Source organism: Eulemur rufifrons, chromosome 30, assembly GCF_041146395.1.
Source record: "Eulemur rufifrons isolate Redbay chromosome 30, OSU_ERuf_1, whole genome shotgun sequence".
NCBI classification, from domain to species: Eukaryota; Metazoa; Chordata; class Mammalia; order Primates; family Lemuridae; genus Eulemur; species Eulemur rufifrons.
In genome coordinates, this window is record NC_091012.1 from 58598271 (window position 1) to 58742449 (window position 144179).

General features: G+C 37.8%; 1 protein-coding gene and 1 pseudogene across 1 annotated transcript; one reads left to right on the forward strand and one right to left on the reverse strand.

The window, feature by feature from the left end:
• Positions 1–26904: 26904 nt before the first annotated feature.
• On the reverse strand, positions 26905–84208 carry RTL4 (retrotransposon Gag like 4). Its single transcript, XM_069464216.1, has 2 exons — positions 84079–84208; positions 26905–27845 (listed from the first exon to the last, which is right to left on the reverse strand). Exons 1-2 carry the CDS (start codon positions 84206–84208, stop codon positions 26908–26910), a joined length of 1068 nt encoding a protein of 355 aa, XP_069320317.1. The 3' UTR covers positions 26905–26907.
• Positions 84209–118339: 34131 nt separating this feature from the next.
• LOC138378908 (glyceraldehyde-3-phosphate dehydrogenase pseudogene) lies at positions 118340–119400 on the forward strand (annotated as a pseudogene).
• The last annotated feature ends 24779 nt before the right edge of the window (positions 119401–144179 follow it).

The window sequence follows — 144179 nt, forward strand, 5'->3', positions numbered from 1 at the left end:
GGTCATAAACAGCTATCTTTTCATTAGTAGGCAGCTTTCTTTTGCAATGCAATGACTTGCTTATATACATAGTTGGAATCATATTGATACAGTGTGATATAATAAGAGGAACACGGGCTTTGGAATCAGACAAACCTGGGTTCACATCCCAGATCTATCATGTACTAGCTGTGTGACTATGGCTTATTTACTTAACCTCTGAGTTAAATACAAAATCACATTGGTTTCAACCAGCTACCGTTTCTTGTCTGTTTCATTTGTTTGTTTTTGTTTTTAAGCTCTATGGAGGCAAGGCCGGGCACGGCGGCTCACGCCTGTAATCCTAGCACTCTGGGAGGCCGAGGTGGGCAGATTGTTTGAGCTCAGGAGTTCGAGACCAGCCTGAGCAAGAGTGAGACCCCGTCTCTACTAAAAATAGAAAGAAATTATATGGACAGCTAAAAATATATACAGAAAAAAAATTAGCCGGGCATGGTGGCACATACCTGTAGTCCCAGCTACTCAGGAGGCTGAGGCAGGAGGATCGCTTGAGCCCAGGAGTTTGAGGTTGCTGTGAGCTAGGCTGATGCCACGGCACTCTGGCAGAGGCAAGAGAGTGAGACTCTGTCTCAGAAAAAAAAAAAAAAGGTCTATGGAGGCATAATTGACCAAAAAAAATTGTACAAAGTGTAAAATATGATGTTTTGAATATATACATACATTTTAAAATCACAGTCAAGCTAATTAGCATCTCATCATATACTTACCTTTTTGTGGTGAGGATACTAAGATGAACTCTCTTAGCAAATTTCAAGTATACAATATATCATTATTAACTAGAGTCACTATGCTGTACATTAGGTCTCCATCACTTATTCATCTTATAATTGCAAGTTTGTACCCTTTGACCAAAATCTCCCTATTTCCCCCACCTTCCTATCTCTGGCAATTATCTTCTATTCTCTGAGTTTCTATAAGTTTGACTGTTTTAGATTCTACATATAAGTGAGATCATACAGTATTTGTCTTTTTGTGTCTTTAACCAGCTATCTTTTTATTGAGCACTTAGTAGGTGTCATGAGTTTTACCTGCATTGACTCATTCAACACTCATGGTAATCCTGTGAACTAGGAATTATTATCCAGATTTTATAGATGAGGAAACTTTCCAAGGTCAAATTGTTAGTAAGCAGTAGAGTAGGGATTCTTGTCTTGCTTTGTGATCATGCTCTGGGACTACCTGTTATTCTTCCTCAGCCACCACTCTGGACCAGGCCATTTTTAGCTGGATGGCCAGGGTTAAGACTCAGTCTAAATGTGCAGAATATTGAATAGATGATTAGCTGACCCCAAATAGTTTGCCATTTTACTATAACTTCACACAAATTAAAAGAGGAACATAAATTTTATATTTGTTTATTAAAGGTTATTAAATATTAACCTAAATATCTATTTAGGTTATTAAATAGCCTTATTATTTAATGGATAATTTATGAGAATAATCAGGTAATAATGCAACAAGAGACAATAATGCAAAGAAGAATAGTGAGAAGGGACAAGCCAAAGCAGATGTTATAACAGATATTATAAGGCTATAGGAGTTAAAACATGGTGATATTTGAAAGAATAAGCAAATCAGAAACAACAAAAAATTACAAAGCACTCAAATAGGTCCTTGTATAAAAAAATAAGTAGATATATGATAAAAGATGCATATTGTAGACATTAAACAACTATTTATTGACTGAATGAATGAACAAAAGAATGAGGCATCACCATCAGTGGGGAAATCAAATTATTATATGAAAACTTCCTTTTATGTGCCGAGCATTTTTTATTGATACATAATAGATGTACATATTTTGGGGGTGCATGTGCTATTTTGATACATTCATATAATGTGTAAAATCAAATTGGGATAAATGGGATATCCATCATCGTAAATACTTTTCTTTATTCTAGGAACACTTGAATTATTCTCTTCTAGTTATTTTGAAATGTGCAATATTGTTAACTATAGTCACCCTACTGATCTATCGAACACTAGGTCTTATTTCATCTACCTAACTGTATACTTGTACCCATTAGTCAATATCTCTTAATCCTCCAACACCAGTACACTTCCTGGCCTCTGGTTTTCTGCACTCTATGTCCACGAGATCTACTTTTTTAGCTCTCACGAATGAATGCATACATGCAACATTTGTCTGTCTGTACTTAGCTTATTTCACTTAATGACCTCCAGTTCCATCCATCTTGCTACAAATGACAAGATTTTTTAAAGGCTGAATAATATTCTGTTGTGCATATAACCGCAGTTTTTTAACCCATTCATCCATTGATGAGCACTTATGTTGATTCCAAATCTTGGCTATTGTGAATAGTGCTGCAATAAACATGGGCGTGCAGAGATCTTTTTTATATACAGATTTCCTTTCTTTGGGGTAAATAACTAGCAGTGGGGATTCTGAGTCATATGGTAGTTCTAATTTTAGTTTTTTGAGGAACCTTCATACTGTTCTCCATAGTGTTTGCACTACTTTACATTCCCACCAACAGTGTACAAGGGTTTCCCGTTCTCCACATCCTCACCAGCATTTGTTGTCTGTCTTTTGGGAAAAAGCAATTTTAACTGGGGGGAGACGACATCTCATTGAAATTTAGTTTTGCAATTTTCTGGTGATTAATGATGTGGAGCATTTTTTCATATACCTGTTGTCCATTTATATGTCTTATTTTGAGAAATGTCTATTCAGATCTTTTGCACATTTCAAAATCAGATCATTTGACTTTTTTCCTATTGAGTTGGAGCTCCTATTGAGTGGAAGAATATCTGTGCAGTAAGTCAGGCAACATACAGAAAACAAGAGTAAGGAGGGGACACAAAAGAGGCCTTCAAGCCATTAAGTCTCCACTAGGCAGTTAGGACATCATCACTGGCTCTCCAATTAACTATAGAAAAATATAAACATAAATCCAGAAAATTCTGGATAGGATAGCACCCAGTCACAGGTAACATCAGTAACATGGGGTGAAACAAATGACTTTTTTAAGAGACTAGGCCACAAGGTTCTTCTTAAAAGTATTTTTATAGGAACTTCTAGTGGAGCCAGAATCCCCAGGGTTCTACCATTCAGATCCCAATATATGTATATAAAATTTGTAATTCTGGTACAAACATAAAATTTACCATTTTAACCATATTTAGTAGTATAGTACACTAGTGTTAGGTATAGTCAGATTGTTGTATAACAGATCTGCTGTAGAACTTTTTCATCTTGGTAAATGTAAAACCCTACTCATTTACCAACAACTCCCCATTCTTCCCTCCCCTCAGGCCCTAGGAACTACCATTCTGCTTTCTATCTCTATGAATTTGAATGCTTTATATACCTCATATGAATGGAATTGTACAATATTCATCTATTCATGACTGACTTGGCACAATGTCCTAAAGTTCATTCAGACCCTATTTTAAAATCTCTTGAAGGCACTCCTGTAGGCATGAGTGAGAGTTACGACATTTCTTTATTGAGTAAAATACACCTAACAGAAAATTTACCATTAGTGACATTTATTAATAGTACATTCACAATGTCATGCAACCATCATCACTATCTACTTCGAGAACATTTTCATAACCCCAAAAGAAAACCCTATAACCATTAAGCAGTCACCCCTCTCTCACTTTTGTCCCTGGCAATTATGAACCAGTTTTCTGTATCTATGGATTTACCTGTTCAGGATATTTCGTATAAACGGAATCATACAATATGTGGCTTTTTGTGTCTGGCTTCTTTCATATAGCATAATGTTCTTGAGGTTCATCCATGTTGTAGCATGTGCCAGGATTTCATTCCTTTTAAGGCTGAATAATATTCCATTGTGTGTATATAGGACATTTTCTTTATCCATTCATCAATTAATGAACATTTAGGATTGTTTCCCCCTCTTGGATATTGTGAAGAGTGTTGCTACGAACATTTGTATATAAGTTTTTGTTTTAATACCTGTTTTCAATTCTTTGGAACATATATCTGAAAGTTATTACATTTTATTAAAGGGTATTTTTCCTGTATGACTTGCCAGGAAGCTATATAACTTTCTGCCTCCTTTCTCCTTCAGGCCAGTTGCTTCTATGTTCCCAATGGGAAATTTCAGCATGTCTTTTTTAGAAGGAAATTCTATAAGCCTTAACTTAGAGCAATGTTAAAACGATGAATATAAACAACACCTTCTAAATACTATTCTAGTCTTACCTTTTCCATGAAGCTTCCTCCCATAGTACTAAGATACAACCCACACATTCTTATTCCTAGGAATAGCGTATCATATTTTTATTTAAATATATCATATGTGGATGCCTAGCTTCTCAAACTGGAAGCTGATCAAGTCCTTTCAGGGCCAGAACTCACTCTCTTATTTCTCATATGTCCTCAGCTACACATAGACTAGTGTCTTGCACAAAATACTGGCTAAAAACGTGAGTTTCAATCCTGGCTTCATCACTCACCAGCTCTACGACCATGAACAAGATTTTTGCTTGACCCATCTGTGTCTTTCTTGATTTCCTCATCCATTAACTGTGCGTAATAGTAACATCTATCCCACTGAGGTTTTGTGAGGATAAATGACTTAATGCATATGCAAAGCACTTAGAATAATCCCTTATTCTAAGGCATAATTAGCTACTATTAGCTATATTATCTAATATAGCAATTATTAACCATTATTATAATAATAATCAGTAGTAGCAGTTAGGGTTAGGTAGAACTAAATTCAAATCTTAGATATGGAGGACACAAATAAATGGAAAATTATTCTGTGTTCATAATTAATATTGTTAAAATGTCCATGCTACCCAAAGCAATATACAGATTGAAAGCAATTACTATCAAAATCCCAATGATACTCTTGACAGAAATAGAAAAAAAACCCTAAAATTTGTATGGAAACATAAAAGACTCCAAGTAGCCAAAACAATTCTGAGAAAGAAAAGCAAAGTTGGAGGCATCATACTTCCTGATTTAAAATTATATTGCAAAGTTATAGTAATCAAAACAGTATAGTACATAGACAAGTGGAACTGAATAAAGAGCCCAGAAATAAATCCAATTGCATATGGCCAACTAATTTTTGACAAGGCCACTAAGAGACACAATGGGAAAAGGATAGTTTCTTCACTAGATGGTGCTGGGAAAGCTGAATTTCCACACGTAAAAGAATGGAACTGGGCTGGGCGCGGTGGCTCACGCCTGTAATCCTAGCACTCTGGGAGGCCGAGGTGGGCGGATCGCTCGAGGTCAGGAGTTCGAGACCAGCCTGAGCAACAGCGAGACCCCCGTCTCTACTAAAAGTAGAAAGAAATTCTCTGGCCAACTAAAATATATATAGAAAAAATTAGCCGGGCATGGTGGCACATGCCTGTAGTCCCAGCTACCCGGGAGGCTGAGGCAGTAGGATCACTTAAGCCCAGGAGTTTGAGGTTGCTGTGAGCTAGGCTGACGCCACGGCACTCACTCTAGCCCAGGCAACAGAGCGAGACTCTTTCTCAAAAAAAAAAAAAAAAAAAAAAAGAATGGAACTGGACCCTTATCTTACATCAAACACAAAAATTAACTGAAAATGAATAAAATATCTAAATGTAAGACCAGAAACTATAAAACTCCTAGGAGAGAACACAGAAGTAAAGCTTCTGGACACTGGCCTTGGAAATGATTTTTTGGATATCACATTAAAAATTTAGGCCACAAAAGCAAAAATAAGTACATGTGACTACATCCAACTAAAAAGTTTCTGCACAGCAAAAACAACAATTAGGAAAACGAAATGGCAACCTATAGTTTGGGGAAAAATATTTGCAAACCATATATCTTATAAGGGGTTAATATTCAAAATTTATAAAGAACTCATATAACTAAATAGTAGAAAAAAAGCAACACAATTAAAAAATGGGAAAAGATCTGAATAGACATTTCTCCAAAGAAAACATACAAATGGCCAACAAGTATATAAAAAGATGCTCAACATCATTAATCATCATGGAAATGCAAAAAAACCCCACTATGAAATACCACCTAATATCCTTTATGATGACTACTATTGAAAAGTCAACAGCTAATAAATGTTGGTGAGGGCGCGGAGGAAAGGAAACCCTTGTACATGCTTAGTGGGAATGTAAATTAGTATAGCCATTATGAAAATAGTATGGAGGTTTCTAAAGAAATTAAAAATAGAATGACCATATGATCCAGCAGTCCAACTTCTAGACATACAGTATACACAAAGGAAATGACATCATCACCTGGTAAAGATAGCTGCATTCCCATGTTTATTGCAGCATTATTCACAATAGCCAAGATATGGAAACAACTTAAATGTCCATTGACAGATGAATAGATAAAGAAACCATGATGTATATATAAAATGGAGTATTGTTCAACCCTAAAAAAGAATGTGATCTTGCTGTTTGCCACAATATGGATGAGCTTGGAGGACATTATGCTAAGTGAAATAAGCCAGATACAGAAAGACAAATAATGCATGATCTCATTTATATGTAGAATCTTAAAAAAATTCAAATACTATTGGCCCTCCATATCTGCAGGTTCCACATCTGTGAACTCAACCAATTGGAGATCAAAATTATTTGAAGAAAATAACAATACAACAATTAAAAATAATACAAATAAAGCAATACAGTATAACAACTATTTATATAGCATTTACATTGTATTTGATATTATAAGTAATCTAGAGATGGTTCAAAGTATATGGGAGGATGTGCATAGGTTATATGCAAATACCATGCCATTTTATATAAGGGACTTGAGCATCCGTGGATCTTGATATCCACCAGGGTCCTGGAACCAATCCCTTGCAGACACTGAGGGACAAATATATACAGAGATTAAGAACAAAATACTGGTTACCAGGGTGGAGGTGGGGATAGGGTAGGGAGGAAATGGGGAGGTACGGGTCAGAGGATACAAAGCAGCAAATATATAGGATGAACAAGTCCAGGAATATAATTTACAACATGAGAACTATAGGTAATAAAATTATAGTGCATTTGGGATTCATGTTAAATGAGTAGATTTTAGCACTCCTGCAACAAAAACAAAATAATGGGTAACTATGTGAAAGGATGGATATGTTAATTTCCTTCACTATAGCGACCTTTTTACTATCTATGTGTATTTTATAAGATTATGTTGCACACCTTAAATGTATGCAATAGAATTTATTTTAAAAAGTTCCAAATCTGTCAATTATTAATTCTTCCTGTGGCTCCCACTTACATTCTGTTATTATGAACTTGCTGCTTATGATACACACATGCAGACGCATGCACACACATATGCAGGCTCCTGTGCTACATCTCTGTGACAGAGACTGACTGATTTTTCACCACCATCTGTCATCCATGTTCTCACCTTTAGCATCCTGTGAGACTGCATTGCATTTAGGTAGTGCCATGTAACTGCATTCTAACTAATGGGATGTGGGTGCAAAGGATGTGCACGACCTCCAGTTTGGACACAAAATTTCCCCTGAGGTTCTCCTTACACTACTTTTCCTTCATCTCCTGTTTGGATGCAGAGGATCGAGTAAAGGACCCTAAGGCTCTAGAAAATGATGGGGGGAGATTGGTCCCCATAGTTACCATGTCAGAGGCTGTCTGCCAAACACCTGATTAGACTATGAGGTGAGTGAGAAATAAACCTTTTACTAAGTTAAGTCCCTAAGATTTTGAGGTTGTTTGTTACAGCAATGAAGCTTTAAGACTGATATATAATGCTAATTCTCTAATTTGCATGCTCAGTGCTCAATTAGTTAAATTGTAGCAACCTCAATTGAAATGTACAAATTCAGGCATAAAATTCATTTCCAACTTAAGCCCTTCACTCTAGTTCTGTGCAAACTGATACATCTAAGCAGGGCTGGGATGAGGAGGCAAGCGAGGCACCCAGGGCTCACAGTTTTAGGAGGCCTCATTCTCAGTGTTGTGCAAATGTAGGGTCAGCACCTAAGAGTGACGCCTCCTTAGAGCTGTAGTCACCTCACTTGCCTCACCTTCATCCCAGGAGCACATCTCAGTAGTGATGTCACACTATACTTTGCACCATTTTCTAATATGATGCTAAGCCAGGCTGCTGCCTGAAAGCTGATTTAGCCATTGATATGCTGTTATCAGAAGGAAGTTAATTGACCTCTCTGAGCCTTAATTTCCTCTTCTGAAAGTAAGAGTACATAGGAAGATTCGTAGGATTCAATATATGGTGTTGTTGCTACTATTATTTTTCTCAAAATTGCTCAGAAGAATGAATGAATTCCTTGCTTACAACTTCAATGTTTCCCTACTCTTATGACTGTGTCCTTCCTGCTCCTCTGATCACCCCATGGCATCTGTATGTGCTAGGACACATGCCTATGGATGACTTAAATGGGAAAGCTATGGCTACAAGGTCAAAGAAACTTCATTTAGAAACCCAAGTCATTTTCAGGCCTGGCCCTTACTTGCTAAACAGACAAAGGGAGGCTGCATGTACTCCCTGTCTACCAGCTGCTTTCCTTTGTTAAGTTGGCTGGCCTGCCCTCACAGCTCCATAAAGATGAGCCGCTCTGCCATGATTTTCTTGGGGAATTAACTTGCCCTTTGCTTTAGCTCACTGGCTGTCTCTATCTCAGGGACATCTGTTCAATGGCCAGATTTGGCCTGGAATGGGCTCGATATCCACCATTTGGGGCCTGGTGATGGGCCAAGCATAGGGAGCTCTACCAGTCCAGCACTCTCACCCCAAAATATGGCTCTGACACACAGAGCGACACAAGTGATAGTGTGCCTGTTGCTTAAATATAACCCCTTAAGGAGTCCAGTAGAGGTAGTTCCTGGGCTGACTATTCCAACTCTCCCACCTCACATTAGCAGTCTAAGGGATTGGTCTGCTTTCCATTTTAATTTGAATAAGAGAAGCTGGGGACTGGGAAGAGGAAAAGAAATATAGAGGATGGAGATGCTGATGCTAAAAAATAAGATTGTTTTTATGAGGCAGTGAGAAGAAACAGAGATAGAAAGAACTGGGGAATGCTATACTACAGGGGATGAGAACAGAAATAAAAAAGAACAAAAAAGAAAGGGGGAAAAGAAGGACAGGAAAGAAAAACTTCAGGACACAAAAAGAAGGGGATACACAAATAGAGATGTGAGAAGTAAAAACTTGGACTGAGAAGTAGCAGTGGGAGAGTGAGAGGTGACAACCCAGGAGTCACTGGGGGCCACTTAAGGAGCGCAGGCAAAATCAGATAGTGCCAAAGCAGGACTGCCAGCTGTGCTGTGGCAGCTTAGGGTAAGCCCTCTAAACTGTGAGCCCTTCCAGGGGTGGGAGCAAATTCCCACTTAGCTACCCCAGGGCTATGCTAACGTGATCACCTGGAACCATTTTGGGAATGCTCTCAGATAGCTTAAAGCTTGCTGCAGCTTTATCTCACTTGATGTCTGTTGTGGGTGCTGGATCAAATGGGGGAAATAAGAAAGATAACTATCCCCTGGCCACCATGTTCCTTCACAGATTTTGCTTTGGGGCCCTAGATTTTGGCCTTGCTCTCAGGACAATAGTGTAATAAAGAAGAGAACTATGAGGGGAATTAATAAGTAGGGAAAGGGGCTGGGTCAAATTGCTATCCACTCACTGTCTTCTTTGTTTCTCCGCAGAGAATCAGATAACTTTGATTACTTAGGACAAACCAAGAGTGCAAAGGAGGGAAGAGGAAAGGTAGAACTGGGATACCATGGGGACCCACGTTGTTGTCCACCCCTCCTGGACCTCATCTTGATGGTGATGGTAGGAAAGAGGAAGTATATGCCAATATGACCAGCCTGAGAGACCAGTCCTGCTCCTCTGTCTTGCCACGTGTCTGAAGCCTCCCAGAGTTAATGCCAATTCCTCAAGGCACAAGGACCTCCCAAGAATGTGAAGCCCAGATGAGTCAGTCCCTAATAATACTACTCTTCGGGTGGCTGTGTAGGACAAGTAGGGTTGCTAGGGAGTTGTTGGGTTCCAAGAGTGATTGGAGAGCATTGTAAGTTAGTTAACTACCCCTAAATCTTCCCAATTCTCCGACTCTTTCTCTGTCTCTCCCTATCCCTCTCCCCTTCTCTCTCTCTCCTCTTTCTTTTTGCATCTGATATACACAGTTGGAATGTTTATACTCCTTGGTTTATGATACACTAACATCATTGGCTCACACATGGCCTTATTTATTTATCTATAAACCCAATATGATAAACACCTGTGAAACCAACACCCAGTGAAAAAAACTACATTATCAACAAACTTACATCTACTTATGTGCTCCTACTCTGTTTTATCCCACTACCCACTTCCTTGCTACAAGAGGAAACATCTATCTTGTATTCTGTGTTTATTGTTCCCACGACTTACTTTTCACCTTAACACATATATATGTATGTACCAGCAGTACCTTGGCCATTCACCTATTTATGTAGCTGTGTGACCAAAGGCAATTTTTTAAAATGTCTCTGGGGGGCTTAGTTTCCTCTTCCATGAAATGACAGTAATGACAATACCTGCCTTAGAGGGCTGTTGTGAAGATTCAGTGCCTTAGTGCGTATAAAGTACCTAGAGAAGCACTTGGCATGTTGTTAAGGGAAGTAGTAGTAGTAATACCCTGTTGTTCCCTGAACTGCCTTTTGATTTCTTTGCTAGGTCATGTGCCACCTCTGCCAGGAGCACTAACCTGATTTCCCCAGTTGAAACTAATTATTGATTTTCTTTATATTCCCATGGTATCTATTCACACCTTCATTCTGGCTCATGTTTTGCACTAGTGCTAATAACAAGTCTCTTTGCCTTTAAAACAGTGGTTCTTAATACTATCAGCACATTGAAATCACTGGGAACTTTTTTAAAGAGTCCTGATCCAAGCTCTATGCCAGACCAATTAAATGAGAATCTCTAGGGGTGAGATCCAGACATCAGCATTAGTCAAAGCTCTCCAGGTGATTTTAATGTGTAGACAAGGTTAAGAACCATGCCTTAGAGCAGGAGTCAGTAAACTCTGGCCCACAGTTCAAATCCAGCTCACTGTCTATTTTTGTAAATAAAGTTCTATTGGCCCATGTATTGTCTATGGCTAACTTCACATTACAATAAGCAGGATTGAGTAGCTGTGACCAAGAGCATATGTCTGGCAAAGCCTAAGTCATTTACTATATGGATCATTACAGAAAAAGTGTGTTGATCCTTGCCTTAGAAAATAATCTCTCTGAGTACAAGGACATCTTATACATCTCTATATTCCCTACACAGTGAATTGCCTAGTACAGTGCTTTGCTTATAGTTGCTTAATAAGAAATTGCCCAATGAATAGATATAAGTGAGGTGGAAGGTCCTGTCTGTCAAATTCAAGGCTGAAGGTTTTTTTTTTTTTTTTCAGTTGTTCTGACATCAGCCAGTGTTTTGAAGTGTGTGAATTCCAGTCTCCTTGTTGGTTGTGAGAAGATGACCTGGAGAGGGCACTGGAAACACAACATCAGGGAAGCTAGCTTGCTTTGTTCCTTGCACTGATTCTCGGAGCACAGCTCTGGCCTCCTCACTATGGCACTCTTTGGTTTTAGGATCTCTAATTGGCTTCTATCTCTCCCAAGTCCCTCCAGTTTGAAAGATATTTGAACCAGAGGACCTTTGGAGATCTCGTCCAGATTTTGTACACATGTCGCATCTTACTTGCCCTCATAGAGTTGTCTTATGGGCTGTCTTGTGGTTTAATTATTTATGTCAAAATGGTTAAAAGTAGAGGCTTCAGAGTCAGAGAAACCTGGTTATGAATCTTGGCTATGTGTCCCTGGATTTATTGCTCACTGGCTCTGAATTTCTGTTTCTGGATCTAAAAAATAGGCATAACAGTACATACTTCATAGGGTTCTTAGTGGGAGTAAATAAGATAATGACTGTAAAACACTGAACACAGTCCTTGGCAAATAGTAAGCACTCATTAAAGGTAGCTATTATTATCTTCATTATAGTTGTCATCATCGCCAGATGACTGATCTCCCCTGCCATGTTATAAGCCTCTTGAAGGCAGGAGCCATGTCCTAGCCATTTTTGCATTCCTACCCTGCCTGTATATAGTCAGCTCTCAATGTGCATTAATTGCTTGAATTATATCCTAACTGTTGCCCCAAATGAAGCTCATGGCAGTGACACAGATGCCAAGCTCCACCTTACCTCATACTCTCCCCTGCCTGCAACACCCTTGGGTGTTAATCAATGCCATACATCAAAAATAGGCATGACAAATGTGGTAAGTATACCAGCCTTGGGGCCATCCAAAATTAATTTGTCTACATTCTCCAAATGAACAGTAACTCTATTAAAATTCCCACCTGTGACAAATACAAAGTGCAATTATTTTTCCTGGAGTAAGAAACTGCCACTGGGGTGGTATTTCAAAACACCTGTCTGAACAAGTCTAAATTGCTAAGACAGTGCTTAGATTTAAATCTAGAGGACATGTAAAAGGCCAGACTTTCAGTCTTTTACAGGAAAAGAAAATTTAAAAAAGGCATTCTAAAGCTGGCAACCATTTTTCCTGATTCAACATAGCAGGCTGAGGGACTGCTATGTTCACCTGCATTGTGTTTTGGAAATGTAATTGTTTATGTTAATAAAACGCCACTGTACAGAGGCTCCCAGCATGTCTGTACTCGGCCACTTCCATTGATTTTTTTTTTTTTTAACACTGACCTCAGGAGGATAAATGGGATAGACACCTCAGCCAGTGAGAGATGGCTGTGGGAGCAGCATCAAAACACTTGTCATTTCAGCAGCAATCATTACAAAATCTGGGAACCTGATTAGGAATCAGGCCTCTGGGTACTCAAAGCCAACAGCAAAACCCAGGGAGGGGGGAGTTTGCTTTCCCTAGCTCCTGCCTCCTCTTTCCTCTTTCTATATCATTTGCCTGACCATTATACCAATTTCACACTAGGTGATGCATTTCTTTTCTTAAATTTTTTAAAGAAAATTTTTAAAAGGAATTTTAAAATTTTTTTAAATTTTAAGAAAAAATTTTTAAAATTATGTGACTTGTTAAAAGTCACATGATATAAAATTGCTTTTTAAAAACAGCTTTATTGAGGTATAATTGATATACAAAAAGTTGCACATATTTAATGTGCATAATTTGATGAGTTTGGACATACACATATACCTGTGAAACCATCACTGCAATTATGGTAATAGACTTATCCATCACCTCCAAAGGTTTCTTTATATCCCTTTGTTTTTATGGTAAGAACACTTAATATGAAGTCTACTCTCTTGATAAAGTTTTGTAGTCACCCAGGCTTAAATAAATGACACAGCTTAACATGGGCCTTTACCAGGGGTATCTGCATTTACATAGAGGTCATCAGATTTACAATAAAGGAATGACATGCTAAAAGTAGAATTTTGGTGGTAGAGAAAGGCATTCTGGGGAACAGGGCTCTTCCTTAACCACTATCTCATTTTCTCTTGTTATAAAATATAGTGAAATGCCTTAATGGACATCAGTGATTTTAAGAGGATAGCAATTACATAAAACTAAGATGAACTTTAGGAGAAGCCAAGAAAAATCTTGACATATGTTGATATTTCCAGGGGCTACTGCTTAGTTTCATAACCTTGTAGAGCAAAAGGGACTGTGAATGTAAATGGCCTTATAGAATTGAGGTGAAGGGAAGTCACTGGATGAGGCTGAAAAGACTTGTTAAAGGTTTCCTTGGGAATATCCACTGGGTGAGTGAGAAATAGGACCAGTGCAGTCTCACAGGGAGGCCACGCTCAGAAGGGTCCCATGCTTGGTGTTTAATGCTCTGCAGTTGCTATCTTGAAATTCTTAATTTAACTTTGAGCTTGTGTTTTGTAAGAGAAGTTGGATAGGACAATGAAGCATGTGCTGGTGGCTTACAGCCTTGGCTCACCTCCCGTCACCTCCCTACCTCCCTGGAAAGTGTCCCTCTGCTTTCTGGTGCTCCAGGCCCCACCTGGCCTCTCCCTTCCCATTCCTGCTTACTAACTACTGCTTTCCTCCATCCCCAGTGGGGGCCTGGCACAGACACGTAGAGAGTCAGAGACAGGTACATGTGACTTGGAGAAGAGCATGCCATCCTGATGTGGCAGCTTCATGGCACATTTGGCAGGTGACTTAGTAGGAGTAAAGCTCTCACCTTCCTCAATCCAGGTACCAGGCATGTCCTACTGTGGAAGTTTGCAATCCCTTAGGAGTTACCCATTCACTGTGTGTTAAGGTAGCAGCCTTGTGGGAAGAGGAGATAGATTTTTCTCTCCCCAGATGCAGCACAGCATGCCAGTCTTGTGGCTGGTGGGAGGAGGGACTTCATGGGGCATTTATCCCCATGCCCTAGAGAGCATGACATTAAATAGCACAGAAAAAACACCATGGCAGGGGACTTCAGTTCTGGATAAAGATGGAGCAGATCACTTTTCCCTATTCCTCCAAATAAGGTCAGCTAACAACCCTGTACGTTACATATTTTTTAAAAAATTAAAAACTCAGAAAGGTAGAAAGAAGACATACCAATTAGGGACCTCAAGACCTAAGGATATATGTGGCAGTAAGTTCCCAAGGTTTTCTTTTTCCTCATATATCCTGGACTGGCTGATAGAGAGGCTCCCAACCCAGAAACAACAATGAGCACAGACAGAAAAAGTCCTAACAAAAAACTGCTCTCCAGTTTAAGGACTAGAAAAAGGGCAGACTAGCAAGAGAGAAAACTTTTAGACAATTACTGGTCTACTCCAGCCAAATACCACAGAAAAAAAAAAAAAAACTGTGGTCCCAACCATCCATGCCAGTAAAAAACAGAATGGGCAGCCTATATTTCTACCTCATCAGGTGCCCAATTGGCCACTGGCTGGGCCAGTGGCAGCAAGGGCCTAATAAGGTAGTGAGTCCCCATGGTGCCAGTAAAGATGACATGGGAAGCCTGGACTTCCACTCTTTCCCATCCCAGGTGGGGTGGTGTCAGAGAAGGCCAGGCAAGCCAGGAATTTTGTTACTGCTCAGTGGTAATAAAGCTCATCCTCCACCCCTCAGTATTGGTGATGGCCATGTGTGAAGAGGTACAAGGCACCTCTCTCTCTCCCAGTGGTATCAGTGGAAGCCTGGTGGGAAGCCTAAACTCCCACCCATGCCCATCAGTAAGGAGGCACCCCTGCCCCACAAGTTATCAGAGGAGCCAAGTGGAAACCTGGATTTTATCCCATTGTACAGTAACAAAAAACCACCCCTATTCCCTACCATTGCAACGTCGCAGGAGGCCTGTTAAAACAGAAAGATTAAGTAGATTCAGAGTTGCCTAACATAATACTCAAAATGTCCAGAATACAATTGAAAAAACCACTCATTATGCCAAGAACCTAGAAAAATCTCAAACTGAATGAGAAAAGACAGATCAACAATGCCAAGATGACAGATATGTCAGAATTATTTGATAAGAATTTTAAAGCAGCCATTATAAAAATGCATTAATAAATGACTATAAGCATGCTTGAAACAAATGAAAAAACAGAAGTAGCAAAGAAATTCTTGACAAAGAAATAGAAGACATAAAGAATAAACAGATGGAAATTTTAGAACTAAAAAATAATAACTCAAATTTTAAAAAACTCAGTGGATGGGCTCAACAGCAGAACAGAGAGGACAGAGGAAATAATCAATTAAGTGGAAGACAGAACACTAGTAATTGCTCACTCTGAACAATAGAGAGAAAATAGAATTTTAAAAATGAACAAAGCCTCATTGACTTAAAAGATCTAGTATTCATGTTATTGGAGTTTTAGAAGGAGAATGGAAAGAGGCAGGGGTGAAAACATACTCAAAGAAACAATGGCTGAAAACGTTCCAAATTCGGGAAGGACGTTAGAGTACAGATTCAAGAAGTTGAGAAATCTCAAACAGGATAAACCCAAAGAGATTCACTCCAAGACACATCTTAGTCAAACTTCTGAAAACTAAAGACAGAAAAAAATAGAGGACGTAGTCAAAGAGAAACAACAGTTTACCGAGGGAGGGGAAAAATTTCAAATGATGGAAGATTTCTCATCAGAAACCATGGGGCCAGAAGGAAATAGCAAAAGATTTTTAAAATGCTGAAAGAAAAGAACTGTCAACCATAAGTCCCACATCCAGCAAAAATATCTTTCAGGAATGAAGGGGCAATTCAAATTCTTAGATGAAGACAAATGGAGAAAACTTGTTGTCAACAGACCTACCATAAAAGATGGCAAAAGGAAGTTCTTGAAACAGAAAGATAATGATGAAAGAAAATCTTGGTACATAAGGAAGGAAAAAAAAGCTCATATTACATTGGATAGTAAAATGATTCTTGAGTCCATAGTGATAGGAGGGGGGCGCTCTTCTTCTTTATAGAAGCATGTCAACTGATAAATGTAGAAGGAATGGTAGAATTATTATAGTAAGTTACCATTTTATGCCCCCCTCCAGTGTAATAGCAAGTGTACACATAGATCATCATTGGAGGTTAAAACCATTAAGTAAAGAGTTGTTGGGAGTAAATAGTCAAAAGGTATCAGGATATCACTGTACATGTAATTTTAACTATAAAAGAAAAAAAGTACATTTACAGTGTACAGATCTGATGGATTCTCAACTTAACCATTGGATCAAATTCAGAATCATCAGAATAGGGAGAGACAAACATTCTGGGTCTGCTGATACACTGGGAAGTCTACAACATCACTTATGTAGTGGTCTTTTTCAAAATATTTAACCTGAATATAGTCATGAAGAAAGTCAGAAAATTCCAGAATATGGGGTATTCTACATGATAGAACTGACCTGGGCTTTTTGAATCTATCCATGTCATGAAAACCAAACTAGCAACAAAAATAGCAAGGAAATATTCAAGGTTAAAAAAAAAAAAAGCTTCACAACCCAAATGCAATGGGTAAACTTTAACTGAATCTTGAATCATAAACAAAGCCGTAAAAGATAATTTTAGAAGAAATAGAGAATGAAATATGAACTGAATAATCGATGATACTATTGCATTAATGTTAAGTTTCCTAAGAGTTATGTTTAAAAGTTCCTTATTCTTCAAGATTCCTGTTGAAGTATTTAGAGTTGAAGTGCTGGTGATATTTGCAATTTTCAGGGAGAGACAGGTGTGTGTGTGTGAGAGAGAGAGAGAGAGAGAGAGAATGAATGAGAATGACAGAGGCAGAGAAAGAAAAATAGTGGCCCCCAAAAAGATGTATCCAAGTCCTAATTCCTGGTATCTGTAAACGTGAATTTATTTGGAAAATAGGGTCTTCGAAAATATAATTAGGGCTCTCAAGATGATAGTATACCGGATTTTGGGTAGCCCCTAAATCCAATGACTGATGTCCTCAGAAGAGAAAGTAGAGGACACAGAGGCACAAGGAATAAGGCCCTGTAAAGGTGGAGGCAGAGAATTATACTGCCACAATCCAAGGAACACCAGGAGCCACCAGAAGCTGGAAGAGGCAAAGAAAGATGCTTCTTCCTTCTAGGGAGCCTAGTTCTACCACTACCTCTAGAAGTCGAGAGACTTCTAGCCTCTAGAATTGTGGAAAAAAATAAATTTCTTTTGTTTTAAGCCACCAAATTTGCATTAATGTGTTGCAGCAGCTCCAGGAAACTAATACAAATAATTACCAGGTTTCTACCACACTTCTTTCAAGCTTTCTGTAGGTTTGAAATTTTCAAAAAATAAGGAAAAAAACCGCACTATGACAGGTCAAGAAAGAAACGACATAGGAAACAAAAAGTGTATATTTTAGTACCCTTAATGACACTTTTCCCCTGCTTTTTGAACTAGAGGCTCCATATCTTTATTTTGCACTGGTTCCCACAAATTGTATAGCCAGCACTGGTGTTGAATGAGTAGTGGCATTAGGGTGGATCTCCTTAAATCTCTCCTATCTTTGGTCAGCATTGCTTAGTGCAGGCCTGAATATGGGAAGACAAGATAACCCAGCAGGTAGAGGGCCAGGGGCTGCAGGGCCTGGGGACTAAGGAAGGCCTGACAGAAGACCTTGATAACCTTGAAGTTTAGAAACAAATCAGATATCCTCTTGTATTGTTTGCTATGTTTCCTTCTTGTCTTCTCACCCATATTGCAAGGTTTTCAAGTCCCACGACCTTGTCTTCCACTTTTTTGAATGCCTCACATCTTGTGGCATAAGTGCTAGGCACAGGGTTAGTTAAGTGGCCAATGATTACTTGAATTGGGATTGTGGTGGGCTTCAGGGAGTGTAGGAAACATGGGCGACATCAGAATAAATTTGAGAATCTTCAACTTAGTCCTTCTTAGGTGCTAAAATGAAACAAAAGCATATCTCTGAAATTGAGATCTATGTCTTTTAGGATAAGGGGAGAGAAACAGAATGCATCCCTGGCTGGGAAAGGAAGAGACTAAATGTTTAATTCATATTGACTTCTCTTCATATATGGTCTAAAAAGCAAGACCACTTCTATATAGTCCCAAGAATCCACGATATGGTATTGGGAGTTTGACAGATTCACCTATTCTGAGTATCAATTTAAATATCCTTTCTCATCCAAAGATATCTGTGCTATTGTTTCCATCATGTGTTATATGGTGTGGGACCATGTATACTTTGATAGATCCTCTGCATATATCTTTAAAATGTCTATAGAACTTTTTCTGCCATTTATTAATTTCTTAAGTTAACGAACACTTTACATGATGCTTATTGTGTGCCAGGCACTATTTTAAGTTTTGCGTAAATATTAATTCATTTAGTCTTCATCACAACCCTATACAGAATAGGAAACTGAGGCACAGAGAGATTAAGGAAACTACAAAAGGCCATGCAGTTAGTTAGTGAGATGTAAAGCCAGCATTGAACAATGACAGTCTGAATTCAGAGTTGGCCTACTCTTAACCACTGTACTTTGTTGTCTTGCCACATACTTGGCAAAGGTTCAGGTGTTGATGAAGGTAAAGGTTCAGGGCGACAACATTTCCCCAAAACCCTAAGAAGCCATCTCACATTTGTTTATTAAGTAATGGCAGAACTTTGGGACAGAAGCTTATAATCCTTTTAGAGGGTGACTGGTCTACACAGGATCAGCCTGTGTCTGCCCAGTGGCCAAAACAAAAATGCATGAATCCAGGAGACTCTTTAAGGCTTCTCCTGGGAGAGAAGCTGGGAGTTTCTGTATTAAAGGGTTAAAAGTGGGACACAGTGCATAAGACTCATGTTTTTAGCCCAATACCACCACTACAATGTGGGAACTTTGTCACTGTTACTAGGCAACTAACAACTTTTTGCTGTCACTACCCAAGTTGATATAAGCATTTGGGTTAAAAATAGTATAGTTTTGATAGGGAAAATCATTGTGTCTATCAGACTCTTTGGGCTGCAAAAGAGAGAACCTATCTAATGTACCTTTATAAAAAGGATTTTATTAGCTCACATGGCTGAACATCTTCAGGTGTAGCTGGATCCAGTGATTCATAAAACCATCATCAAGATTTGGTTTCTCCTCCCTACCCCTCAGTTCTGCTTCCTCAAATGTCTCCACTCTTAATCAAATGGGTTCACCTCTCTTAATCAAAAGATGGCTGTCACCAGCAATCAAAACTACTCCTTTTACATCCCATTCCACAAGAAAGAAAATGAGAGCACTTTCCCAATATTCCCCAGAAAAGTCATAAAATTCACTGTACTTGGATCAGTTTAGGACACAAGCCCACTCCTGGAATAATCACAGTGGCCAGGTGAAGGCCATGTGATGATTGACTTAAGCCTGGGTCCCAGGGCTGGAGGTGGAATGTCACCCAGGACTGTGGACAGAAGTGGGGGAGAAGTTGGATCTCCACAAGAAAACTAGGGACCATTGCTAAAAGTAGAATGCTTGCTGAGGAGGCAAACAGCAAATGTCTCCCACAACCACACCTGGCCAATCTATTAGAGTTGTTTGATGCAGAAAGTATGCTCATAAAGGAGCATCAGAGAAATGTGTTTAGTCTACCAAAAAAGTTCAGTGTATGTGTCTAAACCAAGACTATTTAACCCCATCATTTCATCATATATATAGAATTAATTTAGAGGCAGGAAATAAAGAGTATAGATACATCAGCCATTTGAAAGGAGAAATCTGAACACTCAGATGCTCCAGGCACTGGTCTGATTTAATACTTTAATATACTGTAAGTTCGGGGTCAGGAAACTTTTTCCATAAAGGACCAGATAGCAAATATTTTTGGCTTTGTGGACCATTCATGTCATATCATGAAAGCAGCCATAGACAATATGTAAAAACAAATGGGTATGGCTGTGTTCCAATGCAATTTTATTTGTAAAAATAGGCAGTGGGCCAGATTTGGCCCACAGATGATAGTTTGTTGACTCCTGTTGTAGATAGATAGTAATGTACTATGCAGAAGTATGGTCAGTGATAGATGTATATGGATTTGAATCTTGCCTCTGTTATTAGCTCTGTGTCCATAGACAATTTCGTTAACTATTCTAAGCCTCAATTTCCTTATCTGCATACTGGGGATACTAATAACAGATACTTTAGAGTGTTGTTGTGAGAATTAAAAGAGAAAATGAAAATAAAGAACACAATGCCTAACATGTAATGAATGGTCAATAAATAGTAGTTACTATTTATTATGATTATTATTATTAAGCAAGCCGGTGGAGAAAACTACAGGAAACCTTATGAGAGCGCTGAGAAGGATGAAAAAAATGAGCTTCAGTGTCATTTTAACAATATCCACTTAAGACATATCCCAACTACATTTTTAAAATAATGGGCTTTGTACCATCCATTACAACTCAGGAAAGAGAATCGTGGCTTTCAGGGAAGGGTCAACAATGACTCTTCGCTCAAGGTACTGATAAAACCCCAAAAGGCCAAAAAGTTACTGGATATCATTTGCATGAAGCATTAGTAAAAAAATAGAAAATTGTATCTTGTTCAAATTTATTTTGTGTTCACAGCTGGAATGCTGGGACATTTGTAATGATTATCCTGCACTAAAGACAGAGTAGAGCAGGAGAAGGTTTGGAAAAGACACTCTGGAGAGATTACTGGTATAGATGGCTGAACACATGAGGGCCCATTAAAAAGATTAGGATTTTTCAGCCTAGGACACCAATCTGGGTATGAAGGAACACCAGAGAAATTTATTTAGAACTAAAAATCTTCTAGGTAAGTCTCTATACTAAGGCTATTTAAATAGTAAAAGAGAAATCTAAACAATCAGATGGCCCAGGGACCAGTCTTTTCTGTCAGAGACCTGGATATGAATCCTGGCTCTGTGATCTAATACCTAGCACCCTGGACAAGTTACTTAGACTCTATAAGTTTACTTGTTTTCACCTGTGAAATGGGAATATTAATAGTGCCTTTCTCATGGGTTAATGTGAGGATTATGCACATAAATCCATCACCCTCATCCTTGGCATATAATAAGCACTCAGTGACTGTTGTTATTATTTGAACCCTCTATAACAATGTATAAGGTGACCAGTGTCAACACAGACTCCATATCCTGGAACAATTGAATGGGGAGAAGGATGCCTTTACAATATACATAGGTGAAGTTAACACATGTAAGGGGAAGTCTGATTTTAATGGCAGGTAGTATCTGTGGTCTCCATTGCCCCATGAGATGTTACAGGCTGAAAACAAATAAAGGACTTGTGTATGATAGAATTATCATAGATAACTGATGGAAACATGATGTTTGATAGTTGTTGCTAAACTCATGATTAACGTCAAAAAGAAAGGCTATCTTCCCATAAATTCTCCATAGAGTCAGGCTGTTAGACTGCATATTCCTTGAGGTTGATACAATGGGTAAGTTCTCAAATTTATATGGCTAACTGCTGTCTGAATTAATCAAACTCTTATTTTAATCTTGAATTTTCCCATGACCATGGCAGATAGCAATAATCAGAAGACATCAAAGTCATTGCTGTCTCCTGGCATTTTTGTAGCCATTGTAAACATCATTGTTCAAAAATACTCAATGGCTTTGAACGAAGAGCTGCAGAAATACAAAGCCTTTGTATTAGCCAGAAACTTTTGTTAGAATCCTGACTCAACAAGCAAGAGCCTACCCGATCAGATAATGCTGAAGCAGTGTATTTTTAGAAGTGTCAAGGAATTTTTTTCTAACTCATTAGAAACACAAAAGAAATTTCAAAGTCCTGGAAGTACTGATTTGTTCTGTGCTTCTTTTATAGGCTGCTGGCCAGAACATGAGTTTCAACTAGTGGCTATGTGAATACCTGTTACTAGAGTGGCCTCTCTGTATGGAGTGGCTACGGGAAGTGTAATTGAGTCAGTTAGGGTAAACAGAAGGGGTGAGATTTAGAGGGTTTCCCTTCTCTATCAGCAATCACAAAGCTCTAGCATTAGAAAGATATGCTGTCAAATTCTAGTTCAGCCACTTACTATTAATAGCTTGGTGACTTTGGGGCAGGTAAGTTATCTGCTCTAAACCTTCATTTTATCATCTTTAAATTGAATTTAATAACACCTACCTCATAAAGGTGTGGTGAACATCAAATGCCAGAAATGGATATTCCATCTTTTAGTAATGTGGTAGTTAAATGAGCATCATTAATACATTAAAGCACTCAGCAGAGTGCCTGGCATAAAGTAGTCATTCACCAACTATTAGTTCCCTTTCCCTAGATGTCCAAAAAGCCAAATTTTATACCCAAAGGGATGAATCTTCTATGCATATGGAAGACTAAAATTCTACATGGTCCTTCACAGGGTTACTATGGAGCAACTGGGGTTGGTGGAATACAATCATAACTGACTTATCACTGAGCTGAATAGATAAGAGAACCAGAGCCATGCGGGGTAAGTGTTACAAGTCAGTGGGCAGGAAGCAAGTTCAAAATAATCCAAGAATCAAAGCCAATACCAAGAAGTAATAACAATAGTTTAGTGCATGAATGCTCAAAGCTATAGTGGCAATCAGTGACTGGACAACATTGAGTTCAAAGACACATTCACCAAGATTGTTTTACTGACTCCACTAAATGGTGAAACTTACTTATGAGACTTTTGTTCTTAACATATGGGCAGTGACTCTCCCCCAAGATGACATTGAAGATCCAGGACACTAAATTTCCTTGAAGGTTTTACCATTCTCTTGGTTGACTGAGGTCTGGATTTCATAGAGAGGCAATCAAAGAGGCCACCAATGTAGAGGGCATTCCAGATGTGACCCAAGCTCCCAGAGCCATTTCAAGGGCATGAGGTGTTAGCTTTTGTCAAGATACTGGTAGAAATTCTGTATACACTAAATGCTTTATTTTGCTTTGCAGATGACTATTGAGGTCATAGGCAAGATGGTTCTGGGTGGAGATGATCTTCCAGAATCCAGAAAAGGGTGATTTTTGCTGTACTCTTATGGATAGAAGTGAGGGTAGTGACAGCATGAGTCATATGTGTTGTCATATGGACAGAATGAGTGGGTGAGAGTGAAGCCAATCGTATACTCCTCCCTTTCTAATGGTGCTTTTTCATGATCCATGTCTACAGTCATGTGTTGGGTTTCGTTAATGGCAGTATATTCTGACAGTTGGACTGAACAATGATGTATTGTAAAAGATGATTGTTTATGGTAGGTACCATGTTTCTGGATGTGAGTGGAGGTAAGTGCAGAAAGTGACAACTGTAGATATTTAGAAATTTTATTACAGCTATACACAAATGGGAAAGATAAAGAGGGAAGCTGCCTGAGTGTTGGGGCAGGGTTCATAGGGAGGCCAATCTTCAGTGGACACATGATGATTCACACTAAAGTGCTGACTTTGCATAGTGAGAATCTTATTTTTTTTTCAGTGTGTTCAGAGGTAATTAGGATCAGGAGGATTGATGTTCTTGAAACACACAAAAAACTGATATTTAAGCCAAACACCAATTTATTCATTTATAATGAGAATTAACTGCCAAATAGGCTAGAACACTCATGTCAGCTGGTTAGCAAATTTTCTCCCAATAACAGAGTTTATATGGGAAAGTTATTACAATTATATTGCTTAAAAAGCATGAAGTCAGAGCAAAGGGAGTTAGGTGACCATCTTAATCACTAATGACACAAATTGGGATGGCCTGATGCCTCCACCCCACCGCAGGGGTGAATATGCCAATGGTCTGCTGGTCAAAATCTCATCTCTGAGTCTAGAGAGATTAACAATACCCTATGTTTTTTTAATTGTTTCCTTTTCTATGCTCCATGCATACCATTCTCTTATTAACAATTCCTTCTTTGGCTTTATCATAAGATGATTAGATTCTACTTTGCTGGGTGGCATCAATCATGTAGCAAATCTGCATCCCTGAAGCTACAAACTTGATTGGATCTGGGGGTTCCCCAAGCCTTTGAAGTTGCTGAGTACATCTTTGAGTAGGTTATATCTCATCTGTCTTCTGTGGATTCTAATTAATTTCACTCTTCGGGAAATTTACATACCTGTAAGTTCCTAAGGACACACCCTTGTTACTCTCTTTATGGTAAATAATTAGTCTTTCTCATTGAAGTAGATGGTATATATATAGTGGATGGTATCACTATAACAAAATTTTGAAGTGGTAAAATGATTGCTAGCTTGTAGGCAATAAAGCATTATCCCATCATCCCATTCATATGCTTAGTGTTGCTATTGGATTGTATCACATAATGTACAAGAGGTATTTGATTAGGAATACCTGAACAAGGGGCCTTCAGAAGAAGGTGAACTGAAGTTCATAGCCCTAGATATTAATCTTTTCTGGAGAAGCTATGAAGTTTGAAGATTTTGGGGGGAAGAAGGTAATGTTGCTGCAAAGGGAAGGTCCAGACAGAAAATAAAGTGATACATCATTGGGAGAGAGCTCACAATGATGAATTGTGGCCCTAAGATAAGGAAAGATTGGTGATCAAGCCAATTGAATGCTCTTATCAGCACTCTAGGACCATACTGGGGTCAGTAAGGAAACTGACTGGAGGCCACTGAGTTAGTCCTTTATTACAGAATTGGTGGAGATAGATCAGAATACCTCCAGGTAATCCCAGAGTCACTCTAAGTTCAAATAGATCTACCTGTTAGAGGATCTCATACAATCCCAGTATTGCACTGGGGATTTCTTGGCATAATTGGCATATGTGTATTCAGGTTTCTTTGTTTTGGGAGCATATGAAGTAATGTGGATATACAGCAAGCTGTTGTTAAAGGAGACCCTCTGTGAATGCAAATAAGGATTGGCACAGTGGTTAGAGAGGAACTAATGGATGAAAAGATCTGCTTATTGGTGCTACAGAATGAGAATAGTAAGGTCCTAGCTGGGTTTAAGTACTGTCACAGTTAGCACAATTCTCCAAAAACAAAGCCAAAGTGTAATGGCATTTCATGTTCTGAGAGTCCTTGATGGCTTCTAGGGAATGTGGGATTACTGATATTTCTTCAGGAGATCCATTATGGGGACATACATCAGCACCAAGAAGCAGGGAACAGAAGGATGGTAATTACCATCAAACACCAATCATCACTAGATATCCTTAACATTTTAGGGAGTTGTGCCTTTCCGGTATAACACTATTTTTGTTCAGAAGCATCAGGAATCTATACACAGGGCTTATATGTGCCAAGAGAACAACACAAGCAATCAAATCCCGACTTCTTGAGTTTTGTGCACAGATGGTATTAATGTATGTGCCCCAGGATTTTTCAGATAAGACGGTTCAGAAAGTTGTTTGCCATTTATTGTTTTTTAAGATCCTCAATTAGATGAGGGCCCCCAGAGGTGGTCCATAAGGGTAGAGCTCAATAACAGTGAGTAGTGATCCTAGATGGTGACCACATTGATGCCCCTAGTGTCAGGGTATACTGCAGGGTCTGGCTGTCAGTCTTTAGTAGAGATTTATTTGGCCAGGCTCCCTGTCCAAGGCAGCAAGGACATGCTGCAGACACAGTAATTATGATGGGACACCTTCTTCTACTCTTAATAAATATCTTTAAGAGGTCATTATCCTAGAACATTTTTACTTGGCCATAAGACATGCTTGAACCTCAAGTAGGGTTGTCAGCGAAGAGGGGAGTAAGCTGGAATTGGTAGGGCTTGGCTAAAAGCATGTACATGCCTAAAGGGCTGGCCCTCAAAGAAGGGGACCAGCAGTTCTAAACAGATTGTTCAAATGGTCATACAATCTGGTTTGTCAATAGCCAAGAGGCTCAGTTTGTTGGGCAAGCAGTAGTCTTTAGATGGCAACAGAATACATAGCTATATAGAAGGATGGCAGAGTTGTGGTTCCAGGAAGGTTGTTTTGTGTCGAAGCTAGATCCAGTCAATAGGTGGAGCCTGATCCAGCCTCTAGGAGAATACTAGCAGGATATGGGAATGCAATTAGGACTTCAGCCAAAGGTCCTAAACCAACAGGATACAGACCAATGAGAGTAAGGGTGAAAGACTTGGGCCCAATCCTAGGCACACAAGATACAGGACTCAGGCCAACAAACTCAACCCAGATCGAACTCATTGATAAGGATGGTATTCCCAATGCACTGCTAGGGTCATTTTCATTGGCTGAGACTGGGCAAAGTTTTGCCTGAAGGCTTTCAGTACTCTTGGGGAACTGGTCCGAACTGCAGAAAGTGTCTGTGAATTGTTTTCATCATTGGGTCAGATTTGGTGAGGTGTCAGTTGCCAGTGAACAAGATCTGGTCATTTAAATTCCCTGATGTACATCAGTTCATGACTGCCTATAAAGTGATATCTCATTTCTCCACCTGTATTTTAAAAGTTACTGCAGGATATAAATTGGTAAGGCGAGAGGGATATAAATTTACAAAGTGACTTTCCTGGGATCTTCTTACTGGTGAGTTGTGTTATTTGTCCTTGCCGGGGCCCGAGAACGTTTGGCAAGGCAATCTCTTGTAAAGTGACCAGCCTGGCTGCAGTAGAGGCACAACTGAGTTTCTTGCTGGCGAGCTCGTTTGGCTGGGGTGACAGGTGGCTGGCCTCCCCGCAGCTGTATAGGCTCTTCTTTGGGTGGCGGACCTGTGGAGCTGGAGAGGGCTGGATTCTGGATCAGGGAAGCCAACATGGGTAGCTGAGTCTCTGACTGTAGGAGCTCTGGCCTGTCACTATGTTTCTTGTCCAACTGAATGCACTGAGTGATCAGGTCTGGGAGGTTGTCCATCATATCTGTGATACTCTCTTCATCCTGGATGGAGTCAGCTAGTCCCTCTTGGAACTGACAACTCTGATTGGTTTCATGACAGCTTAGATTTTGAGCAAAAAGCTGGAAAGTAGTAGTGTCCTGTTGAGAGTTGTCCCCTTTGTCAACCTTAGTATTCATCAGAGGGTTCATTTCCTGTTTTGTGGGTTCAGCAAATGACTGCTGGAACTCAAGAACAAAGTTCTCACATTGTTTCAGCAAAGTGCTCTGGTCAGGCCCAGGTATGGCTCCACAACTTCCCAACTGCTGACATAGGTAGTCAAAAAAGAGTTTGACCTGGGCATCTTTGGAAGGATTGGAGCTCTGTAGAGCTGTCAAGTAGGTAGTCGCTTGAGCAAGGAACCCTGAGAGACTGGCAGGGTCACCATGAATCTGGGTGAGATGCTCAAGTAAGCAGGGTACAGTCATCACTGGGTTGGCCAGGGCAGGCATGTCTTGGCCTCTCAGAGCAGGGTTCCCCTTGGTTGGATGCTGCATTTGTGGCTGCAGAGTCAGATTCTCTGCCTGAGGAAAGGAAGGCTCAACCTGCAAGGTAGGTGGTGATTCCGTGTACTTTTCCACTATATTTCCTGGAATCAGGTGGGACTAAGTAGAATTGATTACCAGTTTTGGAGACCAATGGACAAACAGTGGATTTGCTCTGTGATCAGAGAAGCAGTGTCAAGAGCAAGTAGCCAAAGCTGTTAGCCATAAAGAAGACACTAGGGGATGCCAAGAGCTAAATTGGAGACGTGCCAAAAATTGTTGTACATGACTCAATGTTGCCTCTTCATGGAGAATGCCAATATCCTGCACATTGACAAGAAATAAATTACCTTAGAACACATAAAGGATTTGTAATTAAGAAGATATATACAACAATCACAGTAGTTTTCTCTCCTCCCTCCCTTCCCTTGTAAAATAGGGACAATCTGCCCTCAGACCAAACCTTGCTTCTAAAGTATCTGTTTTCATCAGAGAGTCAAAGAATTTCACCATCCAAAGTGATTTCAGAGATCATTCAGGCCAAATTTATAATTTTGGTGATGAGAAACAGAGACCCAGAGAGGTAAAGATGTTTGCCCAACGTCACACAGCTAGTTAATATCAGAGCTGGCATGCTCATCAGGGCTGCTGTCCAAAACAGCGCTTCCTTCAGGACCACAAATGTGCTCATTTGCCTGTACTGCTTGAGCATGATGATGGCTCATACCCCTGGTTCCACAAAATATTATCTGAGAACAAGAAGTATTGGCACCACCAGGGAGATTGTTAGAAATGCAGAATCTTGGGTCCCACCACAGACCTAGTGAATGAGTTCTCACACTTTAACAAGATTCTCAAGGTGATTAGAATGTGCATTAAAGTTTGAAAAGTGCTGCTCTAAAGAGTACTTAGTTTGAATTGGAGTAATCACTGGTTGGACTTGACCCTCAGTGCCCCAAGCCTAGCCTGATTGCTGTGGGGATTTGATTGCTGAGATGGTAGTTAATCCGTTTTTCTGTCTTCCTATTCTCTGTCTGAGGTTACATTTTGTTGCCATGGAAATAATTAAGACATCACAGGCAAGATGTAGAGGTAAGGTTGAGAACCTAGCAAACAAGAACTGAATATTCTTAAAAGTAAAAAGATTAAAATGTTCAGCAGTCTTTTCTGCATTGATAACAAAAATAAAGCAACCAGAAAAAGTTAAAACAAGCCCCAAACATATGGCATAGTAGTTGAACTATTACGCACTTCAATTCCTCTCATTGCCCTTTCCTTGCATAGCGTACTGTTTGAATGTATTTAAATTGTCCACTGGTGTGCAAAAAACAAAACAAAAAAAAAAAAACATGTATCACTGAATCTTTTAAAATGTAAAACTTGATTCCCTAGGTTTTATTTGATGGTTCTTTCTCTCTAGACCTAGGAAAAAAATATTGGAAGACAAGTAGTGTAAGATTGGGGGTCAAAAACTCTGATCCAAACACTAGCATTAATCATTTAGATGACCTTGAAGATCTCATTGGAGTCTCAGTTTCCTTTTCTATCTAATGAGGATGACTATCTTGTCTACCTTAGTGGGTTGTTGTATCAATGAGATAGGTGCTCCAAACAGCAAAAAGAGAAATATTTTCTTCCATAATTGTTCCAGTGCAGTTGAACAATGCCCAGTGGCGAGGCTCTACCCTTATGACATATTGCCAAAGTAGGGAGATACTGTCATGCCTTCCTCTCTTTATTCCTTTCCATATCTCACCATTCTAATCTCCTGACAATTCTAATCTCCCAGACATCTTCTACTTCCCAGATGCCCATCCATAAGTTCATTCTTGCCATTCCAGCTAAGTGTCAACTGATAGCTAAGATGTTAGTCCTTAAGGGTTAATGATTGGCCTTTCTCAGAGCATTTACTTTAACTTTAATGTGCATAAGAATCAGCTTGTTCCTAATCCCTAGCAATTCTGATTCAGTAGATCTGGTGTGGATCCCAAGAATCTGTACTTTAACAAGCTGGCCAGTTGATTTCTGATGCAGGTGGTCCCTATGCAAAACACTGTCCAGATGAAGCTCAAGGAATAAAGCCAAATTAGTCACATCACAGACAAGTAGGGATGGGGAGGGAACATATTTAAGGGTGAGAGTTTGGCCCTCAAATGGCATAGAATGGATGGTACTCTATTCTACCTCCACATAGAGCCCATAAAGAGCTCACCTTGTCCTTCTCAACTGATCATCTCTCCCAAGTCATAGAATTCAAGAATTAAACATCTAAGTTCTAAAGTCAAACTGACCTGTGTCTAAATACTGACTGGATAAAAAGCTGTGCTACTCTGGGCAAGTTATTTAACCTCTTTGAGAATCAGTTTCCAAACTTTAAAATGGACATAATTATAATACCTACCTCATAGTGTTATGAAGATTAAATGAGATGAAAAGAGATTAACACAACTTCATGCATATGGCAAGTGGTCCATAAATGTTAGCTATCATCATTCTAGATCCACAGTCTGTTATCTGACTGTTTTAGAATTTTAGAATTTAATTTTTTTTTTAGATTTTAGAAAGGTAACATGGAGTAGATACTGTTTATTACATAATGCCTCCAGCGGTGCCTGGGGAAATATTCCATAATTAAGCCATTAACATTCCTGCAGAAAAAATAATGTCTGATTATTCATACCAAAAGGGATGGAGACTAAGTTCATGTCAATTCAGGTCAAGTTTTGCTGCCAAATGAGTTCTGGCACCAAATTCAAGAAAAAAAATTGCTTCCATTTTACAGAACTTTTTGATTTCAGAATTGAGATAAAAGATTTTAGACCTCTACCAAACTCTTCTTTTGATTGGAAGGGTGTGATTATAGCTTTTCCTTCCCTGTCCCTGCTTTCTTCCCTTCCCCTCCACTCTCAGAAGTTCCAGAATCTCTGTTGAGGTCTCCTATTTCTTTACAGAATTATGTATTCAAGGTGGCACAGCATTTAATTTTCCTAATTATGTTGCACTGGTGAAACACTTGCTAAAATTATAAGCATTAGCCCAAATGCAAATCATATAATAGCACTGTTGTCAATGGCAATTGCTTAATCCCTCAAAGAAAATCTACCTTGCCTTATCATTTTGGAAATTGCTCTCCTTTTAGAGGTCAGTGGCCTTCTATTGGATTGCCCTAGAGGATCCTTCTATTGGATTGCCCTAGAGGGCAAACCCTGCCAGTCTAGAGGAGTTCCAGACCACACCCTTGAAGAGACAAAGCAGAGACATAGCTGGAACCTCAAATACACGGACTTGGGGGATCAGACTTGTGAGCTTAGATCAGGTCTGACACAAAACTATACACATTTAAGCTTTTACTTAATACGTATGTGTTTCAATGGCAAAAACACAACAAAAAATGGGGTTAGTAAATTATTACAGGCCTAAGTGTTTGTGTTCAGTTTGGCTCAAAGCCATGGTTAACAGTTTCCCTGAATATAAACGTACTCCAATCTGGAGTCGCCTGCGTCCCTATTTGGAGAAGGGCCTGCAGTACCCTGTTGCTTATAAGAGAGATTTGTGACCTAACACTGCTTTAATTTCAAGCTGTTCTACATAATCCTTTGGAGGAGGAGCTTTGACCCAGGGTCATGCAACCACCCAGAGCAGTTGTACTTTTCACTCTTGAGCTCTAGACCTTTGGAGGAATGCTCTGGCCACAAAAGGTATACTGAGACATAAGTAACTCTCAAAAGGTGACCAGAAGGGCAAATGGTTTGGAGTTCTCTGGAGATCTAGGTGTGGAGCCTAGCTCTGCCACCATCCAAGCTTGGGCAAGTGACTCCGTCTTTCTGGGCCTTGGTTTCTTTATCTGTACAATGAAGGGATTGGGCTTCTCACACATTAGCACAGAAATAAAATGGAGTATATGTATACCATGGAGGTCTACTCAGCCACAGAAAAACAATGGTGATCTAGCACCTCTTGTATTATCCTGGATAGAGCTGGAGCCCATTCTACTAAGTGAAGTATCCCAAGAATGGAAAAACAAGCACCACAAGTACTCACCATCAAATTGGTATTAACTGATCAACACCTATGTGCACATAGAGTAGTAACATTCATCGGGTGTTGGGCAGGTGGGAGGTGAAGGAGGGGATGGGTATATTCACACCTAATGGATGTGGTGTGCACTGTCTGGGGGATGGACACATTTGAGGCTCTGACTTGGTTGGGGCAAAGGCACTATATGTAACCTAAACATTTGTACCCCCGTAATATGCTGAAATAAAAAAAAATTAAAAAAGAAATTCTGATTCAAGAGGGTTAGCAGGAGACCCAGGAATTGAATTTGTTACAGGCACTTCAAATGATATTGAGGAAGAGGTCTTCAGATTTTACCTTGTGAATATCATGTGACTGACCACACAGAGCTCCAACATTTGCTAGAGATTCTCAGGAGTTTAACATGAAGATTCTTGGGCCCCACCCCTGGAAAGCATGATTCAGTGGGTCTGGGAGGAGGAGTCTCTATAATCTGCATTTTAATTAAGCTCTGCAGAGGATGCTGATATGGAAGTTTTCCTGATAACACTTTAGAAAAAATCTAGGTTGACTACTCTCCAAAGATGCTTTCTGTTTCAGCATTATCTACATTCTTGAAAGTAGAAAATATTTGGCTCCAACAGCAGCTCCTGAAGTGCATGGTATGTGGATTTCTTCCTTCCAAGGCTCTGTCTGAGGATCTATGGACCCCTGTAAACAGTGGGCTGGTGCTGGCCTGGCTCAGGCACATGACACGTAGCTGGCTTGAAGGCAAGACAGAGGGTAGCAATTGAGCTGACCCTGCTCTCAGGGCTCTGTGATTCCTTCAGGGAGGTATGCAATGCTCTGCTCCTCTCTGCCTAGAATGAGGTAGAAAAGCCACTCCCCTAGCCCCATCAAAACCACAGCAGCCCAGCTGTGGTCCATTTGGCCATTGCTCTGTCTCAGATCTCAGAACTTCCTTTAAGCTTCAATCTTCCTTCTGGCTCAGATGGACCCATGCCTAGTTGCTTATGAAGTTAAAAGTGTCATGAACACTCTCTACAAGTTCCTCTTGTCACAATTCTCTAGTTTTCCTTTCAAATGTGCCTAACTCTGTTAAGGAGCCACACTCGCTCCTTCAGCCTTCCTGCCCCCTGGGCTTCACCAAATGTAGAGAGATTTAAATATCAAAAACCTCACTTTAATATGTATTATTTTATTCCATCTTGATTGCAATTTTTCCAGGTCAGAAAACCAATACACTGAGATATTAAGTCAAGTCCAGGAACAAGGGGGAAACTTGATACATGAAGAACTGTCTCTATGAGTCTCACATGGAATACTTGTTCTCAGAGACAAGGAAGAAGCTATGTAAGGAGGCACTTGGGAGAGTGGGGAGGGAGACGGGATGAGTGTCTTCATGAAGTAAGTTATGAGTTCTATATAATTGGAGTATAAGCAGAGCTAGGACTACTGCCTGGTGGGGAGTTAGAGTAGGGGACTCCAAGAATCAGAGAAGAGGGAGGCATCGTAAAGAGGAATTGGTCCTTTCAAACCAACCCATAGATTCTATAATTTGCCCAAGCACACAGCTGAAAAGTGGGTGAGGAGCTAGCTGTTAGTTGTGTGTAATCTAGAATCTGACTCTCAGATCCACCGCCATTCTGAACCTTACTCATCATGTTCATCTACCGCCAGTCCCCATTCTTGAAGGAGACTCAGTGGCTAAGATACAACAGGGCTTGTTTATCAATTTGAGGGCTAGTCTGGTTTTTCTGTCCATTCCCATTGCTCCCATCATTTCAAACAGTACATGCTGTTTCAAGTAAACAATTAGGGAAAGAGTGGAAAAATTCTGATTTGCAGATCCCAAATAGTCTTAAAATGAGCCCTTTAAATTTGAAATGAAAGGTCTTCTCCTCCATTCGTGCTCCCTGCTGTCTCTTTCATCTTTAATTCATTAAATGCAATTCACTTAGTGCTGAACACCACTCGCAACTGATGAGCTGACAGAGCCTAGTCAACTTAGATTCAAACTTTGCGGCATTGCCGGGTCCCTGGGATGTGCAGGTAACCTGTGGCCCTGCTCAGGGTGGAGAAAGCTTAATATAAGCAACTTAGTATGTATCATGTTTTTCGATAACAAGAAGCTTACTAACAGCCTCAGATTAAAGTTCCAAATTTACAGATGAAGAATTTGAGGCTCAGGAAATGGAAAGTTATTTGAGTCATGTTTATGACTCTCTGTGCTAAGATCCAATTCCCAAACCTTTCTCAATGAGCCTTTCTCTCCTAAGTCTTGATTATGAGTCAACGAGCAATAAAGGGATTATAGAGTATGGTGCAAAAGCAACCATATAATGTGATTTAGTAATCAGTAACAACCCACACACATATAGAGCATTTTATGTGATTGAGCATTTTCCTACTGTTCCATTTGTACTTTCAATAAAATATGAAATAGGCAAAGCATTCGACACTCCCTCCAGCAGATAAAGAAAGAGTTGTCTAAGGACATACAATTATTTAGTATTAGAATTGGGATTAGAATCCTCTACACTTATTCCTAATACCTCTATGTCCTTGAAGTAGTTTGAAATAGTAGGAAAAAAATCATGGACTTTGATGTTAGATGGATGTTGGATTAAAATCCCAGTCTGGAATCAAAGCCCAACCTGTGAGACCTTGGGCAAGTCACCGCTCTGAGCCTTAGTTTTCACATCTGTAAAATCTGCATTGAAAAAAAACTATATATATATATATATATATATATATTTTTTTTTTTACATAGAGTTGAGAATATATGTAAAGTTCCTGGTATCCAGCAAACATCAACAATAGAAGTCACTAATAGCATCATATTGTCTGCAGACACTGGAAGGTTGCCTACCAAACATCTTTGTCACTAGCCCCAGTTTCTATCTAGGGATTCATGTTGTTCTGGGGAAGGCAACTCTACCCAAGTCTTGTATGGAGCAAGTGGCTTACACTAACCCACTTAGCATATTTTCTGACCTAGTGTTTCTTCTTTGCAACACTCATATCACAATTAATTATTATATGCCTGTTTTCCCTATTAGACTGTGAGCAACATCAATATGGGAATTATTCAATTTTATTTCTGTATTCTCAGGGTCTGGCACACTTCCGTATAATACAGAGGTGCTCATTAATTCTTTCTTGAATTTTTAAGGTCTGTCCATGGCAGCCATCGTTAGCACTAGATATTAGCAGAGGTGGTTTTACTGTTCCCCATTCCCTATATATCTGTTCTTTTATTATTCTCTGATGTAAGTGGAAAACTCAGCCCTGCTCCAGTGTATCTCATCATGTTTTCATATTACAGATGCCTGAGTTAACCAGATAGAAACATAGAAAAAGAGTGGTGGCAGTGGGAACAATGTTTAGAAGGCAGATGTCCCAGCTGTGGATTTCAATGACCTTAGCCAGAGCAGTGAGAGGAAGTAGCCTTGGAAACCCAGGAGAATGTGTTTTGCTTGGATGAATGGGCCATTTAGTTTGTGGCTACTCTCCTCTTAGAAGAGTTTCAGATTGGCCCAGGTCCTAGGTCAAGATTATCTAGCAGACATGGCAAGAAAACAGATGCAAAATAATCCAGACAAGAGTTGTTTAAAGATATGGTATTTTCAACTACCTTTAATGAAGACAGGAGAATTATTTACCTTTCATGTGTTGTGCCTCATGCATAATTGGGCCACAAGCTTGAGCAGTGGAGTAAATTCTGGGGCCTGTGGAAAGACAAGGTGGGAATGGATGGGCCTCTTTAGCAGCTCAAGCAACAGCAGCTGCAGCAACCTTAGTTCTGTGCTCTTACAGTTACAGCTGTCCCTTTTCATTGGCTGATGTTCCTCAATGTCCTGATATCAGAACAGATAGAGCTTTGGGCTCTTCCAGTTGCTAGCTGTGTAACCTCAGGCCAGTTAATCTCTTCAAGCTTCATTTTCTTTATCCATAAAATGGGGCCAATGAAGGTTGTTTGTTCATTTATATAATAAATCTTTATTGAATATCTATATTGTGCCAGCCACTGTGTTGGGCACTGGGAAACAATAATGAACTCTCATCAAGCATAGACATTCTGGAATTACTGACGTAACATATGCAAGCTGCTTATCTTAGTACCTGGCTCATAGGAACCATTTAATAAATGATAGCTGTCATTTTAATAGTCCGAAATATAAGGATGTGCTGATTATGAGCCTAGGCTCTGGAGTCAGATCTGGATTTCAATTCTACTTAATAGTTTAGAATATTAGCTTCACGTATTCGCCATGAGAACTTGGGCAAGTTTTTTTAACCTCAAATACCTCAATTTCCTGACCTATAAAATAACTAATAATGACCATAACTTTTTTTATAAGCTTGGGAGGATCAAATAAGAGTGGATGTGAAATTTCCAGCAAGTCTTTTCTCCTCTAAGGGCTAACAACTAAGGATTTAAACAGATTCAGCTGGATCAAAAATAAAAAGCCTTTCAAGGAAAGTGTCTCTTGAGCTGCTTGAAACTTGTCTAGAGAAAAAAGGAAAGTAAATGGACAAACTATTGTTAGAAGGGCCGATAACTCTGATGATATCCTAAGTACAGATATTGCAGGGAAAGATACAATGGGTGACAAGCAAACAGCTCCCTTCTTCACATCCATCACAGGTGAGAAAACACTGTCACTGTTCTTATGGCCCTTGCTTATGAGAGGCTCAAAATGCCCCCTTTGCAAAGCCCTTCTCTCTTTAGTCCCAGATTTCAGCAAGGCCACATTACATCTCTCATCTGCTAATAGGTCATATTTCCAGTTAGGCTTAGCTCTTTCCACCTTCTTGTGATTCTGTGTCTTTGATGAACTCTGTATTCAGGATGCTGCCGTCATTGGCATTAGTGCCATCTGAGTAGCCACTACCACATTCGAGATATAGAATAATTCCACCACCCCCAAAATTTCATCATGTTCCTTTGCAGTCAGTTTCCCCATGCCCAGCCCCAGGTAATCATTATTCTATTTTCTGTTAATATAGGATTTGCCTTTTCTGGGAATCTTATATAAAAGAAATCATACAACATGTGGCCTTTCATATGTGGATTCTTTTACTTAGAATAATTTTTTTGAGGTTCATCCATGTCGTGGCATGTCTCAGTACTTTATTCCTGTTAATGCCAAAAATATTCTGTTATATGGATATACCACATCTTGTTTCACTTGTTGATGGACATTTGTGTTAGTTCCAGTTTGAGGCTATTACAAATAAAGCTGCATTTGTGTACAATCTCTATGCTTACATACATTTTCTTTTTTTCCCCAGCTTTATTGAGATATGATTGACAAATATAATTGTATATATTTAAGGTATACAACATGATGTTTCTATATTCATATACATTGTGAAATGAGTACCACAATCATTTCTCTTGGATGAAATACCTAGGAGTGGGTCATGTGATAAGTCTATGTTTAACTTTATAAGATGCTTCAAACTGTTTCCCAAAGTGGCTGTACCATTTTGCATTCTCACCAGCAGGGTATTCTTGTTGCAATCATATACCCTTGCCAACACTTGGCATTTGCAGTCTTTTAAAATTTATTTGTATCTGTTTTTACAAATGCTCCTGAAGGGCCATGAGCCATTTGCTCTTTCCCCTATTGGCTGCTCACAATCATCTCTACATCCATGTCGTTTGAGAACTATTATAAGAAATGGGAGGAAAAGTTTTATTTGGTAGGGATCAGGAAAGCTGCCTTTATACATTCAGAGAGACTTCATGGGGTGTGGGGGAAAGGCAATCTAATTATACAAAGAACAAACATCAATAGTATGAAAGCTGCAAGGAAGCAGATTTGCTAATCCTACAATATAGAACTTTCTATACTTTAGAACTGACTAACAATAGAATGAACTTCTCCATTAAGAAAGGAGCTGCCTATCACTGGAGGTATTCAAGTAGAGATTGGATGGACACTTCATGGGGATGTTTTGAAGCACATTCATGCACCAGATTAAGGTTGTATGAATGTCCTCAAATGTTTCTATGAGAATGTGAAGCAGACAATATCAAAATTTTATGACGTCTGACTTTTCCTTTCTGTACCCTGCCCTTTCACCTGACTTCTGGCTGACCGCCAATCTCTAATGCTCTAATATCATAAATGGCTGGAAACCAATCCTTACTAAAGTAAGTTGAAGGTTTCCATTTCCCAGTGTCTGCATTATAGTACATTCCCCAAATAAGAATCTCTAATGGTGGAATTTCAGGCAAGGCAACAGCCAGTGAATAAAATGTTTTGGCTAGAATTTCATGCCTACAGCCACTCACATTAGACATAGCACCTAGTTCACCAACCAGTCTACCTAATGGCTAATAATGTAGGCCTTGAGGGAAGTCAAAGAAAGAGAAATCAAAACTCCCAAATATGATTTGCAAAGCAGGGCAGCAGATGAGGACTAACAAACTTCTTCTCAGCTTGGTTTTCACATCCGCATAGACCTGACTATCAAAAATTGTCCATCTGCCAACCCTTTTTTGTATCCAACACCCTCTAGCCCTGATATGGTACTGTATGTTTTTAGAATACTGCTTACATCAACTGACAGCTTTTTTTATATACCCATCAGGAGTGATGTATCTTTTATTCATCTTCACACTTTAAGTGTCTGTCAGACTGTCAAGTCTTCCTATCTTCTGTAAGGATGTATCACCGCAAAGGAAACTGGTTGTGACCTGCCAGCAGGCCTCAGGGATTCAGTCTACTGGGAGGTCCTGCAGAGCTGTGCTAAAGTAACTTGTCCCTAAGTCATGTGATCTCCTTCACAAAAAATAATCTAAGAAAAAAAACAGAATGAAGTTGCATCAAGGAAATGTTCATTACACAAGTGAACAAAAAATGGAACCAGTATCCTAGAAATGGCTAAAGCACCAGCCATCAAATGGGTTAGAGTTGACTTTATAGTGGAGGCAGTACATTGGCCTAGGTGCACTCAAATGCACTTGTCTCAGGTAGTAGCAGCTGTACAGAGGACACTTGTGTTCATATTTCTTCCATCCTTTTTTCCTGCCCAAATGGCTTTTAAGCTTTCCCATATGCAAATATCTTTTCTGGTGTATTGGCAGATTTTTTTTTTTTCAAAATCATAGGAGAAGTATCTAGCATATGGGTAGTATCATATCAACACATGAAGTCCCCTTATTCTAAGTCATTCCAGGAAGATGATTAAGACCCAGAAAGGGAAAGTGATTGACTCTAGTTAACTCTTAGAGAAAGAAGTGGAACTTTTAACTTTTTATCATATCCAACTCCAAGCCCCAGAGGAAGGACTGAGGGTTCGTGGTGGAAGTCATGATTTTGGGGAATTAAGTCAGGTGTGGCCACCACTGCAGAGGATAGAGGAATGCTGAAAATCAGCCATTACCCTCACCATGGACATAGAGTATTACTGCATTCCAGCTCCCTATACCCAAGCTTTGACTAGTGGTGTAGGTGAGGATTTAATATGCTGAAAGCTCTCATGACCTTATCAGTATTGGCTCAAAAACCAGTGGGAACTGAGGCCTAATGGAGAGGGTCATAAGTAAATGGATCTATGAGGAACTGGAGAAAACTGATCGGTTTACTTCCCTGATCTGGGCTCTCTAAGGACATTGATTTTTGCCAGAGTTCATTATTTTAAAGCTTACTAGCTAGCTTCCATGATTTCCCAAGTGACTGAACTTTGCTGGGTTAAGGACCACAGAGGTTAACACTCCCTCTTAAAGGCCTTACCACTTAGTGAAGGGTGATTGGCATGAAATACAGGCTCTCAATTCCATTTAATTGAATGGCTCCTGGCTCCAATAGCAGATTAATTAAGAAGGAACTTTTGCTCAAAACTCTAGCTAGTTAGTATGACAACCAGCTAATCATGACTTAAAATAAATCTATACATTGACCCCCTGTAAAATCTCTAGGATCCAAGGCCATCACCTAAAATCAACTGTGTTCATACAGATTAGTAGGACAGGGGAGCCCTGAGATCCAAGGAGCATCGGCAGGACAGTTGGTTACCCTGGAGGAAGGAATGTGACTCTGAGCAGGGCAAAGCCTAGTGGGTCGGAGTAAGACTTCAATTGGAACTTGTGGTCTCAATGTCTACCAGGGAAAAAAAGCAGACTTCAAGGGGGCATTAGTGCCCCCACTGCCACCCATGGGCTAGAATTACAAGTCCCAGCCTATGGGAATTCAGGAGCAGGAGTGGGGAAGGCAATGGTGGGAAGAGAGGCATGCTGGGAACTTTAGTAATGTCACCTCTGTGTTCACAGCAGCCAGCTGCCATGCATGAGGATGCTTAAACAGCCCTATGGAGAGGTCCACATGGTGAGGAATTGAGGCCTCCTGCCAATAGCCAGCACCTACTTACCAGCCACCTGAGTGAAACATCTTAGAAGTAGATCCTCTAGCTCCAGTCAAGCCTTTAGATGACTACAGCTACAGCTGATATTTTGACTACAATCTCATGAGAGACCCTGAGCTAGAACCATCCAACTAAGCTGCTTCTGAATTTCTTACCCATGGGAACTATGTGAGATAACAAATACTTGTTGTTTTACCACCCCCAACAAAAAAAATGAAGAGCGTCATTACAAAGACAAAAGTCATCTTCAAAAAATGACAAAAATAGGAAATTAATTGTTGAAGACCCATGGCCTCTTATACCAGCTTACTGAGCCCACCCGCAACAACAATGCTAGAAGAAACCAAACATCTGATGAATATGGATGCCGAATAAAGGCAACGTATAACAACCTATACCACCACCACCACTTACAATTTATTTTGGGCCTAAGTCTATATTTCTTTTACATCTGTAATTTCATGTAATCATGAAACAACCTAATGAAGTCATTCTTATCCTCATTTCACAGAGGGAGAAATTGATTCTGAAAGGTTGGGTGGCTTGCCCAACATCCCTCAATGAATAAGTGGCAGGGTGACTCAAAAGCCCTATATTCGTTTTTGTTATTTTTATTATAGATTGACCAACTATAATTGTATATATTTATTGCATACAAAATGTTATTAGTATTTTTAAATATAATGTGGAAAGATTAAATAAGGTAATTAACATATATGTTATCTCAAATATTTAACATTTTTTGTGATGAGAACATTAAAAATTTATTCACTTAGTGATATTGAAATGTACAGAACTCATATATTAGCTATATTAACCATGCTGTGAAATTGATCTGAAAAAAGAATCAAACTCAATCCTCCTGTCTAACTAAGGAAAAGTCCTGTATTTGTAACTAATTATGCTAAACTGCCTGGTAGAGATGATCTGATAACAAATATGTTGTAATTGACAGAGACATCAACTTCTTAATTGGTAGATTCTCTTGAGTTCCTAACTTGTTTCTTCTGCATTTCTCCATCCACTGTCTGCCAAACTGTGATTGAGATAGGAAAGCAGACAGAAGCTAATGGCCAAGAAGAAATAAGGTATGTGTGTTTGGATTTAATAAATTCGGAGGATTTTATGTGGAATTTGGTCATTATCTCCATGTACTGCCATTAATATGTGAAACACACTGTTCCTGTTTTATAGATGGCAAATCCAAAGGATAAAGTATCTGCCATTGAGTCCAAATGGCCTAAATACCAACCCAATGGTTCTATTTTAATACGCTACTCTGTGACTACTGCTGAGGCTCTTGGGTGACTACTACCTTTGTCTAGGTGGTGAGGAACTGGCCCTGCCAGTAGTATTAATGTTTAGGGCCTGTTTTGGGGCTAGCAACTAAAGGGACAGACTGAAAGTTATGCTGAATAGGCTTTGGGTTATACTTCTCACATTTGGGTTGCTAGAGAAGCCAGTGGAAATTTACTCTGAAAGTTCCATGATGGAAAAAAAATTCTTCCTCCCTTCACAATTGGTGGAAAAGTGATTTTTCAAGGGCTGCCAAAGAATTTTCTGGTTATTCCACATCTCCTATTGATTTGTATAAATACACATGTAGAACAGAACAACAAATCATATTTGCTTTCAGAAATACTGTTCTGTGTTCATGAGGAGACTGGTAATTTTATGAGACCTATTGATTTTTCCTAAAATAACATGATTTAGTCTTAAACTCACATGCCCACAGCTGAGATGAGGAGCTGGCACTTTCAATTATTGAGAAGATTTGTTGTTTCATTGTGAGGAGGAGGTTGACTTTTTTCCAAATATTTATTCTTTCTCCACCCTACCTGTTCTACTCCATCTTCTCATTTTCTTAACATCCCTAGCTTTGATAAAGAGGGAATGGAACACAATTCATTAAGAAGAAGAAACCTCTGGTATGGTATATATAATAAAATAATATGCAAAAGCATAAAAAGTTTGAACATGACCATTTGATAAATATCTTCCCAAAAGGGACAAAAGACAGAATTTAAGTATGTGTGATTGGGTTTAATAACTCAATGAATTATATCCTTAGGCAAAAAAGAGGCTTAAAGAAATTATAAAAGATTTTTGTTTATGCTTTTTCAATAGTTCTCATGATAATTTCACTTGGCTCATTTTTTTAGTTTCCTCACATAATTTTCCTTGAGCCTCCTCTCTGGCACCTTCTGAACTTTCTACTTTCCTTTTGCCTCCATCTCTCCTACTGAGAATGAGCTCAAAACCAAGGGAAGCCAATTACTGGAGATGTGTCATGAGGTCATGAGGGTTTGTTAGCAATCACTTCTTTCAAATTTGTTTCCTTTACAAAATACATTTTCTTACAATGAAAAGAAATCTCCTCAAAGACAGTAATTCTACTTCATAAAACTCTCAAGGAAATAATGATAGTAACTGCACAAAAGTACCATAAATGATGCCTTTTCTTACATAATTAAATAGTAAGTTAAACTATATACACTTGTTAAACAGAAAAAAGTAAAAATTTACTTTAAGCATCATACATATTATTAAATGTTATATTAGAATGTATTTCATCACATAATTTTGAATTATATTTTGTTCTAAAATAAATTGTATTTAAAAAATAAATAATCGCACCAATACTCCAAAAAAATTAAACTATCTCCTTGAGAAAAAAACTGAATGAATGCATACACAGCTGACATTCAGCCTGAGTATCTTGAAAGAAGGAAGAGGTAAAAAATACCTTATCTATAGAAGAGCAAAGATGAGAATTACATCAGACTTCTCCTCAGAAACCATATTAGCAAAAGGAGAGTGGGGTAAAATATTTAAAGTATTGAGAGAAAAAACCTAAAAGCCTAAAGCTCAGTTCACTGACAATATATTTTTTTAAATGAATGAGAAATAAAGACTTGGTCAGACAAACAAAAATTGAGGCAATTTATTGCCAGTAGACCTGCCTTGCAAGAAATGCTAAAAGAAGTTCTCTGGAGAAAAAGAAAATAGTATTGGTCAGAAACCTAGCTCTACATAATGTGAGGAAGAGTATCAGAGAAGGAATAAGTGAAGGTGAAATAAAAACTTTTATTTTTTCACTTAATTGATCTAACAGATAACAATTTGATCAAAATAATAATAGCAACAACATATTTGATTATATACACTTATGTATATATACTTGCCTGTGTATGCTTATGTATAAGTGAAATGAATGACAACAATGATACCAGGGACAAGAGAAAGGAATCAGATATATTTTATTATCATAAGGAACTTGCACTATCCATAAAGCAGTATAGTTTTATTTGAAAGTGAACTTGGATTAGTTATAAATATATGTTGTGAACACTAGGGCAACTGCAAAGAAAGTGAAAAAAAAAAGAAAGAAACATAATGTGCTAAGGAGAGAAGAAGAAATCATGAAATGTTTAGGCAACAAATAGAAAATAACAAATTTGATAGATATTAATCCAACTATATCAATAATCAACTTAAGCATCAATGGTCTAAATACATCAATTAAAAGATAGAGATTATCAGAGTGGAATAAAAAGACCAAACAATATGTTGCCTACAAAAAGACCCACTTTAAATATAAAGACACATTTAGATTAAAAGTAAAGGGATGAAGAAAGATGTAACATGCTAACAATAATTTAAAATGTAGGAGTAGCTACATTAATTTCAGACAGAGCAGACTTCAGAGCAAGGAAAGTTATCAGGGATAAAAAGGGGCAATACATAAAGACAAAGGGGCAATGCTATTAGAAGACATGGCAATCTTTAGTGTGTATGTGCCTAACAACAGAGTGTCAAGATACCCGAGACAAAAACTGATAGAATTGCAAGAAAAAATAAATGAATCCACTATTCTAGTTAGAGATTTTAACATTCCTATCAGAAATAGATAGATAAAGTAGGCAGAAAATTAGTAAGGACATAGTTGAAGTCAACAGCATCATCAATCAACTGAGTATAATTAACATCTATAAACCACGTCACCCAACGACAGCAGGATCCATTTTTCTCAAGATCACACAGAACATTGAACAAGGTAGACCACATTCTGGGCCATAAAACACCCCTTAACAAATTTAAAATAATAGAAATTATACGATGTCTGTTTTCAGGCCACAATAAAATTAAATCAGAGATAAATAACAGAAAGATAGTTGGAAAATCTCAAATATTTAGATATGAAACAACTCCCTTCTAAATAACACATGGGTTAAAGAATAAGTCTCAAGAGAAATTTAAAAATATTTTGAACTAAATGAAGATGAAAATATACCTTATCAAAATGTGTGGGTTGCAGCAAAAGCAGTGCTTAAAGGGAAATTTATAGCATTGAATGCATATACTAAAAACGAGAAAAGATCTAAAATCATTAATCTAAGCTTCTGCCTTAGGAAACCAGAAAAAGAAGAGCAAATTAAATCCAAAGTCAGTAGAAGAACACAAATAATAAACAATTAAGGCAAAAATCAATACAAGCGAAAATAGAAAATCAATAGAGAAAATCAACAAAATGAAACCAAAAACTAGTTCTTTGAAAAGATCAATAAAATAGATAAGCTTGTAGCCAGGTTATCTAAGAATAAAGAAAGAGGACACAAATTACTAATATAAGAAATGAAAGATGGGACATAGTACAGATCCCAAGGACATTAAAAGGATAATAAAGAAATATTATGAACAACTCCATGTCCACAAATTTAATAACCTAGATGAAATGGAACAATTCCTTGAAAGACACAATCTGCCAGAACTCACACAAAAAGAAATAGACAATCTGAGTAAGTCTATATCTATTAAAGAAATTGAATGAGTAACTAACAACCTCCAAAACAGAAAGTACTAGGCAGAGATGGGTTTACTGGTGAATTCTATGAAAAATTAAAGACAGAAAAATCATACCAATTCCCTACAATCTCTTCCAGAAGATAGAAGCAGAGGGAATAGTTCTTCAATCATTAAATGAGGCCAGCATTACCCTAATACCAAAACCAGAAAAAGTCATTACAAGAAAATTTCAGACCAATCTCTCTTATGAACATAAATGCAAAAATCCTTGACAAAATATTAGCAAGTCAAATCCAACAATGTATAAAAATAATTATGCATGACTAAGTGTGATTTATGCCAGGTATGTAAGGCTGGTTCAACATTCAAAAATCAATTAATGTAATCCATCACATCAACAGGCTAATGAAGAAAGAAATCACATGATCATATCAATAATATGCAGAAAAAGCATTTGACAAAATCTAATACTCATTCATGATAAAATTACTCAGAAAACTAGGAATAGAGAGAGAAATTTCTCAATTTGATAAAGAACATCTTGATCTACAGCTTTACCTACAGCTAACATCATAGTTAAAGGTGAGATACTCAAAGTTTTCCTGCTAAGATTGGGAATAAGGCAAGAATGTTCCATCTCCTCACTGCTTTTGAACATCGTACTGGAAACCCTAGCTAATGCATAAGAAAAGAAAATGAAATAAAATATATACAGATAGAGAAGGGAAAACAAAACTCTTATTTTTGCAAATAATATGATCATCTATGTAGAAAATCTGAAATAATTGGCTGAAAACTTCCTGGGACTAATAAATGGTCATAGCAAGGTTGTAGGATACAAGGTTAATATATAAAATTCAATTCCTTTCCTATATATCAGCAATTAACAAGTAGAATTTGAAATTAAAAACAAATTTCCATTTATATTAAAACACCCCCAAATGAAATATTTAGGTAGAAATCTTACCAAATATATACAAGATCCATATGAGAAACATTACAAAACTCCAGTGAAATATATCAATGAAGAACTAAATAAATGGAAAGATATTTCACATTCATGGATAGAAAGACTTAATATTGTCAAGATGTCAGTTCTTTCCAACTTGATCTAGAGATTGAACATAATCCCAAATTAAAAACCACAACAAGTTATTTTGTGGCTATCAAAAAACTGATTCTAAAGTTTATATGGAGAAGAACAAACCCAGAGGACTAGCACTACCTGACTTCAAAACTTACTGTAAAGCTGCAATAATCAAGACAGTATGGTATTGGTGAAAGAATAAACAAATAAATCAATAGAACATAAATATAGTCAACTAATCTTTGATAAAGGAGCAAAGGCAATACAATGGAGCAAAGATGATCTGTTCAACAAATGGTACTAGAACAACTAAATAGCCACCTGCAAAAAAATGAAACTAGATACAGACCTTAGACCCTTAACAAAAATTAACTCAAAATGTATCATAGTCTAAATTTAAAATGCAAAACAGTACAACACCTAGAAGACAACATAGGAGAAAATCTAGATGACCTCAGGTACGGTGATGACTTTTTAGATACAACATCAAAGACACAGTCCATGAAAGAAATAATTGATAAGCTGGACTACATTATAATTTAAAACTTCTGCTCTGTGAAAGATGATGTTAGGAGAATGGGAAGATAAGGTAAAGACTGGGAGCAAATATTTGTAAAAGACACATAGGATAATGGACTGTTATCTAAAATATACAAAGAATCTTTAAAACTCAACAATAAAAAAATGAAAAACCAGATTTTAAAATGAGCAAAATACTTGAACAGACATCTCACTGAAGAAGATATACAGATAGAAGTAAGCATATGAAAAGGCGTTCAACATCATATGTCATTAGGGAATTGCAAATAAAAACAACAATGAGATATTATTACATACCTATTAGAATGGCCAAAATTCAGAACATTGACAACACCAAATTCTGGCCAGGATATGGAGCAATGGGAACACTCATTCATTGCAAGTGGGAATGAAAAATGGTATGGCCACTTTAGAAGATAGTTTGGAGGTTTCTTACAAAACTTACCATCCTCTTATATGATCCAGCAATTGTACTCTGTGGTATTTACCTAAAGAAGTTGACAACTTATGCCTACACAAAAACTTGCACATGGATGTTTATCGCAGCTTTATTCATAATTTTCCAAACTTGGAAGCAACCAAGATATCCTTTAGTAAGTGATTGGTTTAAAAAACTGTGGTACATCCTGATAATGTATTAATATTCAGCACTCAAAAGAAATGAGTTATGAAGCCCTGAAAAGACATGAAGGAAACTTAAATGCATATTACTGCTAAGTGACAGATGCCAATCTGAAAAGGCTACAGATTGTATGGTTCCAACCATATGACATTTTGGAGAAGGCAAAACTATAGAGATAGTGAAAATGTTAGTGGTTGTCAAGAGATAGAGGGAAGGAAGGGATGAATAGGCAGAGCACAGCGAGTTTTTAGGGCAGTGAAACTATTCTGTACAGTAGCGCAATGATGGATATATGTCATTATACATTTGTCAAAACTCAGAATGTACAACAGCAAGAGTAAATCCTAATATCAACTATAGACTTTTGGCCATAATGGTGTGTCAATGTATATTCATCAATTGTAACAAATGTACCACTCTGGCGTGGCATATTAGTAGTGGTAGAGGTTGTGTGTGGGATAGGGGTGGGAAGGGGGTATATGGGAAGTCTCCATACTTTCTGCTCAATTTTATTATTAGCCTATAACTGCTCTAAAAAGAAAATGTATTAATTTAAAAAACAACTTTGGAAAAAAATTGAATTCCCAGCTTTACTTTTTGATCTGCCCCTTACGTTTACATTTTGTCTATCTGCCCCATACAAAAGAAAACCAAGGCAATTGAAAGCCTGTTTCCTAGGTAGACATTATAACATTAGTGCTTTTAACCTACTTCTCACATGGGGCCATTTTATTAAATTGCTATCCAGCCGGCTTCAGATTGGTTGCCATCTTAGCAGAACGATACACATGAAAGATCCATGTCCTGGGCACTAATCCAGAAAGGTCATTAACTGCAAACCCAGATATATCAGTTGCCAAAAGATTTATTTTCAACCTCCTCACACAATGATAATCAACCTTTATATTTTCAATGAGTGTTTTGCAATGCCTGTGAACTTTTCTGTAAGTCAAAGTCCAAAAGATTAATCGGCTTGTGTTTAGCTAGACCAAAGAGAATCTGTAAATGAAAATTCTGTCAAAGCCAAAGCTCCCCAAAGATATTAACAAAGACGTAAATAGTATATTTATTAAAGATTTTTCATGAATGCCCTCTGCAGCATGTCCTGGGGTCATTATATCTATACTTGAGCTAATTTATGTTCTTTCATTAATATTAAGCCTAGAAGTATTAAGTTCCAGCCAGAATGATCTCTCCTTTTGGATTTACATGGTTGATTCTCATTAATCCATGAGCAGAGTTTGCAAAATCATCCCAGGCATTACGTGCATGGACTAAAGTCTGGTTTCAGCAAGGGGGACTGAGGATCCAGATTTAGCAAAGGAACCTGGACAGAGAGAGAAAATATGGGAAAGTACAACCCATGTAAGTCAAGGCCAAGTTCTGGGTTTTCAGATATTAAATAAGGAGGTTATTAGATAAGCACAGCCCCAGAACCTGGGCAGGATGTCAATGAACAAATGTACTGGTTTGAATCAAATAGGGATCTGAATCCAGGGAAGATAAACCATATCATATATTTTTCAAATTTTTCAGTCATTCATTCACAGCAAGACCATTTTTGAAAACATCTAAGGAAGCTCCTGAGGCATCCATCCCTGTGGATCTCTAGGAAACTGGAAATCACAGTTTGAAACCCGCTGGGCTACATGACCAGGGCACTTTTGAAAGGTGATGTTGAGCAGTAGAACCTCTGCTTCCTTTCCTGTTGAACTCATAGCTAAGGACTTGGGCTGATCAATAAGTCGCTTTGCTCTTATACATTATGAATCACACCCATTGACCAAGTCCTGTTATCTATACTCTGACCTGATCACCAGACAGACATATGGCTAAAAAAGCAAGTCAATCCATTCTCCTGTCATTTTACTTTTTACTGTAAAAATCAGAGAAACAATCCTCCCAAACAATGAAATAAAATAATATCAACAAAACATGCTTATAAAGTAATCACCCATTGTAAATATATTTTTGAGTCAACTCTAATTGCACCCAGCAAAGTGAGACAAAAATACTTGAGTAGTAGTGAGACGGAATGAAAGAATAAAAAAATACAATGAATAGTATAACACTTTCACAGCAAGTCACTTGGTAGTTATGGCAGGTATTACTATCTCCATTATACAGATAAGGAAGCTGGGGCTCAAGGAGAACTATAAGGATGCAGAGACAGGAGGAGAAGCCAGGACCATCTTAATCATGATCCAATGTTTTTTTAGATACATCTCAGCTCATCCTGCATAGGAGAGAACTGAGACTAAATGGGCATTTTACGAGCAGAATTTGAACTCTTAGAAGTTTATATTCAACATCATGTTGCTCAGCATTTGAGGGCTTGGGTGGTCAATACGTCAGTGGGAAGGACTGCTCCTGATCCCTGAGGTCCTCTTAAAGGTACCTCATGCCTAGCAAGTTTATTTTCCGTTACTGAGAAAAATTGTGTTGCTGGTGGTCAGGGATGACCAGAGCAGCAAAGGAAGATAAGACCAGGGAAGGAAGCCTCTATTGCTGAGTAGCATTGGATTACTACAGACATAGTCATTATTAGAGTTTGCTATCTATCATGCCAGCTAGCTCTCCACTGGCCAATAATCTAGAATCACCCTTAGATAGCAAATAAGTTTTATTTCGCAAGTCAAATCTAATTGATTGGTAGTCGCCACCTGCCGTGCTGTGTCAAGAATGATTCTGAGGGTGATTCTAGATAATAAAAAAGAATGCTGTGATCTATTTGCAATGTTTGCCATGGACACAAGAATAGAGAGGGGCAGCACCTGTGCCAAGCACTTGGAAATCTTGAATGGGAATGAACCCATGCAAAAAGATCATAAAATAAGTCAGTTTTATGCAAGAGTCAACCCACTCAAACAGGTTGTACTAAAAATGGATCCTTTTAGAAAGAAGTTCTGGGCTTTCACCTTAAAGTAGTATCTTTACCTTTAGGTGAGGCTCTCATTGCAATAAACCTACAAGTTTATGCTTTATAAATCTCACACCAACCAACTGTACTTTTGTATTTTGTGCTTTCTTGACTTCTTGTTTTAGCCTGGTTTTTCTTGATTCTTGTTTCAGGGGAAGCTTGTTTGTCTATAAAGTTATCCTCTTCAGCTCCACAGAAAGACCCATCCCCTCTCTGTTTATCATGCCCATAAGGAAAAACACTGTCAGAGTGCAGGGCTGCTGCTTTAGATCCAGTATGTCATGTAAACTTTGAATTAGTTTTTGTTAGTGAAAAAGCCATTCATTGCTCTGGTTATTCTATTGTGAGTTAGTATTGTTTTTCTCTTTTCAAAGCATTTTCTAGATATGAGGTTGCAAAGAGTGTTGTCAAACAGCTCTGCCTAGTTACTCTTGTGGTAGAACTTCTTGCAGGTTCATTGACTCAGCCTTTTTTGGTGGAGAAGTTGCCTTCCATTGATTACTAGCTGTGTGACCTTAGGCAAATGAATTTACCTCTCTAATCCTTAGTTTTTATTTAATCTATAAGACAAAAATAATGACCATATCTTTTTCAAAGGGTCATTGAGAGGATTAATAAGAAAGTACATAGAAAGCATTTGGAATCATACCTATTCTACAGTACTTGCTCTATAAATGTTAATTTTTGCTACTGTATTCACCTTGTTTATTTGACAATTAAACACCTGAGTATCTATTTTCACTCAGATTTGCTATTTTGAGAGACAGTTTATGAGAGCACTTTATAAAACAAACCCTATATAAATGCTGTCAGTAATAAAATTATTAAAATATTACCAAATTGGATAAAATTGATTCCAAGATTGATACATCTATGTATTTAATGTTTTTGTTGGGTCTAAACTATGCATTAATTTATTTATTCCATGCATTAACTATTTTACGTATTTCCCTAAATTCAGTTATGTTCAACCACTACTTACCGAGAGTGCCAATGCATTCAGCAACTATGCTAAGCACTGTTGTGGATAATACGAAAGTAGGAGACCAAGTCCTTGATCTCAGAGCTTATGGAGTGGAAGGCAAGATCAGACTCATGCACAAAGTTATTAACAAAGATTAAAAGAGTGTATGGAACCAAATTACAAACTGAAGAGCATCAAATCTATGTGCTATAGACAGGAATGGCAATATATGCTCCAGAAGGGGTGTATTTGCCTCATTCATGTCAGCCTTCACTATAGATGATGGTGGTAGTTAGGTTACTAACTTTCCCACTCTTTCTTATAAATGTCAATAGTCCCATTTCTCCACTAGTTGGGGATTGAGGTACCTTGCTCTAATAAATATTCCAGTTACACAAGGGAACCCTATCAGTTATGCTGTCACAAATTCCCAAACATCAAAGAATCAGAAGACATTTGTTATAAAACTTCATGATAATTCAGAAGGCACTTTACGAGCTGGAAATGCACTGAGATCATTAATATGCATATTGATTATCATTTGACAGGACTAGAGAAAAATTCTCTTTATTTAAACTCTCCAGCATGAATTCTGAGTAGTTAATTCCTTACATTTGTACAAAGCCTCCTATTTCTTAGTGATTTCACATATGTTCTCACACTTTTTCTCCGTGGCATCCTATTGTGAAATAGGTGGAATAGGTGTCAATAATATTGACAAATTCAGTTCTAATCAACAAACTTTAATGAATACCTACTACATACCAGTTACTGTGCTAGTGATGTAAAAATACACACAAGAGAGCCCCTGTTCTCACAAATTCATGGAGATTACTAAAACATGTAGAGCTGTTGATAATGCTAGTATGGCACTTAACACATTACAATAAAACATGCAACAGGAATACAAAGAAGGAAGCTTTCATCTCACCTGGATTAAAGGAAGGCAAAAGCTTTAGAAAAGTGGTAAAACTTTAGCTGGACCCCGAAGGGTAGTTTTTACCTGGTAGAAAAGAGCAAAAAGATACATTAGGCAGGAAGATCAGCATAAGCAAAGAAGGGAGGATGTAGATAGGTCTGATGAAATCTGGGGCTGGTGAACAGTCCTGTGGGCCTTGTGTAGCCAGGCATACAATTTGTGGCCAGGAGTGATATCAACTGAAGCTAGAAGGATTGGCTTGGGTTGAATTGGGAAGGGCTTTGAATGGCCTGCTGACAGCCCATAATAACTACTCTTACTTTTAGCACTTCCTATGTGCCAGGAAATGTGCTACATGCTTTAAGTATGCACTCTCCTTTTGTCCCTACGAGGACTGCAAGAGATCAATATTGTTCTCATCTCATTTTAAATTTGGCACAGGACCTAAGTGGCAGAGCCACTTAAGATATAAATCAGGTCTGTTTGGTGCCACAGCCCATGCTCTTGATTGCTCTGTTGCACTGCCTAACATGTTATTAATACTTCCCTGTTGGCAGGGCACCCTTCTCTTCCTGTGTGGTCTCATGAATATTTTTACCTTATTCCTCCTCTCTCAGCTCCCTCCTTTAGCTCTTTTATATTAAAACATCTCTTGACATAACCAAATGAGTTAGAAGGAGTTGCTGGTGATGACTTCCTTAGTCTACCAGTTTCAACTGTAAGAATGTGTGGGGAGATTTAGGAATCATCTGCCTCTCATGCCTTGATACTTCCAGGCCCTACTTGAGCTAAAAAAACCTGCACTTAGTTCATCAAGGTGATCCACCAACTGTTTCACTGGCAAATTGCCTCTGCCTATCCCATGTTCATTGGATGAATTATTTGAAGTTATCGGACAGCTCTGGGGCAGGAGAGATATAACAGGGTTAATCCATCTCTAAACCTTTCTTAGAATATAAGGAGATTAATCAAGAAGAAAAAAATGTCACAACCACCTACCCACTCTCCTAATGATAGCTTAGATCCTCCCAGAGAAATTTTCCATTTCTAGGTGTGAATATAGTTTTCTCTGCTTTGGAGCCCTACCCTGTAATCTAGGGAAGCTGACATTTTCTATTCTGTAATAGGGTAAGGGCAGTGGTTTGATGATTTTCCTTGGCCAGAAGCTCTTTCTTTCTCATGGCATATGGTAGCTTGTGCTGCATCTACTCTGATTGCCAAGAACTTCACCATCCTTTAGGGAGTCTTTACAAAAACAATGGGTCAAAAACCATAAAACCATCCTTTCTCTTTTCATAGGAGTCTTAGCCCCCTTAGCATTTCTGTTAGGGGATGCCTGTCACCTAATTGGGGCCACTGATTTATATACTTAAATAACATCTCACCTTATATGGTATTTTGTACCATTCCGGGTAGCTTCCATGCTTTCTTTCTTATGGTCTCTAAGGTAAGCAGGATAAATATCATTGTCTTACAATATATGAGGAAACTCAAACATTAAAAAAATTAGTATTTTTAAAAGGGAATCCAATTTGGAGTGGAAGCAGAACTGTAATTCACATCTCCTCCTCTCAGCATTTTGGAGACTCTATTACATCACATTGTTTGAATAAGGCACAAACAGGTTGTCCCTACTTCCATAGATATTCCAGTATTTGTGTGCTAATTTTTTCCTTCATCACTTAAGAGCTTCTAAGGCTCCTAGAGTTCTGGCTGAGGATCTGTAGCCAACTAGAGCTGACTGGACATTTGGAGAGGCCCTGGGAAGGGCTGCTCCTGTGATCAGGGTACTGGCTGGACGCACAATCTCAGTGCTATTAGGCTAAGTGTTAAGTCTCTTCTATGCCATAGTAACCAATAATTCATCCATTGCTCTTCACATACCAGGCAGAGTGCCATGTGATTTGCAGAGATTACCTCATTTACTTCTCCTAACAATCCTATGAAATAGCCACTATTTTTCATCTTTATTTTTTACACTTTTAACCAGTTGAGTCTGCTGCCATCCCAATATTGCAATACTAGAGACCCCCTACGAGTTCAGTGACAATGATTGGTATTGAGTTGATTCATCATTTGTGTTTCACTTCCTAACTCTATGTCTGATGTCTATTATTTAACAGCTTTTTGAGGTATGCCACACCATATAATCCAGTCATTTAAAGTATACAATTCACTGTTTTTTAGTATATTCACAGACTTGTGCAACTATCAGCACAATCAATTTTAGAACATTTCCACCACCCCTCAAAGAACTGATCTCTATATTTTGGTGGTGTTTTCTTTTTGTTTTGTTTTAGTTTAGTAGACAGTTGGATCAGGCCTGATTCCAAATCTTTCCAAGCCAGAGATCTAGAGTACAGATCACAGACTCAAATGATGCTAAGCAGATAACACCAAAAAGTCACCGAGCATCAACTCTGAAGAAGACCATGGCAAATGAGAAGGAGTCTGCCCTTTAAAAGGGAGCAGCTGCAACTGAACCACATTGGAATGTGAATCCAAATACTTATCAAAAATCGGCCAGAAACAGACTTTTATATAAAAGTCCCTGATTTTCTTTAGATGATAGCAAATAAATTTAAAAAAATTATGTAGGGTAAACAAAGAATGTCTGTGGGCTGGATTCAAATCCTGGGTCACTAGTTTATGATTTTTACCTTCAAGAAATAAGGACTCTCTCAGTTTCAGTTTTCTAGACACTGTTTTCCCCTACCACTTGCCCATCAACTTAACTTGAATTTGGGTTCTTTGCCCTTAGGGCTTTGATATAAATATGGTTTTGCTCTAATGTAAGGATATGGACTAGATGGCATCGTGGGGGGCCACCACAATAACCCTCCCTTCATACTGGTCCGTCTTCAATCAGTGCTCACCTCTCTGAAAAGTGAACTGAATGGTATATCCTTCATGACTTCTAAGAGAGACTGCATGTAGCAGATTTATCCTACTGGGTACCCAAACCTGATGCCCAGACTCAAGATGTCCCTAGGAGTCAGTCTGAAGCAAAGTTCCTCAAGCTCTCTCAGCCCCTAATTGTACCTCTAACATCAAGACCATCTGATTTGCCACAGAGCATCCTGCACTGAGAGGTGTCCTCCTCCTTTGGATCACACTGTCCACCAGGTGCTATTACCCACCTTTCACTATCATGGCTAATTCTAAGGGCTTCGCTGGTTTGAATAACTACCTTAAAGGTTGTGTTAAGGATTAGAAATGCTAAGTACCAAATCTCTTGGATTCTGTGTGGCCCTTGGCAGGTGCTAATTAAAAAACACAAGTACCGATTATGATTCTGCTGGGACTTGAGAGAAAACAGAGATTTCTGGTGAGAGAAAAAAATAGCAACACTTGGGCAGCCCGCCTTGCCAATGATAGAAATGCAAGGTTCCTAAGATACTGCAGCCCGTCTGTAGAAATAAATAAATAGGCATAGCCTTCCTTAACCTGGGCCTTTCCTGGTCTCTATATCCCTTTTTCCTAGTGTATGTGAGAATGCATGGCTCCAATTAGAATACTAGCCATGGATGTTTAGGTTGCTAAGCCCACCAAGTAGAAGGAACATTAGCCTGGCACTGAACTCAACCCAGCCACTACATTCTCGTGGCAAGTCACATACAAGTGCTGTTCTTGCAGGTGCCTATCTCACAGACATCATATCTGCAGTAATAAAAACTGAGATTTTAAAAAACGTGGTAAATTTTTAGCCACTATGATGAATGGGTTGAAATGAGCTAGGAAGGAGTATGGATTAAATTGTGTCCTCCAAAAAGCTACGTTAAAGTCCTAACTCCTGGTAACTATGAATGTAGCCTGATTTGGAAATAGTCTTTACATATATAATCAAGTTGAGATCATACTGGAGTAGGGTGGGGCTTTAGTTCAATATTATGCATAACCTTATAAGAACAGGAGAAGAGGCACAGAGATATACAAACACAGAGAGAAGACAGCTATGTGAACACACAGATGCATAGATGAAAGATGGCCAGGTGATGATGGAGACAGAGATTGGAATTATGTAGCTGTAAACCAAAAAATGCCAAGGATTGCCAGTAACAACTAGAAGCTAGGAGAGAGAGCATAACTCTGTCAACACTTTAATTTCAGACTTCTTGCTTCCAAAATTATAAGACAATATATTTCTGTTGTTTTAAGCCGCTCACTTTGTTATACTTTGCAACAACAGCCCTATGAAAATAATACAGGAGTTACAGCAGAAGGGGCATGTCCTTGGAAGTCAGACAAATCTGGGTTAAACTCCTGGCTCTGCCATTTTTAACCATGATCTTGGGCAGATTATTTAACGTCTCTGAGGCACCATTTCCTTATCAATAAAACAAAAATAATACCAACTACCTTATAGGGTTATTATGAGCATTAAATGAAATATTTAAATTCAAAAGTGCCTGTCACATAAGAGTGATAATTTTTTTCCATCACCACAAACATACATTTCTGAAAATCAATTTGGTTTAAAAATACATAAAAGCTTCACATATGCATAAGTAATTTCTAAGCTTTATACACAACAGTAATTTCTAAGGTATATACCCACTCCTAAGTATATACTCAACAGAAATGCACATACTAGAGTGTTCATAGCAGCACCATTCATGACAGTAAAAAATGTCATATGCCCATCAATAATAAAATAAATAAATAATTTGTGGTATATTCAAACAATGGAATACTACACAGCAATTAAAGTGAATGACCTATAACTATACACAACAAAGAGGATAAAGATTGCAAACATAATGTTGTATGAAAGAAGCCAGAAATAAAACAACTACCCACTTAATGATTCCAAACATATAAAATTCAAAAATCAGGCAAAACAAATATATACTATTAGATGTCCTGATGGGGCTTACCCTTGAGAGGGAGGAGTGATTGAGTGGGGCATGAACATTCTGTTTCTAAATATGGTGTTTGGTTAAATGGTGGAGTTCACTTTGAAAATTTGTCAAGCTGTACACCTGTGTGCATTGCTCTGTATGTATATTCTATTTCAATAAAAAGTTAAAAAACTCATACCATTTCACTTAATAATCCCATATCTAAAAATATTACCTAAGAGAAAATATATGTCTGAGAATAGCATAGTAATATATATAACAGCCAGTGCAGAGAAAACAGTGCAAATATACAAGAGAGACATGGTTTAATTATTTATGATATAACCATGTAATGGGATATTAAGTGAGGAAAGGGCTTATATTTCCTTCAATAGAAAATTTTTATTTCTTTTAATACCTCTTATAGGCTGTTCATTAAAGGGATCCTAGAGATATGCCACACCTCTCACTTTGTGCCTCTGTGTTTTTCATTTTTAAGGAGGGAAGGTGACTTGCCTAAGTAATGTGTCTGCCCAAGTCACCTTCTGTTCATGTCAAAAGCAGAAGAAAAGTGAGAGTGAAATGAATTAGGATTGGGCCACACACTATTTGGGGTTGAAGAACAATAGAACATCAGTCATCTGGTAGCTAGCAAGGATTTCAGCTTACATAGAATGTTCAATCAATAATGGTGGAACTGCTGGCTCGACATTTGGAAAAGAAAGAAAGGTAGATCACTGTTTTTCTTCTTACACCAAAATAAAGTCCAGATGGACGAAAGGGATAACTGTAAAAGCTTCATAATAACCTTTTAAAGTAGGTAATGATATGATTCTTACCCTACAGGTAAGAATAAGAATACTGAAACACAGAGAAATTAACTTGTCCAAAGCCATACAATTGATAAGTAATAGTAGTGGGCTTTGAACTTAAATTTGATTGCATATATCCTTATACTGTTTGAATTTTTTTTTACTATGTGCATGCCTGTATTAGTTTTCAATTAAAACAATACCGATGGGAAACAAATTATATGGACTAATTATTCACAATGGGCTAAACGAATGTGTCCAGATTCAGGTTCAACTATCATTTATCAGGGCACAATATGTACCAAGTTTTATTCTAAGCTCTGTCACAAACATCTCTTCTATTAGCACACTGGGTAAATGAGGGGATCAGAGACTCAATAAAGTGTATTTTTCTGTGTCTTGCTCAAGAACTACACGAAGAAGCCCACACTTAACTTTCTTATTTTCTACTAGTTTGTAGAAGAGTAGGTAATGCAGTTCTTTCTTGTTGACATAACTATACTTCTTTAATTTTTCTCAACAATAATAACTGTTTATTGAGTTCCTACTATGCATCAGATGCTGTAATTTATGATTTCTATTTAATACAATGACCCTGTGAGGTGGGCACTATTCTAACCTTCACTTGTAGAAGAAGGATCTAAGCCTCAGAGAGAGTAAGGAACTTACTCAGGGTTACAACCGAGGTCTATTTGATTATAAGCCCCTGATCACAACTACTGATAATTTTACCTTCCTATTTTAGGGAAAAAGAAATAACGTCTACTATTTAATGAGAGCTTACTATGTTCTTAGGAATGGTGCTAAATACATTACATCAATTATTGCATTTAATGCTTACAAGAATCCCATAAGGTAGCATATTGAGTCAAAATATGCCTCTTGTAACCTTCATACCCTCCACTCATTGGCTCTGGTTGCTTCTCTTGGAGCCACACAGAATAAGCATAATTTCTCTTTTTCAGGGGGAAAAATGTCTTCAAAAATTTGCACTACAGGCTGGGCGCGGTGGCTCACGCCTGTAATCCTAGCACTCTGGGAGGCCGAGGTGGGCGGATCGTTTGAGCTCAGGAGTTTGAGACCAGCCTGAGCAAGAGCGAGACCCCATCTCTACTAAAAATAGAAAGAAATTATATGGACAGCTAAAAATATATATAGAAAAAATTAGCCGGGCATGGTGGTGCATGCCTGTAGTCCCAGCTACTCGGGAGGCTGAGGCAGTAGGATCGCTTGAGCCCAGGAGTTTGAGGTTGCTGTGAGCTAGGCTGATGCCACGGCACTCACTCTAGCCTGGGCAACAGAGTGAGACTCTGTCTCAAAAAAAAAAAAAAAAAAATTTGCACTACAGTTGACCCTTGAACAATGCAGTAGTTAAGGGCATCAGCCCCCACTGTTGTCAAAAATCTGTATATGACTTTTGACTCCCCAAAACCTTAACTACTAATAGCTTCCTATTGACTGGAAGCATTGTCGATAACATAAACAGTAGATTGACACATATTTTGTATGTTATCTGCATTATATAGTGTATTCTTACAATAAAGTGAGCTAGAGAAAAGAAACTGTTATTTAAGAAATCAGAAGGAAGAGGAAATACATTTATAGTACTGTACATATTTATTGATATCGTAAGTTCATGCCATCTGTTTACAGGATAAATTGTCTGTCTGAAATGGCAAGCAACCGCAGTTGAGTTGCAGACCTCAGTCTATGGGACATACCGAGCAATTCAGCTTTTTCTTATAATGTCATGACTTCCCTCTGCTTCGTGGGAGCATTTTCAGCATCACCTAGTGGCACTTCGTATGGGTCCCATGGTGTTATTCAAGGTTTATGGTATTGCACTAAAAATGATGAAAACCTCATGAGAGATCACATTTTACTGTGATAAGCAATTTACTGGAGAGAGGAACTGCTCACAGGGAGATGATTAGACTCACCTGGCATTTTAAGTGGACGGGACACTCACAATACTTGAGTTCACCACAATAGCAATAAGAGGTGGCTACAAAACTATTACAGTAGTGCAGTCAATTTTATGCAGTTATGATTTAATACTGTGTCTTTATATTTGTTTACATTACTATTGACTGCAAATGGTACTATGTATGGTCTGTGTGTGTGTTAGTTTTGACAAATTTTAACTTTTAATAATAGATTTGTATATATTTTATGTTAAATGATAAAATAGGCTAGTATCTACATATATTTTACGTACTGATGACATACTCTTTCTTAATTTTTTTTGATATTTCTAGGCTATGCAGTTCTTCTCAAGTTTTTTCAAATTGTTGCAAATCTCCAAAAAATTTTCCAAAATATTTACATTTTTTAAATTTCAAAGTATTAAGGGGGTACAAATGTTTTGGATTGCTTTTGTAATGCTTGAGTCATGCTATAAGTGTGCCCATCACCCAAATAGTGTTCATTGCACCCGTTAGGTTTTTGCATCTCCCTTCCTCCTACCTCTCCCTCCTTGATTTCCACTAAGTTTTACACTCCTCTGTGCACATGTGTGCTCATTGGTTAGTTCCAATTTAATAGCAAGTACTTGTGGTGTTTGTTTTTTCTATTCTTGTGATACTTTGCTTAGGATAATGGTCTCCAGTTCCATCCAAATTATTGCAAAAGGCATTGATTCATTCTTTTTTATGGATGGGTAGTACTCCATGGTATAAATATACCACATTTTGATCCATTCACAAATTGATGGGCAATTGGGTTGATCCCACATCTTTGCAACTGTGAATTGTGCTGCAATAAACATTCAAGCGTAGGTGTCTTTTGGATAAAATGACTTTTTTTTCCTTTGAGCAGATACCTCATAGTGGGATTGCTGGAGCAAACGGTAGTTCTACATTTAGTTCTTTGAGGAGTCTCCATAATGTTTTCCATAGAGGTTGTACTAATTTGCAGTCCCACAAACAGTATGTAAGTGGTTCTTTTTCTCTGCATCCATGCCTACATCTATTGTTTTTGGACTTTTTCATAAAAGCCATTCTAATAGGGGTAAGCTTATGTTTTTAATTAGCATTTCACTGATGAGTAGTGATATTGAGCATTTTTCATGTGTATTGACCATTTGTCTATCTTCTTTTGAAAAGTTTCTGTTCATGTCTTTTGCCCACTTATTAGTGGGATAGTTTGTTTTTTTCTTGCTTATTTGCTTGAGTTCTTTGTATAGATTCTAGATGTTAGTCCTTTATTGGATGTATAGCTTATGAATATTTTCTCCCATTCTGTAGGTTGTCTATTTGCTCTGTTGATTATTTCCTTAGCTGTGCAGAAGCTTTTTTAGCTTAATCAAACCCCATTTAGTTATTTTTGTTGTTGCTGTGATTGCCATTGGTGTCTTAGGCATAAATTCTTTGCCTAGGCTGATATCTAGAACAGTTTTTCCTACATTTTGTTCTGAATTATTGTGGTCTTATGCCTTATATTTAAGCCTTTTATCTATCTTGAATTAACTTTTGTGAGTGGTGAGAGATAGGGGCCCTGTTTCATTCTTCTGAATGTGGCTATCCAGTTTCCCTGGCACAATTTATTAAATAGGGCTTCATTCCCCCAGTATGTGATGCTGTCTGCTTTGTCAAAGATCAGTTGGCTATAGATAGATGGTTTTATATCTGCATTCTCTATTCTGTTCCATTGGTCTATGTCTCTATTTTTGTACCAATGCCATGCTGTTTTGCTTACTATGGTCTTGTATTATAGTTTGAAGTCTGGTAATGTGATGCCTACAGATTTGCTCTTTTTCCTTAAGATTGCTTTGGCTACTTGGGCTCTTTTCTGGTTCCAAACGAGGCATAGAATTCATTTTTATAGATCTGTGAAATATGATGTTGGTATTTTGATGGGGATTGCATTGAATCTGTAAGTCATTTTGGGTAGTATTAACATTTTAACAATGCTGAATCTATTGATCCATGAGCAAGATGTTTTTCCATTTGTTTGTGCCCACTGCAATTTCTTTCCTCAGTGTTTCATAGTTCTCTTTCTGGAGATATTTCACCTCCTTGGTTAAGTATATTCCTAGGTATTTTACTTTCTTTATAGTTATTGTCAATGGTATTGAGTCTTTGATTTGACTCTCAGTTTAACCATTATTGGCATATAAAAATGCTACTGATTTATATACATTGATTTTGTAACCTGGGACTTAGATGAATTTATTTGCAATTCCAGGAGTCTCTTGTTGGAGTCTTTTGGGTTTTCTAATAACAAAGGTCAGAGCAGAACTAAATGAAATGAAAATAAACAAACAAAAAATACAAAGGATTAACGAAACAAAAAGTTGGTTCTTCAAAAGATAAACAAAATCGACAGACTGCTTGCTAGATTAACCAGGAATAGAAAAGAAAGGACCCAAATAAGCTTAATCAGAAAGGAAAGAGTAGACATTACAACTTATGCCATAGAAATACAAAACATCATCCATGAATACTATGAAAATCTCTACACACATAAACTAGAAAACGTAGAGGAAATAGACAAATTCCTGGAAACACACAACCTCCCAATATTCAATCAGGAAGAACTAGAACTCCTAAATATACCAGTAATGAACAACAAAATCAAAAAAGTAATAAAAAATCTTCCAACAAAAAAAGCCCCAGACCAGCTGGATTCACAGCCAAATTCTACCAGATCTATAAAGAAGAGCCGGTACTCATACTACAGCAATTTTTCCATAACATGGAGGAGGGAATTCTCCCCAAATCACTCTATGAGGCCAGTATCCCTTGATACCAAAGCCATGAAGGGACACAACAGAAAAAGAAAACTATAGACTAATATGCCTTATGAATATAAATGGAAAAATCCTTAATAAAATACTAGCAAACCAAATTCAACAGCACATCAAGAAAACAACCCACCATGACCAAGTGGGCTTCATCCCAGTGATACAAGCCTGCAAACATACATGAATCAATAAATGTGATTCACCCCACAAACAGAAGCAAAAACAGACCATATGATCATCTCAATTGATACAGAAGCATTCAACAAAATTCAGTACAATTTCATGAAAAAAAGAAACCCTCAACAAACTAGGAATAGAAAGAATATTCTGAAAATTATTATAAAAGTCATATAGGACAAACCCACAGCTAACATCATGCTGAATGGGAAAAAGTTGAAAACATTTCCCCTAAGAACTGGAACAAGACAAGGGTGCCCACTCTGGAAGTCCTAGCCAGAGCAATCAGGAAGAAAGAAAAAGAAAAGAAAAGAAAAAAGAAATAAATAAAGGGTATCCAAATCAGGAAAGAGGAGGTCAAAGTATCAATTTTTGTTGACAACATGACCTTGTATCTAGAAAATCCCAATATATTTACTTTTTAAAAATCCATGTATAGGTAGACTTGCACAGTTGAAATCCATGTGGTTCATGGGTCAATTGTATATCTTTCTTGTTTTCTCTCCTCCAGACTAGATTCTGTCTCCTCTGACATTTTTTATATGAATGGTTTCTAGTTGTGTTCAAATTTGTTAGGGTCCCTTTGATAATGTGGCATATAGAATTGGTTATATTCCAGCTGGAATCTAATTATTAATATCTGATATTTTTGAGTGCTACAATGTGTCAGATGTAGTATTAAGCACCATATATTATTTCACTTACCTATCTAGCATTTCTGTGAGATAGGAGATATTTGTGATGAATTTTACACATGAAGAAACTGAAGTACAGAGGAAAAGTGAATTACCTAAGTTCACACAGCTGATAAATGCTAGAACTGGAATATGAACCCAAGTTTGGCTCCAAAGCCCATGCTCTACATCATTAATTTACACATTGTATGTCATAACCTTCACTTGAGTAAATGACTTTTTAACTTAAATGCTCAACTTTGCATTTATCCCTAAGTTTCATCTTACTAGTTTTGACCAATCATTTCACCTGCCCTATTAGCACAATAACTATCCCTTCTTTGTCATCTCCAAATTTGCCAAAAGTTTTCTCTATGGCATCAAAGACATTTTATAAAATTGTTGGCAACTACAGGGCCCAGGATATATACAATGAAAATAGCACGGGGTGACATCAGGAGAGCTTGGTTTTAGGACTGAACTTATCAGTTAGTTCCTTTGCCCTAGCAATTTACTTAAGCTCTCTGAGCCCTGTCTCTTATTTTTTCAAAAAGTGGTAATACTGTTCATTCCAACTGCATAGCAAAATTATTGGGAGTATCAAGTAGGATAATAGATGTGAAGATGCACTGCAAAGGATAAAATGCTGTAAGAATTGAAAATAAAAGGAGAGTTTTTCCCACATTTTCTTCTAGAATTCTTATAGACATTGGCCTAGGCAAAGAAGCTATAGGAAGACCCCAAAGGCAATCACAGCAACAACAAAAATAAATGGGATCTGATCAAATTAAAAAGCCTCTGCAGAGCCAAAGAAACTGTCACGAGAGCAAACAGACAACCTACAGAATGGGAAAAAATTTTCGCATGCTACACATCCGATAAAGGGCTGATAACTAGAATCTATTTAGAACTCAGGAAAATCAGCAAGAAAAAAACCAAACAATCCTATCAAAAAGTGAGCAAAGACATGAACAAAAACTTTTTAAAAGAAGACAGAACAATTGCCAACAAACATATGAAAAAATACTCAACATCTCTAATCATCAGAGAAATGCAAATCAAACCACAATGAGATATCACTTAACTCCAGTGAGAATGGCCTTTATCAAAAAGTCCCAAAACAATAAATATTGGCATGGATGTGGAGAGATAGGAACACTCATACACTGCTGGTGGGACTGCAAACTAGTGCAACCTCTGTGGAAAGCAATATGGAGATACCTTAAACAGATACAAGTAGACCTACCATTTGATCCAGCATTCCCATTACTGGTCATCTACCCAAAAGAACAAAAGACATTCTATAAAAAAGACATCTGCACTCGAATGTTTATAGCAGCACAATTCACAATTGCAAAGATGTGGAAACAACCCAAGTGCCCATCAATACATGAGTGGATAAATAAAATGTGGTATATGTATATCATGGAGTACTACTCAGCAATAAGAAACAATGGTGATATAGCACCTCTTGTATTTTCCTGGATAGAGCTGGAACCCATTCTACTAAGTGAAGTATCCCAAGAATGGAAAAATAAGCACCACATGTACTCACCATCAGATTGGTTTCACTGATCATCACCTAAGAGCACATTTAGGAATAACATTAATCGGGTGTCAGGCAGATGTGAGGGGGGAGGGGATGGGTGTACATACATAATGAGTGCGATGTGTACCATCTGGGGGATGGACATGCTTGAAGCTCTGACTTGGGGGGGGCAAGGGCAATATATGTAACCTAAACTTTTGTACCCCCATAATATGCTAAAATAAAAAAAATAAAGAAAAATAAAAGGAGAGACTGTGATACCACTGTGTGTGTATCTAAGCTGTTGCGAACAAAATAGTCCATGGACTCATGAGCACTATAAAAATATGTACTAGGAATGGACCAGGAATAGCTCCAGAGAGTGTAATCTGTAGCTATCATTGTTCAAATCTCACTGACATTTATTACCTATAAGGGTATTATAAAAGTCACTTAGTTATTCTATATATCAGTATTTTCATCTATGAAATGGAGATAATAATACCTAGGAATCATCTTCCACAACTCTTTAAAGTGTTCTAAGGTCCTTGCATGGTCCACTGAAAGATAAAAGAGGAAACTAATATTAGATTTTAATAAATAAAGGAAAAATGTTATCTCTGAGGTATTAAAAATATATTACAACAAAACTAAAGAGAAAAATGGAAAAATAATCCATCTAAAAGAAGCCAAAAAAGAGAGTTAAAAATAACTTGAAGCAGATCAAACATAAGAAAACAAATGAGATAATATATTTGTACCCAGATATATCAGAAATCATATCAAATATAAATGGACTAAGTGATCCAATTAAAATACAAGGATTATCAGACTGAATTTAAAAGGAAACAAAACAACTATAAATTTCTTATAAGAGACCCATCTAAATTGTAATGATACAAGAAGGTTGAAAGTAAAAGGTCAGAAACAAGTCACAGCATGCAAACACAACTCTCATAAATTGATAGAACAAGCAGACTGAAAAATCAGTAAGAATGTGGAGTATTTGAGCAACACTCTTAGCTAAATTAATCTAACTGACATTTATAGATCACTATACCCAACAACTGCAGAATGTACTTTCTTTCTAAGTCCACATGGACCAATTACCAAAATTCACCATGTTTTAGACCAAAAAGCAAGTCTCAACTACTTCAAATGATTGAAATCATATGAGACAGGTTCTAACCACAATAGAAATAAGCGATGAATAGCAAAAGGACAACTAGAATGCTCCCCTTGTGATTGAAAATTAAGAAATATACTTTTAATTAACCCATGAATCAAAGAAAACATAGCAATGAAATTTAGAAAATATTTTTAATTGAATTATATTGGAAATCCATAGCTCAGAACTTTTGGGATGTGATGAATCCATTCTTATAGGAAAAATGTATAGTCCTAGAATGCATATATTAAAAAGATGAAAGGTTGAGAATTAGTGGTCTAAGTATCCATGTGAAGAAAGTGGAAAAACAATAGTAAATTGGGTCAAAGAAAGTGGAGGAAGGAAATAATATAAATAAGGGCAGAGATTAAATGAATTAAAAATATATAATTAAGAGGATCAATGAAGCCAAAAGTTTATTCTTTGAAAAGATTAACACAATTAATATACACTGGTGATACTGTTCAAGAACAAAGAGAGAAGGCACAAATTACTTGGGTGACCCTACATCCTGGGTTAGCATCCCCTCTAATTCTCAAAAATGTTCTGGTCTGAATGAAAAATTATATGGTCATTCTGTAAATAGTTAAAATCTGAAATCTAAAGGGTATATCACTACAGATCATCCTCTATAATGCCTTCTCCCTCTTTCCCACTTTTTACCAAGACCTAACTATTTCACTTCCTTCACTTTCTTCATCTCCACTGCTACAAACCTAGCCCAAGTTACCAATTACCTACCCTCTAAATTTGAACAATACAGCCTTCTAAAAGGTCTCACTGCTTCCAGCCTTGTACCCATTCCATCTGTTCTCTACTTGCAGCTAAAGTGACCTTTTTTAAACTTTAAAAGTAATCAGTCTGCCTGTAGGATAGGGTTGTCAGATTTAGTAAATAAAATACAGTTCAATTTGGATTTCAGAAAAACAGCAAATAATGTTTTAGTATATGTATACCCAATACAATATTTAGAAAATATTTATACTAAAAAATGTGTTTTTTATCTGAAATTCAAATATGACTGGATGTTCTGTGTTTTACCTGGCAATCCTGCCCCAAGATAAAAACCCACTGATGGCTCCCATTTTTCTTAGGATAAACATAGACTTCCACATAATGCCCTACATGAGCTGGCTTTCCCTACCTCTCTTTTCACATCCCTTACAACTCTTTCCCTTGTTGGTTGCAATTCAACCACAATGGCTTTCTATTTCTCATACTTGTCATGTCCTCTCCTGCCATAGGGACTTTAAATATGCTGCCCTTTCTGCTTGGAATATCCCCTCACCATCTCCAACACTCTTTGTCAAATTAACTTTTGCTGAGAATCCAGATCTTAGATCATGCCTTACTTTCTCAGGAAAGATATACCCGACCTCCCTGACTCAAGTCAAATCTTCCTTTGGCTTCTTGTCTCCTAGTCTGGTGTTAGGAGATACACTATCAAACCATCCAGAAAATATATCCTTTTTTTTATTCTTATTTCAATATATCAGAAAATATATTCTTAATGAATATTTAGAATGCACAGCCTCCTCTACTACCTTAAGCATCTAAGTTTTCTAAGTACAAGCTGCTGTAAATTTCTGAACTTTTTTCAGAGAAGAACAAATCATGACCTGGAAAGAGAACTGATCCATTTCATTCACTTAAAGAACACCCACACCAAAACAAATAACACCACAGGAATTGTGTTATTGTATTGTTCCTGCATTTACAATTGAGAGAACAGTCCATGTCAAGTTTGGAATGTTATTTCTCCATGTCCTTGCTTTTTAGATACCTGTGTGTGTTGGGGGTTTGTACTCTGCAGAGAAAGGACTGCCACTTCCTTCTGATCTATGCCTAATAGTGATCAGAGAACCAAATCAAAAATGGGAGAAGGAAGCTCTGATCTGTGTCCTCCAGAGTTTTTGTTTTTCTAGTTGAAGTTCTCAAAGTATAGTAGCATTGCCTTAATCTAGTTTCTGACTCCTTTTCTGAGTGTGTGGCCCCAGAGTGAGTGGCCCCAGAGTGAGTTACTTAGAAATCGCCGAAATGTTCATCCAGATAAATTTAAAGAAAAAGGCAAATAGATTCTAGTTATCAGTCCTTTATTGGATGTGTTGCCTGCGAACATTTTTTCCCATTCTGTAGGCTGTCTGTTTGCTCTCGTGACAGTTTCTTTGGCTGTACAGACGCTTTTTAATTTGATCATGTCCCATTTATTTATTTTTGTTGTTGCTGTGATTGCCTTTGGGGTCTTCTTCATAAATTCTTTGCCTAGGCCAATGTCTAGAAGAGTTTTCCCCACATTTTCTTCTAGAATTCTAATAGTTTCACACCTTAGGTTTAAGTCTGTTATCCACCGTGATTTGATTTTTGTGAGAGGTGAAAGCTGTGGGTCCTGTTTCAGTCTTCTACATGTGGCTATCCAATTTTCCCAGCACCATTTATTGAATAAGGATTCTTTTCCCCAGAGTATGTTTTTGTCTGCTTTGTCAAAGATTAGATGGCTATATGAGGATGGTTTTATATATGGATTCTCAGTTCTGTTCCACTGGTCTCTGTCCCTGTTCTTGTGCCAATGCCAAGCTGTTTTAATAACCACAGCCTTGTAGTATAGTTTGAAGTCTGGTAAATTAATACCTTCCATTTTGTTCTTGTTGCCTAAAATTGCTTTTGCTAAATGGGGTCTTCTCTGGTTCCATACAAAGTGTAAAATTATTTTTTCTATATCTGTGAAAAATGATGTTGGTAATTTAATAAGGATTACATTGAATCTGTAGATCACTTTGGGCACTGTATTTTAACAATGTTGATTCTTCTGATCCACAAGCATGATATGGTTTTCCACCTGTTTATGTGCTCTGCAATTTCCTTCCTCAGTGTTTCATAGTTCTCCCTGTAGAGGTCTTTTACCTCCTTAAATATATTCCATTATTGGGCATCTACTCAAAAGAACAAAAGACATTCTATAAAAAAGACATCTGCACCCTAATGTTTATAGCAGCACAATACATAATTGCAAAGATTTGGAAACAACCCAAGTGCCCACCAATACATGAGTGGATTAATAAAATATGGTATATGTATACTATGGAGTACTACTCAGCTATGAGAAATAATGGGGATATAGCACCTCTTATGTTTTCCTGGATAGAGCTGGAACCCATTCTACTAAGTGAAGTATCCCAAGAATGGAAAAATAAGTACCACATGTACTCACCATCAAATTGGTTTCACTGATCATCACCTAAGAGCGCATTTAGGAATAACATTAATCGAGTGTCAGGCAGATGCAGGAGGGAATGGGCATATATATACATAATGAATGTGATGCGCACCATCTGGGGGATGGACATGCTTGAAGCTCTGATTCGGGGTGAGGGGGGCAAGGGCAATATACGTAACCTAAACTTTTATACTCCCATAATCTGCTGAAATAAATAAAAAGAAAAAGGCAAACCTTTGCCTTTCCATACTGAGGCAGTATGGCTAACCCTTCATAGATGAGTGTTTCTTGAGGTGTGAGCCACTGGTCACCTGGATCAGCATCTTCATAGAAAACTGTTGAGTGTGCAGACACACATGCTCTACCCTGACCTTTCAGTCAGAATTTCTGAGAGTACTACAAGGCTATAGTAACTAAAACAGCACAGTACTGGCACAAGAACAGAGATATAAACCTTTGGAACAGGACTGAGAATCCAGAGATGAAACCATCCACATATTGTCATCTAATCTTTGATAAAGTAGACAAAAATATACAGAAATAATCTCTTTACAATAAATGGTGCTGGGAAAACTGGATAGCCACATGTAGAAGATTGAAACTGGATCCCCACCTCTTACAAAAATCAACTCATGATGGATAACAGACTTCAACCTAAGGCATGAAACCTTAAGAATCCTAGAAGAAAATGTAGGGAAGACTCTTTCAGACATCAGCCTAGGCAAAGAATTTTTGAAGAAGACCCCCAAAACAATCATAGCAGCAACAAAAATAAATAAATGGGACCTGGTCCAATTAAAAACCTTTTGCACAGCCAAGGAAACTATCATTAGAGCAAACAGACAGCCTACAGAATGGGAGAAAATATTTGCTCTCTGCACATCCGATAAAGACTCATAACAAGAATTTATCTAAATCTCAAAAAAAAAAAATCAACAAGAAAAAATCAAACAACCCCATCAATAAATGGGCAAAGGACATGAACAGAAACTTTTCAAAAGAAGACAGAATTAATGGCCAACAAACATATAAAAAATGCTCAACATCTCTAATCGCTATGGAAATGCAAATCAAAATCACAATGAGATATCACCTAACCCCAGTGAGATTGGCCTTTATCAAAAAATCTCAAAGCAACAAATGTTGGTGAGGATGTGGAGAGATAGGAACACTCTTACACTGCTGGTGGGACTGCAAATTAGTGCAACCTCTGTGGAAAAGAATTTGGAGATACTTCAAAGAGCTAAAAATAGAAATACCATTTGATCCAGCAATAGCACTATTAGGCATCTACCCAAAGGAACAAAAGTCATTCTATAATAAAGGCATCTGCACTCAAATGTTTATGGCAACACAATTCACTATTGCAAGGATGTAGAAACAACCCAAGTGCCCATCAATTCATGAGTGGATTAATAAAATATTGCACATGTATACAATGGAATACTACTCAATTATAAAAAATGATGGTGATATAGCACCTCTTATATTATCCTGGATAGAGCTTGAGCCCATCCTCTGAAGTGAGGTATCACAAGAATGGAGGAATAAGCACCACATGTACTTGCCATCAAATTGGCACTAACTGATCAACACTAAGGTGCTCACACAGTAGTAATATTCATTGGGGGTTGGGGGGTTGGGGGTGGGTAAACTCACAACTAATGGACATGATGAGCATTGTAGTGGGGGAAGGGCACACCTCAAATCATGGTTTTTGTGTGGCAAAGTGATAACATGTAACCAAAATGTTGGTAATCCCATAATATCCTAAAATGAAAAAAAAAAAAAAAAAAGAATATCTGAGGTGAGGCCTTAGAACCTGCTTCTATCACGTGATTTTGATGCAAAAAGAAGTTTAGCAACTACTGCCAGGATTACTATTAGAAGGAAGCATCTAAATAGGCTGTATACTTTCTTCATCTCTTTAAACGTGTGTTCCAGAAAAATAGACCCAGGAAATGTTACCAAAAATCAGCATAATTCAGCTGTGACACTTGGGAACAGAAACTTCCATGGTGCAAAGCTATGACTGGAATGCTATCAAAGCACATTTTCTGCCTTTATGGCAAATCTGCAATATTACTCCATGGTTCCTTTGGAAGTGATGTGGCAGATTTAGGTAGAGTTCAAACAAATATTCTGCCTTGAAACAACACCAGGAAAACACTCTCTGTTTTAATATGGAAGTTTAAATTTGCTAACTGGCTTCTTCTGTTGTGGGTGACCAACAACCCCCCGCCAAGTTCTTTATGTGGAACAGGCAGCCTAAGAAGGAGTGCAAAGAGGAAAAGTGGCAGCTTCCGGGATGAATGCCTTTTGAGAATGTGGAATATATTAAGGATATATTCAACTTACAGCATAGGTTACAAGCACAAACACTAACAGAAGTCAGGAAGGTGAAAGAAAATTGTAAATTGGGTGGGACAAATAAAACACTAGGCTCTTTTGGTTTGATATGTTTTCTTACTTTTGATAGAGGTATGGTTACAAAAATATCACTTTCCTTTTAAATATGGTATGAGAGCAACAGTGTAAATATGATGACAAACAGTAACTGTCATTCACCCTCAGTGCCATACAAAGTGATGGGGGTTGTAGTAAACTGGAGAGTCCATGCCTCACATAGTGAACCAGCAACACAAAGCATGATAACAAATGGCAACTACACTTGGCCTCAATGCCAGAAAGACAATGGGAAGGGGAATAATAGGAGATGCAAACTGGAGAGCCCAAGCTAAATAAGGGTGTCACTCCTCCATACCAGCTGGTTGATCCCTTATGGAAATGGGGACCTTTTGTTTCTTTATATTATGATTCTTCCAGAGAAGCTGGAAATCTGGATATTTATGTGTGATCTTTTGATTTTTAAATATTGGTTACTAATTCAATGTTTCAAAAACCAAGTTCAAAAGGGAAAAAAATTAAACTAAACACCATAATTGGTCAGAAGATATAACAATAAGCTGTATTGGTCCTTGGGCTAACTGTGACCTCTGAACTGAGGAACATTTAATACATTTCTGGTTTTCAACAATCAAGAGAGATGAAACTAACAAACAACAAGAAGAACCATGAGATAAAACCAAGAATGGGTCCAGGAGGTGAGAGGAGAAGAGATTTCTCAGTATCCAAGAGTAGACAGAACATTAAGTGAAGAGACAGATATCAGGAGCACTGGATGCGACACAGTGGTCACAATCATATCATACATCACTCTTGGATGGTACTTCAGAGACTGTACAGTTCAACCCCCTAATTTTATGGATGAGACAACTAAATCAAAGAGGTTAACTGGGTTGCTCAAAGTCAAACATCCAGTTTGTGCCTTGGTCTCATGATGCCCAATCTTTCCACTAGACAAAGCTTTCTTTAGGGGTCAGTTCAGTGAACTTCCTAATGAACCAGCTGTGAGAAAAGAGATGGCCAATGTCTCTCAGCAATTCAACTGACATGTCTTTATTTGTTTGTCTCCTTGTAGCTGGCTGTGAAACACTGATTGTAGGTGAAACTTATGGTTACTGTGCACAATAAATAGCTTTATGGATTGCAGTCTGTTTATTAAAGCCAACTTGGTGGGGCAAGTAAATGAATAATAAAGTCAGCAATAGCAAAACTATGAGCATTTTATTTTAGTCTAAAAAGGGGTTGCGGATGCAAAGGGGTAAAATGCATTTTTTCCAACCACATCTACATAAAACCAAGAAGCTAAGTTGCTTCCATTTCACTACTTCAAAAGCCTAAGAATCAGTTCTGAGTTGAACAGGGCAAAGTGTGATTTCAGAAGCCTTAAAATACTATTCATGCCGCATACTAAGTTACTCAAAACAAATTCAAGACGTTCGCTTCTGTGAAATCCTTTCACAGTTCCCTGCTTCCTTTCCCTTATTTAGCACACTTTCATTTCCAAGAAAGCCTGCTGACAAAATTTTTTCTCTGCCCTTCCTTAAAGCTGTCTGGTTCTTCAGTTCCTGGCCAGTATCTGATTGCTCATCCTAGAGGTACCATGACATAGCTATGTCATACCTTTTTTGTTGTTGTTAATACTGGATAATTATTCTTAAGCCATCAAGGTCTAGAGCTTTGAGCTTTTCTCTCCCTCTTTGTCACAATGATTCACTCACAGATTTTCCAAGAAAGAGCTGCCAAGTTCATTAAGGAATGGGTGATGTGATACAAGCACAGTTCCTGTCATCAAGACAGGTCTGCATTCCAAAGTCTCAGCTCAGACTCACTAATCAAAGACTTGCTTCTGAAAACTTAGGAATGAATAATGGTCAGAAAGCACATGTGAATGTCAGCATAATATGGATAAACCTGAGTTCAAACTGTCTTAGGAGCCTGCATTTTTACAAACACACACACATAATTCAGCAAGGAGATGAGCCAAACCTCAATTGAAGGGCTTTTAATTGACAAATGAGGATTTCTTGATAAATGCCATATGCTTGCAAGATACCAAGAGAAAGAGAGGTATGGTTTGTGTCTCCAAGAACCTTAAATTGTATATGAGGAGACAGAAATTCCAAGCATGAAATAATCAGATACTTAGCAGTTAGATATGAGGTCTACTGAGGAAGTATAATAGGAGCTTACAAACTAAAAAGATCAGTATGTTCTAAAGCATTAGGCAAAGACTTCCTGGAGTAAGACAGGCTTGAGGTTGATATCCAGGGATAGTTAGAACTTGAATGGGTGGAGAAGAAAGTATACCAAGCTAGAATAACACTAGGTATGGAGGTTGGAAGAGGAAGATAAAAAGAGGGAAAAGGTGGTCAAGAATGAGGCTGAGAATTCATGTAGGTAATTAGTAGGATAGAAGATTATATGGAAAAGATGGGGTAAGTCTCTTAAAAGTCAGACAGAGGGATTGGTGATTAATGTGTCAGGCAACAGAGCTAGTGAAAGTTCTTGTACATGGATCTGAGTTGATAACAGTATTTAAGGAAGAAGACTCTAGCAATAAATAATGTCAAACAGGGTGGGATGGAAGACGGGGAGCTTGTTAGGAGGCTCTGGCCTTAATGCAAATTTGAGGTGAAGGCAGCCAGCTTTCACAGACAGGAAGTAGATGTGACAATGAAAATGTAATAGTTTTAAACAGAGTGACCTAGAGTAAAAGAATGTTAAAGCTAGAAAAAAAGACTTTAAAAATTATCTAATCAAGGTTCTTCACTTTATCGGTGAGTATATTGAAGCTAAGAAAGTATAAGTGATTTCTCTAAAGTTACCTAATCAAGTATTTAGTGGCAGAGCAGGTACTAGAATCAGGACATTTTGACACCTTAACAAGTGTGCTTTATAATATATGAATACTAAGCTGTTAAACTGAAATGAGACTAAGACACTCAAATGGAAAATTTTCTAGGCAGCAATAGATACATACATTTAGCTGAATACTTAATATATCATCAGAAAGGATGGAACCTAGATCCATAATGGTACATAAGCCTTCAGAAGGAGAATGTAGAGATAAGAACTAAGGGGTGAGTGGTAGAAGAATAGTTACAAAAACAAGGGGGTAATCAAGAGGAAGCCATATCACAGGAACTAAGAGGAAAGAGATTTTTAAAAATAAAGTATAGAAAACTTTTACTTTTGCCTAAGATGGAATATCAGAGACTATATTTTTTTCTCTTGACTAAAACAACTAAAACAATAAGCAAACTATATGAAATAATAATTCTCAAGATATTAGACATAAGATAATGAAATGCAGTGATCCCTGGGAGATGGAGACCAAACAAGAGGAGCCCTATGATTGCCCCATCTTACTGCCTTGAGAGTGTTTCCAAACCACAGTACAAAGAATGGGAACCCAAGTAAAGATTTATGGCCTTTATTTGAAGAGACAGAGCTGAGAGTCTGGGGAGAGAGAGATCAAGGCAGCTTGAGTTTGCAGGACAGGGTGCCAAAAAGGAGAGAGATGCACAAAAAGGGAACTATGAAGATCTGCAGAGTACTGATCAGCATTTGTGTGTATTGAAACATCTGAAATAACCATCTGAAATGATTAGAGGCAAGAGTGCTCAGTGCTCACACAAGGCTGGGAATAGTGTCTGTTCCCACTAGCCAGACTGAAAAAAAAACAAAAAAACTTAAGACTCACAGAATGAGTAGAATACAAAGAAGAATCTTGCCTCAGTAATGGAAATAATTAGCCCTAGACTGAGAATTCATGTAGCACTGCTACAATTACCAAGTATTAAATCTTTAAAGCAACCCAAAACAATTACTCTGTTTTGAAGCACATGTCCAAGAATGAGGCTCAAGAATATTTATAGAAATACAAAAACATCCAGCTCCCAGCAAAGTAAAATTCACAACATCTGTCTTCCAAACAAAAATTACCCAGCATGCAAAAAATCAGGTAAATATAACCCATATAGGGGAGGGAAAAAAACACAATCAAAATTGACATAGATGATGATCAGGGAAACCAATTTGCTGGTGAGTACATGTGGTGCTTATTTTTCCATTCTTGAGATACTTCACTTAATAGAATGGGTTCCAACACTCTCCAGGAGAACAAATGGGATTCTATATCACCGTTATTTCTTATAGCTGAGTAATACTCCATGGTATATATATACCACAATTTACTAATCCATTCAAGAATCGATGGGCATTTGGGTTGTTTCCACATCTTTGCAATTGTGGGGGGAGGGGATGGGTGTATACCTACATGATGAGTGTGATGCGCACTGTCTGGGGAATGGACACACTTGAAATGTTCTGTTTCGGGGGGATGGGGGCCTGGGGAGGGGACGGGGGTATAACTACATGATGAGTGTGATGCACACTGTCTGGGGAATGGACACGCTTGAAGCTCTGACTCAGGGGGAAGGGTGGGACATGGGCAATATATATAACCTGAACTTTTGTACCCCCCTAATAAGCTGAAATAAAAATAAATAAATAAATAAATAAAATAAAACAAAAAAAATTGACATAGAAAGGACGCAGAATTAGTAGATGATGACATTTAAAGTTTACTGTATTCCGTATGTTAAAGAAACTAGAAGAAAGATTGAGCATGTCAAAAATAAGATTTGAAAGATAAGAAAGAACAAAATGAATTTCTAGATATGTAAACTCAATGTATAAGATAAAAAATACACTGGATGGAATTAATTCCAGAGTAGACATTACAGAAGAAAAGATTAGTGAACTTGAATACAAAGCAATAGAAGTGATTCAAAATGAAACATAATAGATATAATACTGGGAAAAATAGAGCATCAGAGAGAGCTGTCAAATGACTTAAATGATCATTAAACAGATATAATTGGGGTCCTCGAAGGAGAGAGGGGGAAGACAGACAATATATTTGAAGAAGTAGTCTCCAAAATTGTTCTAAATTTGATGAAAACTACAAATCCACAGATCTATGACAGTCAAAAAGCCTAAGAACAATAAATACTGAGACAATTATAGCAAGTCATATCTTGCTAAAACAAGTTAGCACGCTAAAGAGAAAATCATACAAGCAGAAAAAAGGACACATTACTGCAGAGGAACAAAGATGAAAATTACAATAGGTGTCTCTTCAAAACCATAAGAGCACAGTAGAGTAAAAGCTTTTTAGTGTTAAAAGAATAAGAAGGAAAAAAACCTGTCAAACTAAAGTACTTTACCCAGAGAAAATATCTTCCATAAAAAGGAGAAATTTAAGATTTTTATTCAGATGTGCAAAAGCTGAAGTAATTAATCTCCAACAGACTCATTCTATAAGAAATGTGAAAGGAAGTCTTTTGCTTAGAAGAAAAATGATATCAAATGGAAATATAGATTTACAAAAGTGAATGAAGAGCCCCAGGAATAGTAACAGCATGAATAACACATAAAGACTTTTTGTTACCATTTAAGCCACTTTTAAGGTAATCAACTGTTTGAAACAAAAAGTAGCAAAGCATTTTGGGGTTTATAACATATGTAGAAGTAAGGAGTATGACAAAATAGCATGTAGAAGAATACTGTTGCAAGGTTTCTATACTGTATTTGAAGTGATATAAAAACACTAGAAGACAGACTATGATAAGTTAAATATGTATAATATAAGCCCTAAAACAACACAACAAAGGGTTATATATAAGACAAAAGTAAAATCATAAAATTTATCCATTCCAAAAAAGGCAAAAAAGTAGAAAAGACAAAAAATGAATGGAGAAAGTAGAAAACAAATAAAAAGAAGGTAAATTTAAACTTAACTATAATATCAATAATCATATTAAATATTAATGGTCCAAACACCCACATTAAAAGAGATTATCAGATTGGATTTAAAAGGAGGCAAAATCCAACTATACGCTGCCTATAAGAAATCTACTTTAAATATAAAGACACAAATTGGTTGAAAGTAAAAGGATGGAAAAAGATATAACATGCTAACACTAATCAAAAGAAAGATAGAGTGGCTATATTAATATCAGACAAAATAGATTTCAAATCAAAGAACATAATTAAAAAGAAAGAATGTCATTTAATAATGATAAAGGAGTCAAGTTATCAACAGAACATGATAATCCTAAATATTTATGCCTCTGGTAATAGAGCTTCAGAATACATGAAACAAAAATTGAAAGACCTGCAGGGAGAACAAAACAAATCCACAATTATAACCAGAAGTTTTAACATTCTTCCATCAATAATTAATAGAGCAAAAGACAGAAAGTAAGGATATAGAAGACTTGAATAATACTATTTACCAACCTGGCCAATTTAACATTTATAGACTATTCCACTCAACAACATCAGAATACACATTCTTTCTAGGTTCACATGGGATTTTCACCAAGATAGACTATATTATGGGCCGCAAAGCAGACACCAGAAGTTTAAAAAGATTCAAGCCATGCAAAGTATGCTATATGGCCATAATGGAATTAAACTAGAAATCACTAACACTAAATATATAGAAGCTAAATGACAAAATTCTAAAAAAAATTAGGGGTCAGAGAAGAAATCAAAATAGAAAGTATTTTGAGCTCCATGAAAAAGAAGACACAACATATTAAAATCCAAGGGATGCACCTAAAGTAGTACCCACAGGGAAATTTATAGCATTAAAATGCCCATATTAGAAAAGAAAAGGATCAAATCAATAACTTCAGCTTCCCCTTAAGAAACTAGAAAAAGAAGAGCAAATGCACCCCAAAGTATAAAGAAGGCAATAACAAAGACCAGAGCAGAAATAAATAGAAAACTGAAAAACAATAGAGAAAATCAATAAAACCAAAAGCTGATTCACTGAGAATATCAATAAAACCAGTGAACCTTTAGCCAGACTCTTCAGGGGAAAAAAGAAGAGAGTAGGGAGAGAGAGAAAGAAAGCAAAGATGTACATAATCATTATTAGAAATGAGAGCAGTGACATCACTAAATACTCTGCAGTTTAAGAAAAGAGAATATATTTATTCAGGTCCCATTCATTTATTTTTTTTGTTGCTGTGATTGCCTTAGGGGTCTTCTTCATAAATTCTTTGCCTAGGCTAATGTCTGTAAGAGTCTTTCCTACATTTTCTTCTAGAATTCTAATCATTTCACACCTAAGGTTTAAGTCTGTTATCCACCGTGATTTGATTTTTGTGAGAGGTGAAAGCTGTGGGTCCTGTTTCAGTCTTCTACATGTGGCTATCCCATTTTCCCAGCACCATTTATTGAATAAGGATTCTTGTCCCCAGAGTATGTTTTTGTCTGCTTTCTCAAAGATTAGATGGCATATGAGGATGGTTTTATATTTGGATTTTCTGTTTTGTTCCACTGGTCTATGTCCCTGCACTTGTGCCAATACCAAGCAGTTTTAAGAACCACAGCCTTGTAGTATAGTTTGAAGTCTGGCAAATTAATACCTCCCATTTTGTCTTTATTGCTTAAAATTGCTTTTGCTACACGGGGTCTTCTCTGGTTCCATACAAAGTGTAAAATTATTTTTTCTATATCTGTGAAAAATGATGTTGGTAATTCAATAGGGACTGCATTGAATCTGTAGATCACTTTGGGTAGTATAGACATTTTAACAATGTTGATTCTTCCGATCCACGAGCATGGTATGGTTTTCCACCTATTTACATGCCCTGCAATTTCCTTCCTCAGTGTTTCGTAGTTCTCCTTATAGAGGTCCTTTACCTCTTTTCTGCACAGCCAAAGAAACAGTCACGAGAATAAAAAGATAACCTACAGAATGGGAAAAAATTTTCACATACTACACATCAGATAAAGGACTGATAACAAGAATCTATTTAGAACTCAGGAAAATCAGTAAGAAAAAATCGAACAACCCTATCAAAAAGTGGACCAAAGACATGAATAGAATTTTTTCAAAAGAAGATATAAGAATGGCTAACAAACATATGAAAAAATGCTCAAGATCTCTAATCATCAGGGAAATGCAAATCAAAACTACAATGAGATATCACTTAACTCCAGTGAGAATGGCCTTTATCCAAAAGTCCCCAAACAATACATGTTGGCGTGGATGCGGAGAGACAGGAACACTCATACACTGCTGGTGGGACTGCAAACTAGTGCAACCCCTATAGAAAGCATTATGGAGACACCTTAAACAAATTCAAGTAGACCTACCATTTGATCCAGCAATCCCATTACTAGGCATCTACCCAAAAGAACAAAAGTCATTCTATAAAAAAGACACCTGTACCCGAATGTTTTTAGCAGCACAATTCACAATTGCAAAGATGTGGAAACAACCCAAATGCCGATCAATTCATGAGTGGATTAGTAAAATTTGGTATATGTATACCATGGAATATTACTCAGGTATAAGAAATAACAGTGATATAGAATCCCTTTTGTTCTCCTGGAGAGAGTTGGAACCCATTCTATTAAGTGAAGTATCTCAAGAATGGAAAAATAAGCACCACATGTACTCACCAGCAAATTGGTTTCCCTGATCATCACCTAAGTGCACATTTGGGAATAACACCAGTTGGGTATTGGACAGAGGTGGGAGCTGGGGGACGGGGATGGGTGTATACCTACTTGATAAGTGCGATGCGCACTGTCTGGGGAATGAACACACTTTAAGTTCTGACTGGGGGGGATGGGGGGAGAGGATGGGTGCATACCTACGTGATGAGTGCAATGAGCACTGTCTAGGGAATGGACACGCTTGAAGCTCAGACTCAGGGGGATGGGGGGGCATGGGCAATATATATAACCTGAAATTTTGTACCCCCATAATGAGCTGAAATAAAAAATAAATAAATAAATAAATAAAAATTAAAAAATTCAGGTAAAAAAGAAAAAAAAAGAAATTTTTAAATTTCCTTTTTATTCTCTCCATTGACCCATGGGTAATTCATTATCATATTGTTTAATTTCCAAATGTTTGTATAGTTTCCAATGTTTCTATGTTATTCATTTCTAGCTTTATTCCATTGTGGTTGAGAAAATACTTGATATGATTTTAACATTTTTTAATTTTTTTGAGACTTGTTTTGTGGCCTAATATATGGTTTATCACTGAGAAAGATCCATAAGATGAGAAGAACGTGTATTCTGCAGCTGTTGGATGAAACATTCTATAAATATCTATCAGGTACATTTGATATATAGTGCAGAATAACTCCAATGTTTCTTTATTGCTTTTCTCTCTACATCATGTGTCCATTGCTGAAAGTGGGATGTTGAGGTCCCCAGTGATTATCTTATAGTGGTCTATCTCTCTCTTTAGCTCCAATAATATTTGTTTTACTTATCTGGGTGCTTCAGTGTTGGGTGCATATATATTTAGAATTGTTCTGTCCTCTTGCTGAATTGACCCCTTTATCATTATATAATGATTTTCTTTGTCTCTTTATACAGTTTTTGTCTTGAAATCTATTCTACCTGATAGAAGTATGCTACTCCTGCTTTTTTTTGTTTTCCATTTGTATGGAATATCTTTTTCCATTGCTTCATTTTCAGTCTATATATGTTTCTATAGGTGAAGTGGGTTTCTTGTAGAAATCATATAGTTTGTTCTTATTTTTTTTTAAATCCATTCAGCCACTCCATGTCTTTTGTTTGGAGAGTTTAGCGATTTATATTCAATGTTATTATTGATAGGTAAGGACTTACTACCACTATATTGTTATTTAATTTCTGGTTGTTTTGTGGTCCTATCTTTCTTTTTTCCTTCCTGTTTTCCTTTGTTAAAAGTGATTTTCTCTGATAGTATGTTTTAATTTTTTGCTTTATAATTTTTGTGTATCTGTCATATGTGTTTTGATTTGAGGTTACAATGAGTCTTGCAAAACACACTTTATAACCAATTATTTCAAATATATGACAACTTAACTGCTTCAAAACAAAGAAGCAAACAAGCAAAGAGAAATCTTAAATAAATTTGACATTTTAACTCCATCCTTCCTCTGCATTTTGACTTTTATCTTTTTAAACTATCTATCTCTCAAAAAGTTACATACACTGGGGAAAAGAATCCCTATTCAATAAATGGTGCTGGGAAAATTGGATAGCCACATGTAGAAGACTGAAATAGGATCTGTACCTCTCACCACTCACAGAAATTAATTCATGATGGATAACAGACTTAAACCCAAGGCATGAAACTATAAGAATTCTATAAGAAAATGTTGGAAAAACTCTTCTAGATATCAGCATAGGGAAAGAATTTAGGAAGAAGACCCGAAAGGCAATCACAGCAACAACAAAAATAAATAAATTGGACCTGATTAAATTAAAAAGTTTCTGCACACCCAAGGAAACAATCAATAGAGTGAATAAAAAACCTCCAGAATGGGAGAAAATATTTGCATGCTATATATCCAACAAAGGGCTAATAACCAGAATCTACAAAGAACTCAAGCAAATCAGCAAGAAAACATCGAACAACTCCATTAAAAAGTGGGCAAAAGACGTGAACAGAGCTTTTCAAAAGAAGATAGACTAATGGCCAATAAACAAATGAAAAAAAAATGCCTAAGGTTTCTAATCTTCAGGGAAATGCAAATTAAAACCACAATGACATATCACCTAACTCTGGTGAGAAAAGTCCCAAAACAGATGTTGGTGTGGATGCAAGGAGAAAGGAATGCTTATACACTGTTGGTGGGACTGTAAACTAGTACAACCTCTATGGAAAGTAGTGTGGAGATACCACAGAGAACTAAAAGTAGACCTACCATTTGATCCAGCAATTCCCTTATTGGGTATTTACCCAAAGGAAAAAAAGTCATTTTATCAAATAGACACTTGCACTCGAATGTTTATAGCAGCACAATTCATAATTGCAAAGATGTGCAAACAACTCAAGTGCCTATCCATACATGAGTGGATTAATAAAATGTGGTATATATATACTATGGAGTACTACTCAGCCATAAAAAATGGTGAACTAATACTTTTTTTGTAACAACCTGGATGGAACTGGAGACCATTGTTCTAAGTGAAGTGTTGCAAGAATGGAAAAGCAAACACATGTACTCACTATTAAATTGGAATTAATTGACCAACACTCATGTGCACATATGGTAGTAAAACTCAACAAAAATCAAACAGGTGGGAGTGGGGAGGGCGGAGATGGGTAAATTCAAACCTAAGGTGTACAGTGCACACTATCTGGGTGATGGACACACTTATAACTTTGACTCAAACGGAAAAAAGGAATTCATGTAACCAAAACATTTATACCCGCATAATATTCTGAAATTAAAAACAAGAAAAAGAAAAATAGTTCTACTATAATCAGTTAGTGTACATCATATTAAAATATAAAGGAAAAAAAATCTCATGATCATTTCAATAGATACATAAAAAGTGTTTGATAAATGTCAACATCTACTTAGGAACAAAAAAGAATGTTAGATTACTAGACATAAAAAGAAATGTTCTTAATCTGATCAAAATATATGCAAAACATGTACAGCAAACATCATATTCAATAGTGAAATGTTATATTAATAGCTTTTCCTCTGAGATCAAAAAGAAAGTAAAGATGCTTGCTATCACTACCTTGTAACTAGATATCCCAGCCAGTGCAATTAGGCAAGGAAAAGACATAAAAGACAGAGTAATTGAAAATGAAGACATAAAATTATCATTATTCATAAACAATATAATTATGTAGGTTGCAAACAGAGGAAAAATCTGCTCTAGAAAAACTACTGAAATTAATAAGTGAATTTGACAAGCCTGCTGGATATAATGTCAATATACAAAAGTGAAATGCATTTATTTAAACCAGCAAGAAATAACTATAAAATAAAAAACTTAAAAGATATCAATCAAAATAGTATAGAAAACCAAATATCTAGTATCTTAGATCAATTTCCCTGGAAAATTAAATAGAAGAGGATGGAGCCTATATCCAGGAATTTTACTGGTCAATGCCATCAGGATCAATACTTGTGGGGAGTGGAGGATGTAGAACAGAGCAGATGGAGGAGTTGAACTCTGATGCAGTTGCAACAAAGTCTTAGTGATACTAGAGTGTACTATGAAACTGTAATAAGCTTTCAGAGTCATCCCATCTACAAGCAAGCAAGCTGGACCTTTATATCTCCACATCAACAGTCATGGGAAACAACCTGCCCATGGAGGTTAGGCATGACTTAGGCCAATGTGGTTCTTTTCAGTGGAGAGAGATTCCCAGAAAGGGATTCAGCTGAGAGCATCCAGCTGTCAATACTCTTACTAGCTGTGAAGAATATGTATTTCAGTTCTGAAGGCGAATCTGAGTAGCACACCTCAACATTCACCTTTTGCCACACACTTTGCCACTACAGTTAACTCTTTGTACCATTTCAATTCATATTCTTTATATAATCAGTTCTAGGGGCAACTGTTCTGGAGTTCTAGTTAGTGTTTTCTTTTTCCCTTCAGGAATTTACAAGATGAAGCTTAGTGGGATAAACTATAGCCTCTGACAAAGCATCTGGTATCACAGTTACAACTGATACTTACGGTCTACCTTTTCTAGATATCTCTCATCATCAGCTAGCTCATCTGCTAATCTACATGGCTTGGTGTGGTGATTCTGACCCTCATCCTTGAGGCATTTGAACCCCTGTTCACTAAGTTGTTCAAAGCCCATGGCTGATGAAATTTTGTACTTACCATCAAAATTGGGCAAGGGAGTAACAAGAGACATTCTAGTAGATTAAATGCGTATCAAACATATTTTTCCCTATCTTCACTGTGTAACAGCTCTATCTTCTCCTGATGATCAGGATAAATTACCCCTGCCAAAATGGTGACTCCTTTCTCTGCCTGTTTATCTATTAGAATGAGAAGCCTGAAAAACCTAAATTGTGCAAGGACTCTTGCCATGTTCCCTAGTTGAAGCAATCCCCCCCACCTCTGGGAGCCAGGACCTCTAAAACTGCAGAACTCAGATTTGCAGGGACAGGAAGTATACATTTTCCAAAGTGGGTGACTTTGAGCTTATGATAAGCAAGGATACTCCATATTTCTACCTTTTGGTTCTCATATCTATGTAATCTGCCTATTAGGGATTCAGCAGCATATGGTGGCCATTGATTTAAGCTGTACACTACATTCTGGAGGATGGCACTACATTCTCATACACAATCATCTTCAATCTGATTATCACTTTTAAAAAGCTGCTGTATTCCTCTATCAGGCCAGCAACTTTTGTGTAATGTGGATGTGACAGGACCAGTGGATCTTATAGTCATGCACCCCCTGCTGCACCTGCTTTGCTCTAAAATAAGTTTCACAGTATGATGCAATTCTATGTGGGATCACAGGTCAGTGGATCAAACATTCTGTAAGCATTCAGATAATGGTAATACCTGAGGCTCTGCAGACAGAAAAGGCACACCCATACCCAGGATATATGTCAGTTTCATGCAACATAAATCACTGTAATGTAATCAATTTGCTACCAAAAGGTTAGCAGGTCTTCTTGAGGGATATGGTGCTCTGTTGGAGATTTGACATTGGTTTCTGTTGTTGGCAGATTGGACTTTTGGCAGGGCCAGTAGCTGAATTAGTCTTGGTTAGTAGGACTTCATTCTATTTGGCCCATGCATAGCCTCCATCCCTGCCACCTTGTATGTGCCATTTATGTTCCCATAGTGTCTACACTGAGCTGTCAAAGACAAAGGCTAGTAAATATCAACTGGCCAAATCATTCTGTCTACTTGTTTGTTAGTGCCTGTTTCATGGCAGATGATCTCTGGAGTCTTTAATTTGTGGTTTGAAGGTCTTCACATCAGATGCTCATTCCCATAGATCTATCCACACTCCCCTAGGTATATCACATGACTCCTTCCTAGACTTTCTTGTCTTTGATCTTTTAGTCTTTCATGGTCTTGGGTTCTTATGTATTCTCTACTCAGACCACTTCTTTTTTCCACATAAAATGAATGAGTAGGTGCACCACCTGAAGGTATGTCCATTAGGAAAATATCCCCTGAAACTTGTCTTCCAGACAAGGTGGATGACTCAGTGTGTTCAGTCTCATTATCTTTCTGAGCGGGGCAGTAGTTCACCAGAAGACCACTTTTGGCTTGCACCCACATACTGAAGTGACCCATCTATGAATGAAGCTTGGTCTTTTTCCTCACCTATCAGCCAACCATAAGGAATACCTTATTATTGCCACCACCATAAACAATATGGTCACAGTGTGGGCTGAGGGAGAGGTGCAAATGCAGCAATGATTGATGACATGGCAATCTGGTCCATCTACTTATGCAGCTTTTGTGTGCCCTCTGGCCCTGATCATGACCAATTCCAGATGTACCACATCCATCTTACAGTGAATTGCTTCTAGGTCCACGAAACATTATGATCCAGTGTAGGATCTCTTAGAACTCATCACATAATGGGCAGTTCTGGACACAGGACATGATTACTTGATGTTCCAAGATGAGGCACTCCATTTCTACTATGGCTAAACAGCATGTCTGGGACTTGTTTTCAAATGGTATATAATTTTTCACTTTAGTTGGAATGGCCATGCTCCAGAACACATGGAACCTACATTGTGATTCTGCTATTGAAACTTGTGATAAATTCCACATGGCATCTTTTCCCATCCCTGATACCTTGAATACCACAGGGCTTGCTGTGTCACATATTCCAATTAACAGGACCACTTACATGACAGTCTGGACCCATTACAGAGCATTTTCCTGCTCTGGGCCCTACTAAAAGTTGTCAGCCTTTCATGTCATCAGGTTATGTATTGAAGTAGTACAGATGGCACTCAATTTACAATGCTTTGACTTACAATTCTTTGACTTTATGATGGTGGAAAGTGATATGCATTCAGTAGAAACCGTACTTCGAATTTTGAATTTTGATGTTTTCCTGTGCTAATATGTGTGACATGATACTCTCTCTTGATGCTGGGCAGCAGCAGTGAACCCCAGCTCCCAATCAGTTATGCAATCTCAAGGGTACACAACTGATACTCTACAATATATTATGTTGCCAGATGACTTTGCCCAAGTGTAGGCTAATGTAAGTGTTCTGAGCACATTTAAGGTAGTTTAGACTAAGCTATGATGTTCAACAGATTAAGTGTATTAAATATATTTTTGGTTTACAATATTTTCAACTTAAGATGGGTTTATCAGGATGTAACCACATTGTAAGTTGAGGAGCATCTGTATTCCAAAATGTGCAATATGCTGCTTCCAAAACCCCTATCAGGCATTGTTCTCTCTTCTTAGTGGTGAAAGGTATAATGAAATAAGTTGTCTTTTACTTTGAAGGGGTTATTCCAGCATATCTCAGACCAATGAAACCTAAAATATTTAATAATGTCACAGGCCCTTTAATCTTTACAAGGTTTATCGCCTACATTCTGTTACTCACATCTCTTACTGATGCCTTCAAAATGTTTGCCACTTAGTTATCATCTTATCTGATTAACATGACATCATTGATATTGTGAACCAACATAATGCTCTTCAGAATGTACAAAAAATTTCAAATCCTTGGAACTATATTAAAGAGAATAGATGAATTAACAGTGCCTATAGCAAGAAAATAAATGTAGGCTGCTATCTGTTCAAGTGAATGCAAACTTCTTCTGATCATTCTTGAGAAGGATTGAAAAGAATTCACTCACCAGGTCAGTGACCATGCACTAAGTACCTGGTATTTTGTTCTAAATGTGAAAGGTAAAACAATAAAACTTCTAGAAGATAGCATAGGAGAATATCTTCATGAACTTGGGGTAGGCAAACATTTGTCACACTCAAAAAGGACTCAAAAACATTAACAATAAAGGAAACGATTGGTAAATTTCCTAATTTGTATTGGGAAAAGTGTGCACCAAAAGTTAACATTACACTACTCAGCAATAGAAAAGAACAAATTACTAATAAACATGGATGAATCTAAAAAATACTGTGATGGGCAAAAAAAAAAAAAAAAAAGAAAGAAAAGAAACAGAAAAGAAAGAAAAAGAAATAAAACATATTATATAATTTTTTTTTAAATTTCAAGATATTATGAGGGTACAAACATTTTGGTTACATTGTATGTCTTTGCCTCACCCAAGTGAGGTTTAGAGGCTTGCCCTTCCCCTCTACAATGCACACCGTGTCCATTAGTTGTGAGTTTACTGACCCTCCCAACCCCCTAATCCCTGGAGAATATTACTACCATGTGAGCACCATAGTGTTGATCAGTTAGTGCCAATTTGACGGCGAGGACATGTGGAGGCTATTCCTCCGATCTTGTGATACCTCACTGCGGATAATGGGCTCAAGCTCACTCTAGGAAAATATAAGAGGTGCTAGATCATTGTCATTTCTTATAATTGAATAATATTCCATTGTATACATATACCAAATTTTAGTAGTCCACTCATGGATTGTCGGGCACTTGGGTCGTTTACACATTCTTGCAATAGTGAATTGTGCTGCCATAAACATTCGGGTGTAGATGTCTTTATTATAGAATGTCTTTTGCTCTTTTGGGTAGATGCCTAATAGTTCTATTGCTGGATCGAATGGTATTTCTATTTTTAACTCTTTGAGGTATCTCCAAATTCTTTTCCACAGAGGTTGCACCAATTTGCAGTCCCACCAGCATTGTAAGAGTGTTCCTGTCTCTCCACATCCTCGCCAGCATTTGTTGTTTTGGGATTTTTTGATAGAGGCCAATCTCACTGGGGTTAGGTGATATCTCATTGTGGTTTTGATTTGCATTTCTCTAATGATTAGAGATGTTGAGCATTTTTTATATGTTTGCTGGCCATTATTCTGTCTTCTTTTGAAAAGTTTCTGTTCATTTCCTTTGCCCATTTATTGATGGGGTTGTTTGATTTTTTTCTTGTTGATTTTTTTAAGTTCTAGATAAATTCTTGTTATTAGCCCTTTATCAGATGTGTAGAGAGCAAATATTTTCTCCCATTCTGTAGGCTATTTGCTCTAATGATGGTTTCCTTGGCTGTGCAAAAGCTTTTTAATTTGATCAGATCCCATTTATTTATCTTGTTGCTGCTGTGATTGCTTTGGGGGTCTTCAAAAATTCTTTGCCTAGGCCGGGCGCAGTGGCTCACGCCTGTAATCTTAGCACTCTGGGAGACCGAGGCTGGTGGATCGCTCGAGGTCAGGAGTTCGACACCAGCCTGAGCAAGAGCGAGATCCCGTCTCTACTAAAATAGAAAGGAATTATCTGGTCAACTAAAATATATATATATGAAAAAAAAATTAGCTGGGTATGGTGGCGCATGCCTGTAGTCCCAGCTACTTGGGAGGCTGAGGCAGTAGGATCGCTTAAGCCCAGGAGTTTGAGGTTGCTGTGAGGTAGGATGACGCCACGGCACTCACTCTAGTCAGGGCAACAAAGCGACACTCTGTCTCAAAAAAAAAAAAAAAAAAAAAAAATTCTTTGCCTAGGCCAATGTCTGAAAGGGCCTTCCCAACATCTTCTAGAATTCTTAAGGTTTCATGCCTTAGGTTTAAGTCTGTTATCCATCTTGAATTGATTTTTGTGAGAGGTGAGAGGTGGGGATCCAGTTTCAATCTTCTGCATGTAGCTATCCAGTTTTCCCAGCACCATTTATTGAAAAGAGTCTCTCTTCCCCAGTGTATATTTTTGTCTGCCTTGACAAAGATTAGATTACCATATGCAGATGGTTTCATTTCTGGATTCTCAGTACTATGGACATTCTTTTACATATCTATATTGTATTTATGTACACATTTCTGTTTAGGCCTAGAAGTAAAATTGTTGAGTCATGTACGTATATGTTCAACTTCAGTGCACACTGCCAGTTTTCCAAAGTGTTTTACCAATTTACACTGCTGCCAGTAGTGTATGAGAGTACCAGCCAATCGTCATTTGTTGTTGTTATTGTTTTAGACATTCTCATGGGCATGCATTGGTAACTCATTGCAGTTAACTTGAATTTCTCTGTTGAGCACATTTTCATTTGCACCTTTATATTTTGTTTGTGAAGTCCCACTCTAGTCTCTTGCCTATTTTCTTTTTCATATGGATTTGTAGGAATTCTTTATATAGCCTAGAAATGAACTATTAAAGTTACATGTGTTACAGATACTGTCTCTCACTTTGTAGCTTGCTTCTTTGAAGGGGATGTCTATATACACACATAATGAGTGCAATGTGCACCATCTGGGGGATGGACACGCTTGAAGCTCTGACTCTGGTGGAGCAAGGGCAATATACATAACTTAAACATTTGTACCTCTATAATATGCTGAAATAAAAAAGAATAAAAAATAGTGTCTTTTTACAAAATCAAATTTGTTGACGTTTAATTTACATATAATAAGTACAATACAATACATATATTAATCTCCACATGTACTTGCCGTCAAATTGGCACTAACTGATCAACACTATAATGCTCACACAATGGTAATATTCTCCAGGGATTAGGGGGTTGGGGGGGTAAACTCACAACTAATGGACACGGTGTGCATTGTAGAGGGGAAGGGCAAACCTCTAAACCTCACTTAGGTGAGGCAAAGACATACATGTAACCAAAACGTTTGTACCCTCATAATATCTTGAAATAAATAAAAAAAAGAATGTCCATAGTAACATTAGTTGACAGTTCCATTTATGCTTAGGATATAAAAAGGCACAAGAGAAGATTTCTCCCACTCTAACAGTAAGGAGAAGATGGATAATCTACAAAATAAATTTTCTTGAGCCTATCAGAGAGTTGAGGTCATGCAAGGCAACCAAATAAATATTCCAAAGAGTGGCAAGTGCCTCCAAGGAGAAAAACAACACAGAAGTCTTTCAACTTTGGCAGAGCACAAGAGCAAGAAGTGGCCACCACACATACAGGTAAGATAAAATAAGTTAAAATGTTATCAAATCTTAAAAGGCAAGTATGGGTTAGAGAATCAATTTAGGAAAGCTAGTCCTAGACACAAGAAGCGTTCATACTCACTTGCAAGCTCTCTTCTAGGGAACTCTCTGAGTGCTCGTGAAGAAGAATAGGGGCCGATAGGAGACTCAGAGAGTCTCCCTTTCCTTGGTGGTGCAGTATGTGATTAGCTGCTGCTGGCAGATAGTCGAGCCCAGTTGCTTCCCAGGTTCTTCTATTCTACAAAGTGAAGGTTATGCTGTTAGTAGTGGGACACCAAATCCTTTTTCCTTCAAGACCCAGGCAAAAACTCACTGTTTCTGTGGCAGGAATAGAAGAAAAACCCTCAAGGGGAGGAGCAGAAAACCCTCTTACCCTTAGGACACATGTGTAGTAGCATTGTTTGTGATAGCCCCAAACTGGAAACAGCCCAACAGTCCATCAACAATAGAAATGATTAATAAACTATGTTATAGACATAAAATGCAATATTATATAGCAATGAAAAAAATGGGTACTGCTACAATAAACAACATAGATGAATCTAGTAAATATAATGTTGAGCAAAAGAAACCAGGTACACTATAATACATGCTGTATGATTCAATTTAAATAAACACTAAAAAAAAAAAACAGACAAATCTATGCTGTTAGAAGTTAGAAAAGTGTTTACCTGTGGAGAAGAAGAATGAGATAGTGATTGGAAAGCTCAAGGGGGCTTCTTTAGTGCTGGAAATATTTTTAATTTTTGATTAGTTACATGGATCTATTCACTTTATGATGATTTATAAAGACATACATATACAGTTTGTATACTTTTCTGTACATACACTATACTTCAATAGCAATTTATTACAAAAAATTGAAAACATAATTAGTTATATATGTAACTCTTTCACTTAGAGGCACCTTATCTATGGAGCTAAAATTAGACAAAATTGGGGACTTAAAAAACATAAAATTTAAACATGTGTATGTTATTTTCCCCATAGGTATGAAATAGGATATAAATAATTCATGCCAAATTTTATTTTCTCACACAGATTGTTTTAAAGTGCCTTTAAATGATGTGACAGATGAATAGAGAGAGGGAGAAATTGACCCTAATGAAATCAAGCTGATATTCTAAAGTTCAAGTCATTACATACTAGATGGCACATTTTGGGAACGTTTTGTCCCACTTCTATATATAAGCAGATGTTCTGCTTTTAAGACTTCAGTTTAATGTATGTTGTGGAAATTAACATTGAGAAGATACAGTAGTGGGCCACCAGTAAATGTAGAGCTTATAAAAGACTTTTCTTACCAAGGTTTTCTTTGTGTTACTTTTGCCAGGCCCTTCATCCAGAATATTGCATTCTACCACAATAGTCAGAGGGTAGACTACATCATAGTAAGACTTGGGATGGTTAACGGGTGTGTTTTTCTTTTGTAGAGCAGTTGAAGGGTGACATTGAAAGGAGATGAGCAAAAGGAGAACTGGTATGACACTTCAAATACAGATGCATTTTAGGAAAAAGCACTTATGAAAATTGAGAACCTGGCAATTGATTTTCTTCAAACTGTGTCTGCATGTCCCTTGGAAAGTTTTCATGTACCCTCAAGGGTATATATATCCCAGTCTGAAAACTGTTATCTTAGAAATCATGTGTACCCATGCACCAAGAGTCCTCTTGTGTGAATTACCATTGTCACCAGAACCACAGAGCTTAGAAATCAAGATTTATTTACTTGGGCCCTGCAAACCCAGGGCCAATGTGAAATACAGGTAAACAATTTCAAGGAAATTAGGACAAGTTCTGAGTGTGGTCCCATCTGAGAGGCAGAGCAGGGAACATGGTGACCTTGGAGCAATGATTCAGCCCTAATATCTGCTGCTTTTCCTTTTCCTATTCCTAATTTATAAATCTGTGCTCCCAACTCTGTGCCTACACCCCAATAAGAGTGAAGATATGAAAGGGTGACCTCAAAGAAAGAGAAGAGTTCTTCTTAATGATAATAAATACTGTGCAACAGCTTTGGGTGCAGATCTTGTACTTAAAATAACACCTAGAATATGAGCCTTTCAGTCAGCAAACAATAAGCTGAAGATGCATGGAGCAAGGCGAATGCTTGCTCTTCTCAGAATCCAGGGACAATGGTGTCTCCCCTGCCTTGCAAAAAGCAAAATGACAGGTGGCAGCTTGCATTTCAAACTGCTTTTCAAAATATTTGCATATGAATTATGCAGAGAAAAAAATATCCTCACCCTGGTAAGAATGGATTCTTATTTGCTGGGATTAATAATCATTATATTAGCCTGGAGAAAATGATAAATATTTATAACCAAGTATTCTCTTAAGGTTTAAATATCACATGAAGAATTTAGCTGTTGTTGTGGTGAGAGCATTGTATAATGGGACATAGTCCAGAGAACTAAAACTCTAATGTCCCAGACCCCTTTTAGGAGGCTTCTGGGGGCAGGTTGGCTGCTGCTATGCTCACTCCACAAAACACAGGCAGGCAGAGTTAGTCCCTGGTCAAATAATAAAGGCCTATTAATGTTGGGGGACTATGGCCCCCATAGTCCAGCTCTTTGTTCTTCTCTCTATCTGTATACTCTTCCTTGGTAATCTCATATAGTTTCGTTACTTTCACATCTTCACTCCACACCCCTTTAGAAACTTAATTCATACAACAACCAACTGCCTTCTTGGCATCTTCACTTGAATGTCAACACATATCTCAAACTCACTAAATTCAGAAGTGAACCCCCAACCTACACACAGCATTCCTTGTGGCAATTTTTGGCAAATCCATATTTCCTGTTGCTCAGATCCAGGACTTTGGAGGCATCTTGGAATCATGTCTTCTCTTGAAGCCATATTCAATACATCAGTAAATCCTGTTGGCTCTGCCTTCAAATTATATATAAAATCTACCCATTTCTTACCACATTTATTGCTACCATGCTGGTTTTGACCACCATTATAATTGCCTCGATTGTTGCAATAGCCTCCTAGGTGGTCTTCTATCTTCTAGCCAGAGAGATCATATTAAAGCACAAATCAGATTTGCTCTGCTCAAAACCCCTAAGCACCTCAAAAAGTTCTTCCACGTAGTGAGCACTCAGTAAATATCCGCTAAAAAAAGGAGATGTGTCTTCCTCCTTTGCCCTACCACAAAACCCAGGAGTTGCCCTTTGTCCCATCCCAAATATAGGGATTGTGGAGGTGGGTGGAGCAAGATGGCCGAATAGAACCTTCCACCAATCATTCTATCACAGAAACACCAAATTCAACAACTTTCCATGCAAGATAACACCTTCAAAAGAACCAAAAATCAGAAGACTGATCACAGTACCTGGTTTTAACATTATATTAAGGAAAGTGGCACTGAACAGGGAGGACAGACAGTCTTACATTGCCTACACCACCCATCCTCTATCACCTGGCAGTGCTGCCAGAGTACCAGGTGGAGAGAGAATCTGTGTGTGAGGGAGAGTAAAGTGATTGTAGGATTTTTGTATTGGAACTCAGGGCTTTCCTGTCACAGGAGAACACAACACAGGGCAGAATTTTCCTGGCACCAACAGAGGGAGCATTTACACCTGCCTGGCCAAAGTGGAATCCTCTGCCCCAGCAATAGAAACCTGAGTTCTGGCTAACCTTACCACTGGCCGAAGAAAGCAGCCCGTAATAAATTCAATCGGGTGTCATAAATTCAATTGGGTGTTGGGCAGATGGGGGTGGGGAGGGAAGGGGTGTATACATACATCATGAGTGCGATGTGCACCATCTGGGGGATGGGCACACTTGAAGCTCTGACTCGGGGCGGGGAGGGGGGAGGGCAAGGCCAATATACATAACCTAAACTTTTGTACCCTCATAATATGCTGAAGTAAAAAAAAAAAAGTAAATATGTGCTTTAGCATAAAAAAAATAAATTCATAAGGCAGTCAGGCCACAAAGGCTGCAGTCCTCGGGCAACTCCTGCAGCTGTGCTGGCTCAGAGCCAGTGGACTTGGGGTACATTTTATCTAGTGAGATACCAGTAGTGGTGGTCAAGCAAGTGCCTGTGTCACTGCTCCACCAACCCCAATAAATGCAGATAAGAGACAGTCTTCTGCTTGGAGAAAGGAAAGAGAAGAATATAAAGGACTTTCTCTTGCAACTTGGATACCAGCACAGCCACAATAAAACAAAGTATCAAGCAGACTTCTAAAGCCCCTGTTAGTAGGCCTTAGTTCTTGGACAGCACTTCTAGACCTACCCTAGGCCAGAAGGGAACCTGCTGCCCTGAAGGAAAAGGACCCAATCCTGGCAGGATTCACCACCTGCTGACTAAAGAGCCTTGAAGATTTGAGTAAATATCAAAGGTAGCCAGGCAGCAGTCACCATAGGCTTTGGGAGAGACTCGGCTGGCTTTAGGTGTGACCTGGCACAGTCTCAGCAGTGGTGGCCAAGAGGGATTACCCAAGTCACTCCTCCTTCAACTCTGGCATCCCAGCACAAAGAGTGAGGGAAGAGAGTGGGAGACTTTGCCTGGTAATCCAAGGAATTCTTTCTTATCCTACCCAAGTCCACAAAGGCAGTACTACCAGAAGTCTGCAAGAGTCACAGCATTATTGGGCATGGGGCAACCCCAGTGGGATATGGCAGGAGTGACCAAAGAGTTATATCACAGTGCTCAATTCCCTTTGAACACCTGGGAAAGCCTCCTTAAGAAGGACAGGTTCAAACAAGCCCAGACTACAAAGATTAGAATATTTAATTCTTCAATGCCCAGAAATAAAGGAACATCTATAAGCATCAAGAACATCCAGGAAAACATGACCTCACCAAACAAACTAAACAAGGCACTTGTGACCAATCCCATAGTGATGGAGATATGTGACTTTTCAGACAAAGAATTCAAAATAGTTGTTCTGAAGAAGTTCATTGAACTTCAAGACAACACAGAGAAGGGATTCAGAAGCCTATCAGAGAAATTTAACAAAGAGATTGAAATTTATAAAAATCAAGCATAAATTCTGAAAAATTGAATTGACAAAATAAAAAAATGCATCAGAGTCTCTCAACAGCAGAATTGATCAAGCAGAAGAAAGAATTAGTGAGTTTAAAGACAGGGTATTTGAAAATACACAGTCAGAAGAGAAAAAAGAAAAAAAGAATAAAAAGAATGAGGCACACCTACAAGATTTAGAAGATAGTCTCAAAAGGGCAAACCTAAGAGTTATTGGCCTTAAAGAGGAAGTAGAGAGAGAGATTGGGGAAGAAAGTTTGTTCAAAGAAATAATAACACAGAACTTGTTAGAGTTCTAGAGAAAGATATCAATATTTAAGCGCAAGAAGGTCAAAGAACTGCAAGAAGATTCAACCCAAACAAGACTACCTGAAAGTAGTTAATAATCAAACTCCCAAAGGTCACAGATAAAGAAAAGATCCTAAGGGAAACAGGAAGAAAGAAACGAATAACATATAAAGTGACTTTAATATATCTGACAGCAAATTTCCCAGTGGAATCCTTACAGACCAGGAGAGGGTGGCATGACATATTCAAAATGCTGAAGGAAAAATCCCTTAACTCAAGAGCATTATATCCTGCCAAAATATCCTCAAACATGAAGGAGAAATCAAGACCTCCCAGACAAACAAAAGCTGAAGGATTTCATAAACACCAGATCTGTCCTGCAAGAAATGCTAAAAGGAGTAACCTAAACTTATGTACCCCCACAATATGCTGAAATAGTAATAAAAAAAGAAAAAAAGTGAATTAAGCAGAAAAAAAATGAAAGAAAAGGACATTAATGAATAATAAGAAATCATCTGAAGGTATACAACTCACTGGTAATAGTAAATACACAAATGCGGAATACTCTGTTGGTGTTAAACCACTTATATCTTGAGTGGGAAGACTAACAGCAAACCTATCAAGAATAATTACAACTTTTTGAGAGATAGTATAGAAAGATATGGATGGAAACAACAGAAAGTTAAAAAGTGGGAGGAATGCAGTTAAAGAGTAGAATTTCTGTGAGATGTCTCTTTGTAAATAGAGAAGAGCCAACTATATGTTAACATGTTATCTGCAAGGAACACACTTCACCTATAAAGACACGCAGACTGAAAATAAAGGGATGGAAAAAGATATTTCATGCAAATGGAAACCAAAAAGGAGCAGGAGCAGCTATATTTCTATCAGATAAAATAGAATTCAAGACAAAAACTGTAAAAAGAGAAAAAGAAGGTCATTGTATAATAATAAAGGGGTCAATTCAGCAAGAGTATATAAAAATTCTAAATATATATTCACCCAACACTGAAGCACCCAGATATATAAAGCAAATATTATTAGAGCTAAAGGGAGAGATAAACCCCTATACAATACATTGGAGACCTCAACACCTCACTTTCAGCATTGGACAGATCATCCAGAGAGAAAAGCAACAAAGAAACATTGGACTTAATCTGCACTATAGACCACAATAGACCTACAATAATAAATATTTACAGAATGTTTCATTCAACAGCTGTAGAATACATGTTCTTCTCCTCAGCTCATGGATCGTTCTCAAGGATAGACCATATGTTAGGCCACAAAACAAATCTTTAAAAATTCAAAAAAATTGAAATCACATCAAGTATTTTTTCTGACCACAGTGAAATGAAACTAGAAATCAATAACAAGAGGAACATTGGAAACCATACAAACACATGGAAGTAAAACAATATGCTACTGAATGACCAGTGGATCAATGAAGAGATTAAGAAATAAATTTAAAAATTTCTTGAAAAAATGAAAATACAACATACCAAAGCCTATGAGATATAGCAAAAGCAGTACTAAGAAGAAAGTTTATAGCAATAAGTGCCTACCTCAAAAAAATAGAAAAGCTTCAAATAAACATCCTAATGATGCACCTTAAAGAATCAGAAAAGCAAGAGCAAACCAAACTCAAAATGAGTAGAAGAAAAGAAATAATAAAGGCCAAATATAGGGAATTCATTTGTTCATTCTTTCATTAAACAAGCACTTATTTATAGAATGTCTATTATGTGCTGTGAAGACCTAAGGTAGGGACCCCACTGCCTGGATGGTTATGAAAGATTCTGAGTAAGAGCTCTGTAGCCTTCCACAGATGGCCTGGGTTTTAATTCCTTTTTATTTGAAAGCCTCTGGATAGTCCAGGCCTGAGGGTGAGAGACATGCCCTTAATACAGAATGGAAGTGTAACACCTCCTATCACAATTTAACCTATAGCCTTAAGCCAAAAGACTATAAAAACCTTGACTTACAGTGGATCTCTATTGGGTTTGGCTTGTAGTCCCATACATGGGACCTAAAGCTATATAAGTAGGGCTTCTGCTGCCAATGATAATTCCAGGTGGTAGACAGTTCAGGCAGGAGCTGCCACCAGTCCTCATTATTTATTACCTGCTGCTGTCCCAAAGTACATGTCAGCACATTACATGCTGGCCAAAGTGAACGTGGACAAGAGGCACTCTAGGTCTCTGGAAGATCAGAATAAGTTGCAGATACACTCTAGGTGCCATGTGCAAGCATATTCCAAGTACTTTGAGCACATAATCCACCCTAATACTCTTAAAAACTGGCTTAGAGTATTCAAATCACATATATCATCTGATTATTATTAACCATTAAATTCTGGTAATGCCTCACTTCTCGAGCTGGTCCACAAAACGGAATTCTCCAGGTCATTAAAGATTATCCCCTAAAGTGTCAAAATATAAATAACAACTCTAGCTTGTAAACTCATAAGCTTTGAAGAGACCTCGGAGTTTATCTAGTCTAAATCCTTCATATTGTCTAGGCCAGGGTTTTACAACATTGGTACTATTGACATTTGGAGTCAAATAATATATCATGAGGGAGAAGAGCTATCCTGTGCATTATAGAATGGTTAGAAGTATCCCTATCCTCTACTCACCAATTTCCAGTAAATCCCTCTCCTGGAAGTGACAACCAGAATGTCTACAGACCTTGTCAAATATAACCTGGGTAGGGGTGGAGGGAAAATCCTTTGTATTGAGAACCAATGATCCAGTCCAAATTCCTCATTTTATAAATGAGGGAAATAAATTTGATTTCAAAGCTAGTTTGTGGCTAAATATTGACTACCAAAGGAAATGGCACTACCATCAACTATCCTGTGCCCATACCAGAAAATTGGGCATTATTCCTAACTTTTATCTCTCCCTCACCAGACATTCACAATGCCACGTTCAAAATCTTTTTCAAATCCACCTTCTCTTTATCAACACAGCCACTGTCTTAAAACAGGCTGTCACTTTCCTTCACCTGGATCATTAAAAGAGCCACCCAATGGTAATCGCTATCTCTAGCCTTGCTCCCTTCAGTCTAGTCTCCATGCTATAGGCAGAGGAAGCAATTTAAATTTTAAAAATGGATTCATGTTACTCAGTAACTTAACATTCTTCAGTGGCTTCCTGTCTTCATGTAAAACATCAAACATCTTAACCAATTATCTGGCACTTGTTTATCTTTCTTTTCCCACTGAGCTACTAGGATTTCCACAAATAAGTCATATTCTTTTTCATTTTCAGTCTAGTATACTGAAAATGTGCCCTCTGCATAGAACTCTTCACCTCAACTTATTTTTATCTGGCTAACTTATTAACTTAGACATCATATTCTGCAGGAAGCCTTTCTTGAATGCTCATGTCCAGGTTAAGTGCTCCTCCCCTGTGGTCTCTCAGCACCCTGTTAATACCCTCATCGCTATGCATTTTAATTGCTTGTTCCCTTATCAGTTTCTCCCACTAGAATGTGATCTCCAACATGACAGGGGCCATGTCTTGTTTACCATTGTATCCCCAGTGCCTGGCACATAGCAGAGTGTTTAACTCATATTTGATGAATAAAACAATCAATGGAAGAAACTTGGGATTTTTTAGTTTTAGCATGTTGTTTACTTCAACATGCTGCCTTCCTTTAAAGTTAAAAGCATAAAAACAAAAAACTTGTGATAGAGATTTATATTTACTGAAACAGAAGATATCTAATATATTTTAGGTTTTTTTTTTCCCCTGATGACTTAATGTCATCATTAAGCACAGTATGGTGCTTTCAGGTAATGATGCCTTTAGGAACTACTAGGACAGGTATTATTATTTTCCCTAGCACACAAAAGTCCCAAAGATCTGAAGTTTTCTTTTCCTTGTGTCCTCTTTGTTATCAGTTTCCACTCATGTGTCATTTCTTACAGCTATCAGCATGATTGACACTAATAACCCAGTAAAAGGAGTTGGGGAGTCCTATGCTCTGTTCCCTTTCTATTTTATGGTTTTTAACTTGCTATATACAGGGAAAGGAAGTGGCCAATTATGTTAGAACTGTATACAGAATAAAACTGTATTACATAGGGTGAGGTTTTCTTCCTATGCAAAGGATATGAGCATTAGGGCATATAGTAGCTATTTTGACCATCAGTAGTCCTTTGTACAGATTCCTTGATTCTCAGCTGTTCTCCACATAGAAGAAGTCACCTGAAAGGCAACTATCTAATTATTTCCATTACTGCCATAGCTAGGAACCCTGTTTGCTGGGGTCAGAAAGTGCCTCCCAGGATTCCATGATAGGGCTGGCCAAAGCTGCCTCAGATTAGGCCTCCAGCCTTGATATTTGCCACACCTCAGCATTTCCACAAATATGCCATATTCTTTTTCATTTTCCTTAGCTCAACCAAGGAAGAAGACTCATCATTTTCACTCTTTCCTATCAAGTACACCCAGAAAAATATTGTAAGTATCATTTGCAAATGCTGCAAACACAAACCTATTTGAAGTTTGCACAAGTTTGTGGAGCGTGGATACAAAAAAAGGAAGGCCTGCCTTCAAAGGAAGAATTTGCCAGACAGGGGCACATAAGGAATGTGTGTCAGACAGCCCGGGATGATAGCCTAGCATATTAATGAAATAAACCATTGAGTAAACAGATATTTAACTCCAAAGAGCAGAACAGTTGTCCAGGTGGAGAAACAGAATTACATGAGTGCACATTCTGCCATAAACCCTGGTATCCCACCTCCTCCTTCCCCAGAAAGCAGCTCCTGCACAGGGAGGGGCCTGTGGTATATTCAGAGTTTGTGAGGAGGCACCTGCCAATGCATGTATGTGAGTCCATTATCTGTGTAGCATATGTCGGGCTTGTCTACGATGATGATAGTGGTTATGGTGGTGGTGGCAATTATACTAATTATTTCTTTATCTTTCCTGAACATTCTACATTTCAGAGTACTTTCACATCCAGTATTTCCTCTTTGTCAAGAGGAAACCAAGACACAACAAAAATAAGTGACTTATTCATAGTCCAACAGCCAGGGTAGGGCAGAACTGAACTAACACTCAGATCTGCTGATGCTCATTTGCTTTCCATCCAGTCACACTGCCTCAACTCTCACAACTTACTGATATTATTTAATAGTCAAAGGAGAGATGCCTCTCTGGCTCAGGATGTTGCAAATTCTTGTGGGTTAGTATAAGCAACAACTCAAAGCAGAATCTAAGTTTCCAGGCGGGCATCTGAGGTGAAGGAAAGAAGTAGGGTCTTTAATTCAGTACATGCTCTGCACCAGAGACAGAAATTTCTTGAACAACCAGAGGAGCCCAACTGGTCATGTTGACTGGTATCAGAACGGGCATCTGGCATGAATAAGCAGGGTAGGAGGACCTTAACTTAGATTCCGTTGGCTGGATAAAGACAGCAATGACTAAGAGAACAGAGTAAGACCTTTAGCCAAGTGCAAAGTTGGATCCATTGCCTATGTGGGTGTAGTTTGCCCCTCCCTAACATACTTTCATTTGGGCAGGCAGAATGGGGTTAAAGGAAGAGCACGGGTAAAAAGCCAAAGATCTAGGCCAAAAATCATGGGTATTCACATCAGAATGGACATTAAATGTTGAATTGTTCTATTTGTGGGTTAGATAGATCTCTGATATCAATATCAAGCTCCCTGGGTAGCTCTAGCTTCAGTTAGGTGATCCTCCCAGAGAATCTACAAATTTCTTATATTTAAGTAACTTGCTCAAAAAGTATTTCACATTGGTGGTTTGAAGGCCTTAATCTATAACTAAGTCTCTCCTACCCAGAAGAATGACACTGGCAGAAATAAGTTGAAAGTTTCTGACCCCAAATAAGTTCATCTGGGAAGGCTGATATGAAATAACAGACTTCTTATAGCTCCTAAGATTAAGTATAAATATATTAACATGGCTCTTTCATGACCTGGCCCCTGCCTATCTCTCCAACCTAATCTCTCACCTCTCTCTGCCTTGCACTGTGTGCTACAACCAGACTACTTTTCTTTTCAGTTCCTTGAAAGTGTCAACCTCTTTTGCCTCTGGACTTTTGTGTATGGTGTTTCTTCTGCCTGGAACTCTCTTCCCACCCCCATCATGTGCCCTTGACATATTTCTACAAATCCTTCAGAAGGCATCAGCTTAGATGTATGTTCCTCTGGGAAGCTTTCCTTTAAGCTACCCAAGGCTGGATTAGGCATCTGTTCTATGCTCCTTTATGCAATTATTAATAACTACCCACCATCTTATATTCTATTACACTGATTGCAATTACAGGTAGACTTTACCAGAGTATAAGCTTCATAAGGGGCTCTGTCACTGCTGTATACCTACCTATACCTGGCACAGTGTGTAACATACTGTAAGTATACAGTAAATAGTTGTTGAATTGAACAAATATCAACAATGATTTGACCTCAGGAAATGTGTTATGTCATAAAGCATTCATGGCAGTAGGATATTAATCCACACCAGCAGAAAATCCAGACTTTGTTTAACCTAGTTTATTCTCTTTTCCTCATCCGCTGGTAATTTTATAATTTCTATTTCTTCATTTTGCTCTTATCTGCTTCCCAACCTCGAGCCCTATAGGGACTCAGAGATGCCCCTGTCATTCTTCCTGCTCTTCTCAGCAATGCCTCATGCTTTGGGACATATGTTTACCACTTGTACTCCCATGATCACCACCACCCCAATCAAAAAAGATCCATCTTTGTTCCCCAGATCTCAGTGAGATATTCTGTTAGAATGCAGTTCTAATTTACTAAGTTGTACAAGATGCTGATGTCCAATACAACAACAGCATTGAGTCTTATACTTCCAGAATGGTTATACATAAATATTCAATTTCTGAAGCCTCAATGCCATAAGTCAGAGAAACAAATCTGGGATATTGGAATTTAAGTCAGACTTCATGTTTATGAATGAGTGCTGGTGGTGGGTAGAGGTTGTGTTGGGGAGGAGGACACCCTCCTAACCACACAATGACCTAAGCAATGGCCTCCATGGTCTGACAGTAATTACAGTCTTAGGCAAGGGAAACCACAGAAGAAAAAAACATCTAAGTCAGTTGCATCTACTTCTTTGAGGGGAGCCGAAAACCTTTGCTAAAATTAACTCTGTAGCTATTGGATAAAGTGGATTTCTATTACCCTAGTTCTTCCCATTTCATTGAATTCAACAAGTCCTAACTGAGTGCCTGCTTGTGACATCCATGGTATTGAATGATGGGAATGCTTAGGTTGACACTAATGCTTCTAAAACAACAAATATTCATGCTTCATGGTTAACTAAAACAAAGCCCCTTACTAATCAGAAATGATTTTGCTCCCCCTCTGTCCTCACCTACCTTCTCAAAAAATCCACCGCCCCATCAGTGCCTCTGGCTCACTATCTGGCTGCGTATCTCACTGTGGTCATCTCCTGAATGTCCTGTTTATGGGTCAGTCCTTGAGCTGCTGAACAGTTTGTGTTTAATATGGAGAGTGTGTCATATTTATGTCAATGGTGCTGAAGGTTAATGGTGCTTCAGATAATAAGCTTTTATTTAAAAAATAGCAGCAAAAAACAGGAGCATCTTAAATTAAAGGGCATTTCACAAAGTGCAATTGAACAGGGAGCAGGTGTCTATTTTTGCAGAGAAGCTTTGATTCAATTTCTGTCTCATGCTTATATTTTCTGAACTGTTACACTTTGGATGCAAAAATTAGAAGCTTGCTACGGATTGGTCCTTCTCTTGGCATAAGTATGAGTATAACAAGGTTCCCTGCATCTGTGGTCAATTGGCAAACTGTTATGGACTCTTAGAAATGACACCACAATAAGCAGGGAGTTTATCTCACAGATGACCCCACCATTTCCCAACGCATTTCCCTCTTGCCTTTAATTTAAAAGCAGTTGTCCTCTCAGCCCTAATTTCAGTGCAGATAACACTTTCCCCTAGAGACTGTCCAAGCATTTAATAGGAAGAAATGATGGTGTATCTCTTGGTTTCCCCACGGGTAGGAAGAGTCACAGAACCTTGCAGAGGTAGTCCACTTCCAAGTCATGCAGTCTGGCATCAACTGGGCCCTTGCTGCCAATCTGCAAGCCCCTTGTTGTTTTTCATTGACTTCCAAGTGTTTCCATCACATAGGCTGTTTCAGAGCTGATTTCTCCTTAAGACTTAAACTATCTTCTCTCCCCTCTCTACTCTTCTTTGATCAGATAACTTTGTCTTCTCCATTGGAAGCAGAAAAATGGGAACTGAGGGTTGAAATACAAGAAGGGAGGAAGGGAACACTTTGTGCTTTTTCCATGCAACCTTGAGAAAGATACAGCTCAGGCCTTGGGTTGGTATTTCTGCATGTTAGGGACAAGGGGCCTGAGGTATAATAAGATGACTAACTACTCTGTTTGCCCAGGACTGAGGGATTTCCAAGGATATGGACTCTCAGTGCTAAAACTGGGACATCCCTGGAAAACGAGGATAGTTGGTTACTCTACATGCAGGTAAATAATTGAGAGAGCCTACTGAGGAGGGGACTATAAAAGTCACCCTAATCTGTATGAACCCTTAAGCTATGTGTGTTTTCATGAAGCTTATCCAAAACTTTCCTCAACAGAAGCTTCCCTTGTCTACTTCTGGGATGTCATTTATTAGCACTCTCCCCCTTGTTCACTCTGATGCAGCCACACTGACCTTTCTGTTTCTCAAATACCACAAGCTTATCCATACTGGGGCTATTCTACCCACCTGAAAACAGTCTTTCTCCAGATCTTCACATGGCTCATTTCTTCTCAGCTTTCATGTCTTGACTCAATTTTAACATCATCAAAGAGATCTTCTCTAACCATTCACTGTAAAGTGGATAGTTAGAGAACCTCTTTCCTCTCTTCTTCATAGTGCTTAGCACTACCACAGCTGATCTTATTAATCTATTCTCTTGTTTATTGTGTGTCTCCGCTACTACATGAAAGCTCCATGATAGCAGGAACCATGTTTTTCTTGTTGATTGCTCTATCACCAGCAACCAGAACAGTAGCAAGAGTTCAATATCTATCTGATCTATCTGTTGAGAGAATGGAAAAATCCAAGTGCCTGTGCACTGCAAGACCCATGTGTTTGATGAGGACGTTACAAAAGAACTGATTGAGATATTGTAGCGCTAGTTTCAGGGTCATATCTAAGTAACTTCTTAGAAGGACATTTACACAAAAGGGATCTGAATATGCATGTGTCTTGTAAATATTTTCTGGATCTTTTTGATAACAGATATAGAGGGAAAAAAGGAGTCTATAATCATTTGGGAGTGGCATCCATTATTGGTAGAAGTACACTGTTGAAGCTGGGGAATAAAGAGAGAGAATCTAGTCAATTCCAATTGAAGGGCCAGCCTCTTTTGCTGAATTGGTATTAATAGTTGCCATAAAGGAGTGTAAGTCATGATATTTAAGGATAGAGCCTCCTAATACCAGAAATTTTGATTAACCAAAATAAGGCACTATAAAGGGCAAAAAAGGGAGAGAGGTGAGAGAGAATGGGTGGGGAAGAGAGGTATCGGAGATGTAAAAGGGTCTTAGTTACACATTCATGAGGACAGAACTCTTCTCATGGAGAATATTCCATGATACTTTCCACACTGACTTAGCAGAGTAATCTCTCCCCTGGATGGAAAAAGTGAAGTGTGTTGGGATTGCATTGCAGGGGAGGGGAAGGAGGAAAGAAGGAATGGAGGATTAATACTATGAAGTTGCTTTTAGCAAACTCTTGGAACTGCCTCTGGAGAGGGAGCTGTCCAATCAGAATCATAATGCAGCCCAGAATTCTTAGTCTTAAAATAAAAAGTATGAAAAACCAATTATAAAGTTTTTTTAAAAAAACTTTTTAGAGATTGAAATCAACAAGTAAACTGTAAAAGTTATTTATCCCCATGGGTTAGATTACAAGGCAATGAGAGAGTAAGAAGGAGGCAATGGCTAAAAACAGAGACCCTAGGGACAAGAATAGGAGTAGAGAGACTGTTAGTTGAATTCTTCTAAAGCAATCAACTAAAACTGTTGCTAATTGTGTGTATGTGTGTGTGCGCGTATGCGTGCGTGATTGTGTTAGCATATATCACATGTCCTTTTTCCCCCAATTGGAGTAGCAACATATCTGGGGGAGATTTTTGTCCCTAGAGAAAGAGACAGTTATGCAATTGGGAAAATAACCTCTCAGGCAAATTTTAGAGTAAGTTTTTATCTAAGATTGTGTATGGGTATGTGTATGTGTATGTGTTTAAGTGCTGTGAATGTTTCCTTTCCTTTTTATGTGCTAACTCAAAGTTGATTTGATTTAAAACAACTGAACATTTTTCTTTTTTATTTTTTTCTGTTTCTCCTCTGTAACACAGAGAGTACACTGCCTCCCTAGGCCATAAATAACTCCAGGGACATTGTGATAAGATATACTATTATGAATTGAGTTTCAAACTATCTCAAATGACTCATTGTGCCTATCAGGTTAATGAAATGTTTCTTCTCCATTTTTTAGAAGCATAGAGTAGGAAAAATGCCACAGAATTATTGAGAGAGAAATGGAATGATGAACTCACTATTCTTTTGAACAAAAAGCCAAACACAAATGTTAAAATGAGTCTAGGAAAGGGAATCAAAGAACAGAAGGCAGACATATATAATAATATAGTACAATGATGGCAGAAGGAGGACAAAAAGGTCAAAGACTTGTAAAATGAACACAAACAGGAGTCAAAGTAAAAAAGTTAACACTAGATATGTTATGCTCTGAAAGAATTCTTAGCACTATTCTGATCTGGGTATTTTGGTAACCAGCAAAAGCAATGGTTGACTGGAGTATGCATTGTCTTTGGGTTTCTAAAGTTTCTTATTTGTGTTCTATTCTCCTACACTTTAAAAATCCTAGAGAACATACCCTTTGTGTGAATTCTCGTACTATGGATTTCAGTCTTGACGTCGGGTCCATAAATGGAATCTAACTCTGGAGGCCTGAGACAGGGAAGGAGTACTGAGTGTGGAACTTCAGAATATCCTGTGTTCCCAACTCACAACTTGATTAAAAAGGACCTGGGAGAAGTGAGAGCGGAGTCAGGATTAGAAGCGGTCAAAGGAGAAAGAGGATCAGTAGTAGTAAAACCATCTCTGCAAAAGGATGAACAATGAGTAAGGGATGGGAAATCTGAAAGAAAAAGACAGAATGAGGTTTAGACAATGAGGCTGAGACAGAAGGGGCTTAATGTATACAACTTGTGAAAAGAGAGCTAAAACAGGATGCTTACATAACCAATATTTCTTTCTTGCAATTGCTATTATTATGATTATTCTGCATTAAGTATATATAAGAGCCTCTGGGCCTTTCCATATTTTTATAAGAACTTCACTCTGATTTAGTAAATTGCTGTTCCCATTTGAAAAAATTGTAGCTTTCAGAAAGTCCATTTGTGCAGTTCAGGGGAGCATATATTGCCTGCATCAGGAAACTGTGTGGTGTTGTGGCACCTGGGAAAGTGGCTTCACAAAAGCCATAAACCTGCCTCATTAAAGAGCCTGGATTTCAATGCCTGTCACGATGGGCAGCCAGTGTTAGCCAAGAAAGAACTTTCAAAAATGTCAATTAAGAAAAAACCAAAAAGACTTGCTTATTTTTCTTTAGTGCCACGCAGTAGGAGGATAAAACAACAAGGAGTGGAAGAGCCACTAGGAATAGAGAAAGAGAGAACATTCCCTTCCTGACTATAGATAATTGAGCTAGGAGAACGGAGAACATGTGAAACTGAAGTTTCAATTTACCTTGGTTGATTTTTTATTAACTAAAAAATCATGATGTTCAAAATAAAGCTATACTTGTAATTGAAAGTACCCGAAAAGCTACACAGTTTTCCCAGGAGTAATTGTGCAGGAAGAAAGGGGTGAAACAATAAAGCTACATCCTCTTCATAACTCTTCTCGATAAAAAAGTTTCTTATAATAAAGTATATAGTTCTGAAGTTCTGATATATTGTAGACCTACTGTTTTCATTAGCTAAAAATAGATATTTGCTGTTTTCCTCTCCAGTAGCCATACTCCCTTCTTCTATCAATGATGCACAGATTACTGTTTGAGGAATTCACTCCCCCTTGACTTTCAGTTAATATGGTTTGGGTAGGGTTGATTCTACCCCTTAAATCCAGACATAGACACTGATTGATCTAAACAAATCAGCAAATCTCATTCTCCTGGCCAAAGTGATTAATTTAAGGATGAGCACTTGACCTAATTCATGCCAATGATAGAGACAGACTACGACTAGTGCAGAAACTACTGGAAAAAATTCTGTCTTCCCCTATATAGCATAGTGAGAGTGAGAGATCTGGAATTGCAGCCACCACTTTGCTACCATAAGGTGGGAGAGGAAGAGATGCCAAGTATTCATCATGTGGAATACAAAGATGAAGCCAGTACTATAAAATTCAAAGTAAAAAGATGGAGATAGATTGGGCTATCATGACATTGTTTGAGCTGTTGTAGCAAACTTTGTTTACCTGTGGAATTTTAAGTTATATGAGCCTCCTCTCCCATATTTCCTTTGCTATGTAAATTAATTTGAGTTGGATTTTCAGTCACTTAAAACATAGAGTTCTAATGCATAAACTGGTTTTATTTTAGTTTCTTTCCACAAAATGGGCCAGTTGGCTTTGAGGTTTTGACCATGTTATGATCTGTCACATGTGTGACCAGCTGTTTCACAAATGCATCCTAGGATTGGTTGAAAGTGATTTTGAATGACTCAGTAGAAGCTCATTCCTGTAATTACAAAACAAAATGTAAAGCACAAGGCCCATGCTCAAGGCATATGAATAGTATTGGTTTTATAAACAAAGATCTAAATACCTTCTATTACTTTGGGGCCCTGGAGATAAGGATCAGTTCATGTTTAAATGCTTATCTTAGATTCTTCCTGGTGATTGCAGTCTGAGTACCTGAGGTTAGGTCATATGTCAGCGTTTTCAAGATCTGTCTAGTAAAACCACTTTAATTTATACATGGGCAAACTGAGGTCCAGAGGAAAGGTGATTAGTCACAGAACTAGTAGCCAAACACCATACTTTGATTTATACCGGAGCTGTTTGTAGAGCCATACATACGCTCCTTATATGTATAGGTGAGGTACTAGCAAAGTTACTACCAATGCAGCATGTTTGATATTTTAACCTACATGCTGCCCCTGAAGCTAGATGGCTATTGGCTTGAGCACAGTGTAAATGAGGTTAGTCCCTGATAAAAGGATGATGGTCATGTTTGGGATTGGGATGAACACATGACCCAGTGGTTACTGATCCATAAAACAGGCTGAGATAATCATTTAGACATGGTTTTAATCTTTTTTTGTTTGTTTGTTTTAATATTATGTATGCCAATGAGGTGAGCACTGGTTATTTTTAATTGTCCAACATCCTCTTTTCTGGTTAAAGAGTCCATCTCTTCCTTTTGGCTCAATCACCACCTCCCAGGTCCAGAAATAGGCAAATAGCCCAGGATTGGTCAATAAAAGTACAATATTTTCCTGGCCACGGTGATTGGCTTGGGAGTGAGCAGATGATCCAAACCAGTTGAATCAAAGAAAATCCTGGGACACTTGAAATCATTAGAGATGAGGAACTTGTTTTTGCTGAAGTTATTAAGCTAGTAGAATGTAAATTTAAAGATACTGAAGGTCTTCCTTGTCACTTTGTTGGGAAAAGCTTCCAGCACAAAGGAAAGCAGAGCTCAGAGATGATAAAGGTTTCTAAGGATATCGTTTGAATTCCCTGTTCCAGCCAGCCATACTCCTGAAACTTGTGGATATATGACCTGATATTTTCCCTTTTCTTGATTAAACTAGTTTGAACTATGGTTTCTGTCACCAAAGGGGCCCTGACTATAGCACATTCACAGATGGCACATATGGTAGTTATGAGTTGCCATCTAGCCAAAGCCTTTGTCTTTGAAATTGGTCATATAATCTTAGTGCCTGACAAAAGGATAATGGTCATGTTTTGGATTGGGATGAACACATGACCCAGGGGTTACCAATCCATAAAATAGGCTAACGTAATCACTTGGACACGGTGACTGAATGAATTAGCTATAAAGTCATCTAGAGTTGGGCCAGAGTTGGTACTATGGCAAAACAAAGTCACTTATTAGCCAAAGTTATGGGAAAGCAGAGTAACATGAGTAAATAGAGAAAGCTAATTTGTAAAGAGAAAGCAGAAGAATAGAATGCATATACACAAAGAAGAAGCCATACAGCGCACACAAACAAAGCAAACAGAAGACATAGTTGCCTGATTATTTTCTACACACAACATGGTATTTCCCTCACTTCATTTCTTCCAGAGCTTTCCATCCCCCATTTATCCTTCTAATACAACTCCTTTTTATGATTTGAACTATCCTAAGTGTGATTATGTTCTTTGCAATTAATTGGCTTTTCACCTATGGATCGCAGCAGTAAGTCAAAAGATGAGAAAGGTTCATTACAAATCAATCTGAACCAGAGGAAATACAGCTAAAAGCAGAAGACTGTGGGTTGGTCTGTAGCATGAATTTTGAACATAAAGAGACTGCTTGCTATGCCTCAATTTCTTGACTCTCAATTTGGAGCCTGAAATCTGTGGACTGGCTTACTTGTGCAGGAGCTAGGGAAGATCTCCCCCACAAGTGTTTATAACAATGTTTAAATTATCATCTCAATTACTCTCTGTGTACACATCAATGAGCACTCTGCATATCAATAAATGAACTCTGTGTGTATTCAGAAGGCTACTGTGGTAACATCAACATTGAGATCCAGTCCTCATTTGATGGGCACCTTCCCAGCTAGTTGTAAATAGTTTAGGGGATTATGTCTGAGATTCAAGGGAGAACAGATGATTCTCATTGTCCTACATGAGGTAAATTTAAACAGTCTGAAAATGAGTGCCCTAAAATGTGGTATTATTCTGTTCCTGGTCTGTTCTCCAGCTGTACAGAATAAGCAGACCAAAATGTTCCTGGGGAGAAAAAAAGACTGAGATTTATGGAAGAATGGGACCATATGGCCAAAGCAGGCAGGCACCTTCTATGGAATTCAGGTTCACCAGCTACTTCAAGGTGATCTTCCAGCTTGATAGATAAATATCCAATTCATCCTCAGGCCTATCCCACTCCAGTGCCAAGAAAACTAAACATCATGAAGTCCTGGCTGTCTCTTGTCTGCTATCTCTCTTTGATTTTTTTCTGAGGTGGTCCATGGGGCCAGTGAGGAATTGTTTCAAATAACAAGTGAGTTTAATGTATATAGGATTCCCCAACACCTCAGCTCTTGCAAAAGTAGCAAGTACCCCAAAAAGATGACTTTTGTTGGCATGAAAAAAAGGTTCCGGTCTTTCTCTTTGACTCCAGAGCTTACTCAAACACTTTTTTATTATATCCCTCTTTCCTGTCCTAATTCAAAATGATAAAGAGAGAAAATAGAGATTGCCTAAACATCAATATTATTTTCTAGCCTGTGAGTCTAATCATTTGGATATAGTTTTCTTCTTTTCCTTACTACTCCTTCCTCCTTCCTTTGTTTGTTCTCTTGCTCCTCTGAGCCTCTCTTCCATTTCTTAGTGAAGGATGCTTTTTTCTTGTATCATTAAAATGAGGTTGTTGTCATTAAAAATGCTGACTCTGCCAAGGTTACACAAGGAATTAGTATCAATTCAAAGCATGTTAAAACAACTTAGACATAGAAAAGGGGGAGATGAATAGCTTTTCCCCCCATTGTCAGAAAAATAAAACCTAACTTTATTTTCTTTTGTGACTTCTTGCATGTTTCCCCCTAGCTAAAGAAAAGGAACAAACCAGTTCTCAGAGACTTAGCAGAATCAGCAGCACCCAAACAGGATTTACATGCAACAATGTATGAGAAGCGTTAGCACAGTTCCTGGCACATCGTAAGGACTCATAAAGGGTTAAGTATTCATATTATTAGTAGTAGTGGTTTTAGTGGTTCACATTTGTAGTTTGGGGCAAAATACTCTTGAAAACTGGACATCCCAAAAGGTAAACCTCAATGAGAGTTTAACACCAGAATCTCAGGCCCTCTTAATTTTTAAAGGGCTTTCACATCTATTGTCTCACTTTTGTTCTGAGACAAGGTTAGATTTGTAACTGGAAGTTTTAAAAAAAGGCAGTTTTCTAGCTAGAATAGTTAGCAGAATAAAATGTTATTGTTTTCAAGATATCCATTACCACTGCAGGAAGAAAATGCTAAGAAAGGGAAAATTTCCCCCTTTAAAACACTAAACACCTTCCTTTGCAATGTTGGAGAGACACAAATATTTTCATTTATATCAATGAATGAAGGCAAATCTTTAAGTAATGAGCAAAAATTAAGTAATAGTGTGGAAATGAACTCTATGGAGTCCTATTTCTATTTTAATAAACACTCACATGGTACTAATTATGTGACAAGCACATAAAAGTTTTACAAATATTAATGCTTAATCTTTATAACAACCCAATGAGGTAGGTTAGGTACTATTATATTACCATCACCATTTTACTGTTGAGAAAGCAAAGGTAAAGAGGGGCTGGGCAAATGGCCCACTGTCATGCAAACAGTATGTAGTAGAGCCTGGGTTCAAACTCAGGCAGCCTGGCTCCAGTCCACCTCCCATACCATAATGCTGCACTACCTTGCCCATGCAACTGTATTCCCTCAAGTGGCCACTGGCCAACATTTTCTCAAGTAATTCCCCCCTCAATGCCACCATCTCAGCACCTGCAGACTTCCGGTAAGAAAACTATGCATACCTTAGTCTACTGCCTTGTTTAAAAGATAAAACTGCTGGCCCACAGGAGGCATGGAACAATTCCACAGGTGCCCAAGGATGCTGCAAAGGTAGTAGCCGGAGTCATGGAAATGACTTTAGCTTCAACTCTAAGACACTATCTTCTATTCTTTGCTGAGTCCTTTTTACTGATGAATTTTTAGAAATCACTTGCCTTCTGTTCCTAGACATCCACCCCACAGTACACCAAAACCTCTCCTTGATTAGACAACTACTTTCCTTGCCTGAAGAAAAAGGCAGGGGGGTGTATCTCTTTCTTTTTAAAGGTTGTAAGCTCTGTTTTTAACTGGTTAGGCTACTTGATAAGGAATTCTGAAGCAGGAAAGGACATCCTCTTGGAGTCAGGGAAAGGCTAGAGTAATATCAGGCATACAGAACAGATGGAGTCACATTCCTTCTCCAGAGAAGGAAAACTACAAGTTGATATCAGAACCCATTATACATCCTTTACAGTTCATTGTATATAAATGTTTAAACTGAATGTAATTCTGTCTTAAAATAGTGTTGTATTTAAGAACATGGACTCTGGAGCCAGACTTTCTGCATTCACATCTCAGTGTTACTACCTACTAGCTGTGTTACCATGAGCAACTCACTCAACTGCCCTGTGCCTCAGTTTACTCATTTCTAAAATGGAGATAATAATGGTATGTACTAATAGAATTGTGAGGATTAAAGAAGTAAGTATATTTAAGGTTTTTATAAAGGTGTCTGGTAGCAGTAAGTGTTCTATATATTTGCTATTAGTAGGAGTAGTATTGAAGAATAACACAGGGAGTTCTTATCTCTCCTCCTTGTATCCTCCATACTCTTCATCACATTACTTATTCAGGACATTGACTTCATTTCAATTCTAATTGCCTTTAACCATTTTGTTCCTTGGTTTCTGTCCATGAAAACAGAAAAAAGGCAACAGCACATACAATCAGGATTCAACACATGCCCAGATAGGATTTTGCCATATGGGACCTACTTTAAGACACAGTCTCTAGAAACACAGTACATTCAAATGCCGGGTCTATCTGAAAAGCAGAAAAGTACCACTTTGTAATGGCAACAATCCAGCCATGGTTATGTTACTATCAAAGAGATACAGTTATGTGGCTCATTCTTTCTCTGTTTTTTTTTTGTTTGTTTGTTTGTTTTTGGTTGTCTATTTGTTTGTTGATTTTGGTTATGTGGAAAAAGGAGAAAAGGAGACTAAAGGAATAGCAGGGACCACCTAAATGATCTGGAACAATAAATATACAAAATTAAGTTTATTCCTTTAACTGATTTTTGACAATCAAAATGCAGTGATCATATCACTAATCAAGGAGAGAGGAAGAGAAGACCTAACTGCTAAAGGAATCAATCAGGAGTCAACCTAACAAAATCCTAGCACCTGAACTAATTGTGAAGCCATGTTTAATCAGAAATGTAACATTTTAATGAAAACATAAGGCCAGGATTTTTTAAAAAAACTAGTTAATATCAGCTATGAGACACATACCAAAGTGTCCCTAGGCATTGATTAGTTATGCCTGCCCTGTAAGATTATACTTAGAATGCAGGAATGTTATATCTTGATGAAAAGTAAAAGTCGTTCCTGTGTATCACATAAAATATATGGCTTAGAATTTAGTTCATGAGACCATATGAACCAAGGGATGTACTGCCACAATTATCCTAATTATAGGAAAATAATTAAGAGAGAAAAAGAATCTTTGGGTTGCCAAATCTATAAATTCAAAAGTATAAAGTCATGAAAAAATATTATAGATACAGTATGCACTTGAGGAAATAGTCTGAAGATTGGTTAAGGAGATGTCCAAATGTCCCGTAGCAGGTTAGCAGCAAAGCTAGGAATCAGATCCAGTTCTGCATCAGGTTGGAGATATCTCAATGGAGGTTACATTCTGACTCAGTTGTATAGAACAGAATTTTACTTTCAGTTCTGTCTAATTAGTCCAAATAGTCCTAGAGGCAATTTCTGGGTAAAGGGATGCAAGGTCTCAGAGTTCTTGTTTCCTATCTCACCTCAGCTACAAATTTGCCAAAGGTTTTTCCTTAACTGTATCTAGGTCCATCTGGACTAGGTAGTCTGCTTTTCTCCAGGCCTGGACCTTGAAACAACTAGGGAGTAGGCAAAGTTTGACTTCTACATTCTCTTTTTGTACCCTCTCTTATCTTCATCTGGCCAAACCTCTCTTGGCCTTTCAAAACTCAGTTCAAGTTACACCATCCTGGTGAAGAGTTCCTTGACCATTCTGGAAAGAAGAAGCGATCTCTCCCTTCTTCCAGCTCGAATGGCATATCATATATTTGCAACCCTTTTGACGGTTAGCATATGCCTTGATGCTGGTAGTGCTGGTGTTCGTAGGAGATAAAATTTGTTGAGTGTTTCTTTGTACTTGAAGCTTTTCATGAATAGTCTTACTCCTCACCTCCACCCTATGAGGTAGGTTCTTGTTATCTCTATGAAGAAACAGGCTCCAGGCATTTAAGTAACTTATTCGTAGACACATAGCTTGTAAATGGCAGAGCCAGAATTCCAACAGGTTTCTGTCTCTAGCTTCCAGACTCTTAACCACTAATACCCACTGTTTCTCAGAGTGTAGTCCACAGACCACAAGCATTAAAATCACCGAAATATAGGTTGCTGGGTTTCACCTCAAACATTCTGAAGAATGGTTTCTGAGAAGGACATCTGGGAACCTGAATGTTTTTCATCCCCCAGAAGGTTCAGATGCCCAGTGAAGTTTATGAAAACCACTGTACTAAAAAACTCTACTAGTAGCAGCTTACTTGCATCTAGATAGGTTTTCATGCACACAAAACACTTTGATATTCATTATCCCTTGCTGGATATTTCTTTATATGACCTTTACATGGGCTTATGTCTTATGGCTCTTAATTAGAGTTTAAGAGACATGGTTTCTCCCTCCATGGGCTTCTTAGAGAATACCTCAGTGCTTTCCACACTTTCAGAGTGTTCAGTAAGCCTGTTCTTTGACTGTGATTGCAAAATGATCTCTGCTGCTTCAGAGAATATCTGTGTTTCATAGTAAAGGGGGATATTATCACCCCCTGAACCTCAGATATTCTTTGTGACTCTGATTTCAAGCACTTTTGTGTTATGCCCCTTCCAATGAAAAAGAGAGTGTCACAATGGTGTGACCTTTTTGTCTTCACAGGAAGAAGAACATTTGAGTCCATTGCTGAGATTTGCCTTCCCTTCCTGTATGTCTTTTCTTCATCATTGGCTTCTTGTCACTTCCTCCTAGGGAGAAATACGCTTATAAAAGAAGCTGAAGATAGTGGTAACTTGATGCATGCCGGGCCACAGAAGGAATGCTCTGTGAGATTGTAACAGGGGGAGTATGCCTTTGTCCAAAGTGACCAAACATTAAGATGATGACCATGGTTATAACTCTTTTCAAAAAAATTCTTTAAAAATAATATATAAAAAAAAATAATATATATTTTGAATTTCAGAAATACAAACTGTTTATTATAAATTATTTGGAAAATAGAGAAATAAACCAAAGAAAAAATTAATTCATTATCCCATCATTCAAACAAAACCTGTCAACATTTTTATATGCAGTTGTTCAGTCTTTTTTTTTCCTATGCAAGCATGTGTGTGTGTGTGACACATACATATATTTTTTTTAATGGAATAATGTTGTATACAAGATTTTGGAGCTTGACTTTTATCCTAATAATATATCATGAACATTTTTCCTATTTCATTAAATACCCTTATACAAAACCTGATGCCAGAAACTTTCATTAAGTGGTTAAATTCCTGTCTTGCTTTAAAAAAATGTCTAATGACTATCATGCCTGGGTCAAGGATTCTTGAACAATAAGACAAGCAAAGAAAGATCAGAACCAGGGGCCAAGTTTGACTGGTGTGCCTGTGACTAGTAATCTGACTAGAGGCCCACTGAGGACCTGATTCACACACTAAAAGTAAGTCATAAGGATGACACATAAGGATGTGGGAATGACACTGGGAATAGCACCTGTGGAGTCAGAAGAAACAGAAAGAGCATAGGCAAAGTTCCCAATTCCATTCTGTGAGCTGACAGCAATACTCAGAGAGGTCCAGATTAGTTGGAGGTCCAGCATAGGTAGAGGTACAGGTTAGGGATCAATGCCCAGAAAGCTAAATGTAAGCAGGAGAGTAGCATAAAGTCCGAGTATACAAACATAGGTCCAGGTTGGGGATTCAAGACAGGGATAAGCAAATAGTTGGGGAGCACAGGGGGCCTGAGCACAGGAATTGAGGTTCTGGGTCAGGAAGTAGATCAACACAATAGTATTACAACCAGTCCCAGGAAAGGATATTAGCAGTGTTAGTGAGTACAGTAAGATCTCTACGTAGGACAGGGATTGTACTCAAGGAATTGCAGTTGGAGGTGTCATTAGAGTTCTAAAAGTGACCGCCAGAGAAGCTCTACTTGCTGATTGAGGGCAAGAGGATATAGGTCATCATCCCTGGAGCCATCAGCAATCACCAGCCAGCAATGGACATAAGAGAATTATAGGAGGCTGGGCTGAGGGTAGCCTATATGCAGACTACCTCCTGCATGATACGTTTTTCAAAGACCATATAGAAATGGAAACTGGCATTTTTGTGGGTCAAACATAACAGCACTTTTATATGATTCAACTCATATAAATCCTTGGTAGAAGGGGAGGGTGTCAGGGTAACGGGAGGTGGGGTTGGCAGTGTGGTGGAATATGGATTAATTGAGAAGTTTGGTTACAGTGATATACAGTTTTACTATACAGAAAAACTAACTTTCAAGCCTGGCATATGGTAGATGTTCAGTAAATATTTGCTTAATAAATTAAAAAACTGTTAAGGCTAGCACTAGGCTAGTTACTGTGGAATATATAAAAAAAGAATGTGCCACTACTCCCTAAAAGAGCTTATCCCTTTTCTAAAGAAAAATGAACTAGTTAGAGAGAAATACACTTACTACCTAGTATTTAGGACTAGGGCACTATAGCCAGTGAGCACATAGGAGTTTAAAGAAGAGACTCTAGAGATCAGTATTGGCTAGAAGGGCTAAAGAAGTCTTCCTAGTGGAGGGGAAAAGCAAGAATAAGAAAGGTTTGGCTATAAAACACAAGTAAAGGGACAAGGTACTTTTCAACACAAAGTTTCCTACCACTTCTGATCATGCTTTCCAAACTAATGTTCCTCAATCCAGATTATAGTGAAGACCACCAAGTTGTCCATCCAAAGAATGTTCTACAATACACTAGTCCTGGGGTGCCACTTCCTTTCAAAAAATTCCCCCAAAGTTGGGAAATACTATAATTTTTTCCTCTTGGAGATTCACAAAACATATCAAACTCTCTGCAAAGTCCTGCAATAATGAAATGAGTTCCAACTTTGTTTAACCAGAATTTCTCAAAACAGCTGAACTATAGAAAGTTTTGTTTGAAGAAATTCTTATGAACATTCCATGGTGCTAACATGCTACAGAACACACTATGGAAGACACCACGATAGAAGAGTAAACAATTTAAATTCTCTATCAGGATCCCAAAAAATGAGAGATAATAAGATGAGAAACAAGGTAAGAGTCTCAAAGTTAGGCACCAACTACTATCACTAAAGAGGTGAAGGGAGAGGAAAAAGGTAAAAAGTATTTTAAAAAATGACTCATCGCTCTCTGGTCCTCCCGTTCGACAGAGAGCTGCATCTTCTCACACAGCACCAGCACTCACCACCATGGTGAAAGTGAAGGCCGGAATAAACGGCTTTGGCCGTATCAGGCACCTCGTCACCAGGGCTGCTTTTATCTCTGGCAAAGTGGATATTGTTGCCATCAATGACCCCTTCATTGACCTCAACTACATGGTTTACATGTACTGGTACGACTCCACTCATGGCAAGTTCCATGGCACGGTCAAGGCAGAGAACGGGAAGCTTGTCATCAATGGCCATCCCATAACTATCTTCCAGGAGTGAGATCCCACCAAAATCAAATGGGGTGAAGCGGGTGCTGATTATGTTGTGGAGTCCACTGGCGTCTTCACCACCCTGGAGAAGGCTGGGGCTCACCTAGATGGGGGTGCCAAAAGGGTCATCATCTCTGCCCCCTCTGCTGACGCCCCCATGTTTGTGATGGGTGTGAACCACAAGTACCAAAACAACCTCACCATCGTCAGCAATGCCTCCTGCACCACCAACTGCTTAGCCCCCCTGGCCAAGGTCATCCATGACAACTTTGGCATCGTGGAGGGACTTATGACCACAGTCCATGCCGTCACCGCCACCCAGAAGACCGTGGATGGTCCCTCTGGGAAGATGCGGCATTATGGCCGTGGGGCTCTCCAGAACATCATCCCTGCGTCGACTGGCATGGCCAAGGCCGTGGGCAAGGTCATCCCCAAGCTGAACGGGAAGCTCACTGGCATGGCCTTCTGCGTTCCCACTGCCAACATGTCGGTGGTGGACCTGACCTGCCGTCTGGAGAAGCCAGCCAAGTATGACGACATCAAGAAGGTGGTAAAGCAGGCAGCGGATGGCCCCGTCAAGGGCATCCTGGGCTACACTGAGCACCAGGTTGTCTCCTCGGACTTCAACAGTGACACCCACTCTTCCACCTTTGATGCTGGGGCTGGCATCGCCCTCAACGACCACTTTGTAAAGCTCATTGCCTGGTACGACAATGAATTGGCTACAGTAACAGGGAGAGCCCTGGACCACCAGCCCCAGCCAGAGCGCAGAGGAAGAGAGAAGCCTCAGCTGCTGGGGTGTCCCTGCCTACTCAGTCCCCATCTCACTGAGAATCTCCCCTCCTCAAGATACAGTTTCCATGCCAGAGCCCCTGAAGAATGGGAGGGGCCTAGGGAGCCCCACCTTGTCATGTACCATCAATAAAGTTCCCTGTACTCAGAAAAAAAAAAGATGGCTCATCTACAGTCGTGGTTGGAAACCACTGTTCTAAGCCACCACCCATTTCTAATCCCTTCAGCCCTGGCTAAGATGCATGGCATTTGAGCTTGTTAGGTCTGATGAACAAATAACCATTTCAGCTGCAGGGAGAGAATAGACGGACATCAAAGGGCCTTTTATTGGAACTCCTGATGCTAAAACTCTCTCTCTCTCTCTCTCTCTCTCTCTCTCGTGCCAGAAAGAATTTTGTGAGATTTGTTTGAGTCCTGGTTACTGAGGATTGGGGTGTGTCATTGCCCTTAGACAATAGAGACATTCTCATAGTTTCTCTTGCTTCACAGAAGAATATCTTAGATGTAGCTGATGAGGATCATCATGTTTAGAGATGGAGAGCTTCCTGGAGGAAAGCTTTCCCTGGAGATGTTCAAGCAAAAAGTGGATAATCACTTTGCAAGATTGTCATAGGGGTAGGGATGCACCTTAATGACTTGTACGGTTTCTTCCAATCCCTAAGAGTCTAGGATTAGGTTGATGGTTCTTAAATATCTCTACACATCAAAATCTCCTGGGGAGTTTTTCTGAAAATACCAGGCCTATGTTCCACTCCAGACCAATAAAATCAGAATCTGTGGAGGCGGGTCCCAGGCATCTTATTGTTTAAAGGCCCCAAAGTGATTCTAACATGCATCCAGAGTTGAGAATGGTTGAGTTAGATAATATTTTTAACCCTTCATTAAAAATGCTGATTCTACTATGATACATATTATGATTTTTATTATTCTATGCTGCATTTATACTCATACAGAGTAGGTATGTGCCGACATAGGGTGATTTGAGGGGCATTCAGCAGATTTACCTCACTTGTGCCCCTAAATTCCCTGAAGATTAACCACAGTGCCAGAAATTCTCCATTTAGAGATGTGTTATTTTATGTTAGGCCCCCAGAGTCCCCTTTTAAAAAGCAAATACCCTCTGGAGAAGAAGTACATTAAAGCTATTATTAGTCACTGGCACCATGTAGTATAATGGATCAGCCTGTCACCTAACAAGGCCAGGAGGGAGTAGGGAGGGTACAGGAAAAGAAACATTATTTACGCAGAAATTGTGCCAAGAATTGCATCAAAAGTTTACTGTCTTCCCTCCCTGTACTCTCTATTGCTCTCCCCTTTCAGTTTTAAGATTACTCATCTGACCCTCTACATTTGCTGCCTGTGAACCAACTGTGAGTCATTCTTATCCTTTTTTTCCTCTGTTGGTGACAATATATTTGGAATCCTATAAGGAACTGGGATAAGGGAACTATTTTTTGATGTTAATAATTTCTTACAGTCATCTTCTTCTCCAATGAAGTCAGAATAGCAAGTGATGCAGATTGTATATGTACAGGCCACCAAATTACCCAATTACCAAATGGATGGTGTGGTCAGCCAATTTCATGAAACCAACCTGATGAATTTTATCACACAACAAAAGGCAATTTGATCCCTCAGTCCCATTCACAAAAGGACCAGCTATTCGAGGGAACTGACCAAACTGAACAGAGGTTCTGGTACCATGTTGGTACAATCTCATTGACATCTCCTCAACTTATTGTTTGATTACTGACTAACTGGATGGTGATTTGATGCTCTAATTTCTTAGTGGATAGTTTCAGGTGTCCACTGGATCCTGGTTGGGTATGGATGATTAATAAACCTCTTTTATTGCCAGAACCTCCTGTGTCATCCCTTCTTCTTCCCCCTAACTTTGTTAGCCACACTTAACTGTCATTTGATGGTTGCATTTTTTGCACATAGTCAGGTCTCAATGATATCATCTTTTTCTTTCTTCTAAATACTTTCATTTGCCCACATCAAGTATTTCATAAATTATTTTTTTCTTTAGTTCATTTCATATCACATAATGCTCAAAATGCTCAATTAGTCATGTTTAAAATGCTTTTATTTCCTTCTTGAATGAGGGAAAATGCTTTGTGTGTTGAAGACATCAGAAGCTTCATGGGGGCTTTTTTGTCCTAATGACCTAAAAGTGTTTTCTTTTTCCCTAAGAAGATAGCATTACTATTCCCCTGGGTCTTTGTTTCAAAGATTTCCTGCCTTCTCAGATATTTCATCCACTTTCTCTGGCTAATTTTTGGTACTTGATAACCCCTCTGAATATATTGATTCATTCAGTTTGTGGCTGTGCCTTCATAATCCACATTGGATTCATGATCCACTCTATTGAAAATCTTAGCTAAACTGGTTAAATGGTATCTGTTTAAGTGACTGGGTTCATTGTTTGCTTTTATTCCTGTCAATCCCTTTAGTATGTGCACAGGCACATCCTTTCTGAAGGCTAGAACTGTGTTCATGACCAGAAAGCAAAGGGAAAATGTGGATAACAAAGGCAAAAACAGTTTGTTGTCAATTATTTGGCTCTTTCAGACTGTTAAAGATGGACTTCTGCCCAAATTGTTCAGACAACTATAACTATTTAATATTTTTTGAGATTTATTTTATATATTTAGCTTTTTTTTTCTTTTGATTCCCTTGACTACAAACCTAGCCCAGGCTAAAGGCCTCAACTACTGCAATTGCCATTTAACCTGTCCCTCTACCTCTAGTTCAGCAGTCAGCAAACTATGGCACCGAGGCTAAATCCATCCTGCTGTCTGTTTTTGTAAATGAAGTTTTGTTGGCACACAGCCACACTCATTTGCTTACATATTGACTAATGCTACTTTCACACTACAGTGGCAGAGTTGAATAGTTGCAACAAAGGTCATATGTCTTACAAAGCCTAAAATATTTACTACCTGGGCTTTTACTAAAAGCATTTGCTGGTCACTGGTCTTGTCTCTTCCTCAGTGATTGATTCTGCACATCATGCCACATTTACTTTTCTAAAATGCCAATTTTGCCATATCACTCTCCTGCATGAAAACCTTAAATGCACAATAGATATTCAGCTAGTATACACTGTTATGGCCTTAGTCTTTTCATTGTTAGTGCCCATGATGTGCTGGTTGTTCAATATTTTGAAAATCACCTCTGCACAAATGCTTTATATTTTTATGGAATAAAATCAAGATTCTTAGCCTAGCATCCAGGGCCCTTTCTAATCCTCTTTCTCACTTGTTCCTTATATAAACCATCTTTTCTGTATCCAGAACACACACAGCTCATTCTTATCTTAGCCTTTTCCTTTAAACCATTTCCCTAATTTGGAATGCTCTGAACCTTCCTCTCTGCCTTTATGAATATGGAGATCATCTGTCCCTGTTCACCTGGGACAATCTCAGTTTATACCTATTACCCTGATGTAATTATTAATGATGTCTCATTTCACTCTCAAGTGTCCTAGTTTAGACAACAAATTATATGGTTCTCCTAGCTGTGATTCATAGTCTTCCTTTAAGGATGACTTTAAATTCTACTGCTTCCAAGAAGCCTTTGATGTCTTCAACCCACAGAGCGCTTTTCCTCCTTCAAGCTCATTTAGTATCTATCACAGTCATGTGTTACTTATACTATGGAGTCTTAGGCTAGATTTTTTTTTTGCTTTTCTAATATTGACCCTCAATTAGAATATAAGCTCTCTTCCAATAGGAGCCATGTCATATATTTTGTACCTGTTCAGCTCTCATATACATAAATTGATTTATATATATGTATTGATTTATTGGTTGATTTATCTATAATTACATATATAATCATGACATGGGAAATGCATCTTGAAAGAAGGAGCTATATTCTTTATATTCTAAGATGATAATAGGGTAAACAATTCTATTAACCTTTCAGTGTCTTTACTCTATTGACAAATCTTTAATTTTCAAATGATTTTTGAGGCTTGCTCATTCAGCTAGAATGACTTGACCATTTTTGTTCTCAGAGGGCTGCATTAGAAAGGGTATTAAAATAGGAATCATGGCACTGGGGTTTCTATTCTTGGCTCCATTATAATCACTTAAACTCTCCAGGCCTCAGTTTTTTCATCTGTCAAAGAAACAGGTTGGATTGGCTTACTTCCAGAGCTAACATTATATCGCATTCAAAGAATTAGTTAATATAATCAATAGATGATTTGTACAACACAGATTAAGTTAAGCACTGTAATATATTCCATAGAACTACCCGAATTCATCTTTAATTAAGTTATCAATCTCAAATTGATTTTTTGTCAGCCACTTTTAGTTTAATTACTCCAAATTGTGTTCCTGAGACAGAGAAAAATTTTATTTAGAGCGTGTGAGACTGTGTATAACATAAACACATATGTTCTGACAATGAACTGATCTGATTAATTAAATTTTGGGAGAGGGAGATTCTGAGGTCATGGTGAACTAAATATCACACTTTTTCCCTCAATTCTCAATTACAAGCTATTAGTTTTCCTGAACCATATGGGTACTAGTGTCCATGGGCAGCTGAGTACAAGCAAAGCCTTGGGCTGTTATCTGTTATTTGTCTGATTCTGTAAATGAATTGAAAGACAAGATGGTCACTATTACAATAAGAATTGGTGTACATACATTAGGATAGACAGACTAGGACTATATTTAAAATGTTTAATAAGGACTCAACACCAAAGGGACATACTTTAAGAGAAACTCTATAACAGACCAGAAAAGGGGCTGACCAACTATAGTCCAACAGGTCACATCTGACCTGTCACCTATTTTTGCATGGCCTGTGAGCTAGGAATGTTGTTACATTTTTAAATTGTTGGAAAATATCCAGAAAATGATATTTCATGACATGTGAACACTATAGGAAATTAAAGTGTTCAAATCCATAAATAAAATTTTATTGGAACACAGCCATATTCACTCATTTATGTATTATATCTGGTTTATGTGGAAAGCAGAGCTTGTGTAGCTGCAATACAGGGACAATGAAGCCTAAAATATTTACTATGTTACCTTTTACAGAAAGTTCACTAACCCATAGTCTAGAGCAGTGCTGTTCAATAGAACGTTCTGTGATGATAGAAATGTTCCTTATATGTGTTGTCCAATATGGTAGCCACTAGCCTGGTGTGGCTATTGAGTACTTAATACTGATTATTAATAGAATAACTGAGTAACTGAATTTTTATTTTATTTATTTTAATTATCTTAAATACAAATAGATGTGGCTAGTGGTTTTTGCATTGGGCAACAAAGGTTTAGAACAAAAAGTAATAAATAATTTAAGCAAATTAACTTATGGTGGTAGTGGTTGTAATGATAAAATGAAAAAGCAGAACTGACAATTATGGTATCAGACAAAATGAGTGTAAGATTCAATGCACAAAGCAGAATTAGAAGGTTGTTAAGTAATGGTAAACAGCACAAACTTACATGCACAAAACTATATAAAACAGTAACTATTAAAAAGAAAAGGAAAACTTAATAAAATAAAATTACAGTGGCAGACAATATATACTTTTCTCAGACAAGACATCTCTAATTAACAAAAAATAAAAAGATAGAGGAATAGAAGGAAACAAGCACCAAATTTGATCTACTAACTATATATATGAAATTACATCCCTCAAACAGAAAAAATACATTCTTTGGTAAGTCCATGGAACTTTAACAAAATTGATCAACTACTTGACCACAGGAAAACCTTAATGCAATGAAAAAATAAGGATTTTACTGGCTGCAGTCTTTGATAATAATTTAACAATATTAGAGATGAAAAGATGGACATAAAAATCTTAATGAGGCCGGGCGCGGTGGCTCACGCCTGTAATCCTAGCACTCTGGGAGGCCGAGGTGGGCGGATCGTTTGAGCTCAGGAGTTCGAGACCAGCCTGAGCAAGAGCGAGACCCCGTCTCTACTAAAAATAGAAAGAAATTATCTGGCCAACTAAAATATATATAGAAAAAATTAGCCGGGCATGGTGGTGCATGCCTGTAGTCCCAGCTACTCGGGAGGCTGAGACAGGAGGATCGCCTGAGCTCAGGAGTTTGAGGTTGCTGTGAGCTAGGCTGACGCCACGGCACTCACTCTAGCCTGGGCAACAGAGTGAGACTCTGTCTCAAAAAAAAAAAAAAAAATCTTAATGAGTTGGAAACCAAATTAAGAAAGATTCCTAGGTAACCCTTGGTTCAAGGAGGATATGAAAAGGAAATTATAAAATACCTAGAAGGCACAAAAAGGAGAACATTTCATACTACCACCTATAAGACATGGAAAAATGTAGTCCAAGGAAAATATGTAACCCTAAATGTCTTCATCATAGAAAAAAGAAAATAAAGAAATTTATTTATCATCAAAAAGTAAAAAACTAACAAAGTTTAAGAAAGTAGGAAGAGATAAAAGCTAAAAATGACTACCATTTGGCCCATCAATCCCATTACTGGGCATCTACCCAAAGGAAAAAAAGACATTCTATAAAAAAGATATTTGCACTAGAATGTTTAATTGTACCTAGCAGCACAATTCACAATTGCAAAGATGTGGAAACAACTCAAGCGTCCATCAATACATGAGTGGATTAATAAAATGTGGTATATGTATACTATCGAGTACTACTCAGTCATAAAAAATGGTGAACTAATACCTCTTGTATTATCTTAGATGGAGCTGGAGCCAATTCTTCTAAGGGAATTATCACAAGAATGGAAAAGCAAACACCATATGTACTCATCATTAAATTGGTACTAATCAACCAAAACTTATGCACACATATGGAAGTAACATTCATCGTGTGTCAGGCAGATGGGAGGGAAGAGGAGGGGATAGGTAAATTTGCACCTAATGGTGCAGGTACGTGTTGCCTGGGGGATGGGCACACTTGTAGCTCTGACTTGCGCAGTGTAAAGGCAATGTATGTAACCAAAGCATTTGTGCCCCTGTAATACTCTGAAATATATATATATATATATATATATATATATATATATATGACAGTGCTGAGGGCCTACAGAGGTCTCTAAGGAGTCCAGCCTATCGTCTGATCTAGCCTGAGGGATCGGGGTATCATTTCCGATATTTTCACCACAAGCATCACCAGGCCTTGCCTGAGATCTACATGAATTTCAACTACTTGACTCTTTGCATAATTCAACAAGATAACTTTTTGTCCCTATACTGGCAGACAGATGCCAGAAGCCACTGCACACCTCAGCTGAGCTCAGCAGATCCAATGCTCAGATTTACCCATAATTAGATTTACCAGCCCAGCTGCCCCGGGTGGGGGGAACAAAAAACTTCAATACTCTACTTTCAATCACAGAACAACTAGACAGAAAATCAATGAAGAAATAGAATATTTGAACCCTATAAACCAACTAGAATTAAAAGACATCTATGGAACACTTCACCTAACAACAGTAGAATTCATTCTTGTTAAGTGAATATGAAACATTCTGCAAGATAGATCAAGTATTAGGTTATGGAACAAAGCTCAATAAATTTAAAAGAATTGAAATTATACAAAGTATATTTTCTGATCACAGTAGGAGAAACAATAAGAAAAATTAGAAACTAATTTGAGATGAATGAAAATGAAAACACAACATAGCAAAACTTATGGGATGGAGCTCAAACAGTGCCAAGAGGAAAATTTATTTGTAGCTATCAATGCTTTTTTTTTATTTATTTATGAATTACATTAGGTTATTTGTTTTTTTTTTTTTTTCATCTTATTGTTATGGGGGATACAGAATTGCAGGTTACATATGTTGCTCATGTACCGCCTTTCTCCCCAAGTCAGAGCTCCAGGCATGTCTGTTCCCCAGATAGTGTGCGTTGCACCCATCATGTAGGTATATATCCCTCCCTTCCCCACCCCCCCTTCCCGAGTCAGCACCTTAAAGTGTTACCATTCCCCAAAGGGTGCGCAATGCACTCATTGGTAGGCATACACCCATCCCCTCCCCCACCCCCCACCTCAGTCTGATATCCGATTGGTGTCGTTCCTAGATGTGTATTTAGGTGATGTTCAAGGAAACCAATTTTCTGGTGAGTACATGTGATGCTTGTTTTTCCATTCTTGGGATACTTCACTTAATGTAATGGGTTCCAACTCTCTCCAGGAGAACCATAGAGATGTCGTATCTTCATCATTCCTTATAGCTGAGTAATATTCCATGGTATACATATACCACAGCTTACTAATCCAATCATGTATTGATGGGCATTTGGGTTGTTTCCACATCTTTGCTATTGTGAATTGTGCTGCTATAAACATTCGGGTACAGGTGTCTTTGTTACAGAATGACCTTTTTTCCTTTGGGTATATGCCCAATAATGGGATTGCTGGATCGAATGGCAAGTCTACTTGAATCTGTTTAAGATACCTCCATAATGCTTTCCACAGGGGTTGCACTAGTTTGCAGTCCCACCAGCAGTGTATGAGTGTTCCTATCTCTCCACACCCACGCCAACATGTGTTGTTTTGGGTTTTTTTGATAAAGGCCATTCTCACTGGGGTTAAGTGATATCTCATTGTGGTTTTGATTTGCATTTCTCTGATGATTAGGGATGTTGAGCATTTTTTCATATGTTTGTTAGCCATTCTTATATCTTCTTTCGAGAAGTTTCTATTCATGTCATTTGCCCACTTTTTGATAGGGTTGTTTGATTTTTTCTTGCTGATTTTCCTGAGTTCTAAATAGATTCTTGTTATCAGTCCTTTATCTGATGTGTAGTATGCAAATATTTTTTCCCATTCTGTAGGTGGTCTGTTTATTCTCGTGACTGTTTCTTTGGCTGGGAAAGACTCTTACAGACATTGGCCTAGGTAAAGATTTTATGAAAAAGACCCCCAAGGCAATCACAGCAGCAACAAAAATTAATGAATGGGACATGATTAAATTAAAAAGCTTCTGCACAGCCAAAGAAACAGTCACGAGAATATCAATGCTTATATTAAAAAAATAAGAAAGATCACAAATCAACCTAATCTTTCACCTTAGGAAACTAGGAAAAGAAAAGTCAATTAAACTCAAGGCAATGGATTAAGATTTAAACATAAGATCTTAAACTATAAAAATACTAGAAAAAAATAGGAAGAAACCTACATGACATTGGTTGAGGCAATGATTTTTTGGATTTCATTTCAAAAGCTCAGGCAACAAAAGCAAAAATAGACAAACAAGATAACTTCAAACTAAAAAGCTTCTACATAGCTAAGGAAACAACAGAATGAAGAGACATACTATGGATTTGGACAAAATATTTGTAAGCAATATATCTGATAAGGGGTTAATATCCAAAATATTTAAAAACTCAATAGCAAAAAAAAATCTGATTAAAAAATGAGAAGAGAACCTGAATAGATATTTCCCAAAAGAAGACATGCATATGGTGAACAGATATATGAAATAATGTTCAACATCACTAATCATTAGGTAAATGCAAATTAAAATCACAATGAGATCATCTCATACATATCAGAATGGCTAGTATCAAAAAGAATGATAACAAATCTTGGTGAGAATGTGGAGAATTAAGGAACCCTTGTATACCGTTGGTGGGGATGTAAATTAGTATAACCATTAATGAAAACTGTATGGAGGTTCCTCAAATACCTAAAAATAGAATTATCATATGATCCAGCAGTCCCACTTCTGGGCATATAACCTAAAAACTTCAAATCAGCATGTCAAAGAAATATCTGCACTACCATGTTTATTACAGCATTATTTGTAATAGCCAAGATATGGAATTGAACTAAGTGTCATCAACAAATGAATTAAAAAATGTGGTGTATATATACAACAGAATACTATTTAGCCTTAAAAAAGAAGGAAATTCTGTCATTTGTGACAACTTGGATCAACCTGGAGGATATTATGCTAAGCGATATAAGCCAGGCACAGAAAGACAATTACCACATGATTTCACTCTATGTGCAATCTAAAAGAATCAAGCACATAAAAGCAGAGAATAGAATGTTGGTTACCAGAGTCTAGGGATGAGGGAAATGGGGAGATGTAAGTCAAAGGGTACACAGTTGCAGTTAGACAGAGGGAATAAATGATAAGTATTTAAGGTGATGCATATGTTTTAGCTTAATTCGTTCCATGCTGCATACATATATAATGACATCACTGTGTACCCCATCATTACATGATTATCATTTGTAAAAATAATTAATTAATTTAAAAATAAACTCAAAGCAAGTAGAAAGAAGTAAATAATAAACACAGTAGAAATAAAAAAATAGAGAATAGAAAAACAATAGAGAAAATCAACAAAACCAAAAGTTCATTCTTTGAGAAGATGAAAAATTAAAAAACCTCTCACTAACTGATCAAGGAAAAAGGAAGGAGATTGAAATTACTAAAATCAGAAGTGAAAGAAGAGACATACTGTCAATTTTGTAAAAGTAAAAGAATTATAAGGGAATACTATGAATAATTGTATAATAAAAAATTAGATAATCTAGATGAATGAATTCCTAGAAAGACACAAACTACCAAAACCATATAAAGAAGAAAGATCTAAATAGAACAATAACAAGTAAATATATAGAATTAATAATTAATAAATGTCCCATAAAGTAAAGCCCAAGACTATATGGCTTCACTTTTGAATTCTGCAAAAGATTTAAAGAAAAATTAAAACAAACAATATCAACAAATAGAAGAAAAGTAAACAGATCCAAACTCATTCTATGAGGCTGGTATTACTCTTGTATACCATGACCAAATGGAATTTATCTCGGGTAATGCAAGGTTGGTCCAATATATGAAAATCTATCAACATAACATGCCATATGAATAGAATAAAGGAAAAACCCACATAATCATTTCATAAGACATGGAAATAAATTTGCAAAATTCCAACGTCTTTTCATGATAAAAACTCTCAACAAACTAAAAATAAAAGAGATCTTTCTCAAACTAAAAATGGTCATCTACAAAACCCACAGCTAACATCATACCTAATGGTGAAAGACTGACAACGCTTCTCTTAAGATGAGGACTAAGACCAGGATGCTCATTTTTACCCCTTTTGTTCAACATTTTACTGGAGGTTCTATACAGAGCAATCAGGTAAGTAAAGAAATAAAAGACACCCAGGTTGAAAAGAAAGAAGTGAAACTATTTCGATTTGCAGATGATAGGGTCTTGTATATAGAAAATCCTAAAGAATCCACAAAAGACTATTAGAGCTAGTTCAGCAAGGTTGCAGGATACAAGATTGACATATAAAAATCAATTGTCTTTCTATACACCAGCAATAAACAATCTGAAAATGAAATTAAGGAAACAATGCTATTTAAAATAGCATCAAAAATAATAAAATACTTAGAAATAAATTTAGCCAAAGTACAACATTTGTACACTGAAAACAACAAAACATTGTTGAAAGAAATTAAAGAAGATATAAATAAACGGAAAGATGCCTATGTTTATGGATTGGAAGACTTAATATTAAAAAGATGACAATACCCCAAATTTATCTATAGATTCAATCCAATACCTTTTAAATTTATTTTTGCAAAAATAAGATGTCAATACTTCACAATTTATCTATAGATTCAACTCAACTCCTTTGAAAGACTTCTTTTGTTTTGCAGAAATTGACAAGCTGATCTTAAAATGCGTAGACCCAGAATAGCCAAAACAATCTTTAAAAAGAACAAAGTTGGAAGACTCACACTTTCCTTTTTCAAAGCGTATTACAAAGCTACAGAAAATAATACTGTGTGGTACTAACGTAAGGGTAGACATATAAATGAATGGAATATATTTTAAAGTCCAGAAATAAACCCTAATATCTACTATCAATTGATTTTTGCATATGTTCCATGACTACTCCATGAAATGGTGCTGGGACACCTGGATATTCACATGTAGAAAAATGAAGTTAGACTCCTACCATGCACCACATACTGAAATTAACTCAAAATTGATCAAAGACCTAAATGCAAGTGCTAGAACAACAAAATTCTTATAAGGAAATATAAGTATAAATCTTTGTGACCTTGGATTTGACAATGGTTTCTTAGATATGACACCTAAAGCATGCAACAACAAAAAACAGATAAATTGGACTTAATTTAAAAATTAAAAAATTTTGTCATCAAACAATACTATCAAGTGGAAAAGACAATCTGTAGTTGGCAAAAATATTTTCAAACCATATATATGATAAGGTTCTGGTGTCTCATATATATTATATATTTTTATAACTCAACAATAAAAAGACTAATAACAGAGTTAAAATGAGCAAGGGATTTGAATGGACATTTATACAAAGGAGATACAGAAATAGTCAATAAATACATAAAAAGATGCTCAACATCATTTGTCATTGGGGAAATGCAAATCAAACATACAATGAGACACTACTTCGCATCCACTAGCTGCATCTGTCAAAAAGACAGACGATAGCAAGTGTTGGCAAGGATGTGGAGAAATTGGAACTCTCCTACACTGTTGGTGGGTGGTAATGTACAGTGGGTCAGCTGCTTTGGAAAACAGTCTTGCAGTTCCTCAAAATGTTAAACATGTCGTTACCATATGACCCAGCAATTCCACTTGTAGATATATACCAAAACAAATTGAAAACATATGTTCATAGAAAAGTGTACATACAAATATTCATAGCAGCATTGTTTATAATAGCCAAAATGTACAAAAAACAGAAATATCCATCAACTGACAAATGGATAAACAAAATCCATGCAATGAAATATTATTCAGCCACAAAAGGAATGAAGTACTGATATATGCTACAACATGGATGAACCTCAAAAACACACTGAGTGAAAGAAGCCAAACACAAAAGGCCACATATTGTATGATTCTAATTATAGTAAATGTGCAGAATAGGCAAATTCATAGAGGTAGAAAGTAGATTAATAATTGCCACCACTTGGGGTGGAAGGAGATAGGAGTCACCCATAATAGGCACAGGATTTCTTTTTGGAGTGAAGATATTCTGGACTTAAGTAATAGTGATGGTTGCATAATTTTGTGAATATATTAAAAACTTCTGCCTTGTATATATAGTTTAAAAGAGTGAATTTTATGGTATGTGGATTATAGCTTTATAAAATATTAATAATAACACAATCAAATCATTTGAGAAGTTCAGGACACTACATGTTATAAACTAGAGAGTATACGAAAAACCTAGGAAAGCTAGACTCTTTAGAACAAAAGATAGATACATTTGATCATTTCAAATTCAAACCTTCTATACAGTAAAATATAAGCAAAAATATCATAAACAAAAATGTGGCATGCTGAGTTACTCTGCATAAAAACAAAGAGCTCTTTTAAATTGAAAGGAAAATGATGATTCAATAGAAAAATGAACAAAGGTAATGAATAATCAATTAATAGAAGATTAAGTCCAAAAAGACTAATAGACAAAAAGATTCACTGGCAGTCAGAGAAAGGCAAATTAAAATAAAAATAAGGTAATACTTTAAACCCTTGGACTGAAAAAGTTTAAAGTCAAATGACACCCATATATTACTGGTGGAAATGTGAAGTTTTACAGGATTTTTAGAAAGCAATCTGGAAACATCAATTGAAATAAAACATTAACTTGCTCAATTCAGCAATCCCAATCCTTGTAGCTTCTTCCATTGTAATAAAAGCATATGTACAAGCATGTTTATTGCAGTATTCTTCATAGTGACAAAAACAAAAACAAAAGCCTAGAATAAGCTAGAGAGATTCTTCTATTGGGAGAAGGCCGAATAAATTATATGGTATCCACTTCACAGTATATCATCTACCAATTAAAACTAATGTATTACTGCTATTTGAGAGATATTTCCAAGCATATTCTTTTTTTGTTTTTTTTGTTTGTTTGTTTGTTTGTTTGTTTTTTGAGACAGAGTCTCGCTTTGTTGCCCAGGCTAGAGTGAGTGCCTTGGCGTCAGCCTAGCTCACAGCAACCTCAAACTCCTGGGCTTAAGCAATCCTACTGCCTCAGCCTCCCGAGTAGCTGGGACTACAGGCATGTGCCACCATGCCCGGCTAATTTTTTCTATATATATTTTAGTTGACCAGATAATTTCTTTCTATTTTTAGTAGAGACGGGGTCTCGCTCTTGCTCAGGCTGGTCTCGAACTCCTGACCTTGAGCGATCCACCCGCCTCGGCCTCCCAGAGTGCTAGGATTACAGGCGTGAGCCACCGCGCCCAGCCTCCAAGCATATTCTTGATTTAGAAAAGCAAGATGAAAAAAAACACATGTAAAATACAAGCCTGTTAAAAATAATGACATATATGTGTGTATCTCTATGAGCATGAGACAATATGGAAGGATATATCCTAAGGGTGGCGTGGATTACCTAATGAAAGTGAAAGAAGAGGAGAAGGGAAATCCAAGCAAAAAAGAAAAGGAAAAAATAAATGTGTAGATTATGATCACATCTATATAAAATTATATATTCATCTATATATCTATATATGAAACATTCAAAATTAATATATAAAATTATATAAGGGTGAAATGAGAAACTTTATGTGAATGTACTTTGCTTTGTTAATTTAAAAGGTCATGCAAATAAGAAATCTCATTATTATGTAAGATTATAGTACTCTAATAATAGGAAATGAGGATGCATATGTAATCACTCTAAGATACCCCCTACAACAAAAAACTGAAAAGAGCCTAACCTTAGACAAGCCATTAATGAAAAGGTTATGCCCCTATCTTACTTTGATATGTGATATTGAAATTGGTTAAGGAAGAATGATCTTGATTAAGTGGGGTTGTGGAAGCAATAAGAAACTTCCTATAGCTCTCACCTGGAAAATTTACGACTTATTTAATCACTGCAAATGCTACAAAGCTACTAGGTGGGAAAAGCTACAGTCTTTGTAGCTTTACAGGATCTTTTGATTTCAAGATACTTGGCAGCCTTCCAGAATCTTACAGGTGCCCACAAAAATTAAGGGTTGAAACAAGCGTTATAGTCTAATCTGGAAGAAAAACTATAGTTGGATTAGTCACTGATAAATTAATGATGCACTTTCTGATTATGGCTGGGAGTTTCTATTCATTAATCATGTTTTAAATGTTCAATCCATTGAAACATTTTGTTTAGCAGGGGATTCGTGTAGAAAAGATGAGGTGTGAGATTTAGAATCAAAAGATCGGGGTTCACTTCCAATTCTATTATTGCATAGTTGATTGATTTTTGGCAATTTGCTAATCTCTCCATTACTTTTCTCATCCAAAAATGTGTGTAATAGAATCTCTTAGTGTTATCAGAAGATTAAATGAGATGCCACATATAAAAGCAGTTAGTTCTTTCTCTTTGTAGGTATTTAGTGAAGGTTAGTTTCCTTTCCTGTTTTAACAAAAATGCTATATTGGAGGCAAGAGCCTCAGAAGAGTCAGGTGAGTAGCAAAGTATACTAGTCATTTTTATTTTTTTCATTATACCTACAGAAGCTTCCCTATTCAATTTATGAGTCCATAACCTCAGAAATACCACCCAAAAATGGTTACCCGGCATAGAAGGAAACAAACAGTTCTTTGAAAGCAGGTCTTACAAACCCAAGACACTGGACTTCCACAATGAGGTGGATGCTGTTTTGATAGCTATCTCAATCTCCTTCCATTGTTTAATGACCCTGTGATAACCATTATCATTCCTGGGCTGCACTCATCCCCCTACTCCCCTCCCTCTTTTAGAAGCAAAGCCAAACCCTTTTCTACACAATTAAGGATGTGGAGATATTTAAAGATAGTCAAACCAGTATATGCAAGATTTACTTTTTCATTGATCCTAAGTTGGGGAGTGGGTAAGAAAACTGAAATTTAAGACATTTGTGTTAAAATGAGTTTGATGCTATAAACTGAAGTTTATAGTTAATAAGCTTACTAGCCATAGACTTATTAGCTACAGTTAGAGTCAAGAAGCTATTTACTTTGAACTTCAATTCCAGATACATGGCTCAACTAACAGCTTTGAGTAGCTTCTACCCTTCTAATGACCTCACTATTTCTTTTTTTTCTACCTCCACCATTAATTACATCTGCTCTATTATTTCTCTAAGATACCATCTTGTCCCCCAGAAAGCAAATTACTTAATGATCCTTCTAAAGTTTGCTGGCTTCTTTCCACTGGACCTCAACATAGGAACACATCTAGATTAGAAGATGTCAGGCTCAGAGGATCTTCCTAAAGGCAAGCACCAGAAGCATTCACAAAGGCAATTAACTACGTTCACTGAGAAACAACTGGAAGAGTTGAACATCTTGTTTAATATGAACCCACACCCAAACCCCAGCATACAGAAAGAAATGGCCTGAAAAACAGTTACACATCCAACAGTACTACAGGTTTAGTTCAAGATCCATAGAGCAAAACTCAAGAAAGCAAATACAAGCATATTCGGCAAAAACAAGAAGCTCAAAAACAGTAATTACCAGAGGGCGGCATGAAGATTAGTCCTTCCAAAAGAACATGGTCACTCCACTCTGATCTTCTAGTGATGACTATCCTAGTATATGCAGATCATCTGGTCCTCCTATCCCAACTCAGCATATGTCCCAATTTTAAGGCCCCCTCAGATCACTGTCTTGATCACAAAATAGTCCACTTTGGCTGCTGTGATGATCCTAACATATACTCCCTCTATCCCATTTTGAAATCCCAAGTTCTTTCCCCAAGCTTCAATTTCTGACTCTTTTGGCATTTTGTCTCTACAAAAAACTTATCAGTGGGAGAAGCTAGACACAAAACACCACATAATGTAATGATTTGTAATGATTCCCATACATGGGAATACTTATCAGCAATAAAACAGAACTAGAGATATACACAACACCATGGATGGATTTTAAAAACATTATGCTGAATGAAAGAAAAAAGACACAAAAGACTACATACTCCATAATTCCATTCATATACATTCTTACAGCTGGAAAAATCTATCTATAGTGGCAAAATCATGGCTGTCCATGCAGCAGAAAGAATTGAGTAGAGACAGGCACCAAGCAAATTTATCGGGGAGATGGAAATGTTTCATGTCTTAATTAGGGTGGCAGTTATCTGGGGTATAAATTCATCAAAACACATAGAACTGTACATCTAAAACCTGCACATTTTATTTTACTTATATTATATCTCAATAAAAATATATTAAAAAATGAATAAAATTTTGCTGTTTATCAATGGAGAGTGCCCTACACATGAAGGAAAGGGCACAGTGTACAGCTACTTCAATATGTCCATTAATCTTGTCTATGCTGTTGAAATTTTGAATGGCCTTTCCATTAAAGAAGAAAAGTAAAAAGAAGCAAAGGAGGGAGGGAAGAAGGAGATTCATTTTCTGACTAAGCAGGAGGTATTTTCACACTGCATGAAGAGAGCGAAGAACTAGACTTTAGGACTTTCACTACTCCTCACTATTCATGGGGCCTAAAGAGACATACAAAGATCAGGTATCCTTATAATAAACTGTTAATCTACAAAGTTGAATCTGGTTACAAAGTCAGACTTTTGTATCCTTGCCCCCATAAGAAAGCCTCACACACAGGTCCCATGCATGCCTAGCTCAATCCAAGCTTGTAGTATTTCTTTACTGAGCTCCCACAAAGGAAATGTCAGCACTGGTCTATAGTGCTGACCTTGGAAGAACCAAGAAGACTTCAGAATGTTCTCTCTCTCTCCCTCTCCTCTCATCTTTTGCTCTTAGGTTGATTATAGGTGTATTAAGTTCATTGAGTTATCTATTTATAGGCTGTTATGAAATCTGGCTGTCATTAATCAATAACCCAAGACTTGAAAGTTTCTGAAGGAAAAGTCTCTTTTGTAGATATTAAAAGTCAAGCTTTTTATAAAGAGTAATTAAGGTAATGGTGTCTGCATGGGGGGATGTTGAGAGCTCATCATCTATAATGATTCCACCATGTAATTCAAGAGTAATACTTAGAGAAGCCAGTAAATGGGAAGGCACATAAAGAATAAGAAGTAGCAGCTGGGCAGGGCGGCTCACACCTGTAATCCTAGCAGTCTGGGAGGCCAAGGTCGGAGGATTGCTTGAGCCCAGGAGTTTGAGGTTGCTGTGAGCTAGGCTGACGCCACTGCACTTTAGCCAGGGCAACAGAGTGAGACTCTGTCTCAAAACAAAAAACAACAACAAAAAAAAAAGAATAAGAAGCTGAAGTACAGGTATTTCAGTAAGAAAAAAATAGCTCTTAATGAAAGCTATTTTACATTATTACTAATAACATTATACAATAACTTAATCATACATGCATTGTTTCACTTATCAAAATGATGATGGCATAATTAACATAAGTACATGAAATCTCCTTCAACTGTGAAAATTATTTCCTCATTCATTCCACAAATATCAAGTACCTATTGTGTGTTAGGGACTGTTCCAGATTGCTTGGAATACGTGAACAAAGTAGACATTGTACAAATCTGATGGCAATAAGTGTAAGAGAGAAAAAATAAGAAAAGTAGAAGATAGAAAGTGAAAGGAACTTCTGTATTGGATCACATGGTTAAGGAAGGCCTTTCTGATAAGGTAACATTTAGCCTGAGTTGAAAAATGTTCCAGATAGATGGAAGAGCAAGTTCCAAGTCTCTGAGATACAGGATTGAGAAAGTCTGTGATAGTTTCTGGCATACATAGCCGAAAGCAACCTGGGCAGTGGGGACAAAGTGAAACAGGAGTAAAAATGGTATTCATAAGTCAGGGCTGTTTGTAGAGGTTTGGTTGGTGATGTTTTGCTTGGCATAAACAAATGATCAATAAATATTTCTAAAATAAGTGCAATGGGCACCAATGGTCAGCTGATTCGAATACAAGAGTTTTTGCCCTTTAGCAATTTCCTATGTCATTGTTGAAGCACCAGACACAAATAAATTTGTTAAAAATCATTCAAGACTGTGATAAGAAGCAGAATGAGCATTGAAAAGAGCATAAGCTTTGGAATCAGACAGAACTTTGAGTTCAGACTCTTCCACTTACTAGCTATGTGACCTTTAGTAAGTTATTTAACCTCTGTGCCTCAACCTCCTCATTTATAAAATTGACATAAAAGTGCATTTCTCATATAGTTGCAAAGATTACAATAGGTGGTGCATTTGAAATGTTGAACACCATGTCTGACACATACTTAATAAATAGTAGCTCCTCTCCATTTCTTGCATGTGCCTGGTGCTTTAAAAGTAGATACGCTGATTTAACTGAAACCATCATATTTTTTTTAATTTCAAAAATTAAGGGGTACAAATGTTTTTGTTACATGGATAGCTTTTATAATGTTTAAGTCAGGTCTATTAGTGTGCCCACCACCTGAAGAGTGTTCATTGTACCTGATAGGTAGGTTTTTACTTCTCCCATCCTCCCCCGCTTCCCCTTTCTTAATTTCCGACAACCTTTACTTCTCTCAGTGCCCATGTGTGCCCACCGATTAGTTCCAAATTTTTAGCAAGTACATGTGGACACCATCATATTTGATTCTGACAACAGTCCTGGGGGGCAGAGTTGCAGTGAGCAACATGGTCTTCAAACACACAAAATACTGAAGGAAAGGAAGTGTTCATGGCCAAATTAGCTGGGGGAAGCATGGCTTTTCTCCTACACTAGTCATTCAACATCAAGAAAGCAATAGTTTCCTCTGTTTAAGCCCTGAGTACCAGGCAAAGAATACATGTCAGTCCTATTTGGAAAGGGACAAGAGTAGTATTAATGAAGTCATTGGTAATTACCTCTCTGGGATTTTTAAAAGACTTGGCTGTATCACATCCACTGGGTTGAACCACATGAACATGCTGACATTTGACTGGTTTTTACCTACAAAACTATAATTTCATATGATTCAACCTAATACATCATTACTTAATTTTTTAAGACTTTGTTTAGTTTTCTTTATTTTCTTTTCTTAAAGGTTGAATCAGGGAAGGCTAAGACATTACTTGTTCCTCCCCACCCTCCACAAAAAAGGGGACAGAATTGGCTTTCATTTGGTACAGAGAATAATGAGTACCATGTGATTGTCAGCCCATAATGTCATATTATTAGCCCCTTTTTGCATTTCATATTTACAGCAGCATGTGGCTGAGTTCAAGCTTGTCTTTTAATCTTCCCCTTGTTCTGACTAGGGGCAGTGGAGTTTGATAGGTCTGTAATTTGGGTAAATGCTGTGCGGGAGACTAAAGAACAGCAGGAACAAATTGGTGTCATTCTGTTCACATGCTAGAGAGAGAGTGTAAAAAGGCAGTTTACTTCTCTGGTTGGGAGAAGATGTGAACTGTTAGTGGAAAGTAAATTGCTACAATGTAGAAAAATGAACTGAATGGATTTTTTTTTTTGGTGGAGGGGGTTAATACTGAAGGGATAGTGCAGTATTTGATGGTTCAAGATGACATCATTTGAACTGCAAAATACTAAACCCTTAAGGGCCCTTTAGAGATCGTCTAGTCCAACCCTCTTTTATAGTTGGGGAAATAGAGATTCAGAGAAGGAAAGCAACCTTCCCAATATCACACAGCTAATAACTGCACTTTTCAAAATGATGCATGCCTAACCCAGGGAGCAGCTCTAGGTATGTGAGAGGAACCCAAAACAACAGGATTAACTTGAACCTTCTTGACTCTTAGTGCATCAACTTTACTACAGATTGGTCATTTAATATAAACATGAATAATTCAGAATCAGACATGTAAATTAAAATATTCACTGAGCTATCACTTCGCACATTTCAGGCTGGCAAAAATCAGAAATTTGGATAATGCCAAGGGTTGGAAGAGAGGAGGGAAAAGAAGAACAAGCTCTCTTCCCCTGCTGGTGGGAGTCAAACCTGGTGTAGCCATTCCAGAGTGCAATCTGGCATGACTTAGTCTCGTGAAGCAAACACACATTCTATGGCCCAGCAATTCTCTTCCTGGTATATACTCCAAAGAAATTTGCACATGAATCCATATGGGGACATGTACAAAGATGCTCCCTGCATCTCTGTCTAAGGAGGCAGGTACTTGGCAGCCATGTGGGTGCTCATCCCTGAGAAAGTGAATGAGGAAAATGTGGTGGATGTGCATGCTGGAGTATAATGCCTCAGTGTAGTATCAGGTTAGATGTACACATGCTCTTTGTATACACAGTGTTGAGAGGAAAATGTAAAAATTCAAAGAAGATATGTAATAAATACCATTTCCCTACATTAAAAATACATGTACATACAACAATACTTTTTGAATAATACATTCAAATAAAAAGATACACACAACACATGAACACAGTTGCATATGTTGGGAGAAAAAATGGGAAGGGGATAGGAGGCTAAAAGGGAATAAAATTAAAATGAAATAAACAAGAGATGGAATGCCATATTCACAAGAATTTTGGAAAGAAAATAGTAGATTTCAAGTAAATGTTCTGCTTGTGGCTGGCTTTGGACCATGCGCCCAATCCTATGGAAAGTAAAAGTGGGAGTGGGATCAGGGAGATTCTGGGTTCTATCCCTAGGGCTATTTTGATATAAGAAATCAAGAGGCCTTTAACCACTCAGTGTAACCATGGGCTTTGCTTATAGACCAAACTATTTCACCTCACCTCCTCTTCAGCACTCCCTGAGGGATGTCTAGGCCAAAGCTGCATGCTGGACCTACTTTCTACCATTCCCAATGTCAACTCCTTGTTACTTGGCTCCTGGAGGGAGAGTTCCCCTCCCCAATCACCCCAATGCCAGGCCTGACTTCTGGAGCTTTCTCTCCTCAGCAGTATAAAGTTTCTGCTACTTCCCCTGCTGGCTTCTACCAGGAGACTTTTCTGTAAGAGCTGCCACTGTGTATTAATATTTAATTCCTGGCCAATGGCCAATGACAGGCCACAGTTGTTTTACAACTTCCCAGCTTTGCAATATGAAGGAATGCTCTTAGAGCACGGAGCCCACAATCTTGGGGCATAGAATTCAAAGTCTGAAGGCACATGAAGAAGACAGAGAAAACAGGGATACCTCTCCATCAAGATCACCCAAAAGGGCTTACGCAGAGAAAGAGAGTGTGCATGGAAAGGGGAAGAGCTTGGGAAGGCCTAAAAATTTATAGGTGAGTGTGAGAAAAGTGGGGCTGGCAGAACAGGTTCCTCAGTATTAATGCCTTATGTTTATTAAGAGAACATTTATGAAGAAAACAAAAGAACAGTCTGTGAGGCTCCAATGAGAGAGCAGCTGTGGAAGTAGTGTTAACTTGCAAGCTAGCTGTATTATTTAAGCATTCTCATATTTACAATCTGTCTTGCTGCCAAAACTAATAAAATTTCCAAGAGACATGGCTTATCAATTTCTCAGCAACACAACAATCTCAAAAGTCCTTAATGTAGCCTCTATATGGATCACTTTTTTAACTCATCACTACTATATCATTTACTTCTTTGGCCCTTTTGCCCTTTTACAAGTGCCAGCATCTCTGTTGTTCTGTAGCATTTATCGTCATCTCCAACAAAACAGCAAAGGGAGATGAGGAGTTCCTGCCAACCAGGATCAAACAGTTCCCATCACTAGGATTACACATGGTGTTAGGGAGTTGTACTTAACTCACACGGGATGTTAACAAGCACTGGAAATTGCTTGATCAGTTTTATTCTATTTTCTAAACATTTAACCCCTCCAATATTATGTGCAGAAGGGTGGGGTACAGAACCAGCCAGACATGGGTTCATGGCTTGGCTCTGCCTCGGCATGGCAAGTTTTTTTATTTTTTTTTATGCCATGAAGAAAACTTTAATAGTCTTCAAAGTAGAAATTTTACAGTTAGCATTGATTCACCACACTTTACAGGAGATATTCCAAACAGGTTGAAGTAAATGTATTTTTTAAAATTCCCCATAAGGTTCTACAGAAAAGCCGGGTATGATGGCTCATTCAGGAAGCTGAGGCAGGAGGATTGCTTGAGCCCAAGAGTTAGAGGCTGCAGTAAGCTGTGATTAATACCACCACTGTACTCCAGCCAAGGTGAAAGAGAAAGACTCTGTCTCAAAAAAAAAAAAAACTTCTACAGAAAAATAAAGGCAAACATTTATAATTTAGGGGTAGGAAAACTTTTAAGCAAAATACAACAGGATAAAGGAAAAAAGCCTGATTTGGCTAGACACATGAAAGAGCAATACAAAAGAGCTATATGATAAAAAAAAAAACCTCAATTTGAGATTCTAGCCCAGATATCTCCCCTGAACAAGATACTCAATATTTCCACTTGTATGTCTAACAGAGATTTCCAAATTATCACATTCCAAACAAAATACCCAATCTTACTTCCATGAATGTATAGTCATACATTGCTTAAAGATGGAGATAGGGTCTGAGAAATGCATTAGGGGATTTCGTCATTGTGCAAACATCAGAGTGCACTTACACAGACCTAGGTGGTCTAACATATTGCACATCTAGGCTATATGGTACAGCCTACTGCTCCTAGGCTATACCTGTACAGTATGTTACTGTCCTGAATACTATAGGCAACAGTAACACAATGGTAAGTATTTGTGAATCTAGACATATCTAAACATAGAAAAGGTAATGTGCTGTGATACTACTTTATGATGGCTGTGACATCACAAGAGGATAGGGGATTTTCAGCCCCATTATAATCCCATGGGACCACTGTCATATATGTGGTCCATCATTGACCAAAACATCATCATGCAGCACATGACTATACTCCTCTCTTAGCCTTCCTATCTTGGCTAATGTTCCTGTTCTTCCAGTTATTCAGCCCTAAATACCCTAGAGTCATCCTTGACTCCTTTTCCTTGCTATCCCATCCAAGAAGTCAACAAATCCTGCCAGCTCCACCTTTAAAATATATACAGAATACAACTCCTTCTCACCTCTTCCTCTGGTACCGTCCTGTTCCTCGATCAGGCCTGAGGCAGGCATTCAGTGGAGAGGAGATGATCGGCCCAGAGCTGCTGTCTCTTCTGGGAAATGAGGTCCAGAGCCCGGCAGCTCTGAACAAGCAGAATAGGCAGCCTAGTTCACCTGCCTGAAACCTGAGTTTCTGAGTCTGTTCTGGTCATACAGGCCAGCCACAGATGACCTGTCCCTGCTCAGGGGCCTGGGATTCCTCATCTCCAGCCTTGCTATGGTTTTATGGTCTGGTCCAAACTTGTTCACAGCTAGATCACTGAGCTGATGGATGCTCAAAATCACAGGAGGCCTGGCCAACTCACCCTACAGGACTGACCAAAGCCCTGATGTCAATTCTATCCTTTGTGTTCATTTCTGGGAAATGTCCTCCACAGACAGAAAATGTCCACCTGAGCACAAGACTGGAATGGCCCAGTGACCTCCTCTGGGGCACCCTAGCACTTTATCTCCTCTGGGTCCCAGCCCAGAGTCCAGGACTCCAGTCTCTTTGCTTGGTTCTGTTTCCATGGAGCCCCATGGCCTCTATGACATCATGATGCAAATATCTTCTGTCTCTGATGATGATTTCTCCAAGGTTCCACCACAGTGGCTCACCCACCACTCAGAAGGCAGAGGTAGCATTTTCCCCACAGGTTCTGAGATCTGGTTTGGCAGAAATATCAATTCATCCACTCCACCAGCTGTGTGTCCTTAGCAAGTAATTTAAGCTCTCTCCATCTCTGTTTACTTCACATACAAAATGAGGAAAATAATACCTATCTTATAGGTTTAGTAGATACGAAGAACAGAGCACAGCTTTCAATATGATTAATTTGGAAATGTTGAAATCAGACATCTTTTTCAAAGACCAGGGAGCTGAAAAATTAAACAGGTAAGAAG

Coding starts and splice junctions, on each gene's coding strand:
- RTL4 (XM_069464216.1), bottom strand. CDS start 84,208: ATGGGCTTTGAACAACTTAGTGAACAGGGGTTCAAATGCCTCAAGGAT. Junction 27,846..84,078: donor ATATCTAGAAAAGGTAGACC/GTAAGTATCAGT, acceptor ACCTGATTCCAG/GAAATATAGTGGAAAAGTAC.